The 144,179-nt window shown below is 29.4% G+C and overlaps 12 protein-coding genes and 3 long non-coding RNA genes across 20 annotated transcripts; 6 read left to right on the forward strand and 9 right to left on the reverse strand.

Moving 5' to 3' along the window:
- Positions 1-2,769: 2,769 nt before the first annotated feature.
- On the reverse strand, positions 2,770-4,933 carry LOC107164204 (uncharacterized). The gene is made up of 3 exons (XM_015511937.2): positions 4,803-4,933; positions 3,029-3,340; positions 2,770-2,944 (listed from the first exon to the last, which is right to left on the reverse strand). Exons 2-3 carry the CDS (start codon positions 3,319-3,321, stop codon positions 2,818-2,820), a joined length of 420 nt encoding a protein of 139 aa, XP_015367423.1. The 5' UTR covers positions 3,322-3,340; positions 4,803-4,933; the 3' UTR covers positions 2,770-2,817.
- Positions 4,934-11,239: 6,306 nt separating this feature from the next.
- LOC107164212 (cytochrome c oxidase assembly factor 5) lies at positions 11,240-13,057 on the forward strand. 2 transcript variants are annotated; one of them, XM_089229594.1, is made up of 5 exons: positions 11,240-11,452; positions 11,528-11,629; positions 11,719-11,814; positions 12,682-12,735; positions 12,816-13,057. In XM_089229594.1, the coding sequence occupies exons 2-4, from the start codon at positions 11,528-11,530 to the stop codon at positions 12,703-12,705; spliced, it is 222 nt and encodes a 73-aa protein (XP_089085720.1). In that variant the 5' UTR covers positions 11,240-11,452; the 3' UTR covers positions 12,706-12,735; positions 12,816-13,057. The 2 variants fall into 2 exon arrangements, with proteins under 2 accessions (XP_089085720.1, XP_015367432.1); XM_015511946.2 differs by lacking the exon at positions 12,682-12,735 and having other exon boundaries at positions 11,244-11,452.
- On the reverse strand, positions 12,954-15,105 carry Rad17 (Rad17 checkpoint clamp loader component). Its single transcript, XM_015511942.2, has 2 exons — positions 14,899-15,105; positions 12,954-14,550 (listed from the first exon to the last, which is right to left on the reverse strand). The coding sequence occupies exon 2, from the start codon at positions 14,545-14,547 to the stop codon at positions 13,129-13,131; it is 1,419 nt and encodes a 472-aa protein (XP_015367428.2). The 5' UTR covers positions 14,548-14,550; positions 14,899-15,105; the 3' UTR covers positions 12,954-13,128.
- A 1,199-nt stretch (positions 15,106-16,304) lies between these two features.
- Positions 16,305-19,869, reverse strand: LOC149055422 (transcription factor HLF-like). Its single transcript, XM_089229692.1, has 4 exons — positions 19,774-19,869; positions 17,839-17,976; positions 17,575-17,759; positions 16,305-16,661 (listed from the first exon to the last, which is right to left on the reverse strand). The coding sequence occupies exons 2-4, from the start codon at positions 17,912-17,914 to the stop codon at positions 16,482-16,484; spliced, it is 441 nt and encodes a 146-aa protein (XP_089085818.1). The 5' UTR covers positions 17,915-17,976; positions 19,774-19,869; the 3' UTR covers positions 16,305-16,481.
- Positions 19,870-21,992: 2,123 nt separating this feature from the next.
- On the forward strand, positions 21,993-23,390 carry Sbds (SBDS ribosome maturation factor). The gene is made up of 5 exons (XM_089229691.1): positions 21,993-22,280; positions 22,355-22,575; positions 22,635-22,744; positions 22,813-22,980; positions 23,056-23,390. Exons 1-5 carry the CDS (start codon positions 22,150-22,152, stop codon positions 23,182-23,184), a joined length of 759 nt encoding a protein of 252 aa, XP_089085817.1. The 5' UTR covers positions 21,993-22,149; the 3' UTR covers positions 23,185-23,390.
- Positions 23,391-23,445: 55 nt separating this feature from the next.
- LOC107164202 (uncharacterized) lies at positions 23,446-27,632 on the reverse strand. Its single transcript, XM_089229690.1, has 7 exons — positions 27,588-27,632; positions 27,367-27,496; positions 27,086-27,250; positions 25,549-25,598; positions 24,900-25,073; positions 24,638-24,830; positions 23,446-23,562 (listed from the first exon to the last, which is right to left on the reverse strand). The coding sequence occupies exons 1-7, from the start codon at positions 27,591-27,593 to the stop codon at positions 23,498-23,500; spliced, it is 783 nt and encodes a 260-aa protein (XP_089085816.1). The 5' UTR covers positions 27,594-27,632; the 3' UTR covers positions 23,446-23,497.
- Positions 27,633-27,794: 162 nt separating this feature from the next.
- LOC149055423 (uncharacterized) lies at positions 27,795-28,673 on the reverse strand. The gene is made up of 3 exons (XR_016192214.1): positions 28,435-28,673; positions 28,262-28,364; positions 27,795-28,077 (listed from the first exon to the last, which is right to left on the reverse strand). It is a non-coding gene; the product is annotated as an uncharacterized LOC149055423 (long non-coding RNA).
- A 335-nt stretch (positions 28,674-29,008) lies between these two features.
- Positions 29,009-41,708, forward strand: bark (C-type lectin domain-containing protein bark beetle). Its single transcript, XM_015511951.2, has 36 exons — positions 29,009-29,516; positions 29,583-29,755; positions 29,834-30,030; positions 30,150-30,324; positions 30,565-30,734; positions 30,897-31,126; positions 31,196-31,314; positions 31,383-31,519; positions 31,585-32,584; positions 32,646-32,888; positions 32,952-33,138; positions 33,201-33,361; positions 33,424-33,650; positions 33,867-34,049; positions 34,108-34,349; positions 34,412-34,652; positions 34,735-34,840; positions 34,898-35,146; positions 35,255-35,499; positions 35,562-35,746; positions 35,802-36,074; positions 36,144-36,430; positions 36,496-36,764; positions 36,823-36,967; positions 37,409-37,672; positions 37,734-37,991; positions 38,082-38,320; positions 38,425-38,639; positions 39,034-39,264; positions 39,336-39,460; positions 39,526-39,660; positions 39,742-40,012; positions 40,070-40,265; positions 40,346-40,590; positions 40,703-40,889; positions 40,957-41,708. Exons 1-36 carry the CDS (start codon positions 29,223-29,225, stop codon positions 41,115-41,117), a joined length of 8,265 nt encoding a protein of 2,754 aa, XP_015367437.2. The 5' UTR covers positions 29,009-29,222; the 3' UTR covers positions 41,118-41,708.
- Positions 41,709-42,206: 498 nt separating this feature from the next.
- Positions 42,207-48,961, forward strand: LOC107164215 (uncharacterized). The gene is made up of 5 exons (XM_015511950.2): positions 42,207-42,519; positions 42,601-42,758; positions 43,058-43,193; positions 47,331-47,513; positions 48,236-48,961. Exons 1-5 carry the CDS (start codon positions 42,441-42,443, stop codon positions 48,571-48,573), a joined length of 894 nt encoding a protein of 297 aa, XP_015367436.2. The 5' UTR covers positions 42,207-42,440; the 3' UTR covers positions 48,574-48,961.
- LOC107164214 (xaa-Pro aminopeptidase ApepP-like) lies at positions 48,962-67,811 on the reverse strand. Its single transcript, XM_015511949.2, has 14 exons — positions 67,426-67,811; positions 59,403-59,535; positions 57,895-57,979; positions 56,919-57,095; positions 56,543-56,768; positions 55,390-55,651; positions 54,994-55,114; positions 54,318-54,464; positions 53,708-53,921; positions 51,719-51,952; positions 50,057-50,128; positions 49,800-49,867; positions 49,564-49,659; positions 48,962-49,363 (listed from the first exon to the last, which is right to left on the reverse strand). Exons 1-14 carry the CDS (start codon positions 67,448-67,450, stop codon positions 49,157-49,159), a joined length of 2,067 nt encoding a protein of 688 aa, XP_015367435.1. The 5' UTR covers positions 67,451-67,811; the 3' UTR covers positions 48,962-49,156.
- A 139-nt stretch (positions 67,812-67,950) lies between these two features.
- Positions 67,951-74,917, reverse strand: Kap-alpha1 (karyopherin alpha1). Of its 2 annotated transcripts, none has more exons than XM_089229260.1 (8): positions 74,681-74,917; positions 74,333-74,524; positions 73,510-73,728; positions 73,157-73,377; positions 69,459-69,722; positions 69,188-69,392; positions 68,583-68,726; positions 67,951-68,517 (listed from the first exon to the last, which is right to left on the reverse strand). In XM_089229260.1, exons 2-8 carry the CDS (start codon positions 74,495-74,497, stop codon positions 68,161-68,163), a joined length of 1,575 nt encoding a protein of 524 aa, XP_089085386.1. In that variant the 5' UTR covers positions 74,498-74,524; positions 74,681-74,917; the 3' UTR covers positions 67,951-68,160. The 2 variants fall into 2 exon arrangements, with proteins under 2 accessions (XP_089085386.1, XP_089085385.1); XM_089229259.1 differs by having other exon boundaries at positions 74,685-74,916.
- A 1,178-nt stretch (positions 74,918-76,095) lies between these two features.
- On the reverse strand, positions 76,096-78,332 carry LOC149055424 (uncharacterized). The gene is made up of 3 exons (XR_016192097.1): positions 76,724-78,332; positions 76,537-76,652; positions 76,096-76,336 (listed from the first exon to the last, which is right to left on the reverse strand). It is a non-coding gene; the product is annotated as an uncharacterized LOC149055424 (long non-coding RNA).
- A 1,969-nt stretch (positions 78,333-80,301) lies between these two features.
- Positions 80,302-81,382, reverse strand: LOC107164211 (uncharacterized). Of its 3 annotated transcripts, none has more exons than XM_015511944.2 (4): positions 81,289-81,382; positions 80,986-81,164; positions 80,796-80,918; positions 80,302-80,725 (listed from the first exon to the last, which is right to left on the reverse strand). In XM_015511944.2, exons 2-4 carry the CDS (start codon positions 81,141-81,143, stop codon positions 80,542-80,544), a joined length of 465 nt encoding a protein of 154 aa, XP_015367430.1. In that variant the 5' UTR covers positions 81,144-81,164; positions 81,289-81,382; the 3' UTR covers positions 80,302-80,541. The 3 variants fall into 3 exon arrangements, with proteins under 3 accessions (XP_015367430.1, XP_015367431.1, XP_089085548.1); XM_015511945.2 differs by having other exon boundaries at positions 81,285-81,375; XM_089229422.1 differs by lacking the exon at positions 81,289-81,382 and having other exon boundaries at positions 80,986-81,278.
- A 2,730-nt stretch (positions 81,383-84,112) lies between these two features.
- On the forward strand, positions 84,113-114,549 carry LOC107164221 (uncharacterized). Of its 2 annotated transcripts, XM_015511961.2 has the most exons (5): positions 84,113-84,395; positions 84,525-84,570; positions 85,581-85,719; positions 85,891-86,016; positions 89,139-114,549. In XM_015511961.2, exons 3-5 carry the CDS (start codon positions 85,682-85,684, stop codon positions 91,084-91,086), a joined length of 2,112 nt encoding a protein of 703 aa, XP_015367447.2. In that variant the 5' UTR covers positions 84,113-84,395; positions 84,525-84,570; positions 85,581-85,681; the 3' UTR covers positions 91,087-114,549. The 2 variants fall into 2 exon arrangements, with proteins under 2 accessions (XP_015367447.2, XP_015367448.2); XM_015511962.2 differs by lacking the exons at positions 84,113-84,395; positions 84,525-84,570 and adding an exon at positions 85,149-85,341.
- Positions 114,550-120,023: 5,474 nt separating this feature from the next.
- LOC149055425 (uncharacterized) lies at positions 120,024-123,945 on the forward strand. Its single transcript, XR_016192208.1, has 2 exons — positions 120,024-122,593; positions 123,715-123,945. It is a non-coding gene; the product is annotated as an uncharacterized LOC149055425 (long non-coding RNA).
- The last annotated feature ends 20,234 nt before the right edge of the window (positions 123,946-144,179 follow it).

Raw genomic sequence — 144,179 nt, forward strand, 5'->3', positions numbered from 1 at the left:
ATAATAGACATATTGAGCACTTAGAATAAAAAAATTAAGCTACCGAGTATTATAAAATTTAAATGTGCGTGGTATATTATGTTAAAATAAATTAAATTATATAATTGAGTAATCACTGTTATTTTTGAAAAAGTAATGTATAAAATATATCTGCTCAGCTCAGAATCCCCGGAAAAAAAGTTCTTGTTCCTATGTGCAGTGGCGTAATTATGGGGTAGCGAGGGGTAGCGGTCGCGACCCCCAAAATTATTATGGGGTCGCAAGAGTATCATTTTGCTACCCCAAAAATATTTATATAATTTGATAAAAAAAAATCGTCGTATTATAGATCGTAGCGTATCATGAAAAAAAAAATTAGTTGTGAATTTGCATGTCACCGAGTAACTGATAAGTATAACTACAAAATATAACCCAGACAGTCGTGGTAGCACTGGTAGCACAGAACAATTGATAACATGAACATTTTTATGTTATCTCATTATCTGTATTCTATGATAATTCAAAAACATTACAATAACGACTAACGAGAAAATGGTTTATCCTTGTTAACATTTTAAATTGTTTCATCATTTTGAATTTTGATTTGTTATTATTATTTGTAGTACTGTTGTACTGTAGTACTGTTGTAAACTGAAATGTGATATGATAAATACAATTTATAAATAAATTATAATGTAATTTTTTTTATTAGCCCACATAGCCCCCTATTTGTGCTAATGGAAAAAGGTTAAAAATGTACAAAAGTGTTCGCTACCCCAAAAATTTGCTGCTAGTTACGCCACTGCCTATGTGCCATGCATTATAGTTTAGTACTGTATAGTGTAGATATATTACAAAAATTAATGTATTATTTTGAATATTCTGTTAATTAAACACAAAAGAAATTCATAGAACTCTCAATTTTTAATAAAATAAACTATATCAACTAATTATTTTATTATGATTGTTTCTGACTGTAGCATGAGAAAAGTCATTTGTGTTTAGTGCTGTATATTATGCATGTTTTCATACAAACTGTATAATATAAAATATATTTATTTTAGAAACAGTAAAAAATATAAAGGAGAGAATACATTTATATATTTCCGAATTGTTCAGCACTTGGGCCATTAGAACTCTATATTTTTCAGATATTATAAATCCATTGAAATACCATCTGTTAAAGAAAGTAATGTAGCAGGTAATAATAATCAATGCCTAAAATGCCTTATATACAAACAAATGTTACACATTTAATACAATTCTGTGTATACAATTTAATTGATGAATATACCTAGGTAGGTACTGTAGTTAAGCTCCTTAATTATAATATTTATTATGCCTTATTAGTTATAATTTCATTTATTTTGTAGTTAGTGTATTGATAACCATTAGTTATAACTTATAATCAATAAGCCGTAGTTAGGTTATTAGGTATTTTAAATACAAATAATAAGAATTTTAGTATTTTTATGTTGGCAAAATCGGTCAGGTAAAAAGGCAATCTTTCATGCGGGAATTTTATTTTTTTAAGGTTGTTGAAACCGATCTCCCGAAATTTGATTTGGATGATATCTCGCTGTTATTAAAATCGGGAAATCTGTAACAGTCCCGTTAATTTAATTTAATTAAAATAATTTTAATACGCTAAGAATTCATTATCGAAGTATTATTTATAAATTTGGCAACATGTAATCGTTTTATTTTTGGATGCCCATTGTTAAACTCTAATCATTCGCAATCGTGTTATTAAAAAGGTCATCCTGATAAGAACCATCCGCAATTATGTATCACCGATGTATATTATACAAGAAATAATAGGTATACCTAACTTATGTAAACAAATCAAAAGAAATAACATGACATACTCAATATTATTCATTGTTAATAAAATATGGCCATGGTCATATTAACAGTCGGAACTCAATGTTTTTAAAACACAATTAGATTTTTGGAACGATAAAAAACTTAGAAAATAACTATAGTTACCTACCTAGGTACTTATTATTTTTGACAAGTTTGATTAGATTATTTTATAAATTCAATTCAACTAGTAGATTTATTATGGACTAAAACTAACTAGTAAGTGCCCATTTTGCCTATAAAGTATATCAAGATCGTCAATCATCCCGAAATCAAACTTCATTTTTGAAAAAATATTCCAGCAGGCTCTATAAGTATTAAAGTTTAAAAAAAGTAGAATATTAATAGCGTGGTTAGATATAAAAATGATGTAAAATACATTTTTGTTCCCGTTAAAGTAAAAGAAAATATGACAATAGTAGCCACTCTACCTTAAAATGTCAGTTAAATTGTATGTTCATTTACTTTTATTTAATTGGTTATATGGAAAATATTATATAAGAAATATAATATTACCTATAATCAACGGAGAATACAGTCTGTCACCAATTATAAAACAAATAATAATATATAGTAATAATATCGAACTCGAAATTAAAAATAATACGAATACAATAATATTAAATCAAAAACATTTTATTCCTTGAATTTTCCGGAAGTTTGTGACATAATTTTATGTTATGTTATTTTTTTTTTTTTTTTGAGGACACCACATACATCTTACAAACGCGTAACACCGCAAATTTAGGCTCGAAATTCCATCAGTTTAAAAATCACTGTGAATCGGCCTATTTTGAAACTTTATGGTAACGGCAAGAACATTATCTGGATTTTTTTTTGATTTTTTTTTTTTACAATACTTAAGTTTTCAAGCGAGTTATGAGCATTTTCATTTTACAATTTATTATACACGCTATATTACTCGTTTGTAAGACTGAGACAACAAATGCGGGTGTGGCATCCTCTTAAAGAATCTTAATCTGAGTCTGAATCTTCATTATTCATCTTCTTATGGTCCTTTATGTGTTTTAAAAGACTAACCCGTCTCGAGAATACTCTATCGCAAATTTGACAGATATAATGAGTTTCATTATCTTCATTCCTGAACAAAATAAAAATAAATTAACTTTTTAACATTATGTTTGATAATAATGAATACAAATAATATAAATAGATGAATTATTACTTTTGATTAGTTCCTGTAGGTGGAACTGGAGTTGTTTTGCGTGGAACCGGAGTACTTTTGGGTGATGGAATCGGTATAGGCGGTGTGCCCGGCGGAGGCTTCTTTGGGTTGCAAATTTTGACATGGTTTTTACACGCATCCAAGCTTAATAAACATTTCAAGCACATCCTACACACCCATAAAGTAGGACAGAAAATTGTATTATCGTAACGAACACAACTCCGTGGACAATATCGCTTCTCTTTAGGTTTGCTATCAGGTGTGTTCGAGTTGCTGCTCTCATTTTTCGACATCTTTTATAGTATTGGAATTCTATTGACATAAAAAGAAGTTACAATTTTAAAAGTACTAAAAATAGAATAATAGCTTAAAATCAATATTTTTATGGAGTAGTATTATAACAAATAAAAGACAATATTATAAATAGCCGCCAACTAGGTAATCGCTATGTTATACAATATATCAAATATAGGCTTACTACTATATTATAGTCATTATTGTTATGGTTGTGTTAATCAAATATAAGTATATATTTTGGCATTTTGCCAGGACCAAAAATTACCAGATCTCCCATCTCTATCCATGTTTTCTCCCCTGCACGGTTGTCAGTAAAATTGTATTGTGAAAAAATAAAAGAGTACCTAATATAATATATACTCTATAAATATTATACCACCCTTAAATTAGGTCTGTCATTTGAACGATGTTCTCAAATATATTTTTTTCTTTTTTCTTTTTTGTCACAGAGATGATACTAAAACTCCCTTTAGATTAATTTATAATCGAATATTGAAATTATTAAAAATAAATTTTGAATAAAAATATAGTATATGAATATGATCATGCACCATTTTATCTGTCATCAAAAAATCTATAGATATTAAATATGCATAAATCAATACTACATTACTAAATCTACATCAGCACTTCAAGACTGAAAATAATTGCACAGTCACCACTGAAATGTGTGTAAACCATTATTTTGTACACAATATTACATTAGTAGATTAGTTATTTAAAATATTGTTTTAAAGATGGAATATTTTAAATTTATTAACCCAGGAAATTGTGACATTAGACATTATCTGATGAGCACGACTTACTGACTTCCTATAATTGAGATGCATGTATAGTGTATAGGTCTCTTGTTTAATACATCCATACTACAGTAACAATATCAATATGACAATAATATGTATATTATTATTAAAATAAACAAATTATTACAAATATCACTTAATATTTACTATTGTCAGTTCATCAGTTGTCTGTTGCAGAGAAAATTAAGAATGGCAATAGACTTAAAGTGCCTAATTTTTATGGTCTTATGGATATGTAATACCCAACAGGATTAAAGTTAACAGATTAATAAATATGAAATAGGGATTCGTGTGATCGCATTGATTAAACTTGTATAAAATAAGGCCAAGTTATGAGAAGTGAGAATTCAATGTTCAAAGTACAAGTACCGCCACCACGGGTGACAACGACGTGACACAGTCAACTATTCCTGTACGCCGAAAAGCCTTGGCAGGACGCGAAGCCAAGTCGCACCGGACGAGTACCAGCCGCCGCCATTTCGATGATATTTTGCCCAACCGTGATCCCGACACTCGTCGGCCCGAGGCACAGACACTCGTGACAACGATAGATCCAAGTGATCCAATAGTCGACGTTGACCATAGACAGCAACAAATAAGCAGACGGCCGTAGCCGCGTCAGCATCTGCCTACTCTAAAATATTATTACATTTATTATTATTTTAAGTACTCACCAACAGCTTCGTAACTGGGTTAAATTTTCGAGAAATCCTGCGGGCAAGGGACTATTGAGCATGGACGCCAAGACGTTGATTACAGCATTTGGTGAGGCATAGGAGCATTGTCATTCTTCATGAGGCAAGCGGGACGGCATGAGTCACCATAGCTATAATACACTGAGTAGAAGTAGTGACGTGAAAAAAAAATCGATTTTTAAAATAATCGATTATATTTTTTCGATGTTTCAGACTATTACTTTGAAAATTACGCGACAGTGATGACGTTGTATTATTAATGTAACTATAAAAGGTCAATAATACGAAAACTTTAAATCAATAACTAGACAAAAATTACGATAGGTATCATCTAATATCATCTATTACTTAATATAAATCATAATTGAATAATTCGTTAAATTCATTTGAAACTTGTAAGAAATATTCACAAGCACTAAACGATATACTATAATTACGTATTTATGCCGTTATTTATTTTTAATTATGTATAAATTTGTAAATTTATTAACGCACATGCGTAGATACGAATATACGATCAGCATTACTGTGTTACCATGGTTCGTCTCGGTCTATTAGCTTACCGATCTTTTTTTGCTTAGTTCAGTGGCATTCAAATTATTTTGTACTGCAGAGGTGGAAAAAGCTGATTTTTAACATGCACTATTTGATTGTTAAAAATCAAATGTATTGATTATGTAAATGATTATCAGACAGAACCATCGAAAAAAAAGGTCATGGAGGACCAAGCCCCAATCATTCCGGCATCTGTTTGACCGCAACTGGCTCAGATTATAATACAGTATGCATATCGTGGTTAAATAAACGATTCAATTTAATGAATATAGGTCAATATAAATGGGTAAAATCGACGTTATTCAGATAACTTTATATCGAATATTTATGTTTTGGTTTTTTTTGTAACGGTTTTTTTCAATCGATTTTTTCATTTCGATTAAAATCGTTCCCCTCAAAGAATCGCCCACCGGCCACAATTATGAGACAATGTAAATAAATGTAATTCATGGAACAATCACAACGACCAATGAAAATCAAGAATTATAGCGTCCCTTCGCAGCTGCTGCAGCTGCTGCAGCTACCACAGAGCAACATAGAAGCGACACTTCCGACACTCGATCGACTGCCGATCAGGCCACTGAGGTATCCAATGAACTGTCACTGAACTCTATTAAACAGTTGTAGGATCGGACGTACTGACAAGGCTTAAATACTGGTTAAAAAATGCGTGAACATCTATATTAAATACTATAAAAAAATAAAAAGACAATTTATCGTACCATTCAATAGTGTTGTGTGATAAGGCACAGAACAATGTGATACTACTGAGTTGCCAGATAAATTCTGACGGCGGCGGCTGTGCGATAACGAAAAATCAGGGGTTCTCCGTACTTGATTGTCAGCCGAGTCATAAAATTTTATACATTTATAATAAACAAATTGGTGAGACGACTGATATCGCACGGTCAAAACACTAGTTTGGGGTACACCTACCGAAAAGCGCCGCTGCCGTCTCAAATTATCTGACAACGACAACTTACTGCACAAGTACAAACAACGTACAACTTTTGATAGAACTGTTGATAGTAGTGAACCCTAATGGCAAACTGTTGCTCGAGTTAATGTTTCAAAATCTTCAGAGAATGAGAGCTCGGTATTCATTCTTGTGATAATGCAATATTACGAGAGAGACGGAGGGTCCATTTATCTTATGGAGTTGTTAACTACCGCGGTCTCCAGATTCTAAGACAGTGGTTCTCAACCTTTTTTCCGTCGCGTACCACTTAGACTGCTATTGCTTTTAAATACGGAACACTTTGGGTTTTGATTCAAAAAATAAAAAGTTACCTATGCTTAGTTTTGACAGTAGATTAGTGTATTAAATTTAGTAAAAAGTTAAAAGCATATATAAATACAAATAAAATATATCAATATCGGTGTATCAATTACAATATATATATATATATAAACAAGTACAATTTAAAATTCAAAAACAATATATTTTAATGAAAGCGTTGTATTTGTTTTTTTTTTTTGAACAATTTTATCTAATCTTGGTTACTGATGAAGTCAAAGCATGTGCTACATCAAGTTTATTTCTGGTTTTGGTTTTTATATGGATCGTTAAATAAATAATTTTTCTAATATAACAAGAACCGGTTCCTGTCCGACATTTTCGTGTCCTCAACTTGGTCAGTAAGATGAAATGATTTAAACGCTCTATATAATCATTGGTTTTACTTATGGTCATATAAGCTCGTCGATCTTTAGTGAACATTAAAAAGTCAGGAAACGTTTGCTTTTATTACCTCTGCAAAAAAACTTAAAAAACATATATTGATCACCGTTGAAAGTATCCATTTTTTAATTCAAGGCCTATAAAGATTATAGATTTTTTTTATCTTAGATCACATACAATGTATAGACTATTGAGTCACAGCATCGTAAACGCTAAAACCCGTGCTACGTATTTGAAAACATCATTTTTAACGAGTCACAACTCATAAGAGGATTAGAAGAATGCCTTCTATTGGACATACGGCATACGACATACGGTTCAGTATTCACCGCATATTTATTAATTTATTATTATAAACTATTATTTATATCATATTGTGTAAAGCAATATGCATTTTACATAATATAATAATAGACCTCGAAAAGATACTGCGTGACAAACAAGTTCGAATGAAGAACAACCAAATTCATTACTATGATAATGCACAGAAATAAAACCAATAATAGATCATCTCGATTTGCTGAAAATGTTAGAAATATATTCACTTCATTTCTGGAAAAAATAAAACATAAATATTATCAGCTATTGTGTACCTAGATAAAGTCGATATATTGACATGAGCTAGGATGTGCTTAGGAAAAACTATTTTAAAAACACGATTTTTTAACGGTATATTATTGCGCTCCATATATTTTATACTTTACATGCATTTTATATTTATTTATATGAATTAATTGTTATGGCCGTGTTTTATTAAAATATGTTATGACTAAAGTACAATCCATATTACTACTAAACACTTAACAGTACATGTATACTTTTTGTGATGAAACATATTTTTTTACTCGCTTGACATACGTAATTCTTTCCCTACAGGCTATACAAGCTTACAACCGGTTGCGGTGCGAAATTGTGGAAGTTTTGAAACATATTGTACATTTAAAATATTTTTACCACCACCTCTAATAAGCAGCTGTGGTCAGTGGCCAAAGGGCTTTCAGACATGAGGTAATTGCTTCAAATAATCCTATATCCCACCACCACTACCTACAGCTTCACACTATCTATTAACTTTGATCCAATCTTTAAATTGATTATTGAACTTATCCCATAAAATACGCCTTTTTTGAACTTCTGAAATAAATTATAAAACTCTCCACAAGCACTGCAATGTGCAGTGTATTAGTGTATAACATATTAAAATGCAAGTTAGTATGTTGTATCTTGCCGTTGTCACCGTTACAGATAAAATCAAACTTGTTTGATTATCAAATATTGCATGTGGTGCGGTGGTAATTTTACCACGGCGGGTGGCCACAAATTATCTACCTGATTCGTATAAATTATTTGTTTACATTTTAATACTAGGAAATGGGGCCACAAATTAAATATATATTTTTAGCGTGTCTTGAGATTGGGCCATAAATATTTAGCATGAAAATTGAAAATATACGAATATAGGTAATTTATAACTTTATTATTTATTTTTTTTGCTAATACATAAAAATAAAACTATAACTATTTTTTTTTTAATAATTTAATACCGATTTTACCAACTCAAATCTATTCTTTTTCCCTACATCATATTTTTTTAATAAATTAAAAATATATTTTTTCGAATTAAAGTTCTTGATTTGTTTGTTATTTGTAATACATGACATATTAATTTAATAGTGGTCCATTCGCCAGGTCTACCTGTTACAAATGTAAAATTATAGTGGCCCAATAACCGTATATCTTTTTGAAAAAAAGACTATTGTAGACCGATTTCCGGATGCCCTATAACAGTTTTGCGGTTGTATTAGGGGCTGCATCCGAGTTGGGTACCGAATTTAAAATTGCTACATTAGTTGGGTCCCAAATTATTTTAGGTACAATACTAGTTTGATCCCGAATTATTATAGGTATTTCACTAGTTCCTGAATATTTTTTGGTAAGTACTACACTATACTAACATTTTCATTCCCATTTTAACAGACTTAGGACTGTCTATAATCTATTATACCACAGGTATGGTTAAAAATGTTTTTTACAGTTTTTTTTTTGTTTCGTTTCTTTTCCATTAAAATCTAAGTTATTAGAATTTAATAAAAAATCAACTACACAAAATCACTTTTGTGTTGGTAAAAATATTAAAAATGTTAAAAACCAAGTATAAAAATACATATTATATAATAAAAAATATAGTCATATAGATGTAAGTGAAGAAATATTAAAAACGTTAAAATAATTACATAATATAAATACAAATAAAATAATATTTTTTTTTAAAATCACATGTGTGTTGGTAAAAATGTATACGACATTAATTTTACAAAATCAAATCGATTGATTATTCCTGCAATTTTTTTATTAAATATTATATTATATCTTTTAATATTAAAAAAAAACTGTAAAAAACATTTTTAACCATAATACCTGTGGTCTAAATAGATCATAGACAGTCTGTTAAAATAGGAATGAAAATGTTAGTATAGTGTAGTACTTACCAAAAAATATTCAGGAACTAGTGAAATACCTATAATAATTAATTCGGGACCCAACTAGTATAGTACCTGCGATTAGCCCCTAGTACTCGGGACCCAACTCGGATGCGCCGAGGAGTTAGGACGTCCGTTCTTTTTTTATAGACTTAGTTTTTTTTTCACACCGCATTGCTCGTATTCTATTAGGACATGGGCACATAGCGTCCCACATGTCCCAGTCGTTCCACACGGTCACACGTTATATTTGATATTGGTTCGTAAAAAATTTTCGATGGGATGTGAGTCGTTTGGGAATTTACCTAAAACTTTTTTTGGCGAAAGCCATTCGAGAATAAGCAAGCAACGTACGAGAGCCGTTTGGGTTGCCACTGTTTCCCCCAATATTAAAAAAAGTTTAATTCCGTTTCAGCTAATTTATCTGCTATATGATAAAAATATTGTGAAACGATTAAAAATCAAAGACATGTATTTCACATTTTATTAGTTATAAGTATTTTTATAGAAACCAAATGTTCAACAAATTTATTAATATAGTGTATATAATATGTAAAGATAACTTCTTTTTATTCAAACTAATTGAACTGTTTAGTTATTACCTTCATATAAAGTTATTATTTATTATCATTTGTTTTTTTTTTTTTAATATTAAAACAGTCCATCAACGATTTAAAATCGAAATAAACATAAAAATAATCATATTTTATTTTTATGCAAAAACCAGTTTTCTTGTTTTGTTGCAATTCAAATGTAAATAACCGTATGTGAGTAGGGCTGCAGGTACTTTTTACACTTATATTTAATTTTTACAAAATGTTTATGTGTAATACCATATTATATACGTAATACGTGTCACGTGGTAACATTTAAACTATTTTTGAGATATTTTAGACATGTTAAATTTCCAAACTCTATTAGTTTTTATTTTTAAAAACAAAATACCTGTTATTTATAGTTATTTTATTTCAATTTAATTTACCCACAATAGTCTTGATTGGCACATGATATCATACAAATAAATGTATTGTTTTTTCGTAATTATTTCGTTTTTAATTTAAAACTATAAAATTTTAATTTTAAATACCCAACTATAATTTAATCGTTTTACAATTTTTGTTTTGCTAATTGCTATAAGCTTCATGACTTTTTAAAACCAAAATTAAATTACAAATTTTTTTAAAAGTATACCTACCTACTTAATTGTGATATGTAATTTATAAATAAACTGTAAAGATGCTACTAATAAACTGAAAAGTGGTAGAACCAATAGAACAATCATGAAAAAATAATATTAATTGCAATAAGTATTTTTTAATTTTAATGATACCTAAGTATTTAATAAATTGTCAATTATATTAAGAATAACAAAATATAATATCACAACCGTTATCTGAAAAGTGTCAAAAGGTTGCCACTTGGCACTTGTCAGCTTTCAGCTTTTATATAAAACAAAATTTCACGTGTAAATATTCAGCATCTAGTGTCACATAATCATCAAACACCTTAGATTATATGGTATTATATTATAATATTATACTATTACTATAATATGATCTAAGCTAAATCCATAGTGCCGTACTGCCGTCACGACTCACGAGGAGTTATGACCGTCGACCACGGACTATATAGGAACAGACCAAGATTGTGACATTATGTTAGTCCGAGTCTGTGATTATAACACCGTGTTATCTACTTACAGACAATATTGATAACAGTATGAAACTATGAAATTAAATAAAAAATCTGAAATATTATTAAAATTAAATTACTGTTGTAAAAAAATTGAACCGTAAATTAAATAAACAATAACAAGGCTTATGTAAAGTTCTAGATAGGGCTATCGTAAGAAATTAATACAAATTACAACTGTCGCAGTCACACGGAATACAGTCAAATTACACACCAATACAGTATGTAATTATTTGCATACTTACTAAAATAATAACAATACCATATCTACTTATTCATTCAATATTTCATATAAGATGATGCGCTACGATGAAGGTGAACTCACAGACCACAAGCCTTGTGCGGGTGTAAGAGCGGATCTCAAAATGTGTCTATTGGAATCGGACTGTTGTAAAATAGTAAATAATTAATTTTGTTCTAAAAAAATAGCTAATATGTATTTTATAGACGTCCCTAAATTTTAATGGATGTTAATTATAATTTTTAGGAAAAAAAGTTGCCCAAAGACTGCTTGAAAGAGAAAAACTGTCCACCAGAATGTTTAGCGTTGCAAAATACATTTTTTGAATGCAAGAGATCTCTTGTAAGTTTTGATTTAGTTCAATAGATTATGTTTTGGTATTCTTTTAGTGCATGACCCACCTTATTGGGTATTTGTTCAGTGTTTTTAGTCAAACTAAGAATCATATAATTATGTTATTTTATTATTATTAAATAATTAATAATGCAGGATTTAATTTAATAATGTTAAAATCAATAAGAAAAAATGTATGTTTATTGAATTCCTACTACAGCAATGTACGTTGATCCATACATAATATAGGTATAATTGTCGTAGTATATCACATACTAAATGAATAATATTATATTATAATTATATTATATATTATAATTATTATTATATTATAATATTATTTAATGAATATTTTATTATGACTTATAAAGTTATAAGCCGGTATTGAATTTATAACATTTTGGTTGAATAAATATATTCTATAAAAACGATCTTCCCTTAAATAATATGAAATACGTACCTAAACAATGATAGAATATGAAGATACAATTCTGATAAATTTGAACTGCTATCATAAGAATAAGTAATAGCTACTTAATTGTAAAACTAAAACAAATTACTTAATTAATCTATCAACACAATAGTGTAATAATTTAGAGTTTGATTTTGAATCATATTATTAGTATTCAATTGAAAATAATTTTAAAATAGGTTTATTAGCTTATTCAACAATGTATTCCTAAAATATGTCCTATTTTGTTTAAAAAACATATAAAACTGCAAAATATGAAAAGTTAAATTCTTCCATGTGTTATGCAATTCTAAGCGTACACTGTAGTTATTACAAATAATATACATAATATCTTATAACAAATTCACTCACTTCTGTAAGTTTTGTGTAACTACATTATTATATTAATGTTTTTGTATTTCTAGATAATCATAGACGATTTTGATTAAAAATATAAATACAGTAATGATAATACCTAGGTATTAATTTTATTTGTAAAATTGTAATAATTATTATATTTTCATATGTAATCTTTAATATTCAAATAATTGTATTTCAGTTGGACAACAGACAGCGATTCAGAGGAAGAAAAGGCTATTAATAACATACAATATATATAGATTTCAAGAGGCTAAGACTTTCTCTGATGTTTATATATCTTTTTTTTTTAGTTGTTTCTTTTCAATCGTAAAAAAAATTAAGTGATTCAAAATTAGTTTTTATTTACACTTTAATTTGTATAGATTTCATTAACAAAAATATTTCAAATATTACAAATATACAAGTTCTTAAAAATTATAATTTGTATATGTACATATATGTTATAGTAAAATTATTTGAGTATCTAGATTATTTCCACTTTTGATCAGTCATTATTTTCTTTTGAACCTCCACAATTCTTTAGCAACATTTTTCTGTCTATCAGTTCCTAATTCATTTACAAATGGGATAATGTCTAACAATATGTCTTTAGGAGATTCACGTACATCATCAAACCATCCTTTAACATCCTTATACATTTGTATATCATTGGTATATTGGAAATGTTTTGGCTTTACAATTGATCTAAATGCTTTAATGGGTTTTTCATTTGCCAACATTAATCCTCTGACAGCTACTGATAACGATGACAAACTTATATCATAAATAGAAACTCCAAACATGAAATTTGAATTTAACATTACATCAGCGGCACTGATTGCATCAGCTCCTTTGCAAATGTCACTTAAACTAGAGAAACGAGATAAATAGTTTTCTTGAAGAAACCCTAAAACTGTAGTAGGTTGCATTGCAAAATTTTCAACCAGATTGTCAGGATTATGTGTAAATTTAAATTGTAAAGGAGAATTTATAATCTCTCTCTTTGGATATATAACACGACCAATAGAATGAAATAAATCAAGGCTCTCATCTATTGAAGCAGTAGAACACTTTTTACTGATTTTATTTTGGACTTTCATACAGGAAAAACTTAAGCTTATAATTGATGCTCTTAGATCTCCATTAGTCTCATCGTAAATAGTATTTAATTCAGAAGTATTTGGTATCCTTAGTAATTTATTATTCTGTTGTTCAGATTTAACGATTTGTTCCAAAACAGCTAGGACAGATTTTCTTGTGATTGGGTTGAATTTAATTTGTTGCACTTTCAACCTTTCTAAGACTTCTGTAGAAAATAGATCACGGATAATTTTCTCATTGTTAATAATAAACACAATTGGAAATTGTGAGGGTGTATTAAAATGCATCATAATATCATGAAACTCATCAGGTTTATCTAAGAAAATATTAGGAATATCTTTAATCAACAAGAATTGACCATTAGAAACACCACATTTTAAACTACGATATCTTGTAGCGCCCCAAATAAAATCTTGGAACTTATCTTGAACATTTTGGTAACAATAACCATCGGTGCACTGATCATATATTGGTTCAATAGTCATAGGTGTTACCCATTCTAAACAAATAAAACCACATTCTTTGGCGATCAATTTCACTGCGGTTGCTTTAGCACATCCTGTAGGTCCAGTAACGAGTAAGAATTTACTTTTGATCAATGAATTATCGTTTAAACTTTCAAACCAATGTTTCACTTCTTTTATTTTACCATTATGTACAGCTAGTTTAGCAACAGACTGAGGAGTGTAAATATTACACCAATCAGAATTTTTATTTGCACTTTGAGTAAGAGGCCTCTTTCTGTTGAGAGATGATTGCTTCGATGATTTAATGGTCGGTGGGATCTCTTCAAAAGATGGTTTAATCCATGCTTTTTTTTCAGGGCTCATTATCTAAGAAATTAAAATTAAAATTTCAACATTTTGTAAAACAATAATCACAGCAAATGTATAATACTATAAATAACACTAAATTAAAGTTTATACAGGTATTCAACCATAGGCATAAAAAGGTCATTAAATTAGGGAGGGGTCAGAGTCTTGAAATTTTTTGATAGCTAAATAAGGTATGGAGATAGTACATAACATGACATATCTTTAAAATGTTTTGGGTATACAGCCCTCTACAATTATGCCTATGAATTTAATTTACAACATAAAAAAGTTATAATCTTATAAAAATAAAAATAACTTAAACAATCAATTCATTTAAAATAGATACGTCCAAAAGCTAATACTTACAGATTTTAAATTTGTGAATCCCAAAATTTAAATCATTTAGGGTAAATAGTAGATATAATAATTTTTCATAGAATAATTATAATCAATAATCTAACAAATAAGGTTAATGAACGAAAAGTAAGTAATAAACTTAATAACTAATCGATTGTATGAATTAGGTACTCCTGCAAATCAAATATTTTGAAGCTGTAAAAATTTAAATTATATTATTATATTATAATTTATAAAATGTTATCAATACCAATACTGAAGCTGATAACCACGGCTATAGATAATAAACTCCTATCTTATAATCGTAGAGATAACAAACGAAAAGGTGAGTACCTAATTGATTAGGGGACGTAGTTACGAATAATTGTGGATCTTCGCAGGAAAACATTTTTTGTGTCCCTGTATAATATTTCCTACATTTAGCCCCTTTTTGCAGTTATCAACATGTGACAACATCATTTTCATTATAAATTATAATATTATATTTTATTATAATTAGATTTAATGGTTTTATATATTGCTAAATTTAAATTAAAATATTAAAATACATTAATAATTTAATAAATTTAATAATACCTACACAATTCGTTGCGAATACTTCAAGCGAAAATATAATACAAATGTTATAATTAGGCTATATTTTGTATTCTTTTTTTAAATGCAAAATCATCTTGTCCAGTATTTCAAATACAAAATTGGATTATAAATACATTTTACTAAATATTTGGTCCATAATTGAACACTAATAGTATAAGCGCTTCAATGTTGTTCCTTCCATCACAGAATCTTGAACATCATTTAATACTCTTTGAATAGGAACCAGTATATATGGTACTATACTACTATAGTATTATATAAAATAAAATAATATAGCTACCTGCCAATTTTTCTCTATCGGCTAAAACATTGCAATAAAATTATTGAATCACTTACAAACGAATCAAAACCTATGCAAACTGAGGATATGAATACAATTATCAAAAAAAAAAAAAAAAAAAAATTGAAAAACAAGAACGTTTCTTCACTAAAAATAATACAAACGATGTTTTAAATGTTCATTCATATGACGATCATTCTTATAGCGTTAAAAACAAAATGAATTTCTTAATTATTGTTGAATTGTACCTTTTAAATGACGACCGTAAGTGAATATTGTTTTTTTTTCGAATTGTATATTATTAAATGTATTTAACTATTTTAATTTTAATTTAGAAATATAATATAAAATCATTAAATCTAATTATAATAATATTATAATTTATAATGAAAATGATGGATAGCTGCAAAAAAGGGGCTAAATGTAGGCAATATTATATACGGTCACAAAAAAACTTTTCCTGCATTCATTATAGGTATCGTCATAAAACTGACTTCATTAAAAAAATTATTTTTTAACAAAGAATAATTGATATAAATAGGTTCACTTTTGAAATTTATTGCCAAAAATTTAAAAATATTACATGTGTATTATATTGTGATAGTAATATACTAACATACTTTACTATGTTAAATCGACAAAATATCATAAATAAAATTCTGCAACATAATATTATAGTATCATTTAACCGATATTCACATTTTTAAGTTTTAATCTAGTATAGTCTATTTTTTTTTTTTTGAAAAGGCGTTAAGACGTTATTTGTCCAAATGATTTGATTCGTATTATAAAAAACTAATGTTCTCTTTATAATTTCAAGCTCTTCAGATACTGTGCTAAGTCGGAACTTTAACAACATATTTTCTTTTTCTAAAAGAAATAATTTCAATGCCATCTGAAAAAAAAGAATACACAGTGTCTTTAATCATTATACTCATTGTATTATCGAGGTAACATATGTTAGGTAAATTAATATAGGTAATACTGATAAATGGTAATATGTATACATTTATAATGCATTAATATAGTTCATATTCATTATTCACTATTGACTATTTATTGTATACTCATTGCAATGTTCAAAAATTCAAAATATTTTTTTTTTTTTTGTATAACAATAACATTATACTATAGGTTTGTAATACGTCCCGGAAAACCGGAACTGTCGCCGGTATTTTACTTGGTGTATCACGTGGTGTCCCGAAACTGACACCACTTATGCCGGATTTTGGGAAAAATTAAAAAATAATATAATTTTAACAATATTTTAGAATAATAATTATTTATTTTAACTAAGAGTCAAAATGTTATAAATACTAGGAGAACAAAAACTAGGGAGTGTCCACTGCTATTGAACAGTTCATATATCTAACTATATTTTATTTTTAAGTGTTACTGATAATCGACACGGGTGTTACTGACTAATGACAAGCTATTTTACTTTAATTTATTACATCAGTCGACTAAATATGCTAGTATACCCTTAGAGCTAAGGGGGAGGGGGTGCAAGATTGGGCATTGCCCTCCCTAAACCCAATTTTTACCACCTCTAAAAATATTAGAAATTAATATTCTTTTTGTACATAATTCCCCCCTAAAATTTGGTTTGATTCACTTGAAAATTTGGTCTGGCTACGGGCCAGTACCTACGTATAAGTACTACAGGATGTATACCTAGGTTATACATCATTAATATTCGTTCTATTGTATCGTATTCCGCGTTTTCCACATTTTAATTATTTAACTTATGGTCACCACAACACTTAAAATTAAATTAAACTTAGAAATCAAATAAAAATATAACTTACTTCATTGTCTCTTCTACGTTTAGCCTCTCTGGACTTTTTAGCAGCCATGTTGTTTCTCTTTCTCTTTTCGTAATATTTAGCGTCTTTTTTATCTCTCGGAGTATCTGTTTTCAGACGTCGAAGTCGCATTTGTTGCACACCATATATTTTACAATCACACACATAACCATGTAATTTGTCATCTTCTAAAAAATAATTAAATTGAATCACCAAGTGTTAAAAAATGTACAACACAATGAATTAAGAGAAAAGAGTGATACCTACTGCTATAGTTATTTTGTAGGCTGCAGGACGAACAATTTGTTCTCGAATTATTTTGGCCAAAACTCAATGAATCCATTCAGTTGCGCGATTTTATACTTCGTTTTATAGGGTTTATACCTACTGGAAACTGCCCTTTTGCTGCCAATAATAAACATTAAAATAAATAATATATAGTAGCTATGAAAAGTTATTTTTAAATTGATAATACAACATCTACCACTTTATACAGAGTGATTCATACCAAATATGTTCATTACTCACCACTGTTTGTCATTCAATAATGTATTTATTCAAATTCTGATTTTTGGAATTTTAAAGTATAGGTATGGCTTTATTTTCAAGTGTTTAAAGTTCGAACGAGTAGTTTATGAGTTATTCAACTAGTATAGCATAATATTATATATTATGATAGGTCCATCGATAATACGTTTAGAAGATATGGGAGCTAATGGGCTATAATACTATGAGGGCTTAAAAAAGTTTAGCCATCTATCCTCATCAATATTTAATACTTAATACTTATCAAAAATTATTTGAGTATTATATAGGACTTACTAGATTCAGTATTCTAGTTAGTATAATAGTTTCCCTGTATAAAACATTAAAACTATTATAAATCAATAAATGTAATATATAATAAATTTTAGTATAAACTGTTTAAGGTTTAAGCTATTAAAGCATTAAGTAATATCTAAACGTGAACATATTTTTTACATTAGGTAATAATTGATGATAAACACTAGATATAGGTACCTGGTACATATATCAAGACTGTTATTTGGTAGCTAATGTCGCTAATGATGATTCATATTGATGTATGATTTTATCAAAGGTACCTAAACTAACTAAATATAACTATTAGATTAACTCCACGGTGTACACATAAATTACCAACGGTTAAAGGAGAGGGCCGGTATTATATTTAAAAATGTATTCTTATAAACATATATTATAAAAACATTTAAAATATGAAAAAAAATGAAAGGAGAAGTATGTTTGAACACTCAAAATTTCCCCCCGTGAATACCTATATATACGGCTATACGTCATTCAGTCACTGTTTTATATTTTAAGTTAAGCAAATAATGGTTGTATGTTTCAATGTTTGTATGATGTAGATATCTTGATAATATAAAATATAAAATTAAACATCAATAACAAAATAATAATAATAATATAGTTTTTGTGTAGGTAGGTATACCTATTATAATGATATAATATAATATTATAGTTCTAATTTCTAACATGTCTATACTTATGTAATTATGTAAATGATAATTAGTTTCTATTGTAGAAACACGAGGTTAGTTTTGTGGATCTGTGAAGTTTTTTAATAAGCAGGTGAACATAGTTGATCATTTGGAACTCAGATGACTGGTTGGATGTTAGATCGGAGGACATTATACTGCGTAGATTTTGTTGAATGAATAAAGCTTAAATGTTTTAGCAAAAGGCGTTGCGTTACAGCGATGATCTCGATTTATTTAATAATAACAATATAGGTAATATAATATATATTAGAATATGCGAAAAAGGATTTTTTTACATAAACAAATTGGTAAGTAGATGGGTAAAATAATTTTTTTTTTGTCTCATAATATATATGACGTTTACATTCTTGCTGCCATCGCCACTGAGTGTTTGAGTATTTTAAAATTATATACAAAATACAAACCAAATACACAGGCTGTAACGGTGGACTACGATTGTGCGTATTTGACCTTTTTAGATACCCGAAACAAATATAATATAGGGTTTTTTTTTAAATTTTATAATTATAAATTATCTTAATATTAATATTATTATAATAATTATCTACAATATTATAGAAGTAGTAGTGTAGTTTGTATATGAATAAGAAGTGTTAAGCCTAGGTATAGTTAAAAATATTTTAACAAATCTTCGCTATTTATAACTGCACTTTAACTTACTAACATGTGAAATCGGTAAGCTTGTTTTCGACTGTATATCAGCGGTATTCTTAGTTTTATTACTACCGTCTACCAATATCAGATATTCATAAACGACGTTTGACTGTACCTAACTATGATGAAGGAAAACAAATACTAGTATACGAATTTGAGAATCATTGATAATGACTGTTCGTTTGGTAGCGATATTTTGCTTTAATTTATATAACGCTCATAAATATAAATGTATTTTTCTGTTTTATTACATATTATATTTTAACGTCATTTTTTTACTCCTATATACATGAATTAAAATTAATAATATATGTATAATGTATACTATATAGGTGTATAATGTTATATTATTGTAGTATTCAATGGTTTATATCTATAAACGATGAGTGATGATTGTGTATTATAGCCACCTATAGGTGCAAAATAATATGTCAGCTTGCACGCGAGCACAATAATAATTATCAATCGAGAAACTAAACAATAATCATTTGTAACCTTAATCTGGTCTAAATTACACCCTAATACTGATGTTATAGTTTTAAGGGATAGACATTTGTACTATAAGGTAATTTTCTACACCACTTTTTGTTGTCATAATACAACGAGTATATTTTCCATTGTCTGTTCGTTGTACCTACACAATAACGTTTATCAACTGTGACATCGAAAGATAACACGACATTTAACAATTACTAATTCAACCTTTTTCTATTATAAATATCTATTTTAAAATACGACACATGAGTTTTATAAATCACATAGCGTCCATCAAAAAAGATTCAATTGTCAAAACCTCCTGTAATTATCATATTATTTATTTTTACCTTTTACATATTATACTAGGTATAATTAATATTATGTTATACAATTTAATACAATCGAAAAATCGATGCTTAATAATAATATAATAGGTATACGTAATACCTACACAATGTTTAACATGCATATATTAATATTTTTATGTTCAATATCACGTAATAAATAATTGTTATAAGCTTATAGCTTATAGCTCATACAAAAAAAAATTACAATAATAATTATTTTTAATTGTATATTACTCCGTGCACACTATATTAACGACGATTCACAACTCAGGTATAAAACTTAGATCATATACTATAGTATAGCACAAATAAATGTATAATTTTACCATAATAATATAATATAAATAATATATTTATGGTTTAAGTCTACCAGTGAGCCACAAGATAAAAATATAAATTGCATGTATAATGTATACCTACTGTAATAGGATAATCATATTATTCAAACATATTAATATACCTACATTAGTACCTATATAGTTATCATCATCGGTCACAATAATTTAATAATTATTACTATATATTTTGTTTGATACATTCGATACCAGTGGTGCTATAAGAATATCAGTTTTATAAATAATTAAAAATATAATTAAAAACTAAATTTATTTTCTTTCCTAATTAGTTTAGGACTTACTATAATAATAAAATAGTTCATAACGAACCACATATTTTTGTTTGTCAAATTCCCTTTAAAATTTATCAAAATTAAAAAAGTACGCCATTGAAGTCTACAGAAATCTAGAGGTATGTGATAAAGTGGTATAAATATAATCATCATTTATATATTATGTAAAGTAAAACTCAGCTTTATATTAGTTGAATATATTATAAAGTTATCATTTATTTTTGTACATCTACGTCTGGTATATGAATTATTAGTTATTGGAATGTAATTAGATTCAGACATGAGTGTATCAAAATTTAAAGTAATAATTTTCTTCGATGATTTACATTCTAATAACAAAATCCATGATGAATAATGTTTATAAAAAAATGTTTCAGTCAATCAATATACATAAAATATTAAAATCTATTACAATCACAGAACAATTTAGGTATGATATAAGTTTATATAACTGATGAAACACATAATTTGGACTGAGGTTTTTTCCTCTGTAAACATATTATAAACTAAATCTGTTAAATAAAAAAAAAAATGAATTACTTCAGATAATATTAATTTTGGGAAAACAATTTGAAATTAAGAATTAAGTTTATATTGTAATCATAATAATTGTATTAATTAACAATTATTATTGTATAAATATTGTTTTCCACTTCCCCATAGGATTTTTGCTCTGTAAAATTGTCCACATATTTATAGTACCAGACGGTTTCCTTATCAGTTATCATAATTCGATGTAATCAGTTTAATATCTTAAATCTTTATCAGTATTACCACATTTTTTTTAAGCAATGCCTCAATGCTTTTACATTCAAAATTTTGAACATTAATATTAAATATTTATTTTTTGCTTTGTACTTTGGAAGTTTATTTTCAATATTTATGAAACCATATGCAACTTAGAATTGAATTGTTTTTATAACGAGTTTCTATAATGTCGAAAATATTTACTCCAACTAATCAAATTCGTCTCACTAATGTAGCTGTCGTTCGGATGAAGAAAAATGGTAAACGATTCGAAATAGCATGCTATAAGAATAAAGTAGTTTCGTGGAGAAATGGCATGTATGTTAACACTGGCTATAACACTTATTGTTAAGATAATGTTAAATATTTTCTTACTTGTTTTGCTTCAATAGTGAAAAAGATATTGATGAGGTGTTACAAACACACTCTGTGTTCACTAACGTATCCAAAGGCCAAGTGGCCAAAAAGGAAGATTTACAAAAGATTTTTGACACTGAGAACACTACCGATATTTGCAAACATATATTAGAGAAAGGAGAGTTACAGATTTCTGATAAAGAAAGATCAGCTCAATTGGATGCGTCTTATAAAGATATTGCCACTATTGTTGCGGGTATAATAAATAAATAATAAAATATTAATTTTGGTAAATAATGATATTTTTATTTCCAGATAAATGCGTTAACCCAGAAACCAAAAGACCATATTCTGTAACTATGATAGAAAAAGCAATGAAAGATGTACATTATTCAGTAAAACCGAATCGAAACTCTAAACAACAAGTAAATACTAATTGCTTGACAGACTGATATTTTCAATCAATAATTTCCAATAAACATGTTATTAACAGGCCCTTGATGTCATTCGTTTAATCAAGAGTGTACTTCCACTTGATAGAGCCATGATGCGGCTCAAAATTGAATCAACAAGCAAAGATGCAAAAAAATTGAAGGAAAAATTTGTTGCTTTAGCATCATCTGTAGAGTCTGAAAATTGGGACTCTGGAGAAATTACTTTGGTACTATGAATAATATTATTACTTATATGAAATGTTTAAAAATATATTGAATTTGTTAACTGTGTTTTTATGTAGGTACTACTTATTGATCCTGGAAAATATAGACAAATAGATGAACTTGTGAGATCAGATTCTAAAGGTACTACTCAAATGGAAGTTCTTAGTTTAAAAGAAGTTGTAGAAGGAGATACTTTTTTAGATTAAAATCTTTATGTTATTATCTTGTGTAAAATCTTAATCAACTATAATTTATGTATTACTGTTGTTATTTTTTTGAAGAACTGATAATTTAAAATTGTTTATTTTATTAAATTTAAAAAACAATTGATAAGTTTGTGTATACTGTTAATAGTGTGACTATAATATACTATTATATGTCAATGGTTAATATAATGTATATATTTTTACAATATTATATTTTTAAATTTTTTACTCAATGGTAATATATAAAAATACATAGGTAATAATAAAACTTCTTAATATTAAAAAAAAAAGTCGATTTTATTATAATTTAACATTATTGAATTTGTTCCTTATACAATCTTGAACTTTCACTTCTTCTTGGACTTGTTTCCATAAAAACTATTTTCCAAGCAATAAAAATATTATTTTATTAATTTTTCAAATGTTAAATGAATTTGTCAAAAATCAAAATTGATTAATACAAATAATTAGAGAAAAAAAAAGTGTAAGGTTATGGGATTCATCCCATCATTATGGTGCCTTGTGGTTTCTTAATAATGTTCAATGATTCTTAAAAAAAAAAACTATTTTGTGAAATTGTGAACCTTATATAAATTTAAATGACCCTTCAGTAATAATATTTCTTCAATGATTTTTTTGAAAATATCAATAGTCTATTTAATCTCAAAAGTGTGATACATTGAATCCTTATAATATATTGAATCATTTATATTTACAATAATGGTTTCAAAATTAACTGTTGGTTTTAATTTAAAATATAAATTATTATCCTAACTTTCTTAATTATAATAACTTGGGCTGTCATATAGTATGCAGTCTACCGGCGATTAACAAATATAGTATGCGGTCTACCACGAATAAATAAATTAAAAATATCATAATATTATAGTATAATTATTGTAATAGTAATGTCTAGTATAAAATTAATCATTAAAAATTTATTTTTTTTGACATCCCTTTCTCTTACAACGTAAAACTCTCCTTTCCTTACCTCTCTCCTTATGTAGGTATAAATTCATAGCACTTCTACACTTAATACATTAGGCATTTTCATTATTTGCCACAAGATTTTTGCTGATTAAAAAAATTGTGGTAGATTTGTCACTTCTAATTATTATTACTTTTGCCAACATATTGGGCCAGAAGACCACATACTATATGACAGCCATAATTTGTTACTTATTTTAATATTTGGTGTAATACATTTTTTAATTAGAATTTGAATTATTAATAAAAATGAAGGCGCTGTGAAACATAACCATTTGAAATTCTGAATAAATAAGAGAAAAAAGAGAAACTATTTTAAATATTATTAGGTATATTATTTATGAATTACATAAACATACTAAGTTGGACTTAATGGCAAGACTTTAAAATTAAAACTGGACCATAATTGTATTCTAAATTTAACTACATATTAATATAATATATTATTTTTACTATAGTTATGTACCAGTATTTATTTCATCTTCAAATTGTTTCCATTTAATTCTTTCTGGACATTGTTTATCTGTATACATTAGTAACAATACAGATAATTCTGCCTCAGGATAATACATTAAGCGTAATGAACTAACTCCGATCATGTCTAGACACCTGCGAAATTGTGTTACAGTTATATGTCCTTTTCCATGAGGATCAAAAGCCTACATAACATGCAAAAGTTAATATTTAAAAAATTTCAAATCAATTAAAACATGTCAGTTTTTTTTTACTTTAAAAAATTGGCCAATATCTATTCGATTTGCAAAAACGTAATTTTGAAGGTTTTTTATTATTATTAATACATTATCCTTTACATGTGTTTTATTTGTTATTACTGGATGATTAACATCTTTATTACTGTATGATCTTGTACTAGTTTCTTTAATTTTGTCTTTTATGATCACCTTTACAATATAAATTATATTATTTAATAATTAAAAATTTTATTTAGTAACACAAATAAAATAATAATTAATAAAACTATAATTTTTTATGCAATGATATGTTATTGCATAAACATTTTAGTACAAGAACAGCAAAATGGTTTTAGTTAAATTTTATCTCTATGAATTTAAGTAGAAAATTTTATATTTGCATCAAAAGAAAAAAAAATTTCAACTATGAATAACATTTTTAAGATTTTTTTATCTATTACCGAATTTACAGCTATAAATAATTTTATTATACTTCATAAAAAAATGTTTTTGTGGTTTAAAAATGTACTTTATGTTTTTATGTATATTAATTATTTTTGGACATAGTGAACTATATTTTGATTTACATTGATAAATTTGTAACTAAAATAAGTAAAAAAACAGGTAAAGTTACCAAATAGTTAATAGGTAAGAATGTATAATAGAAATAATTTAGAATACTTACTTCATTAGAGAACAATTGTAGGTTATTTTTTTCCATCCAGTTCAATTCATCTAAAAATGTTTTAATGTTAGTCTAATGACAATTGACAAAAGCTCTTAAGAGATATAGATTAATAGGTGTTTTTTTAAAGGGAGGGAGGTAAATCTTAAAACATCAAAAATAAAACAGAAGTTTATTTTTTCCTATCCTGATGGTTAGATGTTGTATAGATACAACATTTTATTTTACTAATTTCTGCGTATTTATAGTTATATGAATGCTATTTTGCTTACCTACCTAATTGAATTTTAAATACGATTTTTTTATATTTTTAGGTAATATCTCACATCAGTTAGAATCAAACGTATTTTGTTGAATAGTTTTATAATTCCTAATCGATTATGTCCAAAATTATAATTTAGGTTTTTTTTTATTATTGTTGATAAAGTTATAACAAAAGACTATGATGGGGAACGAAGAATGCAAATAGTGAACTTTAAAAGGTTTTAACTCTTAGAGAAAGTGTTTAAGCCCAACTGACAGATATTTGTATTGAGCAATTGTACTTAGGTAGGTAAATCGGTACACAATATCCATTCCCAAAAATCAAGCAAATATAGAGCAAATACTCCATATTATAACTGTATATCTACTATCTAGATTTAAAATGTAATAGGTACCTACTTAAATATTGTACATGTTAGTAACCTATTAGTTATTACATTGAAAATGGCAAAAAAATTTACTGGGTACTGGGTACCATAGGCGGTCCCAGGAATTTAAATCAGGTACAGCACATTAAATTATAGTATACTCATAGTTATGTACGTATATCCCAAATTCCCAATATCATTACCACACATATAAATACATACTTACACACACACAAATAAACATTTTATTCCATTTTTCTACTTGGAATTTTAAATCTTATTTATTTTTATAAACAGTTATGAACAATTATAAATTATAATAAATTAATATTATTATCTCAACTAATAAAAAAAAAAACGTGGATGGCGAATGAAATGTCAGGTGCAGCACAGGCATGCACCCGTAGGACCGCCTATGATTTATACAATATATTAATAGATAGGTCATAGGTACCTAATAATCAGTATCGCAATTTGGAATTGGTTCTGGGGTGGGATATAAATTTATATTATCGTCTATCGACCTACTGCCCTAGTACTTAATACTTATTACTTATAGTCTCTACTCTCTAGTAGGTAGTAACCTCCTTGACAAATTACCATTAAATTTCATAGATCATAATATTGTATTAATTTGTTATTATAAAACAGTAAATGAGGTAAATAGTGTAATAATGATTTTTCAAGTTATGTTTTAACTATGAACCGTACAATTTTCTTATCATATATTACAATTGTTGAGGTATGGTAGTTTTAAACTAAAAAAATAAAAAACAAATCTTAACTTAGATAATGTTCGTGAATTCTTATTTCTTATTTTAAAATCTTAAAATTTTTTAACGCCAAAAAAAATACGCCACGCCACTCCTTATAATAGTTATGCATAAATTGTCATATACTCAAACCTTCATTTGTCTTGGGTAGGTCATTATGTATAATTTCACAAAATTTTCCATATGGCACTTGTCCATTGAAATTTTGAAAATAGCTGACTAAAAATTGTATTTCTTCGTCATTCAACTTAATGATAGATTTTAATGGTCCAGACAATGAATTTTCGAATATGATACCTCAAGTATAAAAATAAATACTTATTAGTTAATATATAGTACAGGCATAATCCAAGCGTTAATAACTGTTAATAGAAACTTATTTAAATATGAATAGAATGTTTGATTATAATTACACGTTACAAATCCAGTTTTTTTTATATCATATATTAAATAATATTCCCAAAAATTAAATTTGATGAAATTCACTACTTCTCGAATTTTGTTACAAATTGTCCAAAAATCTCGTTTAACTTTAGGTGTGTGCTAAAAATAAAATATCAACATCAGGTTTTTACCAATATATTAAGTATAGTATTTCCAAATATATACTCTTAAACATAAATTAATAAATTACCTTCATTAAAACGTTGTAAATTTTCAATTAGTTATAACTTTAAAAATTTAGCTAATAAATAAACCATAATAACTATTAGCAATTTATTATAATAGTTTATCTATAAATAATAAATATGATGTATGAACATAATACAAATACAAAATATAGGTACACAGATAAAAATTATTATTGGCCAAATGCGGTTGTGAAACAATTTTCCAAAGATCTATGTAATATTTCATTTATTATATACCAATGTACACTGTACAGCCATTGGGCGATGCATTTAATTATTTAAGTGTCACACTAATTGTTTGTAAAGTTTTAACTTCTTTAAAATATATTTTTTACTTGATAGAGTGTCATTTCAAAACATCATATTTTCAAGCATATTTTTATTATTTTTTTTTGTAAGTTATCATTTTTAAGTTTTTAGTTTTTGAATAACAGGCGTGCGCCTACACAGTGAAAGGTCCACAGAGGCGTCCAGGGGTACTCAATCTCTCTTCTATAAAAAATTATATTATTAAACTTAAAATTAATTCACTACGTTTAGAATCTAAAATAATATAAAGAAATTAATAATTTGAAAATAATTTTGCATCATCAGTTATAACTTTTAACTAACATTCCTGTACATATTTTATTAGTATTTAAATTTAAATATCAGAGAATTATTTTGAAATATTTACTCATGTAGTCATGTGATATTTTCCAAAGTTCACTTTTTCGATATAATTATTTTTTTGATTCAGAATTATTTTCCATGAATATATTTTCATAAATTAGGAATCTCTAAAAATAATTTTCCACTTAAATATTTCCTTAAACTAAACTTCATCAAATTTGATTTTAGTGATTTTACCAAGTAGTATTTTTCCAGTTAATATTAATTTATTGTTACCATTATAAAAGTTTTCCAGGTGACTATTTTCTTAACTTTTGATTGTTATTTTTGACGAAAATTACGCGTCACCAAATCATTATATGTTATGATATTATATTATTATGAGCTGTGACACAGTCACGCAGATTAGTCGACATAATCTATAGGTAATAATCTTTTAAAATAATATAAACTAAATGTTAAAATTTAAGTTTTGACTGGTAAATAATCAATATAACGCACAATTTATATTTAGATATTTAGATAACAATGTTGAATTCATGAATTTACAGAATACCTCCCTCCTTCTTTTAGATGAAACACATTACATCAATTAATTCAGTAGTGGTCTAAGTGCCAGTAAATAAATAAAATTATCTTTCTAAATTAAACGGTTGAATAAGAATTTGAGGATCCAATAAAAAATGGTATACTTATATATAACGTCTTTGTTCCGTTCACCTGTTGCGACATCTGATCCCCTCCCCATAGACCCGTTACGCTAATAAAGTCATAATAAGATTATTAACTATTACAAAAATACAAAATATACTATATTGATAGTACCGTACGAAAACACAAACAATGGGCTGGGTGTAGAATTTCAAATAGTTTAAATAGATTTTTTCTTGTAGACTGTAGTTTAGTTAAAGAATTTTGTTCAGTTTTTGTTGTTGTTTTTTTTTTTTATATTTGTTTGAAACCATTTGAACTAGAAAATTTGTTTCGATACGTTAATAATTTAAATGATGTGATATTAAAATAAAATGGCTTTAACAACATTGAAATTACTAAGACTGTTACAGTTTATTCAGGTATTCGTATTTCATGTACATGCTGATTATACTTGGCCAAATGAACTTAAATCTACCAAAGGCTACACGGAATGGTCTGGAGGAATTGTTACTAATCATCATCGCTTAAAAGCCGATCAAAGCCCTTACTTTATTTTGAATAATGTCATTATCGAAGATACTGGCCAGCTCATTATAGATCCAGGTGTATTACTTAAATTTTCACCGAAAACCGGGATCACCGTGAAAGGATCAATTATTGCAAATGTAACATATTTTAAAAATAATCTAATAAATAAACTTATTTATTTATATTAATAACATATTTTTTAGGGAGATGCTCATAATAAAATTGTAATGACATCTAGTGCTAATGTTGAAGACGCGGACGATGCTCTAAGTCAGACTTCTTCAAATATAAGACTTGTAGATGGTCCTAGTATACTAGCTGGACGTTTACAGTTATTTCATAAAGGTGCTTGGAGATCAGTTTGTACATCAACACAGTAAGGAAGCTCTAATCTGCACAATCTAAAGTAAATTTCCAAATGATTTAACTAAATTTTGTCCTCTTAAATGTATAGATGGAACAATGCAGACCTCCAAACAACATGTCGGCATTTGGGTTTTCGCGGAGGTAAATTTTTACGTTGGATGGAACCTGCAGTAGATAAGCTTCACACACGTCTGCTATTGTCTAATTTGCAATGTAAAGGGTTTGAAAATGATTTAAATAGTTGCAGTGGATGGGAAAACAAAAAATTAGGATCTGGTAGTTGTGGTAAGTTGAAGTATCTATATCAATTACTTAACATTTCAATTATATTTTTAAGTATATGACTCATCATGAATGAATCATCATCATTAATCTCTAATTATTTATTAAAATATAATTTTCAGATCTTAAGCAAGATATTGCTATTGAATGTCAGCCGTATTATGAAAACAGCTTTGCAGTAAAAAGTTATTGGAAAGGTCTTAAATTTGAAAAAGCTCAGTTCAAAAAATCATTAATAAATCATAACACTCTATATCAACCAGTATCACTATCAGAACTGAATCATGTTATATTAACGTATGCAATTTATTTATTCTTAATATCTATCTGTTTATGATCATTAATTCAGAGGCATATTTTTTGGATTGGAGACATTTATGTAATCTAATTTTTAAAGTTATTTTAATAATGTAGGCTATCTTTTGTCTTCTGTACATTTTACTCATGTCTAGTAAATTCTAAAATGATGTCGCTGGATTAATAATCTTTTAATTTTTGTATTTTTTAGTACCTATGATATTTTAAAAATAATTGTAGGTATGCTGGTGTTGGTGCTGAATTTAAATCTACTTCAGTCATAGAAGTTGATGGAGTACCACCATTATTAAGAAATGTGTCAATATTACATTCTGCATACAATGGTATCAACATAACCACATCAGATTCTATACTAGATTTGCAAGACTGTATTATAAAAAATAATAGAGGTACTGTACTTATTGTATAGAAAATTTTGTTTTCATTATTTCATATAATACTATTGTTTCTACATCAACCATGTTCGTAACAAAATACGATGTTTGGTTAATCGTTTTACTGTTCATTTTTTTTTAATAATATTATCTTAAATATTTAATATTTATTTTCAGGACATGGTATTTTTATGAATTCATCATTTGGTCAATTGAGTTTAATGAAAACTTTGGTGTCTAACAACAAAGGTGATGGCATACATATGGTTCAAGGCAATGTCAATCATGATCTCATGAGTAATGTTAACGAATTGTGTTCTCTTCCAACAACAACTAGTCAAACATTTCCTGTTCTTGTTTCTGTTCAACAAAATAGTTATAACGCTAAACAAATCAACTGCTATAAGGTCTATACATATAATTTTATTTAATATAATATTATTTACACTAAATAATCTATATATTTTTAACTGCAGAGTTTATTCACTAAAATTGGTCAAGTCTTAACTGTAAATATTGAACATACTCGTTCTCAACAACTTGACAACAATTCATTTATATATATTTATGATGGAGAAGTATCGACTCCTGATAGGTATTTTTTATAAATTTGATATTTGTTATACTGTGTTATGTTATTTAATATAAAATATATATTTTTAGGCTTTTAGCTACTATTTCTGTACTCAACAATACTGTACCACAATCAGTAACATCAAGTCGTAACAACATACTAATTCAATTTTCCGCACCGGCTAGAACAAATGTATTTGGTCTTCTCAGGGTAACATCAGGATTTGGTAAGATAATAAATCTCAATTTATTTATATTTATTGATTGGATAAATTATCTTATATTTTTATAGTGAAATGGCATAGTATTAATATATCTGAAAGTATTCTATCTGATAATATTGGATCTGGATTATTTGTTGAGAATTTATACAGCGCTGTGTCAATATTAAATTCTTCAGTGCACAACAATAGTGGAAGTGCGGGAGTCAATATTTATAATGGTTCTGCTGATCTAACTATATTAGGTTCAGATATAGTGTATAATAATGGATTTGGAATTTTAACCAATACTAACGGCGGAGTGCGCAATATTACGTATTCATCAATCAAGTCAAATTCAGGATCTGGAATAGCTGTTCGATTATTGGACAAAATAATCAGCAATGTTCCTCAGAAAACAATTTTAACATATTCTCAAATCAATAATAACACAGTAGAAATTGATGGATGGTGTCATGGCAAATCACAGATCAATGTAACGGGGAATGTTTTTAGTTTCAGCATTTATGCATTAGAAATAAAATCATGTATTGAACGAGATGCCACCACAACTCATGTAATTATATCACACAATGAATTTTTTAATAATAAAAAGTTGGCAGTACTTATAAAACCAATGCTTAACATGGATGTAATTTTGGAGTTCAATCGATTCAAAAAACAAGAGTATGGTTGTATATTAATTAGAAATGAACATTTTGATGAAGACTTTGATGAAACACCAACGAATGCTTTACTGAGATATAATGAATTTTATGATAACAGTGGAAGTTATGTCGTTAATTTGGGTTTAAGTACATATAGTCAACTGCAAAATTTGCTATTCACATGGAATTATTTAAAGAATAATAGAATAACTCAACCTTTTAAGTTGGTTTCAAGAAATAAAGTGGCGGCAGTAATTGTTGTTGCTTCTTCTAATGTAATTATTATGAGAAATATTATTGAAAACCCCCTGTCAAACTATGAAATAGGAGTACAACTTGAAGATCAAAGTCTTGTAGTAAATACTACTTATAATTGGTTAGGAAACACGGATGATCATTTTATCATAAATAGACTGTTTCATAGGTAAGTTAATTATTTTTTCTTTTATTTTATGATATTTGATTTGCTATTCAATTTTTGACAGACGTGACCGGTATAATTTGGCTAAAATTGAATTTGTCCCCTTCTTGTTACATCCTACAAACCCTGGTACTACATCAATAATGACTGTTTCTACAGTTGTAACTCAATTGTATAAAGAACCTAATGATTTTGGTGGAGAAGTAGATGGTGTAGAAACTGTGTATAGTGGTGAATATATCGTCACAAGAGATATTAATGTGGCATCTAGTGGAAAATTAATTATACATCCTGATGTCACTTTGAAGTAATTTTATATTTAATTGTACTACAATGATTGTATTTATCTTCTAAAATGTAAATATTTTAGATTTAATCCAGGTGTTGGCATAATGGTAGCTGGAAAATTAGAAGCTCGTGGTAGAAGCTTTGGCAACATAAAATTTACTTTAAATGAGCCTCCTGTTCCTGTGGTAGATCCACCAATTGAGACTGTTAATGCAAATACTCGAGTTAAGTTGGTTGCTGGAAGGACATTTAATGAAGGAAGACTTCAGGTATGAAATTTGTTTTCATATTATTGTTATTTTACATTAAGAAAACATTTTGTTTAAAACAGGTATTTTCTGAAGAGTTGAACACATGGGGAACAGTTTGTAATTATGGTTGGACAATTGATAACGCTGCATTAGTATGCCGACAATTGGGTCTAGTTTTAAATCCCGCAGATTGGAAAGTTGATGTTCCTCTTGCTGATCCATTAGAACCAGTATTATTAACGTAAGTAATTAAAATTTTAATGTTCTTGAATATTCCAATCATAATTTAATATTTATTTTTAGTAATGTCACTTGTTCTGATGAAGATATAGATATGATAAATTGTAGAGTTGAAATAGTAATTGACTCCGAACAGTTGTGTGATCATTCAAAAGATGTTGCTTTTCGATGTGAACAACCTGGTTGGACCGGCTTAAGATTGGGTGTATTGGCAGATACATGTAATCTACAATATATTACAATAGAAAAAGCTGGACTTTTTGATTATATAACTAATGAATTTGGACCCGGTATGTTTTCTAAAATTAAAATTAAATATGTTATTTAACTATAAAAGTACTTAAACATTTAAGTATGTAAACCGTGTAGAATCCATGCAAAAGAATTTTTAACTGTCAATTCAGAAAAAGGGAGATGTTTTCTTTAAAGATTTTATTTTTAAATTCCCAAAAAATTAGTTTTGTGACAGTAGCATTTACAGCTGTATTATTTATCTATTTTTACAGCTCTGCAGGTAGATTTGAATAGACATACATTTGAAGGTGTCCGTATAACAGACAATGCTGGAAATGGCTTGGAAGTACTTTATTCTGACTTGCATAACAGTTTGAGCTATATTCGTAATTCAGAGTTTAGTGGCAATAAAGGAGCTGGGATATTCTTCAAACAACTTGGTTTGAACATTCAAGGTAAATATTATACATAGTTAATTTAAGATAAATAATATAAAAGTATTATTATTTTCAGATAGTAAAATTGAAAGGAATAAATTTGGTATTCAGCATGATGTTTCAATTAGCATTGATAAACAACGAGAGCTGGCCGGTTGGTTTAAACCATTTGCATCAAGTTCATATCAATATAAACCCGTACTATTGCCAAATGATCAATCAAATTTCCAAATAGATTTAAAACCCAATGAATTTAGATATGTTATCACTAAGCAAATACATTTAACAGAACCAATTCAATCCAAAATAATTTTCCAAGTACCTATTCAATTTTTATCTAATGTTTGAGAATTATATTCATTTATTGATATTTATTTTAGTGTACGAAAATCAATTATGTTGTTGGAATTCAGATGTTAAATATACCTCATAATAATAGTAGTGAAAGAATTTCTATTCGTAATATTCATAGTAATAAGATTAATGATATTATTTTGTGGAGCTCTAATCGTGATACTGGAATTTTTCCTACTCAAAGTAGTTCCAATGGTATCATTTTGAATTACAGTAGTGGATCAAATCCACGAGGAAATATTGTTCTTCTTATATCATGCGTACCAGGTATAAATATCGTTAAATAATTTAATACTTTAAAATTTCATAATTTCAAAATATTTAAATTGTATTATCATAACTTTTTTAGCTACAATAAATCAAGGATTATTAGTTCAACCTGAACCAACATTATTTGTTACTAAAACTGCTATTAAAAGCAATGAAATTGGAGTATTTCTGACTTATTACAGCGAGTAAGTTTTTATTTAGAATTTACTTTCTTAAATTAATTTTTTTTATTTTATGATTAGATTTATGAGTACTGAAAGTCACAAATATAACAATAAACCAAAAAAGGGCCAGTTTTATTTACGCGCTTTGAATGAAACTATACATTTATATGATTGTGATATATCTTATAATACAAATGAGGGTTTACTTGTTCGAGAAATTGAGCAGTTTTCATTTCCATTTGGACTGTTTAATAAATCTCATATTCATATAAGTGTGAATAGTTCAACAATAGCAAATAATGGAAAAATTATCAATCATCATTCCAAGTATGTTAAATTATTTTTACTTTACATACCATATTTTAATCAGTTAATAATACTAAAAAAAAATTTTAATTATAATTTTCTTTCCTAACTACTTATTTTCACTATTAGGGACACACAAAATTCATTAAATATTTACAAATGGGAGTTAACAGGAAATTCTTTTGAACGAAATCTAAAAGATGGTATCCAATTGACATTACCATATTTATATTCATATGATGAAAACATCACACATGTTGTGATAATTGACAACAATACATTGGTTCACAATTCAAATTTAAAATTGAATATTGGTGGACACTTTGCCATGTTAAATATTACCCGTAATACTATACAAAATAACATATGTAAAGGTAATTTATCAAGCAATTTCTTAATTATATTTTCCTCAACACTCACATTAAACGTTATTTAGATGGTTTGATAATGATAACTGGTATGGAAAAATATATGTTAATCTGGAAGAATACAATAAATTCCAACATTGGAGAATTCATGATTAAGTTTAATATTAAAAGCCAATGTGAAATTATGAGTTCGGTTTTCGCATTGTTCAGAGAAAATATATTTAATAGTAACTCAAGGCTACTTACAACAGGAGTAATTATATATTAAAAATTTGTACTTCAATAACTTAATTAATTTCATATTTTAGTCAATCTCTGCTTTGATTATATTTGATGGGATTCAAAATGTTAAAATTGATCGAAATTTAATGTCATCAAGTAATAGTATGAACTATAATGTTATTGCTGGTCTCCATACATCAAGAACAAGCAATGCAATAAACATGGCAAACAACTACTGGGGTTCTTTAGATATTAGTCGTATAAAAGACCTTATATTTGATTTTGATGATTGGAATAATAATGCCGTAACTGTTTTTACACCATTTTTAATTGATGATTCTTTTGATGCCTCTTTATCTGTGAGTTTGTTTTTTAACTTCTATATTTTTAAAATTAAATTACAATATTTTTTTTTTAATTTGATATAGACAACATGGGATGATGTTTTACGCACTTCAAATGGAGTATTAGGCGGTAAAATTTCAGAATCAATGATTATAGCTCCTCAAGAAAATGCATACGTAGTTTTATCGGACATTACTATAATGCCTGGAGTAACTTTAACTATATTACCAGGAACAACATTAGAATTTGCACCTAATATTGGTATCCTCGTTCTTGGTTCTCTGGTGGCTAGGGGATATACTGGTGGTGAAATAACATTTAAACCCATTAATAAAGTCATGATACCACATTCACACAATCTAAAGTCCAGGTAATATTATTATGACAACATTTTACATAATTTTTAAGTTAAGTATAATTATATCATCTGTCAAGGCCTACAATACGGTTAAATCATATGAAAAATATTGGTGGAACAAATACCAACTTATTTGGATTTTTGGAGATATGGAACAGTACTTTAATGCAGTGGCTACCAACTTGTGATCGCTCATTTACTGAAGCTAATGCTAAAGTTGTATGTAAAGAAATTGGATCGAATAGTACTACCTCCAACAATTGGTTTACCTGGAAGAAACATTATTATAATGATAGTCAAATGGTAGTTGCTGCTCAAAGCTGGCCACAACATTTTGGATGTTCAGGTAATTTAATTGAATAAATTGAAAAATAATTTCTATATTTATCAATATTTCATTTCAGGGAATGAAAACAACTTCTTGGATTGTCCAATTTTAAATTTTACTGATGAATTTTTAACATGTGATTGGAATGATGAATCATTTGTGTTTGTGTATTGTACCGAAAGTATTCTTACTAGCGATCAACATCATTGGGGAGGCATAAGGTAATAGTGTCGCAACAAAGGGAGGTCCTAGATCTGGACCCTCCTTATTTGTTTTATTGTTAGTAAGCGTATACCAGATTCTTTTCTTTAGTTGTATTATTTGTTTAAATTTGTATGACCTTTTCCTTGAAATAATTCTGATTGCTTACTGTAAGGAAATACAAAATATTCAAGTGATTTAAATTAATCAAATATAGATTATAAATAATAATACACTAAAAATTAGAACCCTAAAGGAGATTTTGTATATTTGAGTTAGGAGTAAAGATTGATATTACCCTATGTGTCATACTCCATATAGTTAATATTTATATTTAATTTAACTTTATATAATAATATGTAATCATATAGACTTGAACATATATTTACTGAAATCACAATGAAAGTGTACTCTTGCTTAATACAATATAATAATTTAATTGATTATGTTTACTTTCATAGATTTTCTAACAATGATTTTGAAGTAAATGATTATTCTGAATTTTTGCACGATAATGAAAACCACGGATTGAAAACAAATGTGCAATCTCAATTACAATATGTGCAAATTGAGGGTGCTGGAGTGTTACATAATGAATTATCTCCTGCTGTGATGATAATTGGAAAATCTCCTTACATTAATTCTATTAATGTTACAAATTCAGCATCTCATGGGATATCTGTTATTACATTTAAACACCAAAACATACATCTTTTTTCTAATTGGTTAGTTCTAATATTTTTAAAAATAAATTTGATTATACTTTAATACTAATTGGTGTCTCAGGATTGAAAATAATACTGGAATTGGTATTAACATAATTTCATTGACTGGAGAAGGGCAAGAAAACGATGAAAGTTCCTTTGATGTGTTAAAACAAGTGAATATTCCTAAAGATACATTTGGTTTATTGGACATGTGTGATCCCATTAAAGATGTAGTGGTGTATGAACGAATGATTGTACATTTCAAATATAGTGATCAACCTATATCTTGTGTCAAAATTTTCCGTAGCTATTTGGGATCTAAATCATTAGGTTTAAGGTAAACAAATTAAGTATTATTATTGTTAGTTTACTTAAATAGAACTATTAAACTATTTTAATTGTTGTATATATATATATTATATTATAGATTACTACAGTTAAATTTAGCACATGAAAGTGATTATGTGGGAATTTATGATGGAATATTATATAATAAAACTTCTGAAATCATTCGTCTCGTAAAATCTCCCAAATCTCAAAGAAGAAGATTCATTAAATCCACATTTGGTAGCATTAGCTTAAAAACTATAGCTCGATCTGCTTCTTCTCGTATTTATGGCTTTATTGCAGAAATTGTTACCCTTCCCATTGCTGCTATAGGTTTTGGTATGTGCATTTCATTAATATAATATTTTAATATATTTAACTATAATTATATTCTCATCAAAAAAAAAAATAAATACAATTATATTTTTATTGATTATTTTTAGATCGCAACACTGAACATAATATTTCATATTCAGTGATCAGCAATAATTTTATGGGTGCTATTAGTTATGCTTGTGCAGGTGAGGTAAATCCACACATTAGTGTTGCTTGGAATAAGATAATCAACAATTGTCGCCACATACCCGATTCAAACATTAGTACATGCGAAATGCCTATCCAATTTCAGTTGCAAAATACTCAAAGTTTACTACTTCATGTAAGACATTTTTTGGTATAATAAGTTATATAATATTTTTACAAAACACTTTGTATAAATTCTTTTAAGCTCTTCTGGATGTTCCTGTTTATTATTCATCCTAAATCTGATTAACTAATGTTCATGATAAAGTAAATTATGGTTTATTTTATCTGTCTATCCGAATTAAATGTTTCTATATCCTTTTTTCATAAATATTCAAATATTCTTACTATCCTGATATTGAAATAGTAAAATACCATGTTTCCATCCTTTTGTTCTTCAACTTCACTAGCTGTGTTCTAGTTCTTATAATTTATAATTAATTGTTTTTATTTGTAATTATTATGTTTAAATTGTTTTGATTTAATTAGGCTTTTTCATTCTTTAAATTTGTTTTTAATTTCAATTTTAGAATAATCTTATTATGAAAAATCAAGGTGGACTTAAAGTGACAGCAGATTCTAGTGGATTTGCTACTGCTTTGCAAGCAATCATCCATAATAATTTATTTACAGAAAATGTTAATTTACCAGTATTAAATATTAGTGGTATACGTGTGGCCCCTCAACAACATATAACCATTTATCGCAACTTTTTCTCAAATAATATCGCTCCATATGAAAACATCATTCAGCTTGTCCAGGTAATTATATTATTATAATTCAAAATTCAAAATAAAATCATTTTTAATTTTTAACTTTATTTCATTTTAAGGTTATTTCAAATTTTACATTCAACTACGTTTATAGTAACATTGGTTTTCATGTTCTACAAATGTCTGGTTTTCATGGAATTCGATTGCCATTACAGTCATCAACATCACATAACGGATTTTATTGGTAAAAACGTATTTAAAATTTATTTGTGTGACTGTTTAACTATAAATTAAATTTTATCGTGATAGGAATGAAGCAACAAACTTACAGAACAAAGGAACAATATTGGCTTTATCAAACGGTCAATATTATATACACAATATATTTTATGACCCTGAAAATAACTATGAAATCATAGCGGCGACCAGTAATAACAGATCAAAGTAAAGATATTTTTTTCATTAAAAAATGCTCATTATTTTTGTTATTGTTTAAAGAATCCATAGTTACACTTATGTTTGCAGTGATTATATTTATGCTATTGATGGTTCCATTGATGCTCGTCACAACTATTGGGGTTTTAATGATACCATTGCTGTACATGGGCGCATCAAAGACTACAGAGATGAAATAGAATTAATGCCAGTAGATGTAATACCGTATTATTCAACAAATAAAACTATTTTAGAATCAGAAAAATGTCCTCCTCCATGGATCTTAATGCCAAACTCTAATACTTGTTATGGATACATAGCAGTACCAATGACATTTTATGAAGCTAAGACATTTTGCATGGTAATTAATATTTTAAGTATTGTTGAATACAGATTAAATGTTATATTTAATTTTTAGACTATGAATGCTTCATTGCCGTTCATTACTGGTGACTATGCAAATATCCGGAGAACACTGCAATTACAGATCTATGACTATGGTTTAATATGGGTTCAGCATATTGACTACATTGGTCAGTGTACAGCTCTCGGTTTTAACAAAGTACACACTAATTTAGAATGTACTTTTCGTAATGCCTTCATTTGTGAAATGGGTAATAACATATTTGCTTCAAAACAAAAACAATTCAGTGCTAATTTTAATATTGTTGGTAAAATATCAATTTGTTATTAGACCCTCAAGTGACTATTAATCCATTGAAGTGGCGTGATGATTTTGTCAACATTGCTGTTACGGGATTAATATTTGGGTGTCTGATTTGTGTGGCATTTGTATTATGTTGCTGGTGGACTAAATCAAAGCAAAGGCAAGTGCAAAGGCTAAACAGACGAAATTCAATTCGCCAATCATTAACATCTCTACGATCATTATCCCTGTCACAGCCAGCATTTTCTGAATTAAATTACCGACGTAAACCAGTGAGTCAAAATAATTTTATCTTATTTAAATATTTATAATAGTATGGTATTCTATAATTATTAATTTGTAGCAATAGTTATTGAGAAAACTTATATCATTCTAATTTTATAGATAATTGATAATAGCAGTGGTTTTAACACAATATCATCCAAAGCCAACGGAAGTAGCGATTCCATAATGAAATCACAATTTAATTCATCTGTTGATGAATATGAGCCAAGTGAATTATACGAAGTACACAATGTTAACGATCCTATACACATCGAAAATAATTATGATTTAGCATACAAAAATAATGGTAATTTCTTGGTTTTTTTATAAATATAAAATACAAAAAATTAAATAAACTATATTTATGAATTTAGGTTTTAGAGATAACTCAACATTTGCATCTACAGTGGGTATGTGGACAGACGTAAGCAGTCGAGGAGTATACAGTAGTGCAGAAGTCCTTGAAACCAATTTGGATCAGGCACCGTCACCTCCTCCCAGATCACATAGCCAACCGCTAGAAACCTCAATGTGATATATCATAATCCTATGTATCTAATTTTATTTATAGTATTTATTTATATTGATTAATCGATCTCTTAGTCCAGAGACCACTCACCCAATAGGATATCATGTATAGTATTTTTATGAAGTATTAATAACAATTTATTTATTTGTACCTATTTACTCTTAAGAAATTATGTTGAAAAACATTACGCACTAGTGCACTACACTGCCTGTGACTGTATTCAAAAAGTCCCTTAATTTTTTTTTTTTTTCGTGGATTTACGGACATTTTTGTTAGATTTAGGGAAATTGACAAGGTATGTATTTTTAATTTTTTGTTTTGTTTTTTTTTATATATATTATAATATTATATTAGACATAATTTAATTAGAGTTAAAACATTTTGTATTGTGATTAAAACGAAAAAGTATTCCGTCCAGTTTACTAATCACACGAGCCGTCCAGAATAAATAAAATATTAATACCTACCTATAGGCTATAATTAGCACTATATGTCTATATTCGATTGTTTTGTATGGAAACAATTATTTATAAGTTAATATGTACCTTTTTTTTTACATACATAAATATATATATATTACATGTTTTTTATACTATACATTGGTTATGATTTCATTTAATATGATGACGTACTCTCTAATGTTGCGGAGAGGTAAAACCTATTTGTCACCGGAATATGCAAATGATGTCAATAACTGATACGGATGGGATGCCCCCATGCTGTGAGCATTATTATTTTTTTTCACAGTCCATTTGTCTTAGTGCGTGGAAAACTTTCACTCGGCCAGTGGTTCCCATTCGAATACATTTTTTTTGCTTTCCATCGCACCGAAAGAAAAATCGCTTTTCGTCGAACCAAAACATTAACCTCGGCGGAGTTTTCTCTGCTCATCGCCATTTGCGCACTAGACGTATAATACACAGTAGATATACGACCTGTGGAAAACCCCATTATATATAGGTATAGGCGCACCGACGACGACTTCGGTTTGTCGTCGTTTCCGGCCGGTTGAACGGACGTGACCGTGGTTAAGGTCCAATGGTTTTAGGTCAGTAATTAGTAACACGTTTGCGGTGCGCGTTTATTAGACGCTCGACTTTGTTTTCTACGCTCAGTGTTAAGTGTGGCACTGGTGTGATCATCGCGGGCAGATTCACGCGACCGTTCGCACGCGGTGCACAGTCGGCGCGCACTTTTCACGTAGACAAAACGTTCTTCGAGTCTCCGCACCAATAAAAGTGTAATAATTTAATATATTATATTAACCGTCGTCGTCGTTATCCTTTTCGCGGGTAGGCTACAAGTGTAATTTAATCATAAACGGTAAATATGATTATGTTTTCGAAAATAATAACGTGCGTCGTTATACCACTGTTGTCGTCCGTGATTGTCGTTCAGTCGAACCGAGGTAATTTTTTTCAAATTTTTCTACTCGGAAAAAAAAATTTCAATTCATTACGAAATGGCTTAATCGGTTTTGGTTTTTTAGACTTCGCTCATCGTTTGACTACAATTGAAGATTTAGCCACACGTGACAACGTAATTAACGTGCCGGTAGCTTTGCCCACCGGTTACGTTGTGAACAGGCCGTCTCAAAACATGGCTACTGCAGGTGATCGAGTGGACGTTAAAGAACCTAGCAAAGAAGTACTAATTGCTCATTACTATTATCGTTTATTATAGTATTTTCCATAGGACAACAAATAATACAATTTTATAACAACTATAATAAGTAATATTATAACTAATTATATCTATTTATATTCGAATTTGCAGAGTAGTTATTTTTAAATCTAATCAATATATTCAGGAGATATCATTTAGATATATCGAATAGTTGATGTTATAAAATAGATTTATGACTCGATACGATATATCTATAATATTACATATTATAAGTACTTATACCTTTCGCGTTTCAACAAAAAGTTATGTTAAATTTATAGGTTTCAGAAACTGATATGTATTTACTAGGAGCTATTGAAAAATTGGTACATAGAATGGATTTAATGGAAAAACGGTTGAAACGTTCAGAAGAACTCATCCAACACATCGTAGAAGGAAACGCAGCCAACAGAGAAGGTTAGTCACAATTATTTATAAAACTATTAAGGCATTAGAAAAAAAAATGTGGACCACAACAATTTTTACACTATATTTATAGGTAATACGATAATAGGTACTTATTTATTTCAATAGATATCTCCTGCAGTTATCTCTTAGACATAATAGTCTATAATAGAGACCAAAGATCAATAGTCAATTTGTATAAAATGACTTAGGTAACTCTTAAAGTATGTGTGATTTAAAAAAGTTTTTTTTATAGTTTAACGTAATATTTACGTAGTTACGGAAGGTAATATGGAACCTGTATGTCTATTTACCAAAAATATTATGATCGATATTTTTTTTTAAATTGTTTTTCATGTAAATGTTATTTAATGATATTAATATATTACTTAATGTTCGCATCTCGTTTGAGTATCGGTGCACCTTGATGTGTTGAAAAATAAAATACAACAGTCTCAGTAGAGATTAATACAATATTTTATAGACCAATTATGAAATAAATGAACATGTTTAGTACATTTTAAATTATTAAGACTGGAGTTCGACTGTCACAGTCTCACACATATTATATTAGTCATTAGATATGAATGTTCTCAGTTTTGCATGCTATAATTTCCACACCCTTGATATTTCGTGGTTTCTAGTTGTTCTTACTCATGAATTTATCATAATATAATATATATACATTTATTACAATATTACCAGCTATTATATCATACTAACAAGTATCTACGTGGCTACGTCATTTTAAATTCGTTATTTCTTTGCATATAGCTTTTGTACATAATATTATACCTAAAAGTTATATTTCTACAATATCATTCTTATTATTGATCTTTGATAATAATTGATAATCACCACTATAATAATAATTATAATAACACTGAATGAATGATGCTGCAGGTGTGGGTGGGAGGTTAAAGCAGTTATCCCCAAGATCCTAACTACTGTTTCTTTGATAATTATCAATAATTATAAATCAAATAATTAAACGTATCCATATTACATATTGTTTTTTGTGCATCGTATATGAGCCATAGATGTAGATGATGGATAAATATCCACCAATTTTCATTAATCCATTACATATTGCGTACCTTTACAAAGAATAATGTATATTATTGTGGCTGTGTGCCTGTGTGTATAAATTAACCAATTAGGACAGTAAGCATTTCTAAATGTTTAACAATGTAATCACAATTATTATAATTAAAAATGTTTTTAAATTAGTTTTTGTTTTATACAGGTGTTGAGGTAAATTTTGAGATAGTGCCTATTCATATAATGCAATATTAAAATGTGGCATGTGCTTATCACTATATAATATATTTTTCAAACGATAGGATATTAGGATACAATGTTTTATCCGATAAGTGTCCTTATAATAGGTATAAATTATAAATATATGTTTAAGCATAATAAATTCTACATTATTTACCGAAATTATATCATCGTATATTTTGTTATTTGGATTTATTTATTCTATTTAAAAATGAAGATCTAAATACAACATTTTAGTAACATGTTACGTATATATTATAATTTACGTTTGAAAATTACAGAATGGCCAACAAACAATCATTTTTAAATCATAAGTCCCAAGTCGTAACAAATATTACTATAATAAATACTTATACAGTTAATACTGACCGAGAGATTCTAAATAAATTAAAATTCAAACAAAAACGACAAACAAACGGACATAATTTAATAATGTTAAGCTATAATAATTTGAAACAAAATTCAAATATAGGTACCTAATTATTATTTATTGTAAAATCGCGCTCGATAGGTATTATGTATTTAAAAAAAACTATTAAAGTATTAACTATTATTGTTTGTTAGTTATATTTTGAACAATAACGTTTATTATCTAACGTCTATAGTTTATAGTCAAAAAAATAAATGTTCGCTTGTTGTTAATTATTACTAATAAGTTATTGGTTATCATTCTATGGTATTCATGCAATTGGTTTTTCAGTTTTTCAATGCAAACTATCATAAAGCTTGTTGGTATATTAAATAATATTTATGCATTATGTTTTATGGTGATTGTACACCGGGCAGTCAGTTGGTATATTGACTGCAATATTAGAAATCGAGATTCAAACTAAAGATTACCAATAGAAACCATTCTTTTTAATTACTTTCTTTTTAAGTCTACAAATAACATTAGGCACTAAAATAAATTAGGTATGTTTTCAAATAAGTTAATTTTTTTATGACAATTGTAAATTTGTAAATTATAGGTACACAATTATACAAATTTAATACAAGTACGACCTAAAGGCTACTATATATATTTAACAGTCATGACTATAATTTCGGAGCGGGTGCAGCCCACTAAGTCCCCCTTTATATATGCCACCGGCCGTGGCTTAAGTTTAACAAAATACTGAAGTCTGAAGTCGTTTGGTTATTCTTTAAAAAACTTCAGAAGTACCTTATAATATTATTAGAGTTATTAATCTATTTTAAAAATAGAATGCTTTACATTTATTTGATAATGCATTTCACGCTATGATTAAGAGAACATAATTTATTATACATACCTAATTACCTACCTAATGTGTGTACTGTGTACTATGTAGTATGTACAGTGTACCCAAATAGTATTACAATGAATATACCATTATACATGTATTGATATTATGCTGAGTACTTTTTGGACTTTCGAAACTAAATCGAACACATGTGTTTGATTTCATAAATTAACTGTTTAACTGTGGGTTAGTTAACTGTTAAACGGTCTAATAGCTATACGATATTTATATAACATAACTGATAAGTACTATTGCCTATAGGTTAATGGGTGTGGTGGTTATATTTCAATTTGAAAGTGTCACGTGTCACGTATTATATGTCATAGTTACACCTATCATTGGAAACATTAAATTAAAAAAAAAAAAATTACCCAATATTAGATGGATAAGTATAATATAATACTTAACATAATATTTTATAGGTTAAATATATTACTATGTACATGAAAAAAAAATTAATTTTCAAAATTGAAATGGTTGATAATTTAATATTGATATTATAAATGACACATAAATATGTGAATATCTTCAAACACTCAAAACTAATTTTCATCAAAAATATATCATATAAATAATAATTACGTAATATATTTTATTAATACATACATTATAATTTATAATATTTCAGTAGAACAATAAAAATATTATTATAAGAGGAATACATTTTTTATTTTTGATATTTATACAACTATTAATTAGTCACATCTAAATATAAATTGATATTTAAGAGTTTTACTTTAGAACTATGATACCTAATATCTATTTTGTGTAAAGACAAGTTGTACACATAATCAAACGACTACTTATATTTATTAAATAATAGCTATTTATGAATGGCGATTGATAGTTGTTGGTATTTATTGTATCATGATTAGAAAAATACAATTTTAATAATAAACTACTACCTATACAAAAAAAGCAGAGTATTTCGATTATTTTAAAATAGTAGTCTAGTATACTTAAAAAAAAAAAAGCGATGAATATAATTTATTGTACTTACAGACAATTATTTTAATCCAACTATACCCAATGGCCTATATTGCCATGGGTTAATTAAATAAAAAAAATTAACTAATTCGTATTCTCTAAATGTTATACATTGTAATTGTACTATTACAGTAACACATTACACATATATTATAATATTTATAGTTATATTATTTTAGTTACACGAAAATAAATATTTAAAACTAAATAGTTAATCGATACAATCATATAATAAATAGTTCCAGTGCAATAAACAAAACTAATGAGCGAATTCTAATCACCATATCCTTAGACAATTTTTTATCAAATTTATTTTATTTTGAACATCATAATATTTAATAATATGACTACCCTACTGCCCTAGCCGATATAAAGAAAATCCTTTAGACGTATTAAATGTAGGTATAATTTGGGAATATTGCGTAAATTAGACTTATTATTAAAGTATTAATTAATAACAGTAATTACGTCTAAACATTAAGTATATAAACACAAAACTCTCTTTGCACAAACGTATCATATTTGAATATAGTCGCTCGGGGTATAATCTATGTATGGGAAATCATTATTTTGTTATTTCTATAAATATATCACACCTAATGTTATTTTTTTCATGCAGATCCTTGTCCGGGCAATTTCACGCGTATCACACATGCCTGTTATCACTTTAGTGAGAGACAGTATAACTGGAAGTCGGCCATGTCGATGTGTAAAAGTTTGGGCGGAAATTTGTTAGAGTTCGACAACAAAGACGAACAGATTGACGTGCTGACATACCTTATCGGTGACAAGTATTTAAGAGGTGAGTGAGCCATAGTATTAATGAATCGTTATTACTATTACGACTGTGATTATATTATATTAAAAATTGATTTTTTCGGCTAGTGATTATTTTTTTTCTATGCATGAAGGTTAAGGGGTGTTTTTGATGCGCATTTTTAAAGAAAGAATTAATTTCAAATACAATTTTAAGAGATAATTATTTTTGAGCTTTAATATTTTCAACGGCGATCTAAATTTTTTATTTCATAAACTGAACGAACATTTTTTTCTAAACATTATGTGAATATTATTATAATAATTAGTATTAATATAATCAATATAATTATGATTTATCTACATAATTGATATTAAATGAAATATTGAAAAATATTAGTTTTTTATCAATAATAAACGCATTGAAAATAAATTGTGGAATACCAAATACAAGCAGATTATGAAATGAGAAATATGTATAGGTTCTCATTTGAAAAAAAAAACAATCGTAGAAAATCTGATTATTTTTTCAGAATTACGAATTTTTTTATGATTAATAACAAAAATAACAAATACTACAGGTTCAGGATAAAAAAATCACTCTGTATACTAACATTAGTATTATATGTATGTATGTATAAACACGTGGGAAATAATAGGAAATTGCAGTATATATATACGCGTTCGCGAACACGCAACTGCAGGTTTCGAATATTCAAATCGCTTGATTAAAAAAAAAAAAAATTCTATAATCGCACATCGCTGCAGGTTACGACTATTGGACGGGTGGCCTAAACCCAGGACTGCTGTGGATATGGGCCAACAGCGCGAGGCCCGTGGTGCCCAAGGACTCGACGAGGCCCGAGGACCAGATCACCGGGTCGGGCCGGTGTTTGCGTCTCAGCCCGAACTCCGCGACCAAAGTGTATGCGTACTCGGGCGCCGAGTGCAGTAACCGTCACCGGTACGTGTGCAAGCACGAGGAAAACGCCACGGAAAAGGCGCTGACCAGGATACACAAAGCGCTGAAGGACGGAGGTCAGCAGCAACAGAAGCCAATGACGACGGTCTTCGGGTCATCTCCGCTGATCGCGGCCACCGTATAACCATCCACTACCTACTTATTAGCTATACTGCAGTAATCTATTGTACATTAAATGTGATAAGTAATCTACGAGCATTACCTATATATAAAATATGTGAATAAATATTATAATGAATTGTGAACTCGTTAAGTCCTACGAAAATATTCAAACCCACGCGACACTCGCAATCGGCTATGAAACTTAATCGTATAATAACGCGAGATTGATATTAAAATATTATGATATAGGTGTTGTAAGTTTTTTTTTTTTAATTTATATATATATTATATATTATTATAAATATTATTGTTTTTCAAAGACCGCTGTTTGACATACGTACTCCTTATATTTTACGCATCTTGTCATATTTATTTTTATTACACGTTCGACGGAACATCATTTTAGAATATTTGAATATTTTTTTAACGTTTATTATTATGTACCTATAAGCTTAATTGTATTAAGTCATTGGCGTAATGGCGTCTATCGGCGTCAACGCAACACACGCGTTTTTTGTATTACGCATTTTGCTAATCGATTTCAAATAATAATAACGCAGAAATAATAATAATACAATGTTTGAGGGGGATCGGTATTTGAAACTCTAAACGGCCACGTGGTTGATGGTGGCAATGGCGACAAGTAGCGCAGCTACAACCAAGGAAGAGACCTCGTTCCGACTTCCTCCCGAAAACAACGGCATCGTTCGGTCCATCATCCATTCGTAGCCCAGTCGGCTGTTGTTGTTCTTGAGAAGCTCGGTGCCCACCATCTTCCGGATCTTTTCGTTGTACTCGTTTAGCCAACGCACCTGATGAGAGAGAATAAAAACCACATAGATCGTATGTCGAGATCGTTCGGTAGAAAAAAAAAACGTAAATTAATCACGTATAGTAGGTATATATATATATACAAGCATAATAGTATAATCGTCGAAACTTTCGAATGATTTCTTGCGATATTTTTTTGGTACTATCCAAATGTACTTAACACTTTACAGCATATACATACTTGTTTTGGGCTCAGCATGTAGTAATCGATAAGCTTTGGTTCAAACGGCACTAGAGTGATCGGCACGAACGTCAAATACTGACCCATTGTTTCGTTCTGTAAAAATCATAAAAATTAATAATTTATTATACTTTTTGACGATATTGCAGTTTTTTTCTTATTCGACGCGACCTCTCGACTGCATAATAATAATTTTAAAGTAATATTTTTTTGAAACTAGATCCTGATATGATTACCTTTGTTATCACTTCTAATATAGTTTCTAGACGTACGCCAAAATGATTTTCTTTATAATAACCGGGTTCTATGTTTAAAAAAAAAACAATGTATAATAAATATCAAAATATACTCTTTTGTCGTGCATTATATTAATATATTATGCATTATATCATACAATGAACGAACAAACGATCGGATTGTTATCGAGTTTAACGACTATCATACAATTATTTATAATACCAGGTATTATAATTGATTTATTCTACCTACTTACCGTCAGATATGAAATATCCTTCCTTGAGCACTACGTCACTTGTCTTTTGTCCGTAATACATATTAACAGGTGCTTAAATGTGTAAACAAAGATAATATCGATATTATTAGTTATTTTGATTAAAAAATCAAATTAATAATCGTACAATAAAATATGTTTTCAATAGATTATTGTATCCGTAGTTTTATCTTTTGGACCCAAATGTTGACTGGTTTGCAGAGTGCCAGTTTTACGTTCCTGTCTTATTATTATAAATCAGTAAAACAGAGACTATAGTATCTACTATCTAATTACTATAAATACAGATATTAGTATTTTTGATTTAAATTAGAAACATTGTTCTAGAAAACCAAAATATTGAACGATGTATATCGGACTATTAATGAATGATTGCGTTAGAAATTTAAAAGTACCGTACCTTAAGTGTCAGCGGTGTATTTTTAATATAATCACCGATGATAATCCCCCTTTGGATTTTTTTCTTTATTAAAAGGATCCAAGACAAGTATATTATCTAAATATTAATTTTGCTTAGTGTTAACTATTTTATAGTATTTTCGGTAATTTTTTTGTTTTTGTAATTGCAACTAATGTTAGATGTTTTTTTTTATTTTATTTAATCTATTTAAGTTTTATTTATTTGTTATTATCGGTGTAGACAGCAGATGGGTAATCATGAAGTCTATCTTAAGAAATATTGTTGAGTGTAAACTAAAAAATTAAATTTACTTAATATCCAATTTAAAATAATCAAGATGTTATTAGTGTAATGTGAACTAAAAATAGCGACCAATTGTGTTATTTAGTATTCAATGTAGAATGTCGTGTACACTCCAAATGTACTAAATATAGGTATAAAACTATACGATTAAGACGTATAGACTATAATACTATTATAATTAAATATTTTATAATTATAATTAATAATTCAATGTTTCATCCTCCCTTAAACAATTCCTAATAACGCTATCGTGTATTGTGTACCGTATTTATATTTTATATTCTAATCATATCTATAATGTGTCCAGTACCTACGCGGAAATCGAAAATTGAGCTAACTTTCTACCGTCGTATAATGACATTATATTATATAATTGTGCAACATTCAACAACACAACCACTTAATGAGAAACGGGCTAACAGGCTTAAATATCGGATTTGACGTGACTCAGTTACCATATCTCTTCGATGTTTAATATTTATGAACACAACAATCGATGTACCTAAATTGGGTATAACAATTGATTATGTTTTTCGTTTAAATTCTCATACCGATTATAAGTGTTATAATTTACTCTATTTGCAACCCATCTATTCAACATTGCAGGAAATTAAAACCAATGCAATGCATCTTGGAATGATATGACCAAAACTATTTTGTACATTAGGTCCAGAAGGACAAATATCTCTTAGAAATAAAAAAGACTCTGGGGGGATATATCACCCAGATCACCCCCCCTCCCCTATATACGCCACTGATCCATTGGAATTTTAATAATATTTAGACATAACTATAAACTTATACATGATTATAGTAAGTACTATGACAGCATATATTTAACAGAGGTGCAAGAGTCTGCACTTCTGCAATGACATACGTTAAGAGCGTTTGAAATCAAACGTCTTTACAAAAAAAATATATGATTATCATTTATCACTTACGTTCGTGGACCTTGAGAAACACTCCAATCCCATGGCTGGTACCGTGATTGTAATCGTAATTGAAATCCCAAAGCGGTGCTCTGGCAATTACGTCAATCTGATTGAGTTTCAAATTATACGGAAATGTGAACGACGCAAGATCAATAGACGCCATCAACACCCTCGTGTATGCTTCGATTTGTTCGGCTGATGGCTGTCCAAAATGCACCGTTCTGGTCACGTCCGTAGTTCCATCTGCAGCAGATAAGGTAGAGTTAAATACTTATAATATTTGATATTTGAATATTATTATTTGTTCCACGAGGTCTTGAGTTATGTATATAGTTAATAGTTCATATTGAACTTTAGGTAATACAATATAATCTATACTACATTAATTATGCACGACCCTCGACCAACACGCGCGCGAGGTGTTTTAAACGATGATTAAAGAATTTTCTTTAAATTTTCATTGGGTTTTCGAACGATATTTTATAACAATTAATGTACAAGTATAGCAGCTATAAATTAATTATCATATCCTGCACGGTTTGTAAATGATTGAAAAAATATATTCAAGTTTAAAAGCGAAATTGCAGAGGCAATTATTTACGATTTTATATTTTGATATAGATTTTTCAGGGTGATTACATTTCGTATTTCAAAAATATTGATAACTTAAATATGCGAGCTGGTTATATATAGGACATCTGGATATCATAGTAACCGATATTTCCGATTTGGGTGGGTCCTAAACGTCTTATATTTGCAGTATTATACGTTCTGTTAAAGTGTGTGTGCCGCATCAAAATTCAAAACCATCGTCAATTATGATTGTTGGTGCCCTTTACTACGAGATTCGGCGACGCTAACGGTATAAAAATCATTTTACTACTGTCTACTAACATGGCATTTAGAATGTTTGTTTGACCTACATTTTTTTCAAGAAATAAATTATGGTTAATTTACCCTATAAAACAATTTTTATGCTTGTTAAAATCATTATACTTATACTTTACTCGACGTTTAATAATATAATATATAAACTAGTGCGTAGTGATCGTATGCAATGCACTTCTAATCAGTGGCGGCGTGATAGGGTGTTTCATGAGGCAATTGCCTCACGACCGATTAGGTGGTGGTACCTCCTTGAATGGATATTAAAATACACATATTGTCAAGTGGTCAACTAATACTATTTATACTAATTATACAATAATTAGGATAATTTGTACCTCATGGTTACTGGAAAGTGGAAATACACTATGTGTAGTGTGTACAATAACGTGGTATCGTGGTAACTGAACGAAACCGGAAACACTATAAAGTTGTATCGTTATTATTTTATTAATATATTATAAAATATAAGTTATGAAGCGTCTGTGTGATAATATTTAGGTGGTGGTGGCCGAGCATATATATTTGCCTCATGAAATAAAATAGTTCACGCCGCCACTGCTTCTAATATTATCATTTATCAACAAGAAAAATAATAGGATAGTAAATCTCTCATGAGGTTGTTCATAGAAAACCTAACATCACAAATACACGACTTCGTGACATATCTGACATACGTTGTAATTTAAGAGCGTGTTATAAAAATGAAATGCCAGTTTTGATTATTAATTATTAAATACTTATCTGCAATCTGCAGTCAGAAGATGACGTCAGTTTAAATAAATACATAAATAAACGATGGGTGCGTAACACGTTTTATAATATATATTGTTGTTCATACATCATAGTACACCTTACACCGTACACCTTACACGTTTACACGTCGAGTACATATTATATTATATTATATATATATGGAATTAAGTCTATAATATGTATGCATATGAGACATTTAACTTTTCACTATCTGTATTAGTTATACCTTCCTATATAGATTGAATAGGACGATATATAACGTGGTGTATCTACATATATAATAGTTTTAATTAAATTATATTTTAAATCGACAATGGGTGTTTAAAAATTTATAATAGCATTTAAAATCGGACTTACCCCAGTAATGTGAACCGCTGTCAATGACCAATGTGCTGATGTGATCAAGTTTCAAGCTGCTCGATGTCGACGGCGTATAATGAGGTATAGCCCCGTTGGGCCCGTACCCTACAATGGACCGGAAGCTGGCACCTCGACTGAAGTTTTGTTCATTTCTGTACTTATCCACCATGTTGGCCACGGCAAGTTCGGTGAGTTGCTGTCCGTTTTTAAACTAAAAAAATATAAATTTGTCAAAGTTACAAAAATGCGTCAAATTTACATACGTCATAATAAATATCAAATTATGAGTAGGTAATAATAGCTTCTACAAAGAAACGCATTTTTTGCTACCCCTTCGAAATTAATACACTGTTTCGGCGACGAAACTTGTAGATTTGTTTAAATATTACATTTATACGTGGATTATTAGATCACTATATTTAGCATATTGTTTGTATAGAGCAATAATAATTATTATAATATACGAGTACACTAATCAAACCAAAATAAATTCGAAATGTTTACAATAGAACCAGGTAGTTCAAATGTGACAATTTAATTGTTATCAATGTATCATATTAAATAGGCAACCATGTGAATAGTATTTTGGTTAGTTAATATTAGGTACCTGATCGTTAAGCTTGGCCAATATATTACACATAGCCGCTGAATCTCTAATGTGTGAGAGTCGCATTCCTTCCTTTTCGACGGAATTCTTTTCTGCCATCATGTACATAATTGGCGAAGGAGCTTGCTTTCTCTTTTCAATATTGATCTACGATAATCAAATAAGCAAATTGAACCTCATTAAACTTAAACGGTTTAATTATATTTCCATTACAGTTAAAAGTTAAAACACAATATTCATTATTCCATTATTCATAGTAGGTACCTACAAAGAAATTTTATTTACATTTTAAACTGCCGCAGTCAGTCTAAACTCTAAAGTCGTGATTGACGAGGGCAAAGCTATATAATAGGTAGGTATATATAATACAAATTACAATCGTATGTTAGTGGTAGAAGGTTATTTATAAATCATAGCCGTATGATAGGTATATATTGTTTATTTATTATATCACAATCTACTTTCGAATAAAACTTTTCCATTAAGTTGATTAATTATATATATATATATACATTTACATTAATTGCAGTGAAGATTTCAATGAAGTCATAATGTTACATTAATTTTAGAAAACAGTAACAAATCATAATAATTGTAAGTAAATGTCATTACTCATCATAAAAAAATAATATTCGTTTAATAGACAAGCCATCATATTATAATTTCGAAAACTCACCAAAATGTAAATGCATCTACTTGCGCCGTTGTGGAACTCCGTGGCAGACGGTATTAACACTTTTTGCCAAATCTGCGACAGCGTCCTCAGATCGATCCATATGGCTTCGTAATCGTGAAGCCTACAGTGTGATGTTTAAATTAATATTATAGCTGTATCCCTGGATTATTCTAAATAAGTTTATATTTTGGTGGTATTCGAATAAACAAAATATCATTTCGAGTAAATATTATTATAAAATTATAATGTGTGGGAAGTGAGGTCAAAAGCAATAGATACACACTATGTTATCTATACAGTATACAGTTATATTAATTAATTATTAATTATTTTATGATTTGCTTATTATAAAAAAAGTATGCCATATTATTAGTTATAACTTATATGAAGTCTAACCTAGCGCAATGGGCTGAAATACAATTGTCCGTATGCAGATGTCTCCGAACGTCCGGACTGAGCTTCACGGAATCGGTGTACAGGTGTAGCTGGTCCTTGCTTACGATGACGTACGACTTGAGGAAAGGACCGTAAGGTATGTCATGACCGCGAATATTCAAAAGCCACGCGATTTCGTCCAGAGCCGTCACAATCATAGCGTCGCACCCCATGGCTTTGATTTTATCCCGAGTTGCATCCAATTTGTCTTGCCATCTCTTGCCTGTTTTTTTTTATAATGTCACATCATTTTTTAACTAAAAACGAATTCATCGTATGTATGTATATTATTTAGTGGCGCGTTTATGTGCTCTGTGGAAGAATTGCGTAGTTTACATTTTAAATTTGACCCCTTGAATCACGAACTCACAAAGTATATAATTCATAATATCAAACAATCAAACAAATTATAATATACCTATACTGCAGTATACAGGTACAATCTTTATTTTTAAGGGAGTATAGATAAGTGTTAAGTATACTTAAATATGTTGTATAACGTATCTGAAGTAATTGTTTATATACTAAGATAGTAAGATGCACCAATAAGTCTCGGTATAATGATAAAATTAATTTTTATTAAGGAAATAATTATTTTTTCTTTGAGTTAATTAAACATTACATTTATCTGTATTGTTAAGTTACACACGGTATCGGTACTTACTTAACTGAATGTCAAGGGAATGTTGCATTTTAGTTAGTCCTTAAAAATAAGTTTTGTTTAAATATCGTATAAAATGTGAAAAATATATTAATATACTCATCATAATTTAGGTACAATTATACAAACAAATAATTTAGTTATGAATTCATTCAGAATTGTTTACTAAAATTTTAATATTTGAACAGTTTAATCAAAGAACGAGTGATGAGAATAATAACCACCTACCCTATTATTATTGAACAAATGTGGTTATAGTGTTATACGCATATATTTACTATCTTATGAGTTATGACGATAAGTTGGTATATATATTGAGGCAAGTTATTTACGAATATTATAGTCATATATGACTAAATATATTTGGTATGTAGAATGTAATTAACTACTTATATGAAGTTACCTACGCAATTTAGCTATACATAACAAACAAAATCGTATAGGTATACTGACCTGCGTATTCCAGTGGCCAGACGTAAGCTTCGCGTGTCGGATAATCGGGCCGGTTGTCTATCCATATCATATCAATTATGTTGTTGTTGATGGGCACTAGACTGATGGATTCGTTTGCCAGCGCGTGAAACAAAAACTCCCAGTCACCGTTCGAGATGAGCTTAAGATCGGCGCCCACCCTGGAATTGGGTTTGAACTCATCCAGCAACCATTCGTCCAGCCTTTTCTGCAAATATGTATATATACATTTTTAAAATAGTAAATTAAATACGTAAATAAATTATGTGCAAGCAAACTATAACCGCCTCCAAACTGTGTGATGTGCCAGCAATTATTGGAAAAACGGATCTTATACATCTGCAAAAATTTCACCTACCGATTCTCCGTGGACAAACAGCTGCCAATCGCAAGACAGTTCTTCGTCCGCCTGTTTGTGGTACATCCACTCGGTCCAGAAAACAGCTTTGGTCTGTGTTACCACGGCCACCCCACCGGTGCCACTGAATCCCGACAGGTATTTCAGTCTTTTGTCGTGATCCGCCACTTCTTCGTTCTACACGCACGCAAAAGTATTTATCAAATCAGGTTAATAAATAAATTATAATATTACGTATGGTGTAAAACACGGTTTATTTTAAGTCTTAAACGTATTTTATACTAGGCAATTTGATGGTGTGTAGGTAGGTACATACGGAATATTGTTTTGATCAGTTTTCGAAAAACCATGTGTCGATTGGAATATTTTCTAAGAAATCATGTATTATACCTAGGGGTGTAATTAAGAAGGGACGAAGCCGATGAAGTGGGATAGATCCCCAAAAAACTTTTATTTTACTGCTAACGTTTTATATTTGGTAGGGTAAATTATACTGTATGAGGCTTTCAGATTTTTCTAAAAACATATAATCCCCCCCCCCCAAACTAAATTCCTTATTACGCCACTGGTTGTACCTAAATACTTATATATTTTAGCCTCCTGTTTTTTTTTACCTAGCCATGCGCCCATGTATTTGCGTATTAAAGAAATTGAGTGATTTTGATTTAAAGGCGTGTATTATATACATTTTAATAAACAATAACCTGAGCAAACGAGTCACAAATATGACTTTTCAACTGTTTTTTAATAAATTGAATTATACATTTCCGATATACATTATAAACAACTTTAGATAAGCTGCTATACAATGAAATTAAGTTTTTTTTTAATAATAATGGAAATTATAATTCATTGATGTTGTGAAAATTACTCAATTTTTGTAATTAAATATTATAAATATGCATGTGAATTTTGTATTTGTGTATGGTTTATCTGTATAATAAGTAATTAATAATTTAAATAAATTATTAATTACTTGATGTTCGTCCGTATCTGGGACTATATATGCATCAATTGGTGGTCCATGGTGTGCATTTCTTTTCTTCATTTCATTTCTCAACCTTAAACACGTTGGTTTTTATTCTATATTACTTCAATAAATATGTTATAGTTTAAATCAAAAATAATACGTTAGTACTTGTGGATATTAGAACTAAGTGCACTAGTTATAATATTATAATATAATAAGTACTAGCATTTTTATCTAAAAAACTATTAGTACCTATATAGGTTTATATATTATATCATATCGTATATATAAATATATATATATATTGAATATATGTATAGAATTATAATTATAATGCATACAATATAGTGCAATACTCAATGCAACAATGCACATAGGTTTTAGGGATACAAATTACTAAATGTCTAGATTAATAATAATTGGTTACAAGTAACCAAGTAGGGAGTGGGTGTTTATGCTTTTATCATATTTAAAAAATAAAAATTCTAAATTAATACAGAGGAATATAAAAATGTCTTTCATTACCTAAATAGAATCTAAATTAACAATTTAATAGGTACCTATTCCTTTTTTTCACATATAATATATTCGATTATTACTTCCTTGATCATATTTTTATATTCAACGTGCTTTTGCTTTTAAAGCATATTTAATCATGGATCTTTTATTGTTTGTATTAAGTCAAACATTTCGTTTATTTGGTTTTATTCTAACATAATATTTATGCATATTTTTTCAGATTAACCAACAGTACATGAAGTTTAACTTTAAAAATTATTTATTTTTACTATTTTACTATTTTAAATTTTTAATAAATAAAATAAAATTGAAATTAATGAATAATTAATGAATTTGTATTGATTCATATTTTGAATAATTCTAAGCATATTTTTATTCTGTATATTGTATATTTTTCCATTTGTTAGAGCATAAACATCCGCTCCACAGTTATAATTTTATATTCGCGCTGAAGTGCTTCGCCTAGGGCTTCTTTCGGCCGTGGTGGATACCTATGTCAGCCATTCTTTGTTGTTCAACCTTCGAGGACCTATCACCGGACCACCCAGCGAGAGCCGAGGTGCTCTATGATGTGGAATAGACGTTTAGAGTTTTTTACAAGATATTCTAGGAGATCCTGACTCTCGGAGAAGAGATGGAGAAAGCGAGGCAGGCTGCAGAGAAAGTCTAATGCAGAAGTGGTGGGCGGAGGTCACCACGCAAAATGGCAACTCAGAACGTGAAGTCCAGGGTGGTGAACTCCAATCGGTCCGTGAAGTCACCGTCGTCAGCAATCTAGTCGGTTACAAACCTTTAATTATTACTTGGTCTGCTGTCTGTATCTATATTATTATTATTATTTTTTTTTTTAAACATAATAAACGATGGCAGCGCTGTCGACGTAATGCTTAAGCAGTTCCGGAAGCGCGGTCGTAAGCACGGAAAAAAAGTTTTAATTTTATAACATAAAACGTCGTCATTATTTAAATCAACTATTTTTAATATTTTTGTTTTACTCATGAAGTATAGCAGACGTGTTGACTCGATTAATGGGCTGCGGTACGTTTTCCATTGGCGGACATAATTTTCTACCCACTGATGGTTTTTCGTTAGAATATCCATTTTGACTATACGCCGTTGTCCAAAAGTCTAAAACGTAAATTGAGACATAAATACATAATTCTATATACATACATAATATTATTCCTAATAATAAAATAGAATAATGTTATCCATTGTAACAAGTCCATAAAAAAATAATGTTTAAACAATTGTTAAATATTAATTTTATACATTAATCATAGGTACTTTGCTTTTAACCGATTAAATATAAACCTGTAACTTCAAAAGATTGTTATTCGATTTATAGAATTGGATTGAAGCAAAATATATATGTGACAATGAGATCCATATCTATCCATCGGTCATCTTATGTAGTCATATGACTGGTATATGACAACAAAATATTACTTATACATAAACAAAAAGATCCAATAAAAAAAATAATTATGCCAATTAAATGTATAACAAAAATTGTTAATATTATATGATTTATATGATACATAAATAATTTAAGAAATATACTCATATCAGAAAATTCTAAAAAAACATGTTTAAAAAAAGTTATTACTTCACAAATTAATTTAACCAAAAAAATATTGGATTTCAAAAAAATTATAAAAAATAAACTACTTGACATAGATAAATTGTTTTACGTTCAAAACAGTTCTTATAATCTGATTCACAAATAGGCTATTTTAAATGTATCCAAAAAATTTATCAATTTTAAATTTTTTTTGGTTTCATTATTAGAAAATTAAAATTAAAAAAAATTTAGGTACCTACTAAAAATGTAGCGCAAGTGTCATAAATTATATACAAAAAAAAAAGGTTTTTAAGCATTGAATACAACAAAAGTTATTCCATATGTCAGATCATCATGATACACCCTGTATATTGTACAATATAAGTTATGTGTTAAATGTCACTGTTATAATGCTGTATAATTTGATATATATATTTATACAATATATAAAATATAATGGTAATTGGTAGTTGCGTGCTCTAATAAGTGTTCAGCTTTTTTGAAAGAGGGATATCGAATATAAACATTTTTCGACTGTTTTCACACCACGTAGTGACAGAACAAATTATATTCTTGCATTTACCTGAAGGTGTTAGTTAAAAAATGTCATTAATCTCACGTGCGTAAGGTGAATTTGTATACGAATTATGTATGTAATAAATGTAAATAGTCATATCATCTTGACATAAATCACCCCGAGATGGTGGTCAAGAAGAAGTGAGTACTTTTTTTCTCTCTATATGTGCAATAAATTGTATAAAGAATTAAATATATCTAGTTCATTAAGCCTAAGCTTGGTATGGAGTTTTTTTTTTATTAGCCTTTTGTAAATAACAATTATAGTTCAAAAGTAGAGAATTAATAGAAGTAATTTAAATTGAAACATTAAAATAAAACTAAAATAAATTGGATTTCAATCACCCTTGATGACTATTAGAGGGGAAGTTTAAATAGTATTAATTATTCAAAAAGCCATCCTTGCATTCATTAATGAATTTATTTATTTTTAACTCTTAACTATTGCAACACAGCCTCAAGTCTTAAATTTAGTTATTCTTTATGGGCCAAAACATATGATACAGAATTTAGATACCTACATAAAATATGTTTAGAAACACATTAAATAAACTATACCTAGTTATATTATGTATTATATAACCAAAACCCAAACCCAAACATATAAAATTAAAATAACAAATTTATCGGAATTACCTTGCTGAAAAAATCAGCTTTTGGGGGAATGAAATCCCAATGTGTGAAATTACTTTTCCGAACAATATTGAAATATTGTTGTTATTATATGTATTATTATGCTGTAATTAAATGAGAGAAGATGATTATATTCAATATATATATAGATATAATAATAGTAACATGTGTATATAGTGTTTATTCCCTCGAGAATGGTAGGTATACTATAGAAACTTGAAAGTGCAATCAACACACTGCGTAAATCTTTTCGCACCCCATATAAAATTCGATGTGTCAGCGTAGATATAATAATAAGATCGATAATATATCTATCGACTATAATACAAGATAAATAGGTACCTGCAATTGCTCCCATCTTATCGTGCATACTGATATACGATATACTGTACGTATCGTAAATAAATAGGCCATGTGCGGATGGCGGAATTCCTAATACATATAATTTGGCCAGGTGGTAATCATTTATTTTGACCCAATTTCAAATGACATTTAAAGTCCTCGAGGGACGAACAAAATTATATTGTTTCACTAAAGGTTGTTTTCTGCACGGACCGTACAAAAATTGCTGACATTTCAAAATCGTCTGATAGAACCGCGCGCGGCGAGTGCCGCTAAATGACGAAAACTCAGCAGTCTTTTATTTTTGGTTTTACGACCAACAGAAAAGCATCAACACATTAATAATAATTATACCAGGAATTAAACAAAATACTATTTTTATTAATGGCCATGGTACGCACATTAACATAAAAAAAGTATGAGTTGATTTTATAAGTCCCTTTAAACAACCCACTCCCTATTTGTTAAGCTCGCAGAGTTTTATAAACATTATTATATTTTACTTATTAAAGTTATCTACGAAAAATGCTTGGAAGAAAACCAATCGAAAATAATACGTGTCGCGGCCCGCGGGTAGTTTAACCGTACCATCTTCCATAATGAAATCCTGCGCATGGGCCTGACGTATTGTGCAAAAGTGGTTTGAGTTATATTCTGAAATTTCTGGAACCCATATAGTAGCTAAAATAAAAATAATGAGCTGATATATCATGTAGGTAGGTAGGTATACTTACAATAACAAAACTAAAGCTCTCTATACATCTCAAATTAAATCCTATGTACAACCTATGTTTAACGCTATATATAAACTGCCAACAACTAATATTTGAATTGATTTGGTATTATCCGACATCTATTATCTATAGGTATATTAGATATACAATTTTGATTTCACCTACACTATATGTCTATATATCATAAGCTTAACAGTTAGCGTGATCAAATTCTGCATTTAGCTAGTACCTATACTGCCTATACTATTCTACTAAACAAATATATATATTTATACAATACATAGATTATACGTTGGGGGAGAGTATTATGGATTTTTTTTAAATGACCCTTCCTTTTTTCATTACGAATTATAGTTTCTTCTTCAACATTTATAATATAATATTGTATATCTATAGAACCATATTATAGAAGTACATTTTGAATCACGTGTACATTATATAGTTCCATAAATATGATTAATCATTTTTATTATTATTACTACTTAATTTGATGAAATGTATTTATATTTTATTGTGTTTGCAACTAGAAATATTAGTGTCAGTTATCATATTATAGTATGGGTACTATATAATAATATTTAGATACTCTATTTAATACATTTTGAAAATATTTGGGTAGGTACCTATTTATATACTCGTAATTTTTTTATATGACCGATTACGATTTTAAAACCTCCTATAAAATAGTATGGAAGGTTAGGTTAAGTCATAACATTATAGGTACATAAAAAACTGAACTTCCGCTAAGAATCGCTCTTCGAATGCGATTATATTTTATCAATACTTTTAAATGTATAATATGGGTTGCGTGTTGCGTATGATACTACTCTCAGTTTTTAGGTTGATTTTGAATAAAGTATAATTAGGTACACTAAAAATTAAACAATAATAGAATATATTCTTTAGAAAATAAATTTGTATTGGAAAAAAGTATTTTACAGTTGGAAGGGTTCTAGGACAGTTAAAATTATTTGTGGAACTGATTAAAATTCTTAGACCAATCTAATTGTACACAAATTAGATATACATTAGGTACATATAATATAGTCTATAAATACCAAATTAAACAATACTGTCATGAGGGAGTAGGGGCTCAGATTCTTATACTAAAGAGTTATGAGTTTATGACCTACTCACGACTCCTGTTAGAACTTACTGCTCACCACCAACCACCCAAATGATCCTTTTAAAGTTTTAAATAATATTTTCGGTCATTTAAAATAGTAAATAATATACAAATTCAATAATATAAACACTACCTATACTGTCCGACATCGATGTGTAAACGGATACACTAGTTCGAAATTCACCAATTTCGAATGACCGTCACCATACCAGATCTCATGCAGGCCATCGCGATATATGTACCTATATAGTTTATCTAGTCTGTATTTTTCTTCTTCTAGAAGACTTTATTACGAATATCATTACACCTATATAATACCTATAAATAAAAGCAATCTGTGTTTTAAACGTAAACGGAACGAATTATTCAATGCGATTCAATGGTGGCCATTATATTATATTAATGGGTATGCTTTATATTTGCCATTATTATGGGTATATATGCATTAAAATAGGTGTATATAAACCAACAGCAGCTGCTGAGTGCGGGCAACGCCCAATCGGCGGAAACAACCAGAGGAAGTTTGTCCGTGGCCCCATCAAAGTTTTTATTGATAGAAGTTTTAAACATCAGTTTAAAAAAAAAAAAAAAAAATGAAAAGAATATAAGTATTAAATATTATACGCCTTTGCAGGTCTTCCTATTCATTGTATATAGCTACACTTATACACCATGCTGTAATGTTTAGCAAATTTAAAATGCGTTCTGTCAATATATCCGATTGAAAACGGTAAAATATTAAGCGCGTCTTGACTTTTGAAGTCTAATATAAGTATAAGTACAGTGAAACTTTCTCATGTCACAATTATTATAGGTACAGCCGGAGTAGGTGCATCATGCATATACATTCCTCTCCCATATAGTCCCATAGTTAGTTATAAATAATAAATATGTACCTACCTAGTAACTACCCATTAATCATAAAATTATATAAGATTTAACGAATCAAACATATAAATATTATATAGGCAGGTTGTAGCCCGTAAGTAACAATAGTTGATATATCTTCATATCATCATTCATATAGGTACTTCATAAACCTAACGGTCTTATAGTTTAAAGACTCTATAATAACAATTTTTTTTTTTTTTTGGTTGTGGGGGCAATTATAAAACACTGAGAAATAATAAAAACTTATGTACACAGGTACCTGTACATCATAGTAGGTACAATAGAGGAATATATAGGGTGATTCTTTTAAGTGGGTACACTAATTATCTCGAAAAATATTTACTTTTTTTTACATAGTTTCAAGTTGTTAAAAAACCAACGTTTTTATTAAAACATTATATTTATAAATATTTTTTATCCTTATCATTTTTTAAGTTTTTTACTTTTTTGAATGACAACATAGAGTTTTAATTTCATATTCCAAAGCAGAATTTTTTTCTAAGTATTTTGATTCGAATTTAGGACGAGTAGTTTATGAGTTATATGTATTTTAAGTTTAAACAAGCGGAGTAGTGGACAAACATTTTGCGGGGTAACCCCGTACCACTCCACTCTACCTATCTAAACTTTAAATACTTATAACTCAAAAACTACTAGCCCTAAATTCGATTTTTATGAATCAAAATACTTAAAAAAATATTCTGCTTTGGAATATGAAATTATAACTTTATGTTGTCATTCAAAAAAGTAAAAACTTAAAAAATGATAAAGATAAAAAATATTTAAAAATATATTTTTTAATAAAAACGTTGGTTTTTTAACAACTTGAAACCATGTAAAAAAATATTTTGAAAAAAGTAAATACTTTTCGAGATAATTAGTGTACCCACTTAAAAGAATCACCTGTATATCACATATGCATATATATCATAATATATAAACCTTAAAATATGCAATACAAACTTTTTAAACTTATTACGTTGTGATTCAAATGTGAAGGTATATTTAGCAATTTATTTTTTAAACAACCGATCAATAAAAAAAATATGCAAGTTAAGAACCCCCAGGTCTCAATATTAACAATACCCACAAGCCTTTGGCTTATCCGCGGTGTCATAAATCGCAATGACAAATTACGTGAAATCACGTTTAAACAACAGGGGGTAACACGGTTTCATTATATTTGAGAAACATGCATATAATATACCTATAGGCTATAGTTCGATCCTATATTTATATATTATAGTCTTAACTCATTTCTCAAAGAAACACCCCTGCGGCGAAAGCTACAATGAATAGTATTGAATGGTATTTTACTATTTTCGCATATAGCTGGTATTGGTTTTCGGTTTATCAAGTGAATAAGTTTAATAATTAACAAGGTTCCTCCCTGTCTACAGACGTCAGACTTCCGTTATAAATTAACATTTTGTTCATTCTATAAAACCATTTAAGACTTGTGAATATCGAATTATTAATATTAATTATTTAAGACTTGCGTTCAAACTGTTCAAAATGGGTAGATATAATTAAGTTCTTGACTGATTTATTTTTAAGATTTTGAACTGACTAAAATTTATAAAATTACGTATATTATTATTAAGTATGTAATACTAGTAGAGCAGTATTCGCGAATCACAATACCAATGAAAAAATAAAAATAAATAAAAAAGTACTTTTAAAATAGACGGTAAAAAATCATAGTATATAATACTACCTATAGCAATAGTCATCATTCATCACAAAACTATATTATAAACTTCTATTTTTTTTTCTTTCAAGAATTTGCTAATAATTAAAACAATTTTTGTATTGTACATAAGTGTATATATATGTATATAATATACCTACCTATACTAATGCATAACTCGCATGGGTATAGCTGCGTAAAATAATACAATATTGCCTAGATGATATGAATAGTAAATATTTTTGTCGAAGTAAAAAACTTTTAAAACTTATACATTAACTAAAATGAAATATATTGTTTTATTTTAATAAATTAATAATTTATAGTAGGTAATAGTAGATACCTACTACATTAAGCCGTACCTATGCCTATAATATATTATTATATTATATACATCCGTTTTTTTTTATTTACATAATTACCTTAGTTATAAATAAATTACATTGTCGATTATTTGTTTATTTAAACAAACCAGCTCACATAAAAAAAAAATATAATAATTATATTAAATTTTTATTTATTTTAATGAGATGATAAAACTTTATTTCATATATCTAGCCAAAGACGACTTTAAGGTAGGTAAGACTGTGAGAGTATAATTACTTATGTAAGCGTAACGTATTTTTCGTATCTTTTCCTGGTATCTACACATAATAGGATATAAAGTGTACTTACCTATAAGGCGAGTAATTCGATTATGCAAACAAGTAGTATTTATTTTATATTCAAAAAAATATTAGCAAAATTAATAATAGACATGTTAGATAAATACCAAATTGTGTTTCCTTTTTTAAAAGTATTTAACCATCTACAATTCTAGAGTATATATTTACCCATTAAAAATTTTTGGTTAAAAGTTGAATATTGCCAACTTGCCGTTTATGAAAAATTAAGAATAAATATAATGTTTAAAAATTTGAATTTATTAAAATATGTGAGGACTTATTTTTTAATCTCAAAAAAAAAAATTTTTAGCCGTTTGTCACGTATCTGATACTGGTCAATGAGTTTAAATAAATAAAATAAATTTTCTTGGTCGCTATGAATGAACCAAGCACATTTTTGATATGGATTCTCAATAATAATAAACAAATCGCCAAATTACTAATTATACAGGTAAAAATAATCGTATTCGATTAATACATGAATGCATATATATTTCGAAAATGAATTGTTCATAATTAGTTTTAATTTTTTTACATAATACAAATTTGTGAATTTACGAATCTAATACAACTTATTAGTTATAGCCTTATAGGTAAGTCAACATTTTTTGAAAATAATACAATTAAAATAAGTTGGCTAAAAAGCGCAGAGAATCACTTCGTTTTTAACTTAATTTCAATAGTTAAAATTCTCATATCTTCATAGGAAATATTAAAAAACTAGATTTTAAACTGCTATATTTTTTTTTTACATATATTTACTAATCTGATAAATCATAAATAATTTAAATACTTACACATCATTAGGACACATATTTTCATTTTTATAGATCGTTGATTTATAAATTTTGAGAAAAACACTTAAAACATTTTTCAACCAAAAATATTCTGAACTTTAATAGCAGCCAAGCGTTTTGAAATAAATGAGCGCCTTTCAGCTGAAAGTGAGTAAGGGTTTTCTCTAACTGGACATAAATGCATAACGCCAGTGTTACCATTTATCAAGTACAAAGTACCAACATAAATGACAAAATCATGCAATACTGTGTACAACACCATTTCGTTTTTTTTTTAGTAAGTAAATGTTTTATTTTTTATTTTAAATAATTACAGTTTTAACAAAAATGACTACATATATCTCATTTATGTACAAAATATATTTTTGTATTATTGATTAACGTAGTTTGAAGAAGTCATACTTTAAGTTATCATTTTAATAACTTGTGACAACAATTACCATATATATTAATATTCAAGCAAAATTGTATAAATATAGATTACTTGAGTTTTAGGTGTATAATGTAAAAAAGAAAAAAATAACATTATGTAAAAACACTAGTCGAAATAAACCAATTTATTAATGTCGTTAAAATTATATTTAACTTTCAGAAATATGCCAGTAGTTGAATGTAATCAGTCACAAGATCTTTAAAGGATAGAGAATGTCTCTTTGTTTTCTAAAAATGTATGTGCAAATAAGAATCATGAACAAAACAATTGAAAAAATCAAATCATATTTCCTGTAACAGTTCTTAGAATTGGAATCTGCCCATGGGGACACTTTGATCCCTAAAATCAAACTGTTCAATTCCTTGTTCAGTTTCTTGTACAGATGGTGCAACACGTGGATCATCTTCATCAGAACCAAAATAACGTTCAATAATTCCAAAAGCTTTCTGATAAATTTCAATGTTTTCATGTGACTGCAGAAACTCTATTTTGTCCAGACCATAGCATTCTTCTAGCAGGACAGCATACTGATTAACAGCACCAGTTTGTCTAGCTAATTGTTCACCTAATTTAAGAATGTTTTCTAGACCATTCAAAGCCACCTGAATAATTTTTACATCTGTCACTGTCAGGAGATCACACAATGGAGGAATACATTTCTAAAAAAACAAGTAAGAAAAATAAGCAACATAATATTAAAATATTTTATAAAAGAAGTACATACTTGCTCTACCAAATGTTGAATTTGTTCTTGCGTCCCTCCAGATGTAGCATTTGTTATTGCCCATGCAGCTTCTTTTCTTGTCTTAAACTCAGCAGTGGCCATAATATGAATGAGTGCAGGGAATATGTTTTCATTCAAAACAGCCTATAAATATTCATATAACATTTATTCTGTCAGTATTTTAATACAATTTGTTATTTCAAGGGCTAGAAAATTGATACATTTTGCATTTTAGCTTTTTTTTACGTTGTAGTCATTTTCGACATTTTTCACTGATTTTAAATTTGCTCCTATCATTTTAGTGGACTGAAGATAAATTTTTCTAAATATAAAAATTTAGTATAGAAATGTTGTTCATTTAATTTTTACAAACTCAAATTATGCTCTAAAAATACAATATAATGACTTTGAGTAAATTGAGAATTTATTTTATAAATTTAGAAAAAATAAATATTTTTAATAGTTTTGAACTAGAAATTATTTGTAGTTTTTAAGATCTTTTATACATCATATTTGGTTTTATAATTGTTTTAAGGTAATATAATATAATAATATAATATAATTGTTTTAACTTCAGAGCCCTAGTTATTATTTTGATATCTCACTTGTATTTGGTTTTTATTTCCAGCAGTAATATTAGAAATAGTCCAACAGGCTTCTTTACGGATAGTTTCTTTCGGCGATCCTAACAAGCTAAGTAAGCAAGGTAAGACTGAACAATTTAGAACAACTTGTGTTTGAAGATCATCACCAGTTACTATATTACCGACGGCTCGCAGAGCAGCAGAAACAACATTATTTTGCGTGTGCCTTTAAATAAAAAAGTATAGTATGAAATTTAATTTTAATCAATTCTTGTTCATAAATTATACTTACATAAGTAATTCAACTAAAGTTGGACAAACTTTAGCATCAATAACTGCTTGAATTTTTTCATTTGGGCCATCTGATAAATATGATAAGGCCCAACAAGTATCTGCCAGTACATCTGGATCATTGTGACTCAACAAATCTGATAAAACCGGTAAAGCTGGTGAAACCATAGTGAAATCAGGTGGAGGCACTTTTCCACGGCACAAATTAGATACAGCCCAAACCGAATTACGAGTCATTGAAAGACGTGAACAACTATTTAGTAGTCTAATAAAAAAAAATGCATTAAATATTATTAGTAATAGAATATATAATTTTTAAGAGGACACCATACCCACACGAGTTGAACCAACTTTGTGTTTTTATCTTTAATATTATAATGAATTTACCTATTATTAAATTTAAAGATAAAAATGTTATCTAGATTATAAAACATCTTATAGGTTTTTTAAAATATTGAAATTGTTAACTTATATATCATCATGTAAAAATTATAATATCTAAATATATTACAGTATTAACTCACTTTAAAATTAAAATGTGAATGCCATAATGGATAGATCGTATCCTTACCTATAATTTTGATGATAAGTTAATTTTATTCACTATTTTATTGAATCGCTAACACAAACTTGGTTTTACCATTTTAAGTATACATTGTATTGAGAAACTATGTATTTTGTTCTCAGAAAGGCCCAGATAGTGATAGATAGTGCATGGAAAAATTTCCATAGATACGAAAAAAGTGTAAAGTAATTTTGCCTTTTAATAATTATTTTACACAATTACCAGTTTCAAATTAATTACTATACTAACAACATACAGCAGTAAAATAAATTATATTATCATAGGCGTACATACACCTGAATTTCAAGAGGGTGTCTAAAAATAATTTTGGGTCCTCACTTAAAAATACACTTTGTACATATTAATCAGTGGTATATAATTAGTAGTATCAACTACCAAGTTATATATTTCCTTCAACACCTTGGATTTAATATCTAATTCTAAGATACTTGTAAAAGTTATTTATTGTTTATACTTTTATGGTCAGTTACGTCACATAGTTGTTATTATAATAAGTTATTCCATGCAAATTTATAATATTTTAAGTTTTGTTATTTTTTTGATCACTAACATGATTTGTTTTTTATCACATTTTATTCTATTGACATGAATTAAATTCAGGACTTTTAAGGTTCTAATAACAAAGTTTTGTAGTGTCAAGACACAGACACTCCCTTCTCCTGTATGCATGCCTATGAATATTCGTCAAACAATAAATTACAAGTAATATTATATTATTTCACCTATTAAAACAGGGGCCGCCAACCTTTTCAAACAAGTGAGCTACATTTGAAATTTTTAGCCCCAGGTGATCGACATCTAGGAGAATTTAGGTCTTTAGGAAGAGATTTGTTTTATGAGCAAAAAAAAAAAGGTCTAAGCTCCAAAGAATAAATATTTGTTGTTTCTTCATGATGATGATAATAATAATAATAATAATAATTTAATATATTGATAATACACAAGAAATAGTAAATAAAATTACATTATCCGATCATTTATTACGCAATCGACTGATAGTGGTAAAATTAATTTTTATAACGATTGACCTATATTCCTAAAAAGATCGACCAGTTGATCGCGATCGACTGGTTGGCGACCGCTGTATTAAAAAATAAAATAATATTGTTAGTGACTCATAGTGTTCTGTTGTCAACAGCAATGAACTAATATTTAATTAAAATAATGAACATTGTTTCTCTATGCAATATATACTAAATGGTTCTACAGAAAACAATTTTCTTTTGTAAGTTAGTAAGATGACCATAAATGTAGATATAATGATGTTATATCCTCTTAATAGGACATCTCACCCGTATATGTTGTCTCCTTATACAAGTACGATATACCAGATTTCTGTTCGCTATTATCAATTAAGTGCTGTTGGTATTCATATTAGAGTGAATTGACCTATTATAAACTTTTAGGTAAGAACATTATCTATGTTCTTTTTCATGTTAAAATTTTTAAGTGAGTTATGAGCATTTTAAAATAGTAATAATAAAATTAAAATATTGTAAAAAGCAGAATGAGAGTACATAGGTAATCTTCTTACCTAAGTTTTATAAATAAGTCATTTCACTCTAATATGAATACCGACAGCACTCTATTGATAATAATGTACAGAAATCTAGTATTTCATATGTGTGTGAGACTTAGACAACACATGCTGGTGCGAATTCCTCTTGAAAAATTACCATTTAGCAGAAGTCAATACCTACTAAATAATAAATATACATATACAGTGTCCCGAGAAGATTTACCCATTGCGATATCTCCTGAGATAATAAATATATCATAAATCTGTTGTTTTTATTATCAGGGCTCGAGACTTGTAGCATTTGCATATTTTTTTGTAGTTTATGAAAAGATAGCAGAGTAAGCAATAAATCCATTTCAGACAAAAATGAACTCAATACCAAAAGTTTTTAGTGCATATTTTTGCATATTCTAGAGGTTTTGCTATTTTTTCGACTATTTTGCTATTTATTGCTAAATAATGTAAAAATCGAAAACTCAGTCCTGCAAAAATACATATTTCGGCCACTCATCAGTGATCGACATTTTTGGGACGTTATAAAACGCATTGTCAATTGAAAAAAATATTTCTAAAATATCCCAATGCAAGACAATATTGTTTTTATTGTATCTTTTATCTTAATGTTGTTTCTGTTATCGACTTTGACCATACTTGCTTATATACCCAATAATTATAGACTGTTCCGATCTACAACGACGTAAACGATTAGTATACGTCAACTTTTGATTGCGCTCGTATGTACGTTTTTATCCGTATAGTGAATTTGTGAATAATTTATAAATTTTTCTTTTTTCAGCTTTGTGTGTTTTATTAAAACATATTTTTTATATCATGCCAAAAGATAAATTATCACTAGCCCGACGGTTAAGAAGTTATGTACAAGAATTCGGTTCAGATATGTTTTCACACGATTCATCTATTCTTTTCTGCAAATACCGTGAAATTAAAGTAAATCGTGAAAAAAAAATTCAATGTAACACAACATATTAAAACTGACAAACATACAAAAGCAATTAAACGTAAACAAGAAGAATCAGTAAAATTTTACACATAAAAATTAATGAGAACAGGAAAGAGTTTTTAGTCATTATTTGTAGAAAATTATAACTGTAAAATTATATAAAAAAATTTCTTTAAATTTTAATAATATACCATATTTTCATATTTTTAGTGCATATTATAGCGCATATTTTACATTTTTTCTGTGCATATAATAGCACATATTTCATGATCTTTTAGTGCTATAAGTCTCGAGCCCTGTTTATTATTATTAAACTCATATAAACAAGGGACGTATATTTTATTTTTTAATTAAATTAAATATTATAGTAAAAACATAAAAAATTATTTTTTCAAAAATAAAAGACCTATTTTGAGGAGTTTATTTAGGTGAACATTATATTTCAATTAATTGCATGTTTTTTTAGTTTATAGATGAAACAGCAAAAAACTGGTTTTTATACAGGCGGAGAATCCCCCCCCCCCTTCGGCTAATGGGTATATCCTCAAGGAACATTCTGTATATGTAAAATTAGATTAAGTGAATACAATTTTAATTCATTATTGATAAATTTTTATGTTTTGAAATTATTACTTTAATAATGGCTTCATTATGCCCATGTTCAAAACATAGTCACGACACATAGGAGAATCTCCAGCAATGTTTCCTAGAGCCCAAACTGCTTGTTCCTGTACATCTTCATGTGGTGATTCGAGCAAGTATATAAATACTGGTACTGCATCAGCCTCCATTACCTTTCTTGTCTGTTCTGATGTTCCAGAGGCAATATTTGTCAAGGCCCATGCAGCTTCAAACTAAAAGAATTACACATAAAAGGACTAAGAACACTTCTATCATAGATTAGACTGGTAGTTATTTAATGATAAAAAAAATAAATAAATATTGTCTAATTTAAATCATTATTATATTTAAATTTAATAATATACCTGTAGATGGCTATTAGTAGTATTTTTCAAAAATTCTACAAATCGTGGAATAACACCTGTACTAATAACAGCATCAATTGGAGGATTAGGTTCAGATGACAATAACTTTCTAAACTTTTGTGTTGCTTTTAACTGATCTTCTTCGTTTATGCTATACAAATGTTTAAGCAATTCTTCATTTATGTTGGACCAATCAGTCGCAGTACTAGGTAAGACCACCTAAAAACATGTATTTGACATTTTAGTATTATATTTTTAATAAGTCAATGTTCATTAAAAATTTAACAACAAAATTACAGAAAACGATCAATCTACCTCATTAGTACTTGCTAAGACATAATAAATATTTGTTATCCTATTAAGAATTTTAATTAGGTACCTAAGTACTAGGCATTGATGATTGATCAATATTATCAACAAATTTGGACATTGCATTGAAGTAAGGGTATGATTAAAAATAATATTGAATCAAATATCAAAGTTAAACAGATAAAAGTATTACTAAGGTTTCACTTATTTTACATTAGGTAATTGAATAAATTAACTATGTATGGAATTCACAAACTCAAGTAAAAATGTAGTTTTATGATAAAAATTTAAATAATTATATATTATAATATGAAAGAAAGGTTATCGATCATACAGAACATTTTTTAATAATAAAACAACAATTCAATGTAAAAATTTGCTGTGGATCGTATTTTGTGGGCAGTAAAGCCCATAAAATTACAGACATAATCAATTCATGTGTTAAATAATAGAATTAATGAATTAAAGAATGCTAACATCGTTGGGTCTTAATCGAACAGCAGATCACACTTACATCAGGGTCATCGTTCTGAATAGTTTCGTTGATATTGCGTCTTTTGAACAGCTGAATGTCTCGTTTCTGTTTACGCAGCTGTATGCCTTCTTCTTCACGCCTGCGACGCAACTCTTTCGAGTCAACGCCTTCGTTTTTGTACCGCATTCTGTGCGTGTTGGACATTATTGATGACTATCGGTCACGGCACCTCTACAAACAACAGACAGACGATTGCATTAACGTACAAGATAAAAATGTTGGTGATACCACGGAAAAAAGGCACACACGACATTTAAGGTTAAGTACTGATTATTAACATGCGTACTACTAAGGTAACTGATGGCCGTCAAGTGGCGGACAACGTACTTACGATTAAACTGCACTACGTGTGACCGGCGGGCGGTTATGGTAGCGGCTGCGGAGGCGATATCGTCGACGATCACAAATAAAAACGGATTATATTCGACTGGCTTTTGCAGAGATCAGCGCATACAACATGCAAGAATATCGCACTGGTGCGTAATCATAATATCACATACGACATCCAAATAAATAAATAAAAAACAAAAACGGATACCGAGGAGGGAAAACGATTGGTGGCCGGTGGGAGCGGGACCGAAAGTGCGCGCCAAGACCTTGGAAGAACGGTTAAACAGCTGTTACCGAGGAGTAACAACAAAGGAATTGTATTTTACATCGTCTTTGAGACCGGGTCGATGGAATGGAAACTGATAAGGAAATACACAGACTTTATTAAGGCCACCCACGATTTAAGATATCTTAAATCGTGAGGCCACCCCTCCCATAAAAATGGTCGGCCATAGTAAGTGTTGTATACATATTATTATTATGGCCATATTGAAAGTGTTCATCAGTGTAGACCTAACATTTAATATGAAATATTTACAATAATATAAATATACGATAATTGAAAGTATACAATATTTTTTTAGAAGTTTAAGCCACAGAATAGATGAAATCTAGATTTCATCTATTCTGTGTTTAAGCTATACACTTATTTTTACTTAAGTGTGTATTTTGTGTGAATATAAATACATATTTATTAATAAAATTATACCTTACATCGTCAGTCTTTAATAAAAAGGATTTTAATTTTACCATTGGCTAAAAAAATCATTTACAAAGTAGTAGTATTAAATTGTTCATTCAAATAATTATTTAAAACTTTTTACAACATTAAAAAAAAGAATAAAAGTAGTAACAACTTTTATGTAGAAAGAAGCTTTTTTAAAGAAAACTGTTTATTTTTGTTTCACTATAATTTTTTCAATAATAATCAATTTTATATTTTGGATTTAGCTACATCCAAGGTACATTAAGGGTACATTAAAACCTATAAAAGATATTAAACATAATTACATTTTAATATAAATTTCAGTTTATTATTGTAACAAAACATTACTCCTCAATGAATATATTAATATAAACAATATAGATTATTTAAAAAAGTACATATAAGTATTGATGATAACGTAAATAGTATTAATAGTATTATATAAGCTAATGAGCAAGTTAATGAGTTTTTTAAAACAATGAAAAAATAAAATAAAGAAATCATAAAGTGTTTATCTTCACTACTTGTTATATAATTAGTTATAGATAAAAAAAAAATAAAGAGGAGTTATTATTATAACATGCGTACAAATATTAATAATAAGAAGAACAAACTGTTAAAAATAATTGTCAAGGCGTTACAGATTCAATGTTTAAAAACCTATAAAAATAAATAAATAGTTATAATAAATTAATAACAAATTAAATATTATAAATGAGATAAAATAGTTAATTTTTTCTCAGAAACTAAAGATTTAATTAAAAATGTAATTGTTGTAAAAATGCTGAACTTAATACATAAATGTAATAACAAAGATTTATCATTTGTTTGCTGATGAATGCTTAGGCTTAGGTGTTTGAAACTTTGAACACCTATACTACTAACTTCAATTTCAAACTATGTTGATGCATCTGATGTGGTGACTGACTTGTTAACAGCAGACAAGTCTAAGAATAAAAAATAAAAATATAATTATAACCTACTTGTGCCTGATTAATATTTAAAGTTTATTTTAATTGTTAATAATTGTGTAATTTATGTAGTGCTTCACAACGTTTTTGTTCAAGCTACACAGACAAAAATCACAATTAAAAAAAAAATATATATATATAACAGTTTATTGGTTTAAAAAATATATATTATTTACTTGTATTAGACATTGAACAATATGGTGTGTTGTCACATATCATTCAAAAGTCCAACAATTGGAACCATATGTCAGCCAAATGTTGAAATATTTTTGGAATCGCTTCTGGTTTTATTCTATTTTTTGGTAATTACTTAACAATTATCATATTATTATAAATAATAATAGTTATATTTATGGTACTTACCTACTTAATAACTCATAGTCTACACTCTACGGCATGTAATGAGTGTATGTATTACTGTAAATAATATGCATGTTTATTATTTCTTTTTGCTCATACTTACTTGAGTAAAGTATTTTTGAAACAAATTTGAAATAAATACTCGAATTTTAATATTTAATAAATAAAATTAGGCATTTTTATTTGAATACTTCATAAAAATGGTATTACGAATACAGCATTTTAAATACTTTGTAGTTTTAGTTTTAAATATTAAACTTATGATACTTTTCTACGGGAAAATTTAAAATTATGTTCCGCCAATATATGTAATTTTAAATTTTAATAATCCTAAACTTATATTAATTTAAGTGATATTTGATTTAAAATGTGTAACTGATCTATCTGGGCTTTTAATCTAAGGGTCCAGAGTGCGAGCCTCATGTAGTTGCACGGCACCATTTTGTAATAACTCAAAAATATAAAAGTAGTAAAATAAAATAAAAATTTATTAGAATAATAAATATAAATTAATACAACTAAGACTCCTGCCAATAGTTATATTAAAATTAATTTATGAATAAGGGAAGTTAATATTAATTAGATTCTGTATCGTTCTCTGCTCTTATAATAGCTGTGGTATATGAAATATAGGTGTTATAGAATATCCAAATTTGCACTATTTCCTTCCTCCTGATCGTTGGAGGGCTCTCAAAATCTTAATTTGAGAATATGATCAAATAAATCATAGTTATAAAAAATTTATAAATACATTATAAAAATTATATAGATAATATTATGTTGTTCATGCACCTTACCTTATTCGCAGCTGTATTTGATTTAGGCAGAATGATGACTTAATAAGGTTAAAAAAATGTTTAAAGACTCAAATTCAAGTATGTACAAACTGATAATCTTTTGTTAAGAATTGAAAAAGTCAGTTGTCGCTCGCAGGATCCGATTGTGGTTGATTTGGCTGGTATTCATGCACTCATGAAGGGTTGTTGCAGTGGTAGTTGGTGCTCGTGCACTTGTGTACTGAAAATGGTAGACAAAGTGGTCAAGCCAGCCAGAGTCGCAGGCGGCTCCATTAAAGGCTTCTATGTTTCCAAAGATTTACCGTTATCCTTGGTAGCAGAGACCCTCATTGGACCATCCCATGTCTCTGGCATGATACAAAATAGATGACACGTGGGGCACCACATTGTCAAAACTACGTATGAGTTCCTACGTGACCTAACAACCCAAATCGTTCCTTTCATCAGTGATTAAAGGAATTTATTGGGTTTCAACAGTTATCTGCGTGCGACAACTTGACCATTATTTATTTTATTGAATATTTAAACAACTTATAAACATTATATATGAGCATATCATTACACTATTGTAAACATTTCTTGAAAAACAAAGAAAACAATTATTGTTAGTAAAATGTACTTTTTTATAGGAATAAAATACTTCTAGTAAAAGAATTTAAAAAATTTGAATACTTTATTCGAAATACTACCCAAGACTTAAATTCTATTGTAGGAGAAATATAGTTCAGTCAAAATGAACTTTAAATTGTTTACAATCTTTTGGAGTAATAGTACATTGTACATAATAATAAGTAAAGACCGGATTTATATGCATTTTAAATTGTAAAATATACATGCAAATATGCAAGAAAAAAATGCAAAACATGCAAAATAAAGTTTCAATTTTTATTCAATTTTGCTGTGATAATTATTTATAAATTTTATTAAAATTTTCATTAATAAAAATTAAGATGTATAACATATTAATATAACAGATATGCTATACAAAAATTTAATTTGTTAAATTGTATTTTAAATTTTAATCATTGATACATTGTAAAAAAAATATTTTATTAAAATTAAATAGTAGATGATACATTAGTGATATAAGTAGGCCCTATAATCTGTGTTTTTTGTTTAAATATGCAAAAATATGCAGAACATGCACTAATGTCAGAATATGCAAAAATATGCAGTATACAATTTTGATATATAATCAATCAAGTAATGATTTGTGGACACTCATTTACTGCATGTTTATGTTGTTGTAGATTACAACATGCATTTTATGCAAAATCCGGTCTTTAATAATAAGGTAATAGGCATATATATTATTTGTATAGGTTTTGCAAATATGAGTGTGAATTAAATTTTCTGGTTTAAATATTTTAATAACAGTTTATTATAACGGCAAGAATTAAAAAAATATTTTTACATTTTTAGTTACTTATGTATTAAAATAAAGATTTAAAAATAATTTGAAAGTAAAATGATGATTCAATCTTAAACTTGGCTGATTTTCGGTAGTAAACTAACTACCTGAAACTTCAAGCACAATAAAAACACACACACACATCATAACAAAACCAATACATACATACACAGATTGATCTCATTCATCAGTGATGCTTCTAATTTTTTCTCGATGATGGGGAGGAGGGAGGCTAAAACGTTAATATTTCCCAAAAAAAGGAATCCAATGGACACCCCCCCCCCCCCCTAATCATTGCCTATTTTAAATATAACAAACAATTTTTTCAATAGTTCCATTTTTGTTTTTACTGATGAAAGTATTCAATACTTGTTTTAAGTATTCTTAGTAAATTTAAAGTCAAATGTGTTATTATTTAACAAGTTTTGAAAATGGTATATAAGTAACAGGTACATAACACACTTTTAACCAAGACTAAATATTGAGAGTAAGATATCCACAATGGTCATATATAAAACTTGATAATAGAAAATATGTACACTTTATTGCAAGTGGCAAGTAGCAAAAATTACAAAATGTCTAACGTCTTATGAGTTTTTATACATGGTGAGATGATATTGTTGGAATTGGCGATGAATTTATATGTCATTATTCTTGGTAATATTTTAAATAATTTATTAATTTTTAATTGATATTATAAGAGTTTGAAGATTAACTTATCTTGAGGGGGTTATGAGTAGCTTATAATATTTTTATTATTTAAAACTACATTTTTAAAAACCTTTTGAATTTTTAATTCATTATTGTTAAAAATACTACTAGTTAAAGTAGGTAATTATTTATTTTTAATTATTAAAATAAATTAAAATTGTTTCATGAAATAATTAAATACTTTATCAAATAATAATAAAAACAATTTGGTTTGTTAAAGTGTACATTGTATATTTTATTACTTGTATTTATATTCTTAAGCGAACAAAAAAAATTACAAAACACTAAATTCACACTATGATATTGAAACAGTTGTAATAAAATAATTGTTCATTATGCATAATACAAATTTATTTTATACACTAAACTTTTTATGAAGAAAATAACCAGGAATATTGCATACAATTATAGTAAGTATTGAAGTTCAAAATTAAAAAATATGGTATGATGAAAAATGTAGTATAGTGTAAAGAATGAAAGAATAAAAAACATAATAGTTATGATATAACTGAGATAATAAACAATAATATACCTACTTAAGTTATAACTACCATTATGTCAGACATTCAGTTTAATCAATTTTTAAGTTTAATTTAAATTATAAATAATAATGTAAATATGTATAAGCTTAAAATAGATGACAAAAAAAAAAAAAATTAGAATTCATACATAAATAATATATTTTTTATTAATTTTGAATAATAGGTATGAATATTATAAAATTGTATTAAATCTTATCATAATGCTGGTATTACCAGCTATGAAAACAAGAAAAAATAAAACAGAAATAATAACAAAATATTGATAAAAAAAAAAAAATCAGCCCTCTATGAAATTGGAATTAAATTTCTACAGAACTTAGGAATTTAATTAAACTAAGTAATCACCATAAAAACAAATGTCTACTTTTTATTCGCTTTAACGGCTTTGTCATTGTAACTCAAGTATGCAACACCACAACCAGTCAACGCTAATCCTGAAATTAGACCAGTAACAGTGGTTAAACCAGAGTTATTCGGCAATAGACTACGTAAAATGGCCCATGACAATACTGATCCCATGTTGAACAAAATTGATCCATACACGCTAGAACATACAAAAACATTTATTACAAAACATGTTAAGTTAATGCTTGGTTTGAATGAACATTTTTTACCTGTATGCTACGCGTAGTTTGAGAGGCGCTTCACTGAGATGTGGGCGTCCGGCAATAAATAGAAACGACCCAAGGCAAGAGTTGAATAAAAATATATTTGTGAGGTCTGGTTTCGGTAGAACTCTAAACGAAAACAGGATACCAATTAGCCATTGGGCAATGTGATATTCTTTTTAAATTCATCAATTACCTTTGAAAAATACCGGGGTTCATCACATTGATGGATAAAAACGCATAGTTTACTGTGCCAAATGCCGGGGCGTAGTAATTGATTGCAGTGTCTTTAGTTATTGGAGGAGGTCTGTAGTTCGCTATCGCTTTTGCCAAAGGTGTTTCATCGCTTGCCATTATAATGTATAGAATTAAGAACTAATGGAATACACCAACAATTAACAATTGATAAAATGGAATATTTTTTTTTTACGAAAAAATTTTTAATATAATGCTTTAAATATAGTATTTACTATTTATCAAAACCGAAGAACGTACCTACCTATTTTACTGTATTTACTGTATTTTAGTTGAGAACTGTGAACTGTGGTCACGTCTGGTATTGTTCTATGGACTGTGGTGTTAACCAACTTAAATATATAACATTCATATTCTTATCAGATTATCTACATATGTTAGCACAAAAAACTGTGTGCTTATGTATAAAAAAATAATTTTTCGTAGGTATGTTGGTATACCTACGATACGAAAATGCGCGAATCTCTTTTCAAAGTAATGTAAGTAATAAACATTTTTCACGTTTGTATTTATTATTAAAATAGATCGTTCAAAAATTTAAAACTAACTCCCAATACAGAACAAACAAAATTGGCGCCGCTACAATTTCTCCTCAGACATGTTCCTACGGTGTTTTTATAATGGAGATTTGCGTTTTTCAAGAAACAAAGTTGATTACACTATGTGCTTTGTCGTATCCGTCTTACTTTTACAAACGTATGACATGGAAATTTGTTATTCACTAGTTTTAATAGTGTGCTGTTAGTTTTGAGTAAATTGACTATTGACCAATCATCAAACCTTTAGGTAAGAACTAAATTATATGTGTTAAAGCGTCGGTGATTCTTTAATCTTTAATATTTTCACTTTCGATCAAGAAATGGATAATATGTGTAATATAAAAAATTAAAAATGCTCATATCTCACTTGAAAATAAAAATATTGATTATAAAAGCCAACGCTAAAGCACGGAAATCGGAATAAAAATCCCAGGAGAAAAATCCTCTGACCAACGACCCCAGAAAAAAATCACCGACCCAGGGAAAAAATATCCTCAAACTACAATATTATTCCTAACCGGATGGAAATTATTTTAATATTGAATTGCAAATAATTATTATATATTTTATTTATCATTCAAAAAATTAAGGTAAAAATATAATATTATAAATAATTTTAAATAAATTCATAAAATATTTAAATATATTATATTAAATATTTTGAATGATCGAGTCAATGTGATATAAAATGTATGCGAGTACTGGGTAATAATAATTAGTAATATATCTCACAGTACATTTTTGGCTGTTAAAAAATAGTATTTAAAAATATTTTTATCATAATAATATTGATAATCAGTTTGTTGAAATCGGAACATAATAAACTATATAACATGGTAAGTCGTAGCCACGACCACTATAGGTGTAATATACTAATATACGATAGATCGATTGACCTAAAAATAGTACACATATTATCTATTACTACATTTAGATGACGGAGTTAAAGCGGTTTGAAATTAAATCAGTTTTAAATTCTTAAATTACATAGTGCGAGCGTTTTAACGCCATCATATATATATGACCATAGCACATTTGTAGACGGATGATAGTAATTTTCTAAATTTTTTATCTAATATAATCGACCGCCATCTTTGTCATTACTTATTGGCTATTGTAATTGTAAACACTAAACAATATCAATTCTCTGAACCGACTTTTCAGTCTTTCAGGTTGTACATATTTCAATATTTGATTTTGATATTTTGATCTAAAGTAAATCAGAATGTTTTTTTAAAGTAGTAGAAAATTCAGTGATTACAATTAATTTATTAACTTTAATTTAGATGTTCATAATTTTGAATTTAATATTGAATTATATCAAGATCCGGGAAATGGGAATGTGGCCATTAATGTAAAAAAACATTTTTTTAGAATTATGTTGCTAAAAGAACTAGCAATTTTACAGAATATGGATCTCAAATAAAACTCAATATTTCGAAAAAAATTATAATTGCTCATTAACCTCTAAACTTCTCCCGGATAACCTTCCTCGTCGACTAAAACGAAATTGGCATCGTGATTTACTTCGCTGAATAAAAAAAAAAATCAGTTTGAAGTAGAGTCAATGGACGTATGCTTCACTCAAGCCTCCGAACCTTGTTAAAAAAAATCTCAAATTTACTTATTGTTTTATTATATTACAGATTATAAATATATTTATTTATAAAAAAAATTAAAAAAAAATTGCTCATTAATTACATAATTAGGTATTCGAATTTAAATTTAAATTTCCTGATGATGAAGTACACTGTACACTCATGTAAACCGCTCATGTTTTCTTAATAAACTGGCAACGTGTATTGCTTTGTTTGTAAACCTTTTAACTTATTTAAGTTTTATTAATCTTGGTTTAAGTATAAACTATAAATTAATCAAAACATTAGACTTGGGCCCCAAAAATCTTTAGTTGGGCTCTGGACTCTGGTTACCATTTAGTTTTTTAGTATTTATCGCATTAATATTATCACCAATAAGAATAAGCTCCAAGATTTTTTTTGATTTTATTTTGGTTAATACATTATTTAGAATCGACCAAATTATATATCAATATCGTAAATCCTATATATTTAAAATACAATTTTTATTTTCGAGTTATAATAATCATATAAATAGTTTAATAATTTCGGTTCAATGTTTATAAGTCATTTTATGAAGTGATATTTTGATCTCCAATACAAACATAATGTATATTATTTTACAATAATGTTTTTAATGTTAAAAATTCTTTTAAATTAAAAATAATTAAATAATAGTAATATAAATATATAATATAGTATAGGGGACCTAGTGGACAGTGGACCTACACTAAATTGATAACTAAAATAAAAATATTTATTAAATTCAAAAACCATATCTTTATCATAAATCAATATCTATAACCAGCAACCGTTTATAACCGAGAGTAACCAGCTCTTCATTCGCAGATAATAATAATAATAATAATAATAATCAAAGAGAATAGATAATACAAGTAACTGGACGTTGTGCCACACTGCCACAGAATATAATATGTAATACTGGTGCTTGCATTCAATATGGCGGACTGTTTTTCGGGCGGCCGAGGTGTCCGTTCTGATTTCATATATTCTGTGGTTGTGCGGTTGTGCCTTGTGCCGTTGTGGTCGAGAGTTCGAGACGGTTGAGTGTTCGTTTGTGTAATGTAATCGTGTATACTGTATGGGGATCCCAGTGGTCCCCCCCACATGGACACATGCCACATTCGCCACATTACCACTTATTAATATTGTAGAGTGTAGACCATAGTAATAATTACTAATTCTTTACTGATTCGAAATTCCCTTGCTTACGTGTAAGGTATTAATTATAATACAATCTGCAATTATTTATTTATTTTTATTCTTATTAATTGTGTTTGTTTATTGTTTCTATTGTTATTAAAAGTAAGCATTAAATATTCGGCACTTACTCTAATTTTCAGAAACAACTTTAATATTATTATCAACCTAAATGTTAACCAACGAGTGGTAAGTATTATAAAACAAAAATTAACTACCGTATACCTTATATTAAGTCTTAAGAGGACCCCTCAATATTATGTTGTTTCCATTTAACAAAAGTGCACTTGCTGTTACATTTGTGTTTAGTACTCGGCAGTTCCGATTTTGTGAAGTACCTACTTATCTTAATTTGAATCAACATAATTACCTAGGTACTATCAAAATTAAAGGTAATAATTACATTACTTGTATTTTCTCATTATTCTAACCATACAGTCAATTTACCTAGTACATCTTTTTTTTTTGATTAAATTGAATATTTCTATTGAAATACAATTTTACTCTTCGTAATTTCATTATATCTCTTCTTTGCCGTCATTTTATTAAATGCACCATTAACAATTTCTGCATCACTTAATGCTACTTAAATTAAATTATACAATGTCTATTTCAATGTATTAGTTAAAATTTAAGAATTGTTTCTACCTGCAAATTATTTTCTATAGATCTCGTTGTTGACATGAAAATCTTGGAAAAACAATTTTGAATTGCAACTTAAGAATTTCTATCCCAAGCATAATATTGATAGTAGATACCAACATTATAGAATTCAAAACTATAACAGCCAATTTCTCATTAGTTTTTAGATCGAAATTTTTACATGTTCAAGATTTTCCAGGAAGAAATTGGAGTGTATCGATACGTATCGATTTAATTTTGAGTGTTTAAGAAGATACACGTTCACTATACAAGTGATACATACTGGCCTGTATCGGTCTTAGACTTCAATACGAGTCGGTACGTATCGATACGCATCAAATTCTTCTTGAAAATCTTGATTGTTCTGTAATTGTATATCATTATTACAATATCATTATAATAATCGTTTTGTGACAACCATCTACCTTATTAATACAAATTAATTTTGCTAAGAAATTTGACATAAAGTCATTATTACCATATGTTAAACTCTTTAAGATTATATTTGTTATTAATAAGTCTAACAGCCGTTTTAAATTTATTTATGGCCAAAAAAGATATTTCACCAAAAAATTGATGGAATAGCTCACTCAGCACCTACCACCAATTGATGAGGTTGACATAAAAAATACAGTTATTGAACAATAAAGAAGACAGTATGGAACAAACATTCAACGATTCCGGGATAAATTCCAAGTAAGCAAATAAATTATAAGTGTAATATTACAAAATGTAATTTTTAACTTATATTCTGAAAGAATTATATTTTCTAGTACTAGGTTGTCTTATAATTTATGTATTCTAGTTGTATCTAATAATAACAATAATTACTTACCTAACAATTAATATTTTTGCAATTTCTTTTAGGTATGGTTATATATTAAAAAGTTCTAGAAAATTGACAATTCCGCTGATTAGATGTGACCAATTTATTAAACAGGAAACTATTGATGAAGGATATAATATTAATGATGATCAATCATTAAAAATAGGGTAAGAAATAAATTTACGTCTTGATATTATGAGATATTTTATTTAATAGTACTATTTTGATTTTGATAAATATTTAATAGGACTGGTTCCAATTTAGTTACCAAGCCTTTACTTCACATGTTAAATTGGTTCTCAATTCTGTTCAGGTCAAACAGTTCAATTGTTCATATTTAAGCAATTTTTTGCAATATAAAATCATGTTAACATATAATTTAATAAAATATAAATTATATAACATAAAAATTAAATGTACCTACCATAGGCGAAACTAGAAAATTGTATTAGGACAGGCCAAATGAAAAATATGAAAAAAATTCTAATTATAAAATAAGTTTTTTTATTTAATTTTAAATTTTATTATGTCAGTATATAGTGTGATTCTTCTATCAAACAACACTTGTATAGTGTTCGTGTGTAAATACCACCTGACATACACCTATAACACACAAAACCACCCAACTTTGGGAGGCTATATCTTGTAAACGGATTAACAAAAATTGAAAATTTAAACGTAAAAATTCATTGAAAAAATAGCCTTTTTAGTTTATGACATTTTTAAGTATAGGTTGTCATTTGAAAATCAAAAGTTGATAATGGTTTACCTGATAAATATAAGGGTGAAAACATTTAAAAAAATATATAGTTCTAGAACAAGATCTAAAATTTTGAAAAAAGCCAATAGTTTTTGAAATAATGAGTGTTGTTTGATAAATGAATCACCCTGTATTATCCAGTTAGTATTAGGTCAGGCCATGGCCTTAGTGACCTATAGTTTCTCCTATGGTACCTACCTACACTTTAAAGGACGTGATACCCGCATGACGTGTTGTCTCTGTTTTACAAATGCGCAACATGGCAAATCACACTCAGCAGATCACGCCTTGCTCCATTAGTTGAAAAGTTAGAGTGAATATTTTATTTTTATGTTTAATTAATTAATTAATTTTTATATTTAATATTTAAATTGACCTTTCATAAAATTTAAAGGTAAGAATACAGGGTGTCCCGCGAGGATTTACCCATTGCGATATCTAACGAAATAATGGAGATATCAAAATTCTGGTTTTATAATAAGATTTACTGGGATAAGAACTACAATTATTTCATTTTTAAATTTATTTTAATGTTTGGATAAAAAAGTTAAAAAATATATTTTTTTATTTAATTATTTCCGAAAAAATTAAAGATAGCCATTTTGTAGAGTTTATTTTTCTGAAAATATTGACGTTTCAAAATTTTATTTTCATTAATTTTCTGATTTTAAATATTTTTTCTAGTTTTGAAGAAATAAAATATGATTATAAATTTATAACTATTAGGTACACGGAAAGTATTCGGCCGGCCGTATGGGAATGAGCGTGCCGCGGCGGGTCACATGTTTGATAACATTACGGTGTTAAATAATTCGCAATTTTTCTTAAAACTAAAAAAAATATTAAAAATCAGGAAATTAATGAAAATAAAATTTTGAAACGTCAATATTTTCAGAAAAATAAACTCAACAAAATGGCTATCTTTAATTTTTTTTTGAAATAATCAAATAAAAAATATTTTTTTTAACTTTTTTACCAAAACATTAAAATATGAAATAATTGTAGTTCTTATCCCTGCGAGTCTTATTACAAAACCAGAATTTCGATATCACCATTATTTTGGGAGATATCGCAATGGGTAATTCCTCACGGGACACCCTGTATTATTTAGATGACTTTGTGGGCTTTTTACTATATTTTAATTTTGAATCAAGTTATAAGTATTTAATAATCATACAATTTTTGTACATCTTAAAATACTTAAAACTCGCTTCAAAATTGAAATATAGTAAAAAGCCCACAAACTCATCTAAAGAATATTCTTACCTTTACATTTTATGAAAGGTCAATTTAAATATTAAATATAAAAATAAAATATTTACTCTAACTTTTAAACTAACAAAGCAAAGTGTGATCTGCTGAGCGTTAAATTTGGTATGTTACGCACTTGTAAGACGGAGACAACACATGCGGGTATCAAATCCTTTTAATAGCTTGTAAGATAAAATAGAAATAAATTATGAGGTATAATAATGTCAGTGATCACTGATAAGTCTTGAATGACATTGTCATTTATACATCAAAATGTTTTGTTATTATGAAGTTAATATTTAGTTAAAAGAGAAATAAGTTGTCAGTTACTGACGAATATAAATTTGGCTGCTATAAAAACCTTGTAAATAACATACAAGCGTGGATATATATTAAACAGAATATTGTAAAGCATATGTGAAATAGAATGAAAATGGCTTATGTGAAAGTTTGAAAAATATTCTATTGATTTGTCATGAATTTAAATGACATATTTTTTAAAATAGATGCACTGTAAGTAACAGTAATTAATTGACAAAATTTGAATTAGCATTTGTCAAATATACATACTTATAGACTATAATTAACATGCTTATAAATTATTTAGGGTTGAAATAATATCATTAAGAAATTATACACGTTTTAGTGTACATTGGCATTAATCAACAAAGTTTGAAATTACATTTGTTCAAAAAGATTCAAATTTTTATATTTCCATTATCACATAGAATACAAAAATAAGGATTAAAATAATTGAGTCTTATCAAAATGATAATTATTAATTCCTATGCATGATAATTAAAACGATAGTGATTTAAAAAAATAAAAGATTCAAACATTTATATTTTATACATTATGTTGCATATGAAAATGAAGTTCCTAATAAAACAAGATTTGAATAAACGTCTTTTCAAATATCGACTATTAATCATTTTCCATACTCGCCATATGTTGAAATGACCATTTTTAAACATATTAAAATTTTCTTGGATGCTTTTTGAACGTTTGATTTTATGATATTTCATATTTAGTGGTAAATAATCAAATTATCGAATTTTCTATCAATTTTGACCCCTTTGAGTTATTTATAACCATGATAACTTTTCAAATGTAAATTTTTTTCAGTTAGAAATGCATAAGTTTTTTTTTCATTGGTGACATTCAAACTTTTAATAGAAGGTTTCTAACAAGGGCTTCTAACCCATCTAAAAGAAAAAGTTTATTAGAAAGTTATGCTACTTATGAGATATTTTTGACTTAATTAATTTAATTTTTTAGGACTATGTGTGAAACTGAAAAAAAAATTAACACAATAAATGATGCTGCTATAAAAATTGAAAAAGATGTGATCAATGACTATGAATTTGAAGGTATTGTTATTGCTAAAAGCCACTCTTCAGAATTCATTGCTTATATGAATTCGGACAAGAGCTCAAACTTAATGGAAAATACGTTAACATGTAAATTGTGCTGTGAAATATTTCCGGATAAATTAAGTATGAGAAGTCATTTAAAAATTTATAGTAAAAAATCAACTTTTACATGTGATATATGTAAAAAATCGTTTCATCTCAAAGCACAGTTGATTACTCATATTTTAAATCATACAGATAATCCTCACAAATGCAGTGTTTGTAATAAAACATTTAGCCGAAAGGGTTATGTAAGAATTCATATGAGGATTCATACTGAAAATATGCCATATAAATGTGATATCTGTCATCAAAGATTTTTTTTTAAAGGAGTTTTTGACAATCATATGAGAAAACATACTGGAGTAAAACCTCACAAATGTGATGTCTGTATTAAATCATTTAATACAAAAGGACATTTGACAAGACATAAAATGATTCATACAAATAAAAGAGAAAAACCATTTTGTTGTGACATTTGTAATAATTCATATTATAACATTTCACATTTGAAAAGACACAAATGGTCCCATAGTGAAAATAAGCGTTACAAATGCACTGTCTGTAATAAAACATTTTCTGATCCTACTCATTTTAAAGAGCACTCAAGAATTCACACTGGTGAAAAGCCTTTTAAATGCGAACTTTGTAGTAAAACTTTTAATTTGAAAGTAAGTTTGGTTACACATATGATGAGCCATACAGGTTTGAAACCTCACAAATGTACTGAGTGTGACAAGACTTTTGTTAATAGAACCCAATTAAAATCACACCTGTCAGTTCATACAAAAGAAAAGCCATTTAAATGTGGTATCTGTCATAAGTTATTAACTAATTCAACTAGTCTACAATACCATATGATGAAGCATAAAGGTGAAAATCCTCATAGATGTATTGTGTGTAATAAGTCATTTCCAATAGCATCAATTTTAAAAAATCATATGGTCATTCATTCTATCATTAAACCTTATAAATGTGATATCTGTGATAAGGCATTTAATCAAGCTGTACATTTAAAAGTGCATAGAAGGACACATACTGGCGAAAAACCTTATGCATGTCATGTTTGTAATAAATCATTTGCTGTATCTAATTCTTTGAATTTACATATAAGAACTCATACTGGAGAAAAGCCTTTTGAATGCAAAATATGTGATTACAGTTGTACAACATCTTCGGGACTAAAAATTCATAACAAATATAATCATACCACCAGAAATAAGCCATATACATGTGATATATGTAATAAAAGTTTTGTTTTAAAGCGAGTTTTGGATATACATAAAAAGTCTCATACTGGAAATAAACCTTTTGAGTGTAACTTATGTTCTAGGACATTTACTCAAAAATCCAGTGTGAGAAACCATATAATTTATTTCCATGCTGATTTTAAGCCTCATAAATGTGATGTTTGTAATAATTCTTATACTTCAGCATTCAATTTGAAATTACACATGAGAATACACACCGGAGAATCCCCTTTTAAATGTGATATCTGTAAACAATCATTTCATCAAAAACCACAGTTAATTACTCATATTTTAAATCATACAGGAGAAAAATTGTTCAAGTGTAACATCTGTTCAAAAAGATTTGCTCATAAATATACTAGAAATATTCATATGAGAACTCATACTGGTGAAAAACCTTATAAATGTGATATATGTAATATAAGTATTCGACATAAAGCATCATATAATATTCACATGAAAAATCATGCTGGGTTGAAACCACACAAGTGTGATATCTGTAATAAAGCATTTGTAATAAGATCAAAATTAAATTACCATATGAAAATTCATAGTAATGATTAAAAAAAACTAAAGGAAGCTATTTTAGCTAATTAATACTTTTAAAATAATTTTTTTCAACTAAATATTATATTACCAATATAATATTGTTAAATGACGATCATAACTTATTATCTTTTTCTGCATCAGCGAACAGGCAATCCAAATGATCTTTGAATGCCATATGATTTTTAACTACATGCCCTCGAACGCATTTTGCCATAATATAAGCATATGCTTTTGCTCGTAGAGCTATAAATTCAGTAATTTTTTCGTTCAGCTATATAGCATGGGTGGTCTTGTGCTAAATCTGAAGTATGCATACGGTCCAACAAGTTCGAGTTGGCCTTAAATCATTATAAAAGTGGTCAGTTTTAATATGATATATCAAGGATACATTTTCCCTATTATTCAGTTTAGAGTTATCTTTTTCTGCATCAGCGAACAGGCAATCCAAATGATCTTTGAATGCCATATGATTTTTAACTACGTGCCCTCGAACTCCTCGTGCCTTAATTTTCCCCTTGTTCATAATATAAGCTATGATTTTGCTTGTAGGGCTATAAATTCAGTAATTTTTTTGTTCAGCTATATAGCATGGGTGGTCTTGTGGTAAATCTGAAGTATGCATACGGTCCAACAAGTTCGAGTTGTCCTTAAATCTTTATAAAAGTCGTCCGTTTAAATATGATATATTAATGATCTGATGGATACATTTTTCCTATTATTCAGTTTAGAGTTATCTTTTTCTGCATCAGCGAACAGGCAATTCAAATGATCTTTGAATGTCATATGATTTTTAACTACATGCCCTCGAACGCATTTTGCCATAATATAAGCATATGATTTTGCTCATAGAGCTATAAATTCAGTAATTTTTTCGTTCAGCTATATAGCATGGGTGGCCTTGTGGTAAATCTGAAGTATGCATACGATCCAACAAGTTCGAGTTGGCCTTAAATCTTTATAAAAGTCGTCAGTTTTAATATGATATATCAAGGATACATTTTCCCTATTATTCAGTTTAGAGTTATCTTTTTCTGCATCAGCGAACAGGCAATCCAAATGATCTTTGAATGCCATATGATTTTTAACTACATGCCCTCGAACGCATTTTGCCATAATATAAGCATATGCTTTTGCTCGTAGAGCTATAAATTCAGTAATTTTTTCGTTCAGCTATATAGCATGGGTGGTCTTGTGCTAAATCTGAAGTATGCATACGGTCCAACAAGTTCGAGTTGGCCTTAAATCATTATAAAAGTGGTCAGTTTTAATATGATATATCAAGGATACATTTTCCCTATTATTCAGTTTAGAGTTATCTTTTTCTGCATCAGCGAACAGGCAATCCAAATGATCTTTGAATGCCATATGATTTTTAACTACATGCCCTCGAACGCATTTTGCCATAATATAAGCATATGATTTTGCTCGTAGAGCTATAAATTCAGTAATTTTTTTGTTCAGCTATATAGCATGGGTGGTCTTGTGGTAAATCTGAAGTATGCATACGGTCCAACAAGTTCGAGTTGTCCTTAAATCTTTATAAAAGTCGTCCGTTTAAATATGATATATCAATGATCTGATGGATACATTTTCCCTATTATTCAGTTTAGAGTTATCTTTTTCTGCATCAGCGAACAAGCAATCCAAATGGTCTTTGAATGTCATATGATTTATAACTAGGTGCCCTCGAACGCCTTTTGCCATAATATAAGCATATGATTTTGCTTGTAGAGCTATAAATTCAGTAATTTTTTCGTTCAGCTATATAGCATGGGTGGTCTTGTGGTAAATCTGAAGTATGCATACGATCCAACAAGTTCGAGTTGGCCTTAAATCTTTATAAAAGTCGTCAGTTTTAATATGATATATCAAGGATACATTTTCCCTATTATTCAGTTTAGAGTTATCTTTTTCTGCATCAGCGAACAGGCAATCCAAATGATCTTTGAATGCCATATGATTTTTAACTACATGCCCTCGAACGCATTTTGCCATAATATAAGCATATGCTTTTGCTCGTAGAGCTATAAATTCAGTAATTTTTTCGTTCAGCTATATAGCATGGGTGGTCTTGTGCTAAATCTGAAGTATGCATACGGTCCAACAAGTTCGAGTTGGCCTTAAATCATTATAAAAGTGGTCAGTTTTAATATGATATATCAAGGATACATTTTCCCTATTATTCAGTTTAGAGTTATCTTTTTCTGCATCAGCGAACAGGCAATCCAAATGATCTTTGAATGCCATATGATTTTTAACTACGTGCCCTCGAACTCCTCGTGCCTTAATTTTCCCCTTGTTCATAATATAAGCTATGATTTTGCTTGTAGGGCTATAAATTCAGTAATTTTTTTGTTCAGCTATATAGCATGGGTGGTCTTGTGGTAAATCTGAAGTATGCATACGGTCCAACAAGTTCGAGTTGTCCTTAAATCTTTATAAAAGTCGTCCGTTTAAATATGATATATTAATGATCTGATGGATACATTTTTCCTATTATTCAGTTTAGAGTTATCTTTTTCTGCATCAGCGAACAGGCAATTCAAATGATCTTTGAATGTCATATGATTTTTAACTACATGCCCTCGAACGCATTTTGCCATAATATAAGCATATGATTTTGTTCGTAGAGCTATAAATTCAGTAATTTTTTCGTTCAGCTATATAGCATGGGTGGTCTTGTGGTAAATCTGAAATATGCATATGGTCCAACAAGTTCGAGTTGTCCTTAAATCTTTATAAAAGTCGTCAGTTTTAATATGATATATCAATGATCTGATGGATACATTTTCCCTATTATTCAGTTTAGAGTTATCTTTTTCTGCATCAGCGAACAAGCAATCCAAATGGTCTTTGAATGTCATATGATTTATAACTACGTGCCCTCGAACGCCTTTTGCCATAATATAAGCATATGATTTTGCTTGTAGAGCTATAAATTCAGTAATTTTTTCGTTCAGCTATATAGCATGGGTGGTCTTGTGGTAAATCTGAAGTATGCATACGATCCAACAAGTTCGAGTTGGCCTTAAATCTTTATAAAAGTCGTCAGTTTTAATATGATATATCAAGGATACATTTTCCCTATTATTCAGTTTAGAGTTATCTTTTTCTGCATCAGCGAACAGGCAATCCAAATGATCTTTGAATGCCATATGATTTTTAACTACATGCCCTCGAACGCATTTTGCCATAATATAAGCATATGCTTTTGCTCCTAGAGCTATAAATTCAGTAATTTTTTCGTTCAGCTATATAGCATGGGTGGTCTTGTGCTAAATCTGAAGTATGCATACGGTCCAACAAGTTCGAGTTGGCCTTAAATCATTATAAAAGTGGTCAGTTTTAATATGATATATCAAGGATACATTTTCCCTATTATTCAGTTTAGAGTTATCTTTTTCTGCATCAGCGAACAGGCAATCCAAATGATCTTTGAATGCCATATGATTTTTAACTACATGCCCTCGAACGCATTTTGCCATAATATAAGCATATGCTTTTGCTCGTAGAGCTATAAATTCAGTAATTTTTTCGTTCAGCTATATAGCATGGGTGGTCTTGTGCTAAATCTGAAGTATGCATTTGGTCCAACAAGTTCGAGTTGGCCTTAAATCATTATAAAAGTGGTCAGTTTTAATATGATATATCAAGGATACATTTTCCCTATTATTCAGTTTAGAGTTATCTTTTTCTGCATCAGCGAACAGGCAATTCAAATGATCTTTGAATGTCATATGATTTTTAACTACATGCCCTCGAACGCATTTTGCCATAATATAAGCATATGATTTTGCTCGTAGAGCTATAAATTCAGTAATTTTTTCGTTCAGCTATATAGCATGGGTGGTCTTGTGGTAAATCTGAAATATGCATATGGTCCAACAAGTTCGAGTTGTCCTTAAATCTTTATAAAAGTCGTCCGTTTTAATATGATATATCAATGATCTGATGGATACATTTTCCCTATTATTCAGTTTAGAGTTATCTTTTTCTGCATCAGCGAACAAGCAATCCAAATGGTCTTTGAATGTCATATGATTTATAACTACGTGCCCTCGAACGCCTTTTGCCATAATATAAGCATATGATTTTGCTTGTAGAGCTATAAATTCAGTAATTTTTTCGTTCAGCTATATAGCATGGGTGGTCTTGTGGTAAATCTGAAGTATGCATACGATCCAACAAGTTCGAGTTGGCCTTAAATCTTTATAAAAGTCGTCAGTTTTAATATGATATATCAAGGATACATTTTCCCTATTATTCAGTTTAGAGTTATCTTTTTCTGCATCAGCGAACAGGCAATCCAAATGATCTTTGAATGCCATATGATTTTTAACTACATGCCCTCGAACGCATTTTGCCATAATATAAGCATATGCTTTTGCTCGTAGAGCTATAAATTCAGTAATTTTTTCGTTCAGCTATATAGCATGGGTGGCCTTGTGGTAAATCTGAAGTATGCATACGATCCAACAAGTTCGAGTTGGCCTTAAATCTTTATAAAAGTCGTCAGTTTTAATATGATATATCAAGGATACATTTTCCCTATTATTCAGTTTAGAGTTATCTTTTTCTGCATCAGCGAACAGGCAATCCAAATGATCTTTGAATGCCATATGATTTTTAACTACATGCCCTCGAACGCATTTTGCCATAATATAAGCATATGCTTTTGCTCGTAGAGCTATAAATTCAGTAATTTTTTCGTTCAGCTATATAGCATGGGTGGTCTTGTGGTAAATCTGAAGTATGCATACTTTCCAACAAGTTCGAGTTGTCCTTAAATCTTTATAAAATCGTCAGTTTTAATATGATATATCAATGATCTGATGGATACATTTTCCCTATTATTCAGTTTAGAGTTATCTTTTTCTGCATCAGCGAACAGGTAATCCAAATGGTCTTTGAATGTCTTATGATTTATAACTAGGTGCCCTCGAACGCCTTTTGCCACAATATAAGCATATGATTTTGCTCGTAGAGCTATAAATTCAGTAATTTTTTCGTTCAGCTATATAGCATGGGTGGTCTTGTGGTAAATCTGAATTATGCATTCCGTCCAACAAGTTCGAATTAGCCTTAAATCTTTATAAAAGTTGTCAGTTTTAATATGATATATCAAGGATACATTTTCCCTATTATTCAGTTTAGAGTTATCTTTTTCTGCATCAGCGAACAGGCAATCCAAATGATCTTTGAATGCCATATGATTTTTAACTACGTGCCCTCGAACTCCTCGTGCCTTAATTTTCCCCTTGTTCATAATATAAGCTATGATTTTGCTTGTAGGGCTATAAATTCAGTAATTTTTTTGTTCAGCTATATAGCATGGGTGGTCTTGTGGTAAATCTGAAGTATGCATACGGTCCAACAAGTTCGAGTTGTCCTTAAATCTTTATAAAAGTCGTCCGTTTAAATATGATATATTAATGATCTGATGGATACATTTTTCCTATTATTCAGTTTAGAGTTATCTTTTTCTGCATCAGCGAACAGGCAATTCAAATGATCTTTGAATGTCATATGATTTTTAACTACATGCCCTCGAACGCATTTTGCCATAATATAAGCATATGATTTTGCTCATAGAGCTATAAATTCAGTAATTTTTTCGTTCAGCTATATAGCATGGGTGGCCTTGTGGTAAATCTGAAGTATGCATACGATCCAACAAGTTCGAGTTGGCCTTAAATCTTTATAAAAGTCGTCAGTTTTAATATGATATATCAAGGATACATTTTCCCTATTATTCAGTTTAGAGTTATCTTTTTCTGCATCAGCGAACAGGCAATCCAAATGATCTTTGAATGCCATATGATTTTTAACTACATGCCCTCGAACGCATTTTGCCATAATATAAGCATATGATTTTGCTCGTAGAGCTATAAATTCAGTAATTTTTTCGTTCAGCTATATAGCATGGGTGGTCTTGTGCTAAATTTGAAGTATGCATACGGTCCAACAAGTTCGAGTTGGCCTTAAATCATTATAAATGTGGTCAGTTTTAATATGATATATCAAGGATACATTTTCCCTATTATTCAGTTTAGAGTTATCTTTTTCTGCATCAGCGAACAGGCAATCCAAATGATCTTTGAATGCCATATGATTTTTAACTACATGCCCTCGAACGCATTTTGCCATAATATAAGCATATGATTTTGCTCGTAGAGCTATAAATTCAGTAATTTTTTTGTTCAGCTATATAGCATGGGTGGTCTTGTGGTAAATCTGAAGTATGCATACAGTCCAACAAGTTCGAGTTGTCCTTAAATCTTTATAAAAGTCGTCCGTTTAAATATGATATATCAATGATCTGATGGATACATTTTTCCTATTATTCAGTTTAGAGTTATCTTTTTCTGCATCAGCGAACAGGCAAATTCAAATGATCTTTGAATGCCATATGATTTTTAACTACATGCCCTCGAACGCATTTTGCCATAATATAAGCATATGATTTTGCTCGTAGAGCTATAAATTCAGTAATTTTTTCGTTCAGCTATATAGCATGGGTGGTCTTGTGGTAAATCTGAAATATGCATATGGTCCAACAAGTTCGAGTTGTCCTTAAATCTTTATAAAAGTCGTCAGTTTTAATATGATATATCAAGGATACATTTTCCCTATTATTCAGTTTAGAGTTATCTTTTTCTGCATCAGCGAACAGGCAATCCAAATGATCTTTGAATGCCATATGATTTTTAACTACATGCCCTCGAACGCATTTTGCCATAATATAAGCATATGATTTTGCTCGTAGAGCTATAAATTCAGTAATTTTTTCGTTCATCTATATAGCATGGGTGGTCTTGTGGTAAATCTGAAGTATGCATACTTTCCAACAAGTTCGAATTGGCCTTAAATCTTTATAAAAGTTGTCAGTTTTAATATGATATATCAAGGATACATTTCCCCTATTATTCAGTTTAGAGTTATCTTTTTCTGCATCAGCGAACAGGCAAATTCAAATGATCTTTGAATGCCATATGATTTTTAACTACGTGCCCTCGAACTCCTCGTGCCTTAATTGTCCCCTTGTTCATAATATAAGCTATGATTTTGCTTGTAGGGCTATAAATTCAGTAATTTTTTCGTTCAGCTATATTGCATGGGTGGTCTTGTGCTAAATCTGAAGTATGCATACGGTCCAACAAGTTCGAGTTGTCCTTAAATCTTTATAAAAGTCGTCCGTTTAAATATGATATATTAATGATCTGATGGATACATTTTTCTTATTATTCAGTTTAGAGTTATCTTTTTCTGCATCAGCGAACAGGCAATTCAAATGATCTTTGAATGTCATATGATTTTTAACTACATGCCCTCGAACGCATTTTGCCATAATATAAGCATATGATTTTGCTCGTAGAGCTATAAATTCAGTAATTTTTTTGTTCAGCTATATAGCATGGGTGGTCTTGTGGTAAATCTAAAGTATCCATACGGTCTAACAAGTTCGAGTTGTCCTTAAATCTTTATAGAAGTCGTCAGTTTTAATATGATATATCAAGGATAAATTTTCCCTATTATTCAGTTTAGAGTTATCTTTTTCTGCATCAGCGAACAGGCAATCCAAATGATCTTTGAATGCCATATGATTTTTAACTACATGCCCTCGAACGCATTTTGTCATAATATAAGCATATGCTTTTGCTCGTAGAGCTATAAATTCAGTAATTTTTTCGTTCAGCTATATAGCATGGGTGGTCTTGTGCTAAATCTGAAGTATGCATACGGTCCAACAAGTTCGAGTTGTCCTTAAATCTTTATAAAAGTCGTCCGTTTAAATATGATATATTAATGATCTGATGGATACATTTTTCCTATTATTCAGTTTAGAGTTATCTTTTTCTGCATCAGCGAACAGGCAATTCAAATGATCTTTGAATGTCATATGATTTTTAACTACATGCCCTCGAACGCATTTTGCCATAATATAAGCATATGCTTTTGCTCGTAGAGCTATAAATTCAGTAATTTTTTCGTTCAGCTATATAGCATGGGTGGTCTTGTGGTAAATCTGAAGTATGCATACGATCCAACAAGTTCGAGTTGGCCTTAAATCTTTATAAAAGTCGTCAGTTTTAATATGATATATCAAGGATACATTTTCCCTATTATTCAGTTTAGAGTTATCTTTTTCTGCATCAGCGAACAGGCAATCCAAATGATCTTTGAATGCCATATGATTTTTAACTACATGCCCTCGAACGCATTTTGCCATAATATAAGCATATGCTTTTGCTCGTAGAGCTATAAATTCAGTAATTTTTTCGTTCAGCTATATAGCATGGGTGGTCTTGTGCTAAATCTGAAGTATGCATACGGTCCAACAAGTTCGAGTTGGCCTTAAATCATTATAAAAGTGGTCAGTTTTAATATGATATATCAAGGATACATTTTCCCTATTATTCAGTTTAGAGTTATCTTTTTCTGCATCAGCGAACAGGCAAATTCAAATGATCTTTGAATGCCATATGATTTTTAACTACATGCCCTCGAACGCATTTTGCCATAATATAAGCATATGATTTTGCTCGTAGAGCTATAAATTCAGTAATTTTTTCGTTCAGCTATATAGCATGGGTGGTCTTGTGGTAAATCTGAAATATGCATATGGTCCAACAAGTTCGAGTTGTCCTTAAATCTTTATAAAAGTCGTCAGTTTTAATATGATATATCAATGATCTGATGGATACATTTTCCCTATTATTCAGTTTAGAGTTATCTTTTTCTGCATCAGCGAACAAGCAATCCAAATGGTCTTTGAATGTCATATGATTTATAACTACGTGCCCTCGAACGCCTTTTGCCATAATATAAGCATATGATTTTGCTTGTAGAGCTATAAATTCAGTAATTTTTTCGTTCAGCTATATAGCATGGGTGGTCTTGTGGTAAATCTGAAGTATGCATACGATCCAACAAGTTCGAGTTGGCCTTAAATCTTTATAAAAGTCGTCAGTTTTAATATGATATATCAAGGATACATTTTCCCTATTATTCAGTTTAGAGTTATCTTTTTCTGCATCAGCGAACAGGCAATCCAAATGATCTTTGAATGCCATATGATTTTTAACTACATGCCCTCGAACGCATTTTGCCATAATATAAGCATATGCTTTTGCTCGTAGAGCTATAAATTCAGTAATTTTTTCGTTCAGCTATATAGCATGGGTGGTCTTGTGCTAAATCTGAAGTATGCATACGGTCCAACAAGTTCGAGTTGGCCTTAAATCATTATAAAAGTGGTCAGTTTTAATATGATATATCAAGGATACATTTTCCCTATTATTCAGTTTAGAGTTATCTTTTTCTGCATCAGCGAACAGGCAAATTCAAATGATCTTTGAATGCCATATGATTTTTAACTACATGCCCTCGAACGCATTTTGCCATAATATAAGCATATGATTTTGCTCGTAGAGCTATAAATTCAGTAATTTTTTCGTTCAGCTATATAGCATGGGTGGTCTTGTGGTAAATCTGAAGTATGCATACTTTCCAACAAGTTCGAGTTGTCCTTAAATCTTTATAAAAGTCGTCCGTTTAAATATGATATATCAATGATCTGATGGATACATTTTTCCTATTATTCAGTTTAGAGTTATCTTTTTCTGCATCAGCGAACAGGCAAATTCAAATGATCTTTGAATGCCATATGATTTTTAACTACTGCCCTCGAACGCATTTTGCCATAATATAAGCATATGCTTTTGCTCGTAGAGCTATAAATTCAGTAATTTTTTCGTTCAGCTATATAGCATGGGTGGTCTTGTGGTAAATCTGAAGTATGCATACTTTCCAACAAGTTCGAGTTGTCCTTAAATCTTTATAAAATCGTCAGTTTTAATATGATATATCAATGATCTGATGGATACATTTTCCCTATTATTCAGTTTAGAGTTATCTTTTTCTGCATCAGCGAACAGGCAAATTCAAATGATCTTTGAATGCCATATGATTTTTAACTACATGCCCTCGAACGCATTTTGCCATAATATAAGCATATGATTTTGCTCGTAGAGCTATAAATTCAGTAATTTTTTCGTTCAGCTATATAGCATGGGTGGTCTTGTGGTAAATCTGAAGTATGCATACTTTCCAACAAGTTCGAGTTGTCCTTAAATCTTTATAAAATCGTCAGTTTTAATATGATATATCAATGATCTGATGGATACATTTTCCCTATTATTCAGTTTAGAGTTATCTTTTTCTGCATCAGCGAACAGGTAATCCAAATGGTCTTTGAATGTCTTATGATTTATAACTAGGTGCCCTCGAACGCCTTTTGCCACAATATAAGCATATGATTTTGCTCGTAGAGCTATAAATTCAGTAATTTTTTCGTTCAGCTATATAGCATGGGTGGTCTTGTGGTAAATCTGAATTATGCATTCCGTCCAACAAGTTCGAATTAGCCTTAAATCTTTATAAAAGTTGTCAGTTTTAATATGATATATCAAGGATACATTTTCCCTATTATTCAGTTTAGAGTTATCTTTTTCTGCATCAGCGAACAGGCAATCCAAATGATCTTTGAATGCCATATGATTTTTAACTACGTGCCCTCGAACTCCTCGAGCCTTAATTTTCCCCTTGTTCATAATATAAGCTATGATTTTGCTTGTAGGGCTATAAATTCAGTAATTTTTTTGTTCAGCTATATAGCATGGGTGGTCTTGTGGTAAATCTGAAGTATGCATACGGTCCAACAAGTTCGAGTTGTCCTTAAATCTTTATAAAAGTCGTCCGTTTAAATATGATATATTAATGATCTGATGGATACATTTTTCCTATTATTCAGTTTAGAGTTATCTTTTTCTGCATCAGCGAACAGGCAATTCAAATGATCTTTGAATGTCATATGATTTTTAACTACATGCCCTCGAACGCATTTTGCCATAATATAAGCATATGATTTTGCTCATAGAGCTATAAATTCAGTAATTTTTTCGTTCAGCTATATAGCATGGGTGGCCTTGTGGTAAATCTGAAGTATGCATACGATCCAACAAGTTCGAGTTGGCCTTAAATCTTTATAAAAGTCGTCAGTTTTAATATGATATATCAAGGATACATTTTCCCTATTATTCAGTTTAGAGTTATCTTTTTCTGCATCAGCGAACAGGCAATCCAAATGATCTTTGAATGCCATATGATTTTTAACTACATGCCCTCGAACGCATTTTGCCATAATATAAGCATATGATTTTGCTCGTAGAGCTATAAATTCAGTAATTTTTTCGTTCAGCTATATAGCATGGGTGGTCTTGTGCTAAATTTGAAGTATGCATACGGTCCAACAAGTTCGAGTTGGCCTTAAATCATTATAAAAGTGGTCAGTTTTAATATGATATATCAAGGATACATTTTCCCTATTATTCAGTTTAGAGTTATCTTTTTCTGCATCAGCGAACAGGCAATCCAAATGATCTTTGAATGCCATATGATTTTTAACTACATGCCCTCGAACGCATTTTGCCATAATATAAGCATATGATTTTGCTCGTAGAGCTATAAATTCAGTAATTTTTTTGTTCAGCTATATAGCATGGGTGGTCTTGTGGTAAATCTGAAGTATGCATACAGTCCAACAAGTTCGAGTTGTCCTTAAATCTTTATAAAAGTCGTCCGTTTAAATATGATATATCAATGATCTGATGGATACATTTTTCCTATTATTCAGTTTAGAGTTATCTTTTTCTGCATCAGCGAACAGGCAAATTCAAATGATCTTTGAATGCCATATGATTTTTAACTACATGCCCTCGAACGCATTTTGCCATAATATAAGCATATGATTTTGCTCGTAGAGCTATAAATTCAGTAATTTTTTCGTTCAGCTATATAGCATGGGTGGTCTTGTGGTAAATCTGAAATATGCATATGGTCCAACAAGTTCGAGTTGTCCTTAAATCTTTATAAAAGTCGTCAGTTTTAATATGATATATCAAGGATACATTTTCCCTATTATTCAGTTTAGAGTTATCTTTTTCTGCATCAGCGAACAGGCAATCCAAATGATCTTTGAATGCCATATGATTTTTAACTACATGCCCTCGAACGCATTTTGCCATAATATAAGCATATGATTTTGCTCGTAGAGCTATAAATTCAGTAATTTTTTCGTTCATCTATATAGCATGGGTGGTCTTGTGGTAAATCTGAAGTATGCATACTTTCCAACAAGTTCGAATTGGCCTTAAATCTTTATAAAAGTTGTCAGTTTTAATATGATATATCAAGGATACATTTCCCCTATTATTCAGTTTAGAGTTATCTTTTTCTGCATCAGCGAACAGGCAAATTCAAATGATCTTTGAATGCCATATGATTTTTAACTACGTGCCCTCGAACTCCTCGTGCCTTAATTGTCCCCTTGTTCATAATATAAGCTATGATTTTGCTTGTAGGGCTATAAATTCAGTAATTTTTTCGTTCAGCTATATTGCATGGGTGGTCTTGTGCTAAATCTGAAGTATGCATACGGTCCAACAAGTTCGAGTTGTCCTTAAATCTTTATAAAAGTCGTCCGTTTAAATATGATATATTAATGATCTGATGGATACATTTTTCTTATTATTCAGTTTAGAGTTATCTTTTTCTGCATCAGCGAACAGGCAATTCAAATGATCTTTGAATGTCATATGATTTTTAACTACATGCCCTCGAACGCATTTTGCCATAATATAAGCATATGATTTTGCTCGTAGAGCTATAAATTCAGTAATTTTTTTGTTCAGCTATATAGCATGGGTGGTCTTGTGGTAAATCTAAAGTATCCATACGGTCTAACAAGTTCGAGTTGTCCTTAAATCTTTATAGAAGTCGTCAGTTTTAATATGATATATCAAGGATAAATTTTCCCTATTATTCAGTTTAGAGTTATCTTTTTCTGCATCAGCGAACAGGCAATCCAAATGATCTTTGAATGCCATATGATTTTTAACTACATGCCCTCGAACGCATTTTGTCATAATATAAGCATATGCTTTTGCTCGTAGAGCTATAAATTCAGTAATTTTTTCGTTCAGCTATATAGCATGGGTGGTCTTGTGCTAAATCTGAAGTATGCATACGGTCCAACAAGTTCGAGTTGTCCTTAAATCTTTATAAAAGTCGTCCGTTTAAATATGATATATTAATGATCTGATGGATACATTTTTCCTATTATTCAGTTTAGAGTTATCTTTTTCTGCATCAGCGAACAGGCAATTCAAATGATCTTTGAATGTCATATGATTTTTAACTACATGCCCTCGAACGCATTTTGCCATAATATAAGCATATGCTTTTGCTCGTAGAGCTATAAATTCAGTAATTTTTTCGTTCAGCTATATAGCATGGGTGGTCTTGTGCTAAATCTGAAGTATGCATACGGTCCAACAAGTTCGAGTTGTCCTTAAATCTTTATAAAAGTCGTCCGTTTTAATATGATATATCAATGATCTGATGGATACATTTTCCCTATTATTCAGTTTAGAGTTATCTTTTTCTGCATCAGCGAACAGGCAAATTCAAATGATCTTTGAATGCCATATGATTTTTAACTACGTGCCCTCGAACGCATTTTGCCATAATATAAGCATATGATTTTGCTCGTAGAGCTATAAATTCAGTAATTTTTTCGTTCAGCTATATAGCATGGGTGGTCTTGTGGTAAATCTGAAATATGCATATGGTCCAACAAGTTCGAGTTGTCCTTAAATCTTTATAAAAGTCGTCAGTTTTAATATGATATATCAATGATCTGATGGATACATTTTCCCTATTATTCAGTTTAGAGTTATCTTTTTCTGCATCAGCGAACAAGCAATCCAAATGGTCTTTGAATGTCATATGATTTATAACTACGTGCCCTCGAACGCCTTTTGCCATAATATAAGCATATGATTTTGCTTGTAGAGCTATAAATTCAGTAATTTTTTCGTTCAGCTATATAGCATGGGTGGTCTTGTGGTAAATCTGAAGTATGCATACGATCCAACAAGTTCGAGTTGGCCTTAAATCTTTATAAAAGTCGTCAGTTTTAATATGATATATCAAGGATACATTTTCCCTATTATTCAGTTTAGAGTTATCTTTTTCTGCATCAGCGAACAGGCAATCCAAATGATCTTTGAATGCCATATGATTTTTAACTACATGCCCTCGAACGCATTTTGCCATAATATAAGCATATGCTTTTGCTCGTAGAGCTATAAATTCAGTAATTTTTTCGTTCAGCTATATAGCATGGGTGGTCTTGTGCTAAATCTGAAGTATGCATACGGTCCAACAAGTTCGAGTTGGCCTTAAATCATTATAAAAGTGGTCAGTTTTAATATGATATATCAAGGATACATTTTCCCTATTATTCAGTTTAGAGTTATCTTTTTCTGCATCAGCGAACAGGCAAATTCAAATGATCTTTGAATGCCATATGATTTTTAACTACATGCCCTCGAACGCATTTTGCCATAATATAAGCATATGATTTTGCTCGTAGAGCTATAAATTCAGTAATTTTTTCGTTCAGCTATATAGCATGGGTGGTCTTGTGGTAAATCTGAAGTATGCATACTTTCCAACAAGTTCGAGTTGTCCTTAAATCTTTATAAAAGTCGTCCGTTTAAATATGATATATCAATGATCTGATGGATACATTTTTCCTATTATTCAGTTTAGAGTTATCTTTTTCTGCATCAGCGAACAGGCAAATTCAAATGATCTTTGAATGCCATATGATTTTTAACTACTGCCCTCGAACGCATTTTGCCATAATATAAGCATATGCTTTTGCTCGTAGAGCTATAAATTCAGTAATTTTTTCGTTCAGCTATATAGCATGGGTGGTCTTGTGGTAAATCTGAAGTATGCATACTTTCCAACAAGTTCGAGTTGTCCTTAAATCTTTATAAAATCGTCAGTTTTAATATGATATATCAATGATCTGATGGATACATTTTCCCTATTATTCAGTTTAGAGTTATCTTTTTCTGCATCAGCGAACAGGTAATCCAAATGGTCTTTGAATGTCTTATGATTTATAACTAGGTGCCCTCGAACGCCTTTTGCCACAATATAAGCATATGATTTTGCTCGTAGAGCTATAAATTCAGTAATTTTTTCGTTCAGCTATATAGCATGGGTGGTCTTGTGGTAAATCTGAATTATGCATTCCGTCCAACAAGTTCGAATTAGCCTTAAATCTTTATAAAAGTTGTCAGTTTTAATATGATATATCAAGGATACATTTTCCCTATTATTCAGTTTAGAGTTATCTTTTTCTGCATCAGCGAACAGGCAATCCAAATGATCTTTGAATGCCATATGATTTTTAACTACGTGCCCTCGAACTCCTCGTGCCTTAATTTTCCCCTTGTTCATAATATAAGCTATGATTTTGCTTGTAGGGCTATAAATTCAGTAATTTTTTTGTTCAGCTATATAGCATGGGTGGTCTTGTGGTAAATCTGAAGTATGCATACGGTCCAACAAGTTCGAGTTGTCCTTAAATCTTTATAAAAGTCGTCCGTTTAAATATGATATATTAATGATCTGATGGATACATTTTTCCTATTATTCAGTTTAGAGTTATCTTTTTCTGCATCAGCGAACAGGCAATTCAAATGATCTTTGAATGTCATATGATTTTTAACTACATGCCCTCGAACGCATTTTGCCATAATATAAGCATATGATTTTGCTCATAGAGCTATAAATTCAGTAATTTTTTCGTTCAGCTATATAGCATGGGTGGCCTTGTGGTAAATCTGAAGTATGCATACGATCCAACAAGTTCGAGTTGGCCTTAAATCTTTATAAAAGTCGTCAGTTTTAATATGATATATCAAGGATACATTTTCCCTATTATTCAGTTTAGAGTTATCTTTTTCTGCATCAGCGAACAGGCAATCCAAATGATCTTTGAATGCCATATGATTTTTAACTACATGCCCTCGAACGCATTTTGCCATAATATAAGCATATGATTTTGCTCGTAGAGCTATAAATTCAGTAATTTTTTCGTTCAGCTATATAGCATGGGTGGTCTTGTGCTAAATTTGAAGTATGCATACGGTCCAACAAGTTCGAGTTGGCCTTAAATCATTATAAAAGTGGTCAGTTTTAATATGATATATCAAGGATACATTTTCCCTATTATTCAGTTTAGAGTTATCTTTTTCTGCATCAGCGAACAGGCAATCCAAATGATCTTTGAATGCCATATGATTTTTAACTACATGCCCTCGAACGCATTTTGCCATAATATAAGCATATGATTTTGCTCGTAGAGCTATAAATTCAGTAATTTTTTTGTTCAGCTATATAGCATGGGTGGTCTTGTGGTAAATCTGAAGTATGCATACAGTCCAACAAGTTCGAGTTGTCCTTAAATCTTTATAAAAGTCGTCCGTTTAAATATGATATATCAATGATCTGATGGATACATTTTTCCTATTATTCAGTTTAGAGTTATCTTTTTCTGCATCAGCGAACAGGCAAATTCAAATGATCTTTGAATGCCATATGATTTTTAACTACATGCCCTCGAACGCATTTTGCCATAATATAAGCATATGATTTTGCTCGTAGAGCTATAAATTCAGTAATTTTTTCGTTCAGCTATATAGCATGGGTGGTCTTGTGGTAAATCTGAAATATGCATATGGTCCAACAAGTTCGAGTTGTCCTTAAATCTTTATAAAAGTCGTCAGTTTTAATATGATATATCAAGGATACATTTTCCCTATTATTCAGTTTAGAGTTATCTTTTTCTGCATCAGCGAACAGGCAATCCAAATGATCTTTGAATGCCATATGATTTTTAACTACATGCCCTCGAACGCATTTTGCCATAATATAAGCATATGATTTTGCTCGTAGAGCTATAAATTCAGTAATTTTTTCGTTCATCTATATAGCATGGGTGGTCTTGTGGTAAATCTGAAGTATGCATACTTTCCAACAAGTTCGAATTGGCCTTAAATCTTTATAAAAGTTGTCAGTTTTAATATGATATATCAAGGATACATTTCCCCTATTATTCAGTTTAGAGTTATCTTTTTCTGCATCAGCGAACAGGCAAATTCAAATGATCTTTGAATGCCATATGATTTTTAACTACGTGCCCTCGAACTCCTCGTGCCTTAATTGTCCCCTTGTTCATAATATAAGCTATGATTTTGCTTGTAGGGCTATAAATTCAGTAATTTTTTCGTTCAGCTATATTGCATGGGTGGTCTTGTGCTAAATCTGAAGTATGCATACGGTCCAACAAGTTCGAGTTGTCCTTAAATCTTTATAAAAGTCGTCCGTTTAAATATGATATATTAATGATCTGATGGATACATTTTTCTTATTATTCAGTTTAGAGTTATCTTTTTCTGCATCAGCGAACAGGCAATTCAAATGATCTTTGAATGTCATATGATTTTTAACTACATGCCCTCGAACGCATTTTGCCATAATATAAGCATATGATTTTGCTCGTAGAGCTATAAATTCAGTAATTTTTTTGTTCAGCTATATAGCATGGGTGGTCTTGTGGTAAATCTAAAGTATCCATACGGTCTAACAAGTTCGAGTTGTCCTTAAATCTTTATAGAAGTCGTCAGTTTTAATATGATATATCAAGGATAAATTTTCCCTATTATTCAGTTTAGAGTTATCTTTTTCTGCATCAGCGAACAGGCAATCCAAATGATCTTTGAATGCCATATGATTTTTAACTACATGCCCTCGAACGCATTTTGTCATAATATAAGCATATGCTTTTGCTCGTAGAGCTATAAATTCAGTAATTTTTTCGTTCAGCTATATAGCATGGGTGGTCTTGTGCTAAATCTGAAGTATGCATACGGTCCAACAAGTTCGAGTTGTCCTTAAATCTTTATAAAAGTCGTCCGTTTAAATATGATATATTAATGATCTGATGGATACATTTTTCCTATTATTCAGTTTAGAGTTATCTTTTTCTGCATCAGCGAACAGGCAATTCAAATGATCTTTGAATGTCATATGATTTTGCTCGTAGAGCTATAAATTCAGTAATTTTTTTGTTCAGCTATATAGCATGGGTGGTCTTGTGGTAAATCTAAAGTATCCATACGGTCTAACAAGTTCGAGTTGTCCTTAAATCTTTATAAAAGTCGTCAGTTTTAATATGATATATCAAGGATACATTTTCCCTATTATTCAGTTTAGAGTTATCTTTTTCTGCATCAGCGAACAGGCAAATTCAAATGATCTTTGAATGCCATATGATTTTTAACTACATGCCCTCGAACGCATTTTGCTATAATATAAGCATATGATTTTGCTCGTAGAGCTATAAATTCAGTAATTTTTTCGTTCAGCTATATAGCATGGGTGGTCTTGTGGTAAATCTGAAGTATCCATACGGTCCAACAAGTTCGAGTTGTCCTTAAATCTTTATAAAAGTCGTCAGTTTTAATATGATATATCAAGGATACATTTTCCCTATTATTCAGTTTAGAGTTATCTTTTTCTGCATCAGCGAACAGGCAAATTCAAATGATCTTTGAATGCCATATGATTTTTAACTACATGCCCTCGAACGCATTTTGCCATAATATAAGCATATGATTTTGCTCGTAGAGCTATAAATTCAGTAATTTTTTCGTTCAGCTATATAGCATGGGTGGTCTTGTGGTAAATCTGAAGTATGCATACTTTCCAACAAGTTCGAGTTGTCCTTAAATCTTTATAAAAGTCGTCAGTTTTAATATGATATATCAATGATCTGATGGATACATTTTCCCTATTATTCAGTTTAGAGTTATCTTTTTCTGCATCAGCGAACAGGCAATCCAAATGATCTTTGAATGCCATATGATTTTTAACTACGTGCCCTCGAACTCCTCGTGCCTTAATTTTCCCCTTGTTCATAATATAAGCTATGATTTTGCTTGTAGGGCTATAAATTCAGTAATTTTTTCGTTCAGCTATATAGCATGGGTGGTCTTGTGCTAAATCTGAAGTATCCATACGGTCCAACAAGTTCGAGTTGTCCTTAAATCTTTATAAAAGTCGTCAGTTTTAATATGATATATCAAGGATACATTTTCCCTATTATTCAGTTTAGAGTTATCTTTTTCTGCATCAGCGAACAGGCAAATTCAAATGATCTTTGAATGCCATATGATTTTTAACTACATGCCCTCGAACGCATTTTGCCATAATATAAGCATATGATTTTGCTCGTAGAGCTATAAATTCAGTAATTTTTTCGTTCAGCTATATAGCATGGGTGGTCTTGTGGTAAATCTGAAGTATGCATACTTTCCAACAAGTTCGAGTTGTCCTTAAATCTTTATAAAAGTCGTCAGTTTTAATATGATATATCAATGATCTGATGGATACATTTTCCCTATTATTCAGTTTAGAGTTATCTTTTTCTGCATCAGTGAACAGGTAATCCAAATGGTCTTTGAATGTCATATGATTTATAACTAGGTGCCCTCGAACGCCTTTTGCCACAATATAAGCATATGATTTTGCTCGTAGAGCTATAAATTCAGTAATTTTTTCGTTCAGCTATATAGCATGGGTGGTCTTGTGGTAAATCTGAAGTATCCATACGGTCCAACAAGTTCGAGTTGGCCTTAAATCTTTATAAAAGTCGTCAGTTTTAATATGATATATCAAGGATACATTTTCCCTATTATTCAGTTTAGAGTTATCTTTTTCTGCATCAGCGAACAGGCAAATTCAAATGATCTTTGAATGCCATATGATTTTTAACTACATGCCCTCGAACGCATTTTGCCATAATATAAGCATATGATTTTGCTCGTAGAGCTATAAATTCAGTAATTTTTTCGTTCATCTATATAGCATGGGTGGTCTTGTGGTAAATCTGAAGTATACATACTTTCCAACAAGTTCGAATTGGCCTTAAATCTTTATAAAAGTTGTCAGTTTTAATATGATATATCAAGGATACATTTCCCCTATTATTCAGTTTAGAGTTATCTTTTTCTGCATCAGCGAACAGGCAAATTCAAATGATCTTTGAATGCCATATGATTTTTAACTACGTGCCCTCGAACTCCTCGTGCCTTAATTGTCCCCTTGTTCATAATATAAGCTATGATTTTGCTTGTAGGGCTATAAATTCAGTAATTTTTTCGTTCAGCTATATTGCATGGGTGGTCTTGTGCTAAATCTGAAGTATGCATACGGTCTAACAAGTTCGAGTTGTCCTTAAATCTTTATAAAAGTCGTCCGTTTAAATATGATATATTAATGATCTGATGGATACATTTTTCTTATTATTCAGTTTAGAGTTATCTTTTTCTGCATCAGCGAACAGGCAATTCAAATGATCTTTGAATGTCATATGATTTTTAACTACATGCCCTCGAACGCATTTTGCCATAATATAAGCATATGATTTTGCTCGTAGAGCTATAAATTCAGTAATTTTTTTGTTCAGCTATATAGCATGGGTGGTCTTGTGGTAAATCTAAAGTATCCATACGGTCTAACAAGTTCGAGTTGTCCTTAAATCTTTATAAAAGTCGTCAGTTTTAATATGATATATCAAGGATAAATTTTCCCTATTATTCAGTTTAGAGTTATCTTTTTCTGCATCAGCGAACAGGCAATCCAAATGATCTTTGAATGCCATATGATTTTTAACTACATGCCCTCGAACGCATTTTGTCATAATATAAGCATATGCTTTTGCTCGTAGAGCTATAAATTCAGTAATTTTTTCGTTCAGCTATATAGCATGGGTGGTCTTGTGCTAAATCTGAAGTATGCATACGGTCCAACAAGTTCGAGTTGTCCTTAAATCTTTATAAAAGTCGTCCGTTTAAATATGATATATTAATGATCTGATGGATACATTTTTCCTATTATTCAGTTTAGAGTTATCTTTTTCTGCATCAGCGAACAGGCAATTCAAATGATCTTTGAATGTCATATGATTTTTAACTACATGCCCTCGAACGCATTTTGCCATAATATAAGCATATGATTTTGCTCGTAGAGCTATAAATTCAGTAATTTTTTTGTTCAGCTATATAGCATGGGTGGTCTTGTGGTAAATCTAAAGTATCCATACGGTCTAACAAGTTCGAGTTGTCCTTAAATCTTTATAAAAGTCGTCAGTTTTAATATGATATATCAAGGATACATTTTCCCTATTATTCAGTTTAGAGTTATCTTTTTCTGCATCAGCGAACAGGCAAATTCAAATGATCTTTGAATGCCATATGATTTTTAACTACATGCCCTCGAACGCATTTTGCTATAATATAAGCATATGATTTTGCTCGTAGAGCTATAAATTCAGTAATTTTTTCGTTCAGCTATATAGCATGGGTGGTCTTGTGGTAAATCTGAAGTATCCATACGGTCCAACAAGTTCGAGTTGTCCTTAAATCTTTATAAAAGTCGTCAGTTTTAATATGATATATCAAGGATACATTTTCCCTATTATTCAGTTTTAGTTATCTTTTTCTGCATCAGCGAACAGGCAAATTCAAATGATCTTTGAATGCCATATGATTTTTAACTACATGCCCTCGAACGCATTTTGCCATAATATAAGCATATGATTTTGCTCGTAGAGCTATAAATTCAGTAATTTTTTCGTTCAGCTATATAGCATGGGTGGTCTTGTGGTAAATCTGAAGTATGCATACTTTCCAACAAGTTCGAGTTGTCCTTAAATCTTTATAAAAGTCGTCAGTTTTAATATGATATATCAATGATCTGATGGATACATTTTCCCTATTATTCAGTTTAGAGTTATCTTTTTCTGCATCAGTGAACAGGTAATCCAAATGGTCTTTGAATGTCATATGATTTATAACTAGGTGCCCTCGAACGCCTTTTGCCACAATATAAGCATATGATTTTGCTCGTAGAGCTATAAATTCAGTAATTTTTTCGTTCAGCTATATAGCATGGGTGGTCTTGTGGTAAATCTGAAGTATGCATACGGTCCAACAAGTTCGAGTTGGCCTTAAATCTTTATAAAAGTTGTCAGTTTTAATATGATATATCAAGGATACATTTTCCCTATTATTCAGTTTAGAGTTATCTTTTTCTGCATCAGCGAACAGGCAATCCAAATGATCTTTGAATGCCATATGATTTTTAACTACGTGCCCTCGAACTCCTCGTGCCTTAATTTTCCCCTTGTTCATAATATAAGCTATGATTTTGCTTGTAGGGCTATAAATTCAGTAATTTTTTCGTTCAGCTATATAGCATGGGTGGTCTTGTGGTAAATCTGTAGTATCCATACGATCCAACAAGTTCGCGTTGTCCTTAAATCTTTATAAAAGTCGTCCGTTTTAATATGATATATCAATGATCTGATGGATACATTTTTCCTATTATTCAGTTTAGAGTTATCTTTTTCTTCATCAGCGAACAGGCAATCCAAATGATCTCTGAATGTCATATGATTTTTAACTACATTCCCTCGAACGCCTTTTGTTGTTATCCATAATAAAATATTTTTATAGAAAAATTAGATATTTTTATTTTATATTATATTTGTATGTAGATAAATGGTTGTATTTATCGAAAATATCAATGTTTATATTTGATAATATGAATTAATAACAAATTAAAATTGTTTGTGTATGTTTTTAATTTTTAATATCACTATGATAATATTGTATTGAGGGTAAATTTTCAATTATTAAGATATAATTATATGAATTAATTATAATTATTTAACAATTTATTTTACTAACATGTTGTTTTTTTTTATTATTATTATTTATGTATAATTTATGTATAATTATTTATGTAAATATTCTTAAAGTGTATAACCATGATATTTTTACAGTTTTTTTATTTAAATTATGATATTTTACCATGATTGTATACAACTTCATATATTCTTACCTATTGTTATTAAAAATGTATACGATGTTTCCATATGTTTAAATGTGTTTTCATTAAGACAATTATATTTATTTAGGTATTGTTTTGTGACTAAAATATTTTAGTTTTATTTTAAAAATTTCAGAATAAAGCAGTGTTTTTATTTTTTAATAATTCATTGATAAAGTTATATCCCTACATGAATTGTTGTATTTTTATTAAGTATTATAAGTAATGTATAGTTATGAATAAGATATTTACCATTATAATGTACCAATAATGTTTTCAGCCAACGTAAAAAATCTTGAATTTTTCGCTCGGTTGTGTTTGGTTGTTGCTGGATTACAATATTTGATTCTAGAAATAGTATATTATTAATTGTATACTTGAACAAAAATCATACACTATGTATATGTTTATTATAATTTAACCAATATGGTTAATTTATATTAGTTTGGGAGGGCATGTACTACGAAGTACGAATTGCCTATTCAGAGGTGCCTATGCTTTTACATGTAAAATTTAAGGGGGAGGTGATCCAGAACTCTATATTATCCTACTAATATAGTTCTATCCGATAATATTGAAATAAAATTTCGAGTTTCACGACTTCATGACGTTATATTTTGTGTATGACATTGACGAATTTTTACACGCACATAGAATATTTTTTTCAACACGGTAGTTCAAATCTAATGCAAACGTAAATCATACTTAAGATTCAGACTTGAGTGCCATATAGATTAATATAATCTTAATAATATTATGCACCCAAAATCGATTATGAATTCGGCCCGGTAATAATAATGTACATACTGCTATAATTTATGATAACAGCTATTCAAATGGGGTCAGATATATGTCATCAGAGCTTAATTTTTCAAGTAGAAAAAATGGCAAATTTTATTTAAGGTGCTCAGATTTTTAATCAATCGTAATAATTTTTTAAGCTCGGCATTATCAACATAAGTAAGTACGTATACCGCAATCACACAACATGTGTAGTTCTTCACTTTCTATACATTTCATGTGTAAAAATAACTCTTACATCATGTTTGTTGACAAAAATGAAATCTAAAAATTAATTAAATAAATATTATGTAAATGTGGGCAAAAACATTCGTGATAATGATATTAAATCTCAGCATTTTAATAGATTAAGCTGGAACGAGTCAAACAGAAATTGTCGCATTATTTATTAAATTTTTCTCGATATTCTATTGGACCGATTGAAGAGGCTGTACAATATTAAATTAATGTTGATAAATCAAAGTAATAAATATTATAAAAAATGGCTAATCTCGGAGCAATTTAATATTTAGACGATTCGTTTCTACAGTGACCATCATTGCAGGCCATCTAAGACTTAAATTTTCTTCCTAGCAGTTAAAATTCAAACACTTAACTATATAACTCTCCGCACAGTGTGGGCCACTGTCCATTATACTATAATCAGGGCTTGAAATCGAAATAAAAATTTTCGATTTTAATTTCAATTTTGCTTATCGATATTAATATTTTGCGATTTCGATTTAAACATAATATATTGATTTTGTGATTTTATGATTTTTATGGATCCATGTCAATAGATTGTGGTCAATTGATAGCGCGACAATAGATAATGGACAATAGTTCGCGCGACAGTTGAAAGTATACGAAAATTGATAGTGTACGACATTTGATAGGGTCATGATTTTTAATTTTTATTTAATTCTGATTTTCCACAAATAAATTAACAAAGTCAATAACTTTAACAAAGTTGTCAATAATAATAATAATAATAGGTTCTCACAAATAAACTTTTACAAAGTTGTCAAAAATTAAAAATATAATATAATTGTACTTAATAAAAAAATCAAACTTGCAGTTGAAAGTTATGCGCAATCCCTCGTAAATAATCTTCTATACCTCTATTATTATAATCACTGCATATATTTTTAATTTTTTTTGCTCGATCATTGTATTTTTTTTTTGATAATAAAATTAATTAATTGAATAAAATGAAAATGTTGTCGAAAACGTTGTACACTATCAATTATCGCGTGATCTATAATCCACTATCTATTGTCGCGCTATCAATTTTCGTATATTATCAATTGTCGCGCGAACTATTGTCCACTATCTATTGTTGCGCTATCAATTGACTACTATCTATTGACGGGATACCGATTTTTATATTGATGCAGAATATCGATTTAATTATATTATGATTTCGATTTTAAATATAATTTTCTTTTATTACGATTTTAGTTTAATTTTAAAATTTAAATAACATTATTTCGATATCACTGATATTAGTGAATTATTTTCAATTTTTGAGCTATGTTTGTTTATTATTTTTTATTACTTTGACATTTCAAACAAAGTTATTTAGTTTAGAATGTTTAGATCTTAAATCCTAATATTGATTAACTATATCAACTAAATTGCTTTCGCACCATTTAAATAACAATGTCTAAGGGATAATGTTTAGAATTTTAATAATAAAAGTATAAAACACTAGAGCCACCCAAAATATCATAGGTACCTTATAAGTAATAACTTTATAAGTAATGAGCTAATAAATTTCCATACTTTTGGACATTTTCAATTTCTTAAATAGAGATTTTTTTAAAAATAACAATAAAGACACACATTACAAACATCCCAATGTTTTATTTATTATTGTTAAATGATACTAATATAAATAATAATAATACTAATATAAATCTATAAAATATAAAACAAATCATATTTTTATTAAACTTTTTAGTTATAGTTAACACGACATACGCAAGCCAACGACTAAGATGTTATCTTATCGCCATAATACAAAATATCTAAATACGAAATAAATCATTTACAATATTCGAAAAAATATTTTTCCGAGCCTTTTATTTAATGAGCCAAATGTGTGTAGGTACCTATCAAAATAAAACATGCAATAACAACAAGTCAACAACAAACGATTTCGATATTAATTTTGATTTTATTTAAACAATTTTAACGATTTTTATCGATATTTTAAATCGATTTTGATATCGATTTCAAGCCCGGACTATAATATTATGATTCTTGTTATATAATATTATTATGTGTTGTAGCTACGCAGCGAGTGCATTTCGAATTTATTTTGTCCTCGGCTGCATCGGCACTGCACGTGTTTTTGAACACTGTATGTATAATAATTAATAAAATCTTAACGTATTGGATTTGACCGTGAGGAGGGTTGTGGTGGTAAAGCGGGGACGAAATTGGGAAGGGGGAAGAACAGAGAGAAAAACAAATCTTAATCACACGCATGTGCATATAATCCTAATTAATTATAGCCGTAGAGTTATTACGCCGTACGTGTGGGTGTCTCGGTGCCGCAGCATTCCAATAAAACGTTCGCCGTAATAATGTTTAATCACGTGTCATATTATATGGTTTTGATAAATCTGCTTTTCGTCTTAGTGTCTTACACACGTTGTTAACGATGGATAATTAATTCATAGGTGTCGGCAGTCATTAATAACTGTTCGAATGATGGCAAAAGCCCTCGTGCGCTGCAGGCCTCATATAGTCATATTATACTCATATCTATACATATAGGAGAAACCAATTGAATAGGTAGATAGAACAATAGCGCATCAACGGCTCCAGTCTTTTGTTCCTCAACCTATGACCATATACCTACACATAGTGCTAATATAGGTATATATTATATTGTATAATTTTGTATTGCTCCGGCCTAATACAACACACGCTCAGTACACTATAGGTATATGTAATATGAAACATAATATCCGTCTTTTTGACGTCATTTTAGTTTTCATTTTATTCATAACAACTAAGAAGCAACTATACAGGTATAAATTTACTTTTTTCTTTTGTGGGTCACATGATAATAATATTACAATAACAAAGTCATAACATAAAATAATATACACACCACTATACTATAATTGCATTATTATAAAAAGTCGTAGAACTTTTAATGTTTATTATAACCATCTGCGCCTCTTCTCACTCGCTCAGATATTTCAATCGAATATGATGCCTACGTGATATAGATATTAGCATCGTAGCGTGTGTGAGTACGATATACCTACCAGGAAATGGTAAAATAAAATTACTCATGGTGAAAAAAAAATGTATAATATTATGGTACTTCACTGATATAAATATTGTATGTATAGTGTTAATATATTATTATCGTAATATATTAGAATGTATAGGGCCATTATATTATATTGTTCTTTATTCATAGAGGATTGCTATTATCACGTTATAGCTGATGTATACATGCTTATTCGGACGTACCATATATTATATTGTAACTTATTAGGTATACGTCTTACGAGTTACGACCATACTTGGAAACTGTTAAGAGAAACGAATGAATAATCTCTTGTAGACTAAATTGATTTAGCTACGGTTTAACCGCAAAAGAAAATAATAATAATAGTATAAAGTAAGAAACACTTTGTACGCGTTTGGACAATGCGCGAGGCTTTAAGAAAACCAACGTAGGATTCAATTGCGGTTAGTCGGTTAGGGTCCAACGACCGTTCGGACGATTTCAGAATCATTTACTGATATGTTACACGTGTCATTTGTAGGAATGTAGGGTGCAGTATTGAAATGTGTGGATTTAAAATATTGTTGGTGGTTTAATAAACGGATTTTATTTATGGGTCGATATTGTGTTATAGAGTCTGGACTTTGGTGTGTTTCTATGAAAATATTTGATGACCCTCAAATAAAAAGCAAGCTTGTGACTAGAGTTATAGAGTTCAAACATTTAAGCTATAGGTAATAATATGTTTAACAAAGTTGCATGAAATTATAAAGTTACTTTAAACAAATTGATATCGGTTAATATTATTACATTAATAATTAAATACCATAAAAATTTAACTTTTTAATATAATCCACTGAAATAATCTTATTTCTACATTTTTTTAAACCATATCTAATTTTCTACAAAGATCAATACTTACATCTATTCTATTGTATTCATTTTTCCAAAATGTTTGTTAACTTTTTAGTCATATAAATTACTATGATTTTTTAAACGACGTGTGTTATATTCTTGCTGCAGCATAAATAAATTGACATTTATTTTTAACATAATATGTACAGTAACATTTTTATAGTAAATATATTTTAAATTTACAACATTAAACTTGGTATATATAAATTGTTTTTCGATTAAAACAATGTTATCTGAGGTATTATTTTAATTAATGCTCGTGCTTTAACCTCCAAGTTAAAGAAATGTATATTAAACGTCCCGCCCCAAACTGCTTATAATATATAATTATAGAATGTACCAGAGAGAAGTACACAATTATTAAATATTTCGTTAAAATGACAATAAATTAATATATAATATTATTAGTCATGCATTATATATTACGGCGTAGTGAATATGCAATTTAAGCACACCACTGTCTCAGATATTATTGTTGTCAATAATAATAATTATAATATAGATAGATATAGAAATCAAAATGTTTTTGTTATCATTATTATTACCATTAAATGGTTATCATTAGTTAATAGTTACAGATTATAATAGTAAAAGAATATGAATGTTTTTTTTTTTATAAAAATAGTTTTACTAATAACATAATATAAAATTGTTATTATGGTTGGATATAATATTTACCTATATTTTATATTTGAAGATTTGAACACTTTATTTCTCTCGTGTGGTAGATGGTAAAATCATAATCACATATTTGTTTGTTGATGCTAATAATTTAATAGTTACCCTTGAGAAAAAAAAGTTAACTCATTGCTATCCACCAATTTAAAATGAAATTTTTTTTTTTTTTATCTATTTATTTTAAGTTTCGAACACCATTACATATTCACACCAGATATTAAATAACAAATTGAACAACGTTTGTATCATAGTGGTTTAGTATTTTTTTACAGGCAATAGAGTTCACAAGTCTTCTGTAGGTTTATACTGTATTAATATTGTATATGAATATTATTGTGCATTTATTATCCACTATTTTTAATTAATATGACTATCGCGTTGTTTATATAATAGTACTATATTGGAAATGTTGTTTTTTATTTGAGAACCCTGAACGATATAATTTATCTTTAAATTACGATGCCAGATACCTAGGACTCAATTTGGATAAACGCCTTACTTGGAACCCACACATTCGTATCAAAAGACTTGCCTTAAATGCCTGACTCCGCAGTCGTCCCTTGCTTACAAATAATAAACACTCTAACTAAAAGTTTAAGTTCTTATGTATAAAACACTTCTAAAACCAATGTGAACCTACGGTCTTCAATTGTGGGGTACTGCTAAAATATCAAATACAAACAAAATCCAACAGTTCCAGAATATTTCTCTTAGAAAAATTACAAATGCTCCACCTTTTGTGCCTAATTATACCCCACATAAAGATGACCTCACAATGAACACTGTGACTGAAGAAGCTGTAGATTTCTACAAACGCTTTCATAAATTTAAAAAAAAAACGAAGTTCTAGACTCTAGACAGCGTTAATTCCCAGCCAAGTGTTACCAATGGGTGACTTCTTAATTTAAAATATTAATGCTATTATTATACTATCATGTATACTTATTGTGCTATGTTGTACAGATTGTGAATTTCAAATAGTATAAAAAAAAAAAAATTACGATGTATTTTAATATATTTTATTCACTTAATGCTATATTGGTTCACTTATTAATGGTTTTAGATTCTGAGCGGAGCGATGAATGTATTGATTTTACCATGATGTGTTTTTTTTTTCTTGTGTCTGTCATCACGTTTTGGGGCAGTAAAAATGCTTCGATTTTTGACTTCAGTACCTCGTTCGATCAGAAAGTGAATCTAGTTGGTACTTAGGGGGGGGGGGGTCAAAAGTTAAAAATTCTTAATACTTTTCTAAATAATCGAGAAAAAGAAACTAAAAATTAAGTGGAAAACGGGTAATTTTACGCACACTCATTTTTCGACAAAATCGATTTTGGTTTTTGATGTAACTTTAAAACGAATGACCATAGATACATGAAATTTTCACCGAATGTTTATATAAGTATATTCTATCCACCATGCAATTTTTAAAAATTTTGACTTAAGTTTAACTATTCATAGGTATCTGGTATATGCAATTTTCAATCATTATTAGTTTTTTTTAAAATTAAAATCGATAAAAATTTATTTTTTAGGTAGAAAATCTTGAAAATTTAATACAAGGCTCTTAAAGTATTATTACAATAGCAGTTGAAAAATAAAATAAATTCATAGTTACAATTTTTTTATATAAGCATTCAAAGTTTGAATTTTGACAAAATAAGTAAAAATTCACAAACTATTTTAAGCTAGAAATTCATAAAAAATTTTCTTTTTAAATCTAAGATTTGAAAAATTTTAATAATCTATAATATATTCTAGACAGATAAACCGTCTTCGCTCAGAATCGTTTTTCGTATACAATGATATAATATCATTGGATTCAAATTTAATTCCATCCATTACAGTAACCCACTTGTAACCTATTGTACAGCAGAGCGACATCCACGACTTACCAGCTTTTTTTTAATTAGATATAGGTATTAGGTATTTGTATAGTATTAATTGTTTTAACAACAGCATTTTTTCTAATTTACAGTGTTATAGATTAAAACAATAGGTACAACGGTGTGTTAGCGATAGATATACGGCGTACGCCTATATACCATGACCACTTAATATAGTAAAGTCCTGCAGGCGTAGGATGATATTATTTTCACAGATTAGCATTCAATAAAACCCATTAATTTATGAGTTAAAACCTTAAAACACAACCGGACAAGGACGAAACGGTTTGGATGTAAATTATATACCTCTATAGAGTTCATCGGACAAAACCAACGTGTATAGCACACAAAAATACAAACCTAACCCACGTGATTCGACACCTATAAAATTGGTCCCTATTAGAAACAAACCGCAAAAACCGCACCCAATCCAACGATGTATACCTGTATCCTATACGTATACGCCACACGTAACCACGTTGGTATAATATACTTCTTCTATACCTTAAACGATTATTCCACCAATAATCTTGATTACTTTTACACGTCTACAGCGTGGTCCATAATTATGTATTATGTCATGAATGATCAGTTATTATTATTATTATTATTATTATTATTATCATCGTCATCCGCGTGTTGTTGTTTTGACTATACCAAATGTCGTGAGTACGTAATTATATATTAATATTATTGTAGTTAATTTTTTTCGCTCTCATACATTAAATATTTCAAAATTAACTTGCTAATTGTCTAATCAAATATTCTAATAGAATTTAAACAAGCGTTATAACACATTATTGTTTGTGCAATGAGTAATAGTAGTTACCTGTCTTCTTTTTTTCTACGGTACTACCAATTGCACAAAGAACCTAAAGAATAATAATGTGTGGTGATTAAGTTGAAATTGTTGTTGATGTATTAAATAAGTAGGTACCTACGTTTATAGTCATAATCAATACCGATCATGCGTATTCATATATTAGATTCGCATAACTTTACATTTGTCGAATGTTTTTTGAAAGTTTTTGTCTTTTTATTTATGTAGGTATTGGACAATCAAGTAACGCTATTTAGGTACTAGGAAGAATAATACAACGAACACAATACTAATAGAAAATTGTTTTAATGAGTAGGTATATAGTATGATATTTATTATACAACAGGTTAAATTTATTATATTAATATTTTTTTGTAAATGGCGTTAATTATTTCAAGCATATTATTTTAACAATACTTCTATTGTTTAAAATATTTAAATTCCTCATATAATCGTTTATTTAAATATACACAATCTGTAAATATTGTTTTACAATAAGTGCATGTGATGACCTAATATAATAAAAAAAAAATATATTTATACTTAAATTTGTATATTGTAATCTTTTATGAAACAGTTATTCAAAAATTTTACATTTAAGTTGTAATATAATAAATATAAGAAAGTATTGTTATAAGTAATTTTAAGTTTTAAATTTTATTCTTAAGTTAAAATTAAAAACTGCTTAAAATAATAATTTAATGTATTTGAAAAACGATAAAATTGTAATAATACTTATATAATTACTAAACAAGGAATGACTATTTATGAAAGAAATTAACAACAAGTCAACAAATCGAGACCTGTGTTATTATTTTACATAGTTATTTATTTGCTGTATTATAATTACCGTAGTTAAAAATGTTTGGTTTATAAACAATCAAACCAGTTTTAATTCATTTCCTAATGGATGTTTGACCAATAACTAATAATAAGTACCCATTCGAAGACATTTAAAGTGGAGCCATTAATGTGTCCATTTTTAAACTAATTTTAAGTGTAATTTTATGGAGTTTTAGAAGTTTGTATAAATTGATCTTCGAGTTTACCATTTCATATGAAAGACAGCTTTTCTTATTCTTCATTGTTCACGTGTTTTACTTTATAAAATGTATGACGAAGAATGAAAGTAAGCAAGTAAAAGTATTCATAAACAAATCGTTACTATGTGGTTTTCTAGTTAGAAGTCCTTTAGTACTAATGTATTATACTCCATTTAATATTTATATATCTACTTATTATTGTATGATGATGTCCCATTTGTGTAGACAAAGTATTAAGTATAAAGTTATAATTTATAAGCCATTTAGGCAACATTGAATTCAGAAATGAATTACCTATTTTAGTTTAATAGCTTGGAATATTGTCTATTCCGACAGAAATTTAATATTTTCTGATATATACAATTTTAAAATTGATATTATAATGTATAGGTATCATCGACAGACTACGAATTGGCCACACATTATACACTCATGAGCACTAAATGAATAAAAAGGAACTACGGATATGCACCTCATGTAATACCACGGTCCACGATCACTGTAAAATATCTTTTAACTGAATGCCTCCTCACAAAAGACTCTAGACACAAATTGATGCTCCCCAACAACCTGCGTGAAATCCTAGCACCAAATGAAGAGAGAACATCATCACTTCTAGAATTTCTCAAAGAGACCAACCTTATTCATAAAATATAATAGCAATACTTAGAATATCACATAAAATGTTAAACATATTTCTCTTGTTAGACTTATTGTATCATATTAATCATCTATTTACAACTTATTATCCTGTAAAATTTAAATACAGTATAATATGTATTTTGAAACGCCAATAAAGCCAGTAGTTGAGGCGTATTTGTTGAATAAAAAAAAAATAATAATGATGATGTATGCATTAGAACAAAACGATTTATTTTCAAAATATTAATATTAAATAGTCATATTGAAAATATAAGTGGGTATATTAAAAGAAATATACATAACTTTATACTATCGTTTCCCTTATTATAATATTGTCCTTAAACATTATTATTTTTATTATTATATTATTTACTGGTAAGAACCCAATTACGTAAGATTCATAATTTAGTGTATAGAAATATAGTATAATTAAACAATTGGAAAAACTATATAATATTTATATGTAATTATTATAATTAAATAAAAAAATCACAGAATATAAGTTAAATATAAATTTTTTCTTATATACCTAAATATTAAAAATCAATAAAATTAGAAAAAAAATCAATTTGTTTATCATTTGCTATACAAATAATTGTATTTATAGGAACAGATGATGAAAAATTTGCTTAGTGTTTTTTTTTTTAGATAGATTGTAGTTGTGGATGAAGACACTTTTAAATTGAGGAATAAAAAATTTTTAAAAGCTTAATAGCTCAGGACAGAAGAAAAATACAATCAGTAGTTTGAACAAAAACATTAGATCATTAGTTTTACTTCTGTTTGATAAGCTCAGGATATTAAATGACAAATGTATTTAACAATGGTTGATAAGACAAATGAGGTGCACGTATAATATTACTTTTAATAGACATGAGACAAAGAAAGTGTTTTTGAACATTCTTAATGCATTGTATGACGTATTTAAGTAAGGAGACCAGACACCTAAATTATATTCGAGTTTAGATCGGATTAAAGTTATAAATAGAGTTTTTAATGTATATAATGATTTTTGAAGTATTACCTTCAATTTTTCGTAATGAATCGTGATATAGAAGTTGATCTGTTATAATATTTTAGATGTGTTGATCAAAAGAAAGATTTGATTCGAATATTACACCAAATCATATACTGTAAGTATGCTGAATTTAGTTTCAAGACCATGCGAATGTCATGATTTTGTATTTTTCAAAATTTAATGGTAATTTATTAGTATCATATCAATCAGTTAAAGTACTTGAATCATCTTGTAATAAACATATATCATTAATATTATTTTATTAAACTGAGCGATCTCATATCGTTGGAAAATAGTAATTTTCTTGAATTTAACAAATTCAATCATTCGAGAATAACATAAATAGAATTGAAGCTAGATGGGAACCTTGTTAGATAGTACCTATATACTATAAAGAAAATGATTTAAATTTTTTACACTAGACTATTTGTTTCCTATTTGAAATGTAGGAAGAAATCAAAGAAAGAAATGGGTCACTAATACCAATGTTCCGAAGAAGCTTAGAAATTAGAAAAGTATGATCGACTTAATTGAAAGCTTCTGAGAAATCTGTAAGCATTACATAAACTTAATAGCTTGAAATTAAAAGCGATTCACTTCGATTTAGTAGTAGGCATATACAATGGCAGAGTATTTTATGATAAAACACTCATTCAAATAATATTTTTTAAGCATCACTGCATAAAAAAAAAAAATGAGTCGACATTAATTTGTGATTGCCTTCTTATTATTGTTCGACTATTTCAGGCACGCAGTTTAAAGTATTGTCGGAAAAAATGTTTTTGTACAGAGTCCCGTCTGTACCTACATTGTTCACCCTTCGAGAAAAGGAAGTAAATGGTAAATAGGTATACGATATAAATATAATTTCGAAATTATAAAACGAAGAATGAAAGAAAAGAAGAACAAAAAAAAAAACACACATACTAATCATAGAACGACAGATGAGTGTAATAGTGTATAGGTGTATGCAGCAACGTACCTATATTATGTTATAATATTTATAATTTATATAGTATACAGACGAATGAGATAGCTATATATATAATTTATATTATATTTAATTGTTACACAAAATTTCCAAGAGATTTATACGGATTCAAATTCTTCGTTGGGGGAATTGTTGGAATTGCTACGTACATATTATTATTATATTACATATTATATATTTAATGCGACATCCGAATAGTCCCGTCAGACGTAGTCTGAGACGAATGTCCCCAGACCACTTCAGTGGGGACTGTCGCCAGACAGACCCTTTTCCTGCACAGTCGCCGTTCCGCGTTTGCACTCGGCGAGACTGTACATTAGTCGTATTACGTATGTTATATAAAATAATATAGGCACAGGTACTCTTTACATTCGATCTCGAGCAGACGACGCCAGTCCTGTCGGTCGTCGTCTGCGTATATATTTACGGGGGGTGTGGGTGGGTCGATATATTGCAGTGCGGAATGTGCGTCCCAGAGCGATGTACTTAAAATATTGAAGAGAAAAAGGCGCCAAAAATCGACGTTGTTTTGTCCCCCGTGACTTATTATGGATAGTTATACAAAATAAATGATCTAACGTTGTCGTCGTCGTACATAATAAGGCGCAGCTGTCGCTGTATAGAAATAACAAACGTCTTTATATTATATATTTATAACATTATATTATGTTCTGTCAAAATGTTTTTTCCTAACCATCCCGTATATACGTCAAATGCGATTTGATTATAAGACTTAAGTAATATTGTATTGTATTCTTTGCTGCAAACAATTATAATATAATTGAAAACATTTCAAACCGAATATCAAGAAAATTACTCACGAACTATAGAAAAACTACGTTTATTCGTTCAATTCAAACATAATTTAAAATAAAAAAAAAAATAATAATTCTAAATAAACCTTTCCGTGTAACTTAATATATTATATATCCGTGGAAAATTATTGTAAAATTATTGTGTGTACAGATGAGTTAAATTTAAGAAAAATCATTTTAACTATACACAGGTATACATCAGAGGCGCCCACGTTTGGAGGATATGGACTATAGATTTTTTTCTAAATCTCAAATACCAACTGATGTTTTCGATTTTAGAACGTTTTTCAATTTACCATGCATTATTATAATAGGTATATTGTAAGTGCGGTGCACCAGGTTTAAGTACTTATATATTATATTTTGTATGTCAATTTTTAAACGTTTTGTTTATATGTATTTTTTTTTTTTTTATCAACTATCAACTAACATTAGTAAAACGTGTTACATTATATTACACCTTGATTCGGACATTAAAACCGTTATTGCTAAAACAAAAATATGGAAGGCAAAACCGTTGACGTATTAATCGTATAATTTTCATGAAACCGTTATGGATTTGCTTTATTTTGATGTAATTACCAAGTATTAATATTAAAATCATCAAAAATAATTGACGTACCTATAACTACTTACTTTTTACAAATGAAAATTGAAATATAAATATAAGGCTTAGTAAAATATAATAATAATATTTATTGGAGTTTAATGTATGATATATTTTATTGTTATACTAGTGAGGGGATTTTGGAGGCTACGACCACGAAACAAACTTTTAAATCAATTTATCCATCCTTCATATTAAAATATTACGATATATTTATATATATTATACCAGTATGCTGGTATGGTATACGCGTATGGTTATACTCAGTTAAATACGTCCACGTGTTAATATTCAAATGAGCCGAAGTAACACGACCATACACTTAGATATAAAGGGTGCATCCAAGCCCCTCTACCCTCAAAAAATAGTTGACCATCAAACATTTTTCAGATTTCTGAACATATTTAAAAACAAATACTATTAATATTTAAAAAACATTAAATGTAGTCCCACTCCTCATAACCCATATATACGCGTTGCATGAACGTGAACAATATAATATTATTATGTATAAGATGACATAAGTCGAAGTGTACGTGGTTGACAGGCGGAATGTTTTGCTTTTGTACGTTTGTTGGGGCGGGAAGGAAACAGGTATTTCTACATAACGGAATATAATATTATACAAAATCCATATAATAATAACAGTCCGATACCTCGATGGACATGATTATGTATATCCATTAAATAAAAAAAAAAATAAAAAAGATAATAATTAAATGTGTCAAATGTTTGTATATACCTATAAATGTATGTGGATATTTTTTTTATTCCTGTCGGATATCATGATAAAACGCACTGTATTTATTTTATTGTCCGAGTTTTATTATTATTATAATACGTATTATATAGAGGTATCTACATATAGGTATAAATAATTATATAAACGTCGGCGCAACACGCGCAATCATATTGGATTAAAAAACTACTGAAAGACGCGCGTTTTTACGAATAATAATAATAATAATGGTATAATACAACGCTATACATTGTGTAATAAATTTATTTATTATTTTTTTTTATTCTTAGCAACCTTTACATGAAATACGTGTTTCTATTTCATACTTTAAGAGTTCAAAGCTGTATGTGAACACGAATTTAAATTATTTTCACTTTGGAGTTTATGTTGTAGGTGGACGTAGTATTATTATATTTCCATGTTTACCGGCGAATTATTATTCAAATCTTTATTATGTATAATACCTATACGGTAGGTAGGTATATATGCTATTAGTAAACGATATCTGAGATGTTGTTATGTTAAAATGGCTTAACCATTTTAAGTCGAAACATTTTAAGAATATCGCAATTAAACGATTTATGACATTAGTTGTAACGAGAAATTGTTACTTCTGAATATAGCGGTTAGCATCGACCGCCTGTAAATATAGTCACGCGTTACTAGCGGTGTATCGCAGAATTAATATTGTCGAGGAACGAAAAGATAACGCTCAGTGGACGCAACAGAGCGCGCTACCCGGCAACAGTATTAAAACCACGGTGTGGCCAGCGCGAATTATACGATTTCAAGTCACGGAAAAGGACTTAATAATACATAATCAGGAACTAAACGAGGTCTATAATGTCATACTAATGTCAACGGCACCATTAACAAAGACGGGCTATGAGAAAATCATAAAGATAACACGATGCACACTCCTGATTCTACAAAAACATTAGAGTCGAGAAGTACATAAGTACGGCTGGTCGGCGACTATTCAGACACACACCGCTCCTGCCGTGATATTAAATAGACGGTACAGTGGAATACAGGTTAACTGTATTAACGCCCTGTACCCGAGTCTACGAAATATCACGGTTAGTGACGAAACCACACCGTGCCACCAAGGACCGCGATCATAACCGAGTCGGCGAGGAACCGTCAATAGCAAGCATTTCCTACAACACCAGCGCCCAGTACAACAACGTCACTAAGGAATCATCAGCAGTATCTCCCGGAGGACCAGTGCCCAGGAAGCAGCAAACTGTAAGTTTTATTGTGCACGGACTACGAGATATCGTAGTAATACCGGCATAACTATATCCACTGTCCCTATCCTTTTATTGTGCACGGACTACGAACTATCGTCGAACTATCGTAGTAATACCGGCATAACTATATCCACTGTCCCTATCCTTTTATTGTGCACGGACTACGAGATATCGTAGTAATACCGGCATAACTATATCCACTGTCCCTATCCTTTTATTGTGCACGGACTACGAACTATCGTAGTAATACCGGCATAACTATATCCACTGTCCCTATCCTTTTATTGTGCACGGACTACGAACTATCGTAGTAATACCGGCATAACTATATCCACTGTCCCTATCCTTTTATTGTACATGGACTACGAACTATCATAGTATCACTAATATAATTATATTGTACTATTGGCCTGTGTTATTGTAAATATATTCATGTTTTACTTGTATGCTCCAAGAAGCAATTAATACCAATAATCTATGTAAAAGAAAGAAAATGTAATATATTATGAATACCTTAATAAAGTAAATGTATATGACAATATAAACTTAAGTTGTTGTCATTACCGTTACAATTGGCGCCCAACTACAAGGCTCGATTTTAGAAACAGCCACACATCAAAAGACTACTTGCTTTTATGCAGAACTACATCTTTACAAAATGCCGCCAAAGAAGCCTATGGTTAGTGAAGAAGAATTTCGGCTTTTCCGAGGAGAGGTAGAAAGAAACAGTCAATACCTGGTTAATCAACTACTACAAAAGATTAATGAGAACGAACAGAAAATTGAAGATATCAAAGAAGATCACAGAAAAGAAATGGAGAAAATTTCGGAAAACTGTACCAAAATGATAAGAGAAATGGAACAACGACACCAGAATAGCATAGACAATCTGAAGAAAATATTCCTTGACCCAGATCAAAGTATAAAGAGTAACGACCATAGGAGTTCCAACATAGAAATATCTAAACCAACGTTCTATGGAAATCATAAAGATCAGCACCCCATTGATTTTCTGCAAAACGTAGAAGAATATTTTAAAGTCAAGCAAATTAATCGGGAAGAAAAACTAATAATCGTCCGGGACTGTCTAAAAAACGCTGCGAACAATTGGTTTTCAACAATTAAGTTTCAAATTAGAAACTATTCAGAATTCAGGGACGCATTCATTGACGAATATTGGTCCAGAGAGATACAAATTCAGATGTGGAGCAACTGTCTCAATACGTCTCAGGTACCAAGTAATATTACATACCGAGAACATTTTTCGCAATGGGCATCGAAACTACGTCATTTACAAGTTCCGCAGTTATCGGAAGAGGAAATTGTGAAAAACATAGCGAGCCATTATCCAGGGTATCTCCGAGCAATATTAATATCCTTACCAGAAAAGTCTATAGTCAATGCCATGAAAGTCCTCAGCACAGAAGAAGGCCGTAGAGAAAAAACTGAATCACCAATTAGTGATCATAGTATAAACAACCAATCACAAAGAAACAATAATTGGAACTTTCAGAACATGAGAAGCAGCGGTCAAGCTAGTGATTGGCGAAGCGACCAACAAGATAATAATCGACAACACAATAATACGAATCAGAGGACAACTCGAAACAACAACCAACCTCAAAACAACCGATGGAACAATGGGCAAGATAACCAACAACAACCACGGGAGACCAACCAACAAATCAATCAAGTCAATGTAGAAGTAGTTGAAGAAGCACCAGAAAAAACGAGTGAAGACAGTAATAAAGTAATGCATGCAGTAAATAACATACCAGTTAATGGTAAGACAATCAGTCCTTACATACAGTGTAAAATCGAAGGTGAGTCTGTGCAACTACTAGTAGATACAGGAGCCACAATCAGTGTGTTGACAAAAGAAATCATAGATAGAATCCTACAGAACAACAGCCGAGTTCCAGTATTACCGGTCCACGGAGTACAAATCAGCAACGCGGTGGGGAAAAAGATTTGTAAAGTATCAAAACAAATTTTCTGCGCATGCAGAATTGGTCCAGCAACAATATACGCAAATTTTGTGCAAGTGGAGAATTTGAATGAGAAAGGCATCATCGGAGCAGATGTTTTACAACAATATAATGCACAAATCAACTTTAATGATCGAACGATAATATGGAACATTGATAAAGTTATTTATACTACATCATTCACAGACACGGATCCGAAGATCACCACGGAAGACCAACAAATGCATAGAATACAACTAATGGATAATGAAGAAGAAGATGAACAACAGATGAACAAGCAGCAAAAACAAAGGTTCGCGAAACTTATAGAAAATTACAAACACATATTTTCAGATAACCCTGGAAGAATCAAAGGTTATCAATGTCAAATCCGAGTTAAAGAAGGGGACCCTATATACCAGAGGCCATACCCTGTACCGATATCACGTATAGCCAAAATGGACATGGAAATACAACGGATGTTGGACCTAGGAATCATTGAAAAATCCACATCGCCATGGTCCTCACCAATCGTTGGGGTTGAAAAAAAAAACGGAGACGTACGTATCTGTATTGACGCGAGAAAAATCAACCAGCGTATAATACCGGATCGCGAATGTCCAATGAACATCGAAGAAATCTTCATGAAATTTGAAGGGGCCCGATACCTCAGCTCAATCGACCTCACGGCTGGATACTGGCAGTGTCCGCTTCGCCAAGACTGCAGGGAGATCACAGCATTTTTATACCAGGGTAGGAATTATCAATACCAAGTATTACCATTTGGACTTGTAAATTCAGTTGCAGAATTTCAAAAAATACTCGACAAAGTTTTAGGACCGGACCTACTCAACGGTATTGCAATATACGTGGATGACATTCACATAATGTCAAAAACCTTCGAAGAACACATGCAACATTTAACACAAATCTTTCAGAGATTTAGTGATTATAATTTAACTATCAATATGTCAAAATCACACTTTTTTAGGTCACAAATATTATTTTTGGGACATATCATATCTAGAGATGGTATAAAAATGGACCCAGAAAAGGTACAGGTGATACAAAACTTTCAACCACCTAAAAATCGCAAACAACTACAATCTTTTTTAGGATTTATAAACTTTTATCGAAAGCACATACGTGATCTATCAGGACGGACAGCAAAGCTAAGCCAATTATTGAAGAAGGGGACTACCTGGAGTTGGGAACAACAGCATCACATAGCATTCACCGAAATTAAACAACTATTTCTGGAAGACATAATAATCCGGTATCCAGACTTTCAAGAATGTTTTTATATAAACACGGATGCATCATGTACCGCAATCGGGGCAGAACTTTACCAGATCAATAAGGATGGAAAACACCAGACCTTAGGGTTTATAAGTAGAACACTGAGCGCCGCCGAAAGAAATTACAATACTACGGAGTTGGAGCTGTTAGCAATTGTATACGCATGTAAGAAATTTAGGAACTACATTTTGGGATACACTACCAAGGTGCTGACGGATCACAAAGCGCTTGTTTTCTTAAATCAATGTCAGCTATTGAATGCTCGGCTTACCCGATGGTCAATCACATTGCAAGAATACTCGCTCGAAGTAATCCACATTCCTGGCAAAGAAAACATTGTGGCCGACACACTCACCAGATATCCACAAACTGAACGGGATATTCCACAACAAAATCTAACGAACATTACTATTAATAAACTCATGTTAGACGAATATAGCAAAGACCTACGAAAACAGTTAACACAGTTGCAAAAGTTACAGTATCAAGATCCAAAATTAAACAAAATTATTAACAGAATACGGAGTGAGCCGAACAAATACTTCACAATATACGAAGGTCTATTGTTCTCCATTGACAGAGATAACGTTTACCGGGTTATGATTCCGGATGAAACAAGGGATCAGTTAATTAAAGAAACCCATGAAAATTTTGGACACGTTGGGGCTTACAAGACTTACCACGTACTCCGAAGTAATTACCGAATGAATGACATGTACCGAGCAATAAAGAGGTTCACACGATCTTGTGAACTTTGCCAAAAAAGCAAGGTTAACACACAAAGAGCAAGGGGACCAACGATATCGTCAGAACCCGAAGAACCGCAAGATACCATATCATTGGACCTTATGGGGCCGTTACCAAGGGGACAGTTAGGTATGAAATATATTCTCGCGCTCATTGATACCTTTTCAAAGTATATCAAAATCTATGCACTGCGCCGAGCAACTACAGATGCTATTCTTAACAAATTAATCAATGATTACTTACCAACGTACGGACCAATACGAAGAATATTGACCGACAACGGTACTCAGTTTGTCTACCACAAATGGATCAACAAACTACAACTACTGGGCATCCAAGCCGTCTACACCACCACGTATCATCCAGAAAGTAACCCGGTGGAAAGGGCTAACAGGGAAATAGGACGCATCCTACGGACCTATTGTAACAAGAAACACACCACTTGGGTTAAATGGCTCGATAATATCGAGTTTTGGTTGAACAACACCACACACCAATCAACCGGATTCACCCCTGTACAAATCATGACGGGGAAGAAATGTAGTCTATCCATTGATAAATTAATTCCATTACCTATACAGACTCCAGGAAAAGATGTAGAAAGTATCATCGGATTGGCAAGAAGTCGACTCCGGAAACGAGCAAAACAAAGAACTCAGGCCAAGGACAAGGGAAAACGGTTTCCATCATACCAAGTCGGCCAACAGATATTAGTCCGGGAGCATCGACTGTCGTCAGCACCAGACAAGGAAATACACAAATTCTTTTTGCTATACCACGGACCATACACTATCAGTGAAGTTGGGAAAAACAACACGGTCGTGATCACAAATCGAGTTGGGGATCCAGTCACGCATAACTTCAAAAATATTAAACTCTACATCCCTCCTGATCCCGGCAAGAGTAGAGTAAAATTTGAAGAGTCACAAACGCAAGAAGGAAGAATGGAAGACCCGCCGGAATATGGTCCGAATGAGGGCTCACCGTAGCAAATAGAGTAGAGAAAAATAATTAATTGTATGTTTCTTTTTTATTATTATTATTACCGTGGAGGAAGGACACCCCACGCCAGTCAAGTCGACACACCATTTTGTTTCTTTCGATGTTTGATTTTATATTTATTTGTTTTATGTCATAATGTTCCACAAAACAAAAACTACAAAACCAAAAGGGGACAATGTAACGAGAAATTGTTACTTCTGAATATAGCGGTTAGCATCGACCGCCTGTAAATATAGTCACGCGTTACTAGCGGTGTATCGCAGAATTAATATTGTCGAGGAACGAAAAGATAACGCTCAGTGGACGCAACAGAGCGCGCTACCCGGCAACAGTATTAAAACCACGGTGTGGCCAGCGCGAATTATACGATTTCAAGTCACGGAAAAGGACTTAATAATACATAATCAGGAACTAAACGAGGTCTATAATGTCATACTAATGTCAACGGCACCATTAACAAAGACGGGCTATGAGAAAATCATAAAGATAACACGATGCACACTCCTGATTCTACAAAAACATTAGAGTCGAGAAGTACATAAGTACGGCTGGTCGGCGACTATTCAGACACACACCGCTCCTGCCGTGATATTAAATAGACGGTACAGTGGAATACAGGTTAACTGTATTAACGCCCTGTACCCGAGTCTACGAAATATCACGGTTAGTGACGAAACCACACCGTGCCACCAAGGACCGCGATCATAACCGAGTCGGCGAGGAACCGTCAATAGCAAGCATTTCCTACAACACCAGCGCCCAGTACAACAACGTCACTAAGGAATCATCAGCAGTATCTCCCGGAGGACCAGTGCCCAGGAAGCAGCAAACTGTAAGTTTTATTGTGCACGGACTACGAGATATCGTAGTAATACCGGCATAACTATATCCACTGTCCCTATCCTTTTATTGTGCACGGACTACGAACTATCGTAGTAATACCGGCATAACTATATCCACTGTCCCTATCCTTTTATTGTACATGGACTACGAACTATCATAGTATCACTAATATAATTATATTGTACTATTGGCCTGTGTTATTGTAAATATATTCATGTTTTACTTGTATGCTCCAAGAAGCAATTAATACCAATAATCTATGTAAAAGAAAGAAAATGTAATATATTATGAATACCTTAATAAAGTAAATGTATATGACAATATAAACTTAAGTTGTTGTCATTACCGTTACATAGTGTAGGTTCAAATCGTTAATATGTATTTGCATACGTGTTGATATAAAAACATACAGGTATATAGGTACAACTATTTATTCTTAGGTATAATATGATAACTAATCATTTATTTTAAAACTGTTTATACATTATATATGTATATAAATATGGATATAAGTTATATATATATAAGGTATACAATATGTTATACCTATGTCTTTTGATTTTTAACTACTTTGAAGTAATAATATATGAATGAAAGATAAAATTATAGCCGAAAAGATATTTAATGATTATAACGAAGTGTAGGTTTAAATAATAAATTGAGTTTCGTGTATTATTATTTCCTATTTTTGTTATGAAATGACATGAATATCCGATATGCACAGACATGCACAGCAGTTTAAAGTCAAAATATAAAATAATATGATTGATTAACGTCACAGAAATGTCACGTCTTGTCAATTTTTCTTTCGTTTAATATGTTTTATGATCGATGACTGAATTTCCATCATATAGGTAATGTTTTAAAGTAAACAACAGACTATTAAAGATTTAACAATAACATATTGTATTTTGTATATCATATTAAACACGATTTTAAATGAACAGAATTTTATAGACAACTACAATATATACCTACTACATACAACAGCATACGTCAGTGCGTTAAAAACTACGTTTTTTATTGTTTACTGTGCAGGCAAATTAACATGTATTTACAAAGTTAACGACGTAAGTGGCCCAAGCAATAATTGAGTTAAAAAAATAAAATAAATAATCGGCGCTCAATGTTTATTGGCCAATTAAATGATAAATGGTACACATAGTACCTATGTATATATATATATATATATATATGATTTCTTTGACGCAAAAATGGTTGCGACATCAATAATTTAAACTTTTTGTGTACAGTTCAGCGCGTATATATATCTTGGTATGTAGCAGTACAAGGTTGTTATATATAGAATTAATAATATGATGATTTGTTTACGGGTGTGGCAAGAAGTAAGAAGTCATTCCTGCTGGTTATAAATGTATCGTTATAACGTTGTACGGCAGCTGTAGAATACGATACATGCAAGATAATTTTTTTATTAATATTAAGGCCGTTTAAGAATAATTAGACTTTAATGATCGGATATACGGCAATCTATACTGATGTTATGGAAACGCATGCCGAAAGCTGAATGGTATAACTCCCAAGCAATTAAAAACAATTATAAATACCTATATATATTTTTATCATAATTTAAATGCAACATTGTTACCTATTTAATATATTTTATAAGAGAGTTAATTTCATTTCAAATTATTTTTGAAAAACAGGACGTTTAATTTAATGTAGTGTTAATTTGAGTGTACAAGAGTTCCTAACTGACTAAACATATGTAATACAACATATATATTAAATTGAACTGGTGTATTATCAGTGAAATGAAGAACCTAATTAATTGATAATTTATTAAATAAATAAAATATCGGACAGTGTTTTTTTACATTGGTCAGACAGTATGTTAAATATTTTGTATGACGGTATATTTGTCTTCTTTAAAGCGACAATAATACGGCTTATTTTACAATCAAATTAATTTGGGATCTCTTGCGTTTTATAAGTCTAAAATTATGGATCAAACAATAATAAATTATATTTACTTACTAGATATCTGACGCAACGGTAACGTCAGTTATCTCGTACGATGCAGTGGCTAATAAATAGATAACCAACTATACTATTTTAATTTTTAGTTCACTTAGAAACACTCATCATTCCAGTAATTATTTTCCATCAATAACATAAAAATATCCATTCGGTATCCATTTTGATGGCAATACATTAATGCACCTCTATTTATTTACCCGACTTGTATTACAAAACCATATGACGAGTTCACGTGTTTAATTCCGGTGAGTTATATTAGGTACCTAATGAGTATAGGTACACGCTTTTATTAAGCTAATCGAATTATGACTCCGACAGTCAATGTTTGATCAAAGGTAATTCAATCGGACAGAAAAGTAATAACATATTACCTATAGTTTATTTGTAATAATAACCTAATCGTGATGAGTTCGTTTAATTAATTTAATTGATGCGTATACGAACTGTTAATAATGTTCTGGTTATGTTTTTAATTTATAACGGTTGCGTGCCAGTATAGGTACCTACACGATATTATTAATTTTAATTTTTAGTGACAATGATGTACACAACAGAATTTTTCTCCATCATCTCTAGACGGCGTTCAAATCCCCATGTACATATTTAAATATAAAACAGATTAATAAGTTTAAAAACCGTTCGGGATAACAACAAACGAGGATGCGTTGGGATTTTATTTAAATTCGACACGATCATTGAAATAATACATAATACGTGCACATAGAATACTATATAGCCATATAGGTACCAAGGTACCTACATAAATAATCGAGTGTTCAATGAGTTTAAAAATCACCCGCGTGTTTCACACATTTGAACCCAATAATATAATATGTTCTAACGGCCGACACTAATTGTCCAAACGGGACCTGGGCCAGATGCATATACCGGTACCAGTTATATGTGATTTTTGACAGATAACCAATGGAATACTCTTATAATATATTATATATATATTATATAATTACCGACTATATACTACGGTCGGGGTGGCTCGAATAAATGACGGACAAATAATTCATGTGCGCCGCAATGATGTTTTGGTATAAATAATGATAATAAAAAAATAACAAAAAAAAAAAAAATGAAAGGAAAAACAGTCTAAAACTTTGTATTTCGATCCGGTTAGTCGTTCACGATTTATTATTTTTTATTCCTCGTATAAGGTAATGCGTGCGCACAGTGATCTACCGTAAAATTACCGGTGTCGACCCCACTAATCATAGTACATCACATGCGCACACGCACACACACACACACACAATATATATATATATATATATATATATCATATACTGAGCTTCGAACTACTATAGAAATATGTGTTATATTATAAAATTATTATACAAATGATTTGGCGGGACTCGTGGCGAGCGTGCGTTCTTCTTTTTGTTTTTCATATTCGAACCCCGTCGACATGGCACCCTACGGTGATTTTTTTTTTACTTTTAACTATCTGCCTGGCTACAAAATTGTTATTAAGAAATATTGTAATTAAAAAATAAACATAAATACGCTGCTTGAAGTTATTGACAGGAAATGTTTTCTAATAAACAAACCACATATGGTTATAATAATATTGTAACCAGCTCGCTAGCATTCTACTGCGCGAACAAATAAGCTTTTTTACACGTATAAATCAATAGAAAATCCACGTACGTGCATGCATGAAACGAATAAACGTTTACGTATGAAAAGATACGCATAATATAATATATATTATTATTCCTGTTTAGTAGTTTAAGTTATGTAAAAAAAAAAATGTACGACGTAATTAAATCTGAAAATAATAGGTAAGTTAATAGAAATGTTTAATTTTACGATTATTTTTCTGCAGATTGTATTTTATGTATTATCATTTTGTATGTATTAATTATTATTATTAAGGATGCTTATATTTACATCGATTTATGGATACTTACTGCAATCAGTGCCATATAAAAACTGCGGTGCGGGCGATTCATTGCACCAGGGCCCCACGTTTCAATTTCTAATATGGGGCGCATATTTAAATAAAATAATATAAGAATTAAGAATCTATATTAATAAGATCATAATATAATATAATATTAGTAATATGATGATAATGCCGTTAGTACTTTGTTATTTTAGCACGATAGCACCCCCAGTTCCCATATAATAACATATAATTATTTTTAAATATTTTGAATACAAAATACATTATGCATAGGATAGTTGCTTAACAGCTTAAATAAATAAAGAGTAGCGATTATATTAAAATTTATATAATTTCAACTTTATTATTAGTTATTAATTTGTCTATTATAATTAAAGTTTTAATAAATTATATTTGTATTATAATTAAAAAGTAAGAATATTAATAAGTAAAAATTTAAAATTATTGCAATGCTGCAGTTTATTATATTTCATAGGTGGTGTGGACTGTGGGGGACTAAGCCCCCTACGGTTCTATGTACCATCAATTATTTCAGCACCCCCTACATTCACACCCAATGTGTGCCAATGTAAAGGGCCCATAGATTAAATTTGCACCGGGCACCATCTAGTTCTAGCTATGGTATTGATTGTAATAACGTAAAAAACAGAATATTATAAATAATAAGTGTTTAAAGGTTGTGTTGAAATCTATGCTGTATAGAATGCTATCAGGTACAACTATTAATATGACATTATTACCTTTCTCTAAATGTCTGAAGGAGTCTCGACTCTCGAGGTCATGTAGGTATTTGATAATTTTATCAAATATATACGACACGATCACACCGAACAATATGATTCTGTCTAAAATATTTATGATATAGTAGTCAAAAAAATAAATATAAATCAAATAAATAAAGATCAAAAAGCGTCGTATGCACTGATTGCACTGACAAATTTCTCAACATCAAATTATTTAACATCACTTTTGGTCTAAACACAGGTGTCTACGTTTTTGATCAGAAAATAAAAAGATTCTTATTTCGGTTATAGGTATGACAAAATTATTTTCTTTAAAAATAATAAACTACAAAATAAAGTTGTAGGTAGGCAGCGTACTTCGAACAAGCATAATATACAAGGTGATATTGCAGTAAACATATATGACACTACAAAAATTAAATTTCCAATAATTATTAAGATTTACGAAAGTCTAATAAAATATAATACATATGAATATGATTTACCTCGAGGTGTAAATACTTTTCTAGAATATGTGAAATCGGACGAATAAATTAATAATACGCAGCTATCTTAAATAATATATATTCATAAATTGATACCTGCAGTGCGCATTAATGAATGCGTGAAATTTTCTATCATATATAACGGAAAAAAATAATAATGTAGGTACCTATACATAATATGTATGAATGCAATATAATATACACATATTGTTCATTATTGCATATTTGCATGTACCTATTTACTTTTAACAGAATTTTACCCTAATCGGGCGTGATATAAATTAAATAATATAACTCGTTATAATAAGCAAAAGGTACTCAACGTATCAAACCGAATGCCTAAATGTTTTTTTTATCGAATTAATGGTAACGACCTATAGAGGCTGTAATAGTGTAATTGACTCATTATTAGTTTTATAATAATATATTTTCCCACTGTTATCAGAGGTTTGTACGCATATTGGTCCATTTGCAATCGTTTTAGGTTAACCAAATTTCGGGCCATTTATCGTCGTTTAAAATATGTTATAATAATACATAATACCGTTATACCGAATCGAATTTAAACATGTAGTTTATTGGTAAGTACGTATGTCGAGTATCTACCACTCGACAAACTATATATCTATGCGTATCGGTGAAATATCTATCGTTGCGAAAATAGCTACCGTATATTGTATATACATAAGGACTTTAACGTGATATTATACTAGAGTAAAATTAGAATAATAAAGTTTTATGAAATGCATTTGTGATCGAAAATACGTCCAAAACCAAAATATAAATGAATTGCATATTATGTCTTCGAGTCCTGTTCATGCGTTGCATTGTACTGCTGCTGCTACTCGTCTTTCGACCAAGTTCAAACCAGACGTAGTTCTGCATTTGGATGACTGGAATATGGTTGGGTGAATAAACTAAAATGTAGGTATAGTAATTACAGGTAGGTTAGGCTAACCTAACTAAGCGCAGTATATAAGCTCGAATTAATCATTCCACGTGCGACGGGATATAGAATAATATGCGTTTGTGTACAACTACGGTTCTGGACGAAAATCCAGTTTTTATGTATAGACGAAGGCCGATCATTCAAATATCATCGAATAACGTTTATTGTAGACGATAGGAGATAGGAGTTCGATGTACGTAATGATACACCTATAGAGCCGCGGTACATATACCTCATAGCAGTGTGCCTATACGCGATTGAGATTATTCAAAATTTAATATTATATGTTTCGGACCAAACGGTATGTATCTATATAATAATAATCACACACACACACACACACACACACACTTAGGTATGCGTACGACAAACCACGCGTCCCTGCTGTCCGTTATTATTATGATAAGTAATTACATGTATTTGTTGGATATTACGAGTATAGTAGTAATAGTGGTAAGAGCCATGGACGCACACACAAAATTCAGAAGCGGTTGCAAATGTCTGCGGGCTACCGTATATACGGTAACAATTTTGTACCTACGTATTACCGCGTCATGTACTATTATACTATAGTCCGCACTATGATGTACGTCGAACGCGACTGCAGCTATAATCACACCCTCGTCGCCCACACTCGTGCACCGTGCGCTGCAGTGTGTACTGTGCAGTAAACAGTGATCAGCTACCATATAATATAATATTACAGGTCATCCTGGAGCGAAAACAACAACAAAAATAATGACGATAATGTCCAATAATAATAGTCACAAGAAAAAGACTAAAAATACTTTGTGACTCAGTGTCTGACGCGTTTAAATAAATCAAGGCGCATGCTAGGCCACGGTAAACCGAAAAAAATTGTTCACATCTCTGCACGCAGAAGCGCGTGTTCCATCACAGACTTGGTGGAAAATAAGAATTTATTCGGTCACCGAGTTTCCTATCATAAGTTTTTTTCAAACATGATATCCTATATAACGTCACGTAATATATACGATGATGGTCGTGTCGTACGACCCGTACTGCTTGCACCCGAGGTTACGCACTGCACAGACACGTGCGTGTAACGTGTGGGCACGAGTAATGTGTGTGTAATAATTATATTTTATTATTATTTTCAATAGTGGAGTATGTTACGGACGACCCCGGTATTATTTAGTAGCTAGAACACACGTGGAAAAATCCAAGTGGACTCGATGACCTCCGTGGTTCTAATATAATATAATATATTATATTATATAGAACCTATACCTATACTTCGACTGCAGCGTGTGCGTGAAAACCGAAATGGAAATAATGGAAATCGATTTAAGACACGTCTTGGTCGTTGTATCATATTATTATTGTCGCGAGGTGCGCAAACTGAATGGTGGAAAAAAAACACAAATTGGTGTGACGCGTATTGTATACGAATCACGTGATTATAAGTTATATTCAATTCCTGTGATAATACGAGTACGTACTCACCAAGTGATCTCTGCTGCTCCCGTGGCCCGTTTGTTCCAAGCTCAGGAGGTCAATCGATGACCGAAGTGTCGTCACGTGTGAATCCTTGTCAAAATAATGTCACATTCGACGGGCACACGCTTCGGCCGAAGTGTCATTATAACCGTCCGGCGGATTCGTCTCGGTCGTAATACGCATCATGATGTGTCGCCAGACGCGTGCGCCAAGGATTACCTGCGGCCGGAGATGGCAAACATTATTATAATACTTAAATTTAATAAAGATGGACCACGGTACCTGCATTATTCTAACAATGTCTAAACGACGCATCGCTGCAGTTTTTGATATGGCCGTGGCGACGAAGTTCATTCCGATATTATTTTATCACCTTTATAGCGACGATCATCGACATAATAATACGATATGATTAATATACATGGACAGCGCTTCCCACTCACCTCGTCTATGTTACAATGAGACCAATATTGTTAAAAAGAGATCAAAGATACTATACATGCAACATGCAATATACGAAAGAGATAGAATATAGTTTGAGATTCTCAAATTGAGAAAGTCATAAGAGAAAAACATGAGATATCATGGAATGATAAGCAAAATTTGAGGTGGCGATAACGAAGACAAAAATTAATTTTTTCATGGCTAATAATATAAAATAAAAACTTTGTTTTATTTGCTTTTATAATAAAATTACAAGATAAATAAATTTATAGTCTACTACTCTGCTATTAAGGAAAACATTCAAATAAGCAATAGTATAGACGTATAGATGAAACGCGGATGAACAGTATAGGTGCAATAACGTGATACGGAATAGGTATGTATAAATGTAAATAATTTGTACTTTATTTTTATGATAAAACAAAATAGAACATTTTTAAAAACAAATATTAAATAATATTTATATTGTATACACATATAATTAATATATAATATAAAAGCTAAATAATTATATAAAATAGTTTTTGATAATAGGTCAATATTATTAAAAATAAAATTACATAGCATGTACAAAAATATTAGATACCTACCTAGTAGATATTATATCTTATTAATTTTTAAAGGGAGTATTTTATATTAGATCATCTGCCATCTGGTATTCTATTGAGACAAATAAAATATTTATTTAATAATGATAATAAAGTTAATGAGTAACGACAATAAAAATATTTATCCATGCATCTTTATTTTTCCTGAAAACTTTTCATTGCGATTTCTAATCGCACACTGTAGAACCGTTTTAATTTAAAAATTAAATATTTTTAATATTTGTAGACTACCTAAAATGGTTTGATTGCAATATTTCTTACTCCATGATACGTAATTTGTTCTTTTATGACAGTCTTAAGTGTATGCTTTGTTTTTCTAACAT

This window comes from Diuraphis noxia, unplaced genomic scaffold, assembly GCF_037042655.1.
Source record: "Diuraphis noxia isolate RWA-SAM2 unplaced genomic scaffold, SU_Dnox_SAM2 contig0005, whole genome shotgun sequence".
Lineage (NCBI taxonomy): Eukaryota > Metazoa > Arthropoda > Insecta > Hemiptera > Aphididae > Diuraphis > Diuraphis noxia.

Coding starts and splice junctions, on each gene's coding strand:
- LOC107164204 (XM_015511937.2), bottom strand. CDS start 3,321: ATGTCGAAAAATGAGAGCAGCAACTCGAACACACCTGATAGCAAACCT. Junction 2,945..3,028: donor CCTACAGGAACTAATCAAAA/GTAATAATTCAT, acceptor TATTTTGTTCAG/GAATGAAGATAATGAAACTC.
- LOC107164212 (XM_015511946.2), top strand. CDS start 11,528: ATGATGCGCTACGATGAAGGTGAACTCACAGACCACAAGCCTTGTGCG. Junction 11,630..11,718: donor AATCGGACTGTTGTAAAATA/GTAAATAATTAA, acceptor TATAATTTTTAG/GAAAAAAAGTTGCCCAAAGA. Junction 11,815..12,815: donor TTGAATGCAAGAGATCTCTT/GTAAGTTTTGAT, acceptor ATTGTATTTCAG/TTGGACAACAGACAGCGATT.
- Rad17 (XM_015511942.2), bottom strand. CDS start 14,547: ATGAGCCCTGAAAAAAAAGCATGGATTAAACCATCTTTTGAAGAGATC.
- LOC149055422 (XM_089229692.1), bottom strand. CDS start 17,914: ATGGATTCATTGAGTTTTGGCCAAAATAATTCGAGAACAAATTGTTCG. Junction 17,760..17,838: donor CCTACAAAATAACTATAGCA/GTAGGTATCACT, acceptor ATTATTTTTTAG/AAGATGACAAATTACATGGT. Junction 16,662..17,574: donor AACGTAGAAGAGACAATGAA/GTAAGTTATATT, acceptor CTTTTTTTTCAG/ATGGCATTGAAATTATTTCT.
- Sbds (XM_089229691.1), top strand. CDS start 22,150: ATGTCGAAAATATTTACTCCAACTAATCAAATTCGTCTCACTAATGTA. Junction 22,281..22,354: donor GTTTCGTGGAGAAATGGCAT/GTATGTTAACAC, acceptor TTGCTTCAATAG/TGAAAAAGATATTGATGAGG. Junction 22,745..22,812: donor ATCGAAACTCTAAACAACAA/GTAAATACTAAT, acceptor TGTTATTAACAG/GCCCTTGATGTCATTCGTTT.
- LOC107164202 (XM_089229690.1), bottom strand. Junction 27,251..27,366: donor AAAAACTGGATTTGTAACGT/GTAATTATAATC, acceptor TTTATACTTGAG/GTATCATATTCGAAAATTCA. Junction 25,599..27,085: donor CCTACCCAAGACAAATGAAG/GTTTGAGTATAT, acceptor AAACATTTTTAG/ATGAATTGAACTGGATGGAA.
- bark (XM_015511951.2), top strand. CDS start 29,223: ATGGCTTTAACAACATTGAAATTACTAAGACTGTTACAGTTTATTCAG. Junction 36,765..36,822: donor ACAACATTTTGGATGTTCAG/GTAATTTAATTG, acceptor ATTTCATTTCAG/GGAATGAAAACAACTTCTTG. Junction 40,013..40,069: donor AAGCTAAGACATTTTGCATG/GTAATTAATATT, acceptor TTTAATTTTTAG/ACTATGAATGCTTCATTGCC.
- LOC107164215 (XM_015511950.2), top strand. CDS start 42,441: ATGATTATGTTTTCGAAAATAATAACGTGCGTCGTTATACCACTGTTG. Junction 42,759..43,057: donor TTAAAGAACCTAGCAAAGAA/GTACTAATTGCT, acceptor TTAAATTTATAG/GTTTCAGAAACTGATATGTA. Junction 43,194..47,330: donor AAACGCAGCCAACAGAGAAG/GTTAGTCACAAT, acceptor TTTTTCATGCAG/ATCCTTGTCCGGGCAATTTC.
- LOC107164214 (XM_015511949.2), bottom strand. CDS start 67,450: ATGAAAATATGTGTCCTAATGATGT. Junction 55,652..56,542: donor CTGGCCACTGGAATACGCAG/GTCAGTATACCT, acceptor AAAAAAAAACAG/GCAAGAGATGGCAAGACAAA. Junction 54,465..54,993: donor GTAGATGCATTTACATTTTG/GTGAGTTTTCGA, acceptor TGATTATCGTAG/ATCAATATTGAAAAGAGAAA.
- Kap-alpha1 (XM_089229260.1), bottom strand. CDS start 74,497: ATGTCCAACACGCACAGAATGCGGTACAAAAACGAAGGCGTTGACTCG. Junction 69,723..73,156: donor ATAATGAAGCCATTATTAAA/GTAATAATTTCA, acceptor TTTTTTTATTAG/ACTACTAAATAGTTGTTCAC. Junction 68,727..69,187: donor GAAATAAAAACCAAATACAA/GTGAGATATCAA, acceptor GAATATTTATAG/GCTGTTTTGAATGAAAACAT.
- LOC107164211 (XM_015511944.2), bottom strand. CDS start 81,143: ATGGCAAGCGATGAAACACCTTTGGCAAAAGCGATAGCGAACTACAGA. Junction 80,919..80,985: donor AACCCCGGTATTTTTCAAAG/GTAATTGATGAA, acceptor GTTTTCGTTTAG/AGTTCTACCGAAACCAGACC. Junction 80,726..80,795: donor AAACTACGCGTAGCATACAG/GTAAAAAATGTT, acceptor TGTATGTTCTAG/CGTGTATGGATCAATTTTGT.
- LOC107164221 (XM_015511961.2), top strand. CDS start 85,682: ATGGAACAAACATTCAACGATTCCGGGATAAATTCCAA. Junction 85,720..85,890: donor GATTCCGGGATAAATTCCAA/GTAAGCAAATAA, acceptor AATTTCTTTTAG/GTATGGTTATATATTAAAAA. Junction 86,017..89,138: donor GATCAATCATTAAAAATAGG/GTAAGAAATAAA, acceptor TTAATTTTTTAG/GACTATGTGTGAAACTGAAA.